The sequence below is a fragment of the Botrytis sinoallii genome, assembly GCF_014898435.1.
Source record: "Botrytis sinoallii strain Bc 23 chromosome Unknown BSIN_012, whole genome shotgun sequence".
Lineage (NCBI taxonomy): Eukaryota > Fungi > Ascomycota > Leotiomycetes > Helotiales > Sclerotiniaceae > Botrytis > Botrytis sinoallii.
In genome coordinates this window covers 1,321,216-1,462,409 of record NW_024066039.1, presented here as the reverse complement: position 1 = coordinate 1,462,409, position 141,194 = coordinate 1,321,216, and the positions used below count along the sequence as shown (strand labels likewise).

At 42.2% G+C, this 141,194-nt stretch overlaps 29 protein-coding genes across 29 annotated transcripts; 14 read left to right on the top strand and 15 right to left on the bottom strand.

Moving 5' to 3' along the window:
* Window positions 1-8,222: 8,222 nt before the first annotated feature.
* EAF02_007363 (uncharacterized protein) lies at window positions 8,223-11,025 on the top strand. Its single transcript, XM_038903411.1, has 2 exons — window positions 8,223-9,841; window positions 9,896-11,025. The coding sequence occupies exons 1-2, from the start codon at window positions 9,069-9,071 to the stop codon at window positions 10,992-10,994; spliced, it is 1,872 nt and encodes a 623-aa protein (XP_038756890.1). The 5' UTR covers window positions 8,223-9,068; the 3' UTR covers window positions 10,995-11,025.
* Window positions 11,026-15,448: 4,423 nt separating this feature from the next.
* Window positions 15,449-18,163, bottom strand: EAF02_007362 (uncharacterized protein; the record flags this gene model as incomplete). The annotated part of the gene is made up of 13 exons (XM_038903410.1): window positions 15,449-15,482; window positions 15,816-15,880; window positions 15,928-15,950; window positions 16,268-16,295; window positions 16,412-16,425; window positions 16,485-16,518; window positions 16,583-16,620; window positions 16,779-16,877; window positions 16,972-17,048; window positions 17,160-17,173; window positions 17,344-17,476; window positions 17,594-17,985; window positions 18,056-18,163. 13 exons carry the CDS (start codon window positions 18,161-18,163, stop codon window positions 15,449-15,451), a joined length of 1,059 nt encoding a protein of 352 aa, XP_038756889.1.
* Window positions 18,164-18,835: 672 nt separating this feature from the next.
* Window positions 18,836-20,571, bottom strand: EAF02_007361 (uncharacterized protein; the record flags this gene model as incomplete). The annotated part of the gene is made up of 3 exons (XM_038903409.1): window positions 18,836-18,976; window positions 19,029-19,914; window positions 19,964-20,571. The coding sequence occupies 3 exons, from the start codon at window positions 20,569-20,571 to the stop codon at window positions 18,836-18,838; spliced, it is 1,635 nt and encodes a 544-aa protein (XP_038756888.1).
* A 204-nt stretch (window positions 20,572-20,775) lies between these two features.
* EAF02_007360 (uncharacterized protein) lies at window positions 20,776-21,689 on the top strand (the record flags this gene model as incomplete). The annotated part of the gene is made up of 4 exons (XM_038903408.1): window positions 20,776-20,809; window positions 20,881-21,335; window positions 21,394-21,616; window positions 21,667-21,689. 4 exons carry the CDS (start codon window positions 20,776-20,778, stop codon window positions 21,687-21,689), a joined length of 735 nt encoding a protein of 244 aa, XP_038756887.1.
* Window positions 21,690-21,913: 224 nt separating this feature from the next.
* On the bottom strand, window positions 21,914-23,293 carry EAF02_007359 (uncharacterized protein; the record flags this gene model as incomplete). The annotated part of the gene is made up of 2 exons (XM_038903407.1): window positions 21,914-22,769; window positions 23,046-23,293. The coding sequence occupies 2 exons, from the start codon at window positions 23,291-23,293 to the stop codon at window positions 21,914-21,916; spliced, it is 1,104 nt and encodes a 367-aa protein (XP_038756886.1).
* A 366-nt stretch (window positions 23,294-23,659) lies between these two features.
* Window positions 23,660-24,668, bottom strand: EAF02_007358 (uncharacterized protein; the record flags this gene model as incomplete). The annotated part of the gene is made up of 5 exons (XM_038903406.1): window positions 23,660-23,675; window positions 23,724-23,950; window positions 24,002-24,085; window positions 24,157-24,612; window positions 24,666-24,668. The coding sequence occupies 5 exons, from the start codon at window positions 24,666-24,668 to the stop codon at window positions 23,660-23,662; spliced, it is 786 nt and encodes a 261-aa protein (XP_038756885.1).
* A 203-nt stretch (window positions 24,669-24,871) lies between these two features.
* EAF02_007357 (uncharacterized protein) lies at window positions 24,872-25,510 on the top strand (the record flags this gene model as incomplete). The annotated part of the gene is made up of 1 exon (XM_038903405.1): window positions 24,872-25,510. One exon carries the CDS (start codon window positions 24,872-24,874, stop codon window positions 25,508-25,510), a length of 639 nt encoding a protein of 212 aa, XP_038756884.1.
* Window positions 25,511-26,104: 594 nt separating this feature from the next.
* Window positions 26,105-26,593, bottom strand: EAF02_007356 (uncharacterized protein; the record flags this gene model as incomplete). Its single annotated transcript, XM_038903404.1, has 1 exon — window positions 26,105-26,593. One exon carries the CDS (start codon window positions 26,591-26,593, stop codon window positions 26,105-26,107), a length of 489 nt encoding a protein of 162 aa, XP_038756883.1.
* Window positions 26,594-28,818: 2,225 nt separating this feature from the next.
* EAF02_007355 (uncharacterized protein) lies at window positions 28,819-30,175 on the top strand (the record flags this gene model as incomplete). The annotated part of the gene is made up of 2 exons (XM_038903403.1): window positions 28,819-28,962; window positions 29,138-30,175. The coding sequence occupies 2 exons, from the start codon at window positions 28,819-28,821 to the stop codon at window positions 30,173-30,175; spliced, it is 1,182 nt and encodes a 393-aa protein (XP_038756882.1).
* Window positions 30,176-30,922: 747 nt separating this feature from the next.
* Window positions 30,923-32,554, bottom strand: EAF02_007354 (uncharacterized protein; the record flags this gene model as incomplete). The annotated part of the gene is made up of 4 exons (XM_038903402.1): window positions 30,923-31,910; window positions 31,962-32,112; window positions 32,247-32,376; window positions 32,480-32,554. 4 exons carry the CDS (start codon window positions 32,552-32,554, stop codon window positions 31,145-31,147), a joined length of 1,122 nt encoding a protein of 373 aa, XP_038756881.1. The 3' UTR covers window positions 30,923-31,144.
* A 7,205-nt stretch (window positions 32,555-39,759) lies between these two features.
* On the bottom strand, window positions 39,760-41,118 carry EAF02_007353 (uncharacterized protein; the record flags this gene model as incomplete). The annotated part of the gene is made up of 1 exon (XM_038903401.1): window positions 39,760-41,118. One exon carries the CDS (start codon window positions 41,116-41,118, stop codon window positions 39,760-39,762), a length of 1,359 nt encoding a protein of 452 aa, XP_038756880.1.
* A 6,901-nt stretch (window positions 41,119-48,019) lies between these two features.
* EAF02_007352 (uncharacterized protein) lies at window positions 48,020-49,237 on the bottom strand (the record flags this gene model as incomplete). The annotated part of the gene is made up of 4 exons (XM_038903400.1): window positions 48,020-48,351; window positions 48,425-48,637; window positions 48,697-48,766; window positions 48,821-49,237. The coding sequence occupies 4 exons, from the start codon at window positions 49,235-49,237 to the stop codon at window positions 48,020-48,022; spliced, it is 1,032 nt and encodes a 343-aa protein (XP_038756879.1).
* A 2,154-nt stretch (window positions 49,238-51,391) lies between these two features.
* On the top strand, window positions 51,392-52,526 carry EAF02_007351 (uncharacterized protein). The gene is made up of 4 exons (XM_038903399.1): window positions 51,392-51,733; window positions 51,853-51,898; window positions 51,991-52,108; window positions 52,197-52,526. The coding sequence occupies exons 1-4, from the start codon at window positions 51,519-51,521 to the stop codon at window positions 52,313-52,315; spliced, it is 498 nt and encodes a 165-aa protein (XP_038756878.1). The 5' UTR covers window positions 51,392-51,518; the 3' UTR covers window positions 52,316-52,526.
* Window positions 52,527-53,939: 1,413 nt separating this feature from the next.
* Window positions 53,940-59,347, top strand: EAF02_007350 (uncharacterized protein; the record flags this gene model as incomplete). Its single annotated transcript, XM_038903398.1, has 7 exons — window positions 53,940-54,563; window positions 54,730-54,842; window positions 54,911-54,985; window positions 55,047-55,088; window positions 55,152-55,203; window positions 55,255-56,528; window positions 56,581-59,347. The coding sequence occupies 7 exons, from the start codon at window positions 53,940-53,942 to the stop codon at window positions 59,345-59,347; spliced, it is 4,947 nt and encodes a 1,648-aa protein (XP_038756877.1).
* A 1,038-nt stretch (window positions 59,348-60,385) lies between these two features.
* EAF02_007349 (uncharacterized protein) lies at window positions 60,386-64,617 on the bottom strand (the record flags this gene model as incomplete). The annotated part of the gene is made up of 4 exons (XM_038903397.1): window positions 60,386-61,309; window positions 61,363-63,121; window positions 63,214-64,286; window positions 64,354-64,617. The coding sequence occupies 4 exons, from the start codon at window positions 64,615-64,617 to the stop codon at window positions 60,386-60,388; spliced, it is 4,020 nt and encodes a 1,339-aa protein (XP_038756876.1).
* Window positions 64,618-72,337: 7,720 nt separating this feature from the next.
* Window positions 72,338-73,924, top strand: EAF02_007348 (uncharacterized protein; the record flags this gene model as incomplete). Its single annotated transcript, XM_038903396.1, has 1 exon — window positions 72,338-73,924. The coding sequence occupies one exon, from the start codon at window positions 72,338-72,340 to the stop codon at window positions 73,922-73,924; it is 1,587 nt and encodes a 528-aa protein (XP_038756875.1).
* A 1,226-nt stretch (window positions 73,925-75,150) lies between these two features.
* EAF02_007347 (uncharacterized protein) lies at window positions 75,151-76,777 on the top strand (the record flags this gene model as incomplete). Its single annotated transcript, XM_038903395.1, has 4 exons — window positions 75,151-75,611; window positions 75,661-76,054; window positions 76,112-76,572; window positions 76,633-76,777. The coding sequence occupies 4 exons, from the start codon at window positions 75,151-75,153 to the stop codon at window positions 76,775-76,777; spliced, it is 1,461 nt and encodes a 486-aa protein (XP_038756874.1).
* A 5,477-nt stretch (window positions 76,778-82,254) lies between these two features.
* On the top strand, window positions 82,255-86,887 carry EAF02_007346 (uncharacterized protein; the record flags this gene model as incomplete). Its single annotated transcript, XM_038903394.1, has 4 exons — window positions 82,255-82,341; window positions 82,422-82,792; window positions 82,846-83,015; window positions 83,085-86,887. 4 exons carry the CDS (start codon window positions 82,255-82,257, stop codon window positions 86,885-86,887), a joined length of 4,431 nt encoding a protein of 1,476 aa, XP_038756873.1.
* A 626-nt stretch (window positions 86,888-87,513) lies between these two features.
* EAF02_007345 (uncharacterized protein) lies at window positions 87,514-91,041 on the top strand. Its single transcript, XM_038903393.1, has 7 exons — window positions 87,514-88,189; window positions 88,250-88,387; window positions 88,513-88,635; window positions 88,705-88,911; window positions 88,961-89,320; window positions 89,405-89,772; window positions 89,845-91,041. The coding sequence occupies exons 1-7, from the start codon at window positions 87,996-87,998 to the stop codon at window positions 90,036-90,038; spliced, it is 1,584 nt and encodes a 527-aa protein (XP_038756872.1). The 5' UTR covers window positions 87,514-87,995; the 3' UTR covers window positions 90,039-91,041.
* A 3,860-nt stretch (window positions 91,042-94,901) lies between these two features.
* EAF02_007344 (uncharacterized protein) lies at window positions 94,902-98,323 on the bottom strand (the record flags this gene model as incomplete). The annotated part of the gene is made up of 5 exons (XM_038903392.1): window positions 94,902-95,852; window positions 96,051-96,080; window positions 96,132-98,095; window positions 98,153-98,185; window positions 98,239-98,323. The coding sequence occupies 5 exons, from the start codon at window positions 98,321-98,323 to the stop codon at window positions 94,902-94,904; spliced, it is 3,063 nt and encodes a 1,020-aa protein (XP_038756871.1).
* A 2,562-nt stretch (window positions 98,324-100,885) lies between these two features.
* On the top strand, window positions 100,886-102,227 carry EAF02_007343 (uncharacterized protein; the record flags this gene model as incomplete). Its single annotated transcript, XM_038903391.1, has 5 exons — window positions 100,886-100,962; window positions 101,017-101,296; window positions 101,367-101,939; window positions 101,998-102,123; window positions 102,177-102,227. 5 exons carry the CDS (start codon window positions 100,886-100,888, stop codon window positions 102,225-102,227), a joined length of 1,107 nt encoding a protein of 368 aa, XP_038756870.1.
* Window positions 102,228-103,876: 1,649 nt separating this feature from the next.
* Window positions 103,877-106,070, bottom strand: EAF02_007342 (uncharacterized protein; the record flags this gene model as incomplete). Its single annotated transcript, XM_038903390.1, has 6 exons — window positions 103,877-104,269; window positions 104,323-104,391; window positions 104,493-104,740; window positions 104,859-105,095; window positions 105,160-105,282; window positions 105,545-106,070. The coding sequence occupies 6 exons, from the start codon at window positions 106,068-106,070 to the stop codon at window positions 103,877-103,879; spliced, it is 1,596 nt and encodes a 531-aa protein (XP_038756869.1).
* A 902-nt stretch (window positions 106,071-106,972) lies between these two features.
* Window positions 106,973-107,670, top strand: EAF02_007341 (uncharacterized protein; the record flags this gene model as incomplete). The annotated part of the gene is made up of 2 exons (XM_038903389.1): window positions 106,973-107,164; window positions 107,217-107,670. The coding sequence occupies 2 exons, from the start codon at window positions 106,973-106,975 to the stop codon at window positions 107,526-107,528; spliced, it is 504 nt and encodes a 167-aa protein (XP_038756868.1). The 3' UTR covers window positions 107,529-107,670.
* Window positions 107,671-108,036: 366 nt separating this feature from the next.
* On the bottom strand, window positions 108,037-108,561 carry EAF02_007340 (uncharacterized protein; the record flags this gene model as incomplete). The annotated part of the gene is made up of 1 exon (XM_038903388.1): window positions 108,037-108,561. One exon carries the CDS (start codon window positions 108,559-108,561, stop codon window positions 108,037-108,039), a length of 525 nt encoding a protein of 174 aa, XP_038756867.1.
* Window positions 108,562-113,659: 5,098 nt separating this feature from the next.
* EAF02_007339 (uncharacterized protein) lies at window positions 113,660-115,588 on the top strand (the record flags this gene model as incomplete). Its single annotated transcript, XM_038903387.1, has 3 exons — window positions 113,660-113,755; window positions 113,809-114,398; window positions 114,454-115,588. The coding sequence occupies 3 exons, from the start codon at window positions 113,660-113,662 to the stop codon at window positions 115,586-115,588; spliced, it is 1,821 nt and encodes a 606-aa protein (XP_038756866.1).
* Window positions 115,589-116,859: 1,271 nt separating this feature from the next.
* On the bottom strand, window positions 116,860-117,219 carry EAF02_007338 (uncharacterized protein; the record flags this gene model as incomplete). The annotated part of the gene is made up of 2 exons (XM_038903386.1): window positions 116,860-116,930; window positions 116,985-117,219. 2 exons carry the CDS (start codon window positions 117,217-117,219, stop codon window positions 116,860-116,862), a joined length of 306 nt encoding a protein of 101 aa, XP_038756865.1.
* A 2,172-nt stretch (window positions 117,220-119,391) lies between these two features.
* EAF02_007337 (uncharacterized protein) lies at window positions 119,392-120,717 on the top strand (the record flags this gene model as incomplete). The annotated part of the gene is made up of 1 exon (XM_038903385.1): window positions 119,392-120,717. The coding sequence occupies one exon, from the start codon at window positions 119,392-119,394 to the stop codon at window positions 120,715-120,717; it is 1,326 nt and encodes a 441-aa protein (XP_038756864.1).
* Window positions 120,718-123,684: 2,967 nt separating this feature from the next.
* EAF02_007336 (uncharacterized protein) lies at window positions 123,685-124,284 on the bottom strand (the record flags this gene model as incomplete). The annotated part of the gene is made up of 1 exon (XM_038903384.1): window positions 123,685-124,284. The coding sequence occupies one exon, from the start codon at window positions 124,282-124,284 to the stop codon at window positions 123,685-123,687; it is 600 nt and encodes a 199-aa protein (XP_038756863.1).
* A 10,608-nt stretch (window positions 124,285-134,892) lies between these two features.
* On the bottom strand, window positions 134,893-137,129 carry EAF02_007335 (uncharacterized protein; the record flags this gene model as incomplete). The annotated part of the gene is made up of 4 exons (XM_038903383.1): window positions 134,893-135,532; window positions 135,595-135,975; window positions 136,035-136,837; window positions 136,923-137,129. The coding sequence occupies 4 exons, from the start codon at window positions 137,127-137,129 to the stop codon at window positions 134,893-134,895; spliced, it is 2,031 nt and encodes a 676-aa protein (XP_038756862.1).
* Window positions 137,130-141,194: the final 4,065 nt, after the last annotated feature.

Sequence of the window (141,194 nt, the reverse complement as noted above, 5' to 3'; positions counted from 1 at the left end):
GGGATGCATTCACGTGCAAGAAACATATCTCTAATCGGTTGACTTTGCGCTCCAACTGGCCGGAGAAAGTCACGAATACCATGCCAAGGAAGAGCACTTCCTCATTTACACATCTCTTACGAACCTGACATTGCCTGTGGCACATACACGATGAAAAGACTTACGGCTTACGTATAGGCAAAGATCACCTGAAGTTACATGAAACGGAGAGATTGCCCAGTAAGCACTGGTAGGCTAACCTTACCTTGCCAGCCGTATTCAGTTGGTGGTGTCTCAACTTATTATAGACAGAATTTCAGTTGGAAGCTGTTTGAAATTATTTCTGACATACAAAATACTCCACCAATGTTCCTTCTTTGCCGTGCTCTAGTCATTTTACTCATGTACAATCATAGGCGAAAGTCAGAACATACTCCACTTCGATACAGCTGCCGTACATAAACAATGTAACAAATATATTAATACCCCGTCCAAATGCGAACCTTACCTCGGCCGATCACGAGAATTACTGGCAGATACCAAGACCCATTCGCAAAATCTTACATGTTGCATACCACATGCATATCTAGTGGTGGCGGTGAAGCTCCTTTGTTCTCTATTCCTATTCGGATTTCCACTTCTACTTCAATATTGCGACTTCCACTAGGCTGTCTTCAGGCTGTCTCGAGGCTGTAATTGCACTCTGGGAATGCTGCAGTACGAGCTCTGTTGAATAGAATGATAAAATGTTGAAGCGGCAATGGGTAAAGTGATTTTTTTCAAGCGCCACCGCTAATGCACTGTATTGTACGTCGCACATACTTCCGTAAAAGGCACGCAGTTCTGGGCTGGATCCCATTCTCATGCCACTGAAGATATCCATACTTGTGAGCGATGCGATTCTCTTCTCCGTTGAAAGCCAAATTGCCACTATCTAGTGATCTCTGCGCCTATGGCATGTGCATGTCTTACCTTTGCAGGAATTTGCAGCACGCCAATGCAGTGGTCTTTTGTCGGATATCCGAATTGAGGCTCCTTCTCCCCCCCCCCCACGTTTCAAGGGTCCTCGTATACTATTTCTTGTTATAATTGTGAAGTTCCGCGTTATGCTTCACTCTATAGTACATGCAGGTTTCAAACTCAGTTAGACTTGATAACTATGCTTCCAATCTCTTTATCAAATTCTGACTACCAGACTAACACACAAAAAAACTCTATTACGAAATATTGTACGATACTCGACAAACCTCGTAACACCATAACGTACAGCAGTTCGTCATCATGGGTAAGAGTCTTTGAAAATAGTCCGATAGCGAGATAACTTACCTTGATCGGTACTCGTGGAGTGGAGTGGAGCTGCTTTTCTCCCCGCTCCAATCGCCAAGCGCCTTTTCTGAGTTCTTCACCGCTCTCCGAGTTGCGTAGATCGACTTGGAAAGAAGGAAATCGTCGAATTATGGTGGAAAGAAGAGGCTGTAAGCTTTGCGATTGGGGATCATAAGGTTTCATTATCGAGATTGAAGAGAGGCGTATGGTAAACGACGATTATTCTGTTTGGCACCAACAGAGGATCACCAAGCAAACAGAGGATCACCAAGCAAACAGAGGATCACCAAGCAAACAGAGGATCACCAAGCGAATCAGCGGTGCACGCTCCTTACCCCAGCTCCATTCGAGTTCAGCCAGAGCACTCAACAGTGGTTTCGTGATACGGGTATGCTTATAGCATCAAGAGGCAAAGTTGAAGATCAAGATTGATACTCATTTCCTGAAATAGTATGGGTGCCTAGATATACAAGTCGCCGCTTCTAGATCCATCCATCTCTGAGTAGCACAGCCCATCAGATCATCACCTATAGCATTGTTATTCCTTTCGTCCCGGTACCCATACTCAAATGACAGACCTCGAAGCCTTGAGATCTATCCATCAGTCCCTATAGATCGTCGCGCTTGCCTGGGCTCTGTCACTCTAGTTCATCTCTTATGATGTCCTTTAATTCCTTCTTTCAATTCTAACTCGGTCTTCTCATAGCCCCTCCTTTCCCCATCTTCATCTGATCCTCTATACACAGGGTTAAAGATTTCCGAATACAAGTTCCACATTCTCACATTATCTCCATACGATCCATACGATCTATAAACTTTTGACCGATTCAGACCCTGATGACCGTTGGGGCAGCTTTTGGTGATCCTGAAGCCCTCACACTCGTAAAGTTTCATTTCTATTCGGTCGAGATGCCGTAATATGCGCTCATCGGATACCACGGTTCTTGTTTCTTCGTGATCGTTCGAATATTAGCGTTGAAGATATGTCATGCGCCGATGAATACCATTAATATACTTCTGGTCACGATACAATCACCTGCCTCAATCTGATATAGCTCATACAATCTTGCCACAGCCTGCTGACTGGTGGTCCCTTTCAAGTTGTCTAAAAGAATTCACGAATGATTCCAGTCAATGGATCAGTAATCAAATTAGGTGAGTGATTCTCTAAGAAGCTAAACCCAAGAGAAATTCAAAGCCCATACATTTTTGAATCTTTCTGGTCTCAATCAAAGGTTCGTGCCGGTTGAGGACGGCTCATCTGGCGGTCAAGCATCAAAATCCCAGGAATTCGTGAAGAATTTTCCCACACCCAAGTAGACTTTCCCCGCGACAGTAAAGCATGAGGTAAAAATTGAGACAAACTGTAAACCATAGTTCGCAGTTCGGCAGGCGGTCAACATCGGAACTTTTCCCCTCAAACCTAGCCCCGGTTAGACCCCCCCTAAGCTGAATACCCCTCCCCTCTGCTCGCCTACACACGTTCTAATTACTCAAACTTTTCACGCCACCATCATCATCGTCACTCTACTACCAAAGTAAACAAAACAAAAGTTGAAAAACAACCCCGCGGCGATAGACAGGCCACCAAGCGGTCAACACCGGGAACCCACACATCACGTTTCCGGTAGCTTGGTAACTTTGATAGCTAAGAAAGTAGAAGACACGATGTGGAGCTGCGGCTTCCCATCAACACTACAGTAGCGAAACAGTAGCGAACGGCTACCTGCACCGAGATGTCTTCACCGCACCATCATTCATTATTTCATAGTTCGACAACCTATGCCATATGGATTTACTCCTTTTGAATCTGGTACTGTGCTCCGTACTCGGTACTGTAATGCTGGAAAATTATGTGCAAGATTTCTTAGCTTCATTTGAAATGGATATTTATTGAATGGATCTGGCTGGGGTGAAAATGTATCCATCCCACTTGGAAGATCGATCAATCAATTCATTTGAGAAAGAAAAATTGTCATCCGTCCCCAACCAACACGACCCACAACACTTAAAGCCGACAAGTACGATACCGGTAGATGCGATACGATAACTCGCGAAAATCCGAAAATCCTCTGATCAATTTAATCTAATCGGCGAATCTCGGGGATTTTTCTTCGAGCTTTGAGCTTCGTTTCGAAATCTTCAGATCGGATGAACCCACTTTGGCATTTCGTAATTTGCTTGTTATTCATGCTCTATTATTTAGTGAAATTGTCAAATTATACTTTATCCGTCGGGGTTCTGGCGATCTATACACGATAAACTTATATTGTACGTACGTCATTGGTCTATATAAGAGCACTTGTTATAATATGGGACACCTGTTATGGGGTTGGCAGATAGATCCACATGTATGTAGTCGGAGAGGTCGTAAATCTAAAGGTGGAAAATGTCAGGGAGAGGCGAGGAGCTAACATGCCTCGTGAGTAAGTTAGAACCGCATATTTTGATTCATGTTAGACAAATTTGCATTGTTCTAACGGTTCAATAGACCTGTATCTGGCTCCCCTCCATGCCCATATCAAATGGAAAGATATACGAGGCCCTCGAGGAGACCCTTCTCAAAGCAATCCGCGCCTATCCCTCAGAAAGAAAACCTGACTCTCAGTAGCTACTGACTCTGGCTTGCATCATTCCTCAAAGTCTGAAACACAGACCGACAATCCTTCTCAGATCAGGCTTCACTTTTCTTAAGATTCTCATGGGACAGTACTTTGGTACACTTCGTAATTAGTGGCTTTGCTCTTCTTTTCTCTTCCTTCAAAGTTGGGTCTTTCTTTGGATGTTCGCTTCCCGAATCCCAAGCGGAACATCCGGATCTCGACATCAGATCCTAAAATAGATGAGCGGTGAAGAATGTGAAGACCAAAATTCGTATGAAAATTATATGGAAATTCTGCCTCAACCTTGACATTTTTGAAACTTTTGGAAAGGCTTGGAAGCTGGTCATTGGTAAACATTAGATAATTGGTAAATATAAGACTAAAAAGCTGTGTAGTAAGAAGAGGCTGTAGCTTTGGAGGAAGCAAGCCGCGGCTGCGCGGGTAGTCCCATTTGACAGGTTTGAAGGTCTGGAGAAGCCAAGATGAAAGATACACTTTAGGTGGGCTGAGAATTACAGAGGATACCGCGTTTCTGATGGAAGAAGAAGATTTTGAATCAGATGAAATCTCGATTTCCATTTCCATCACTATCTCACCTAACAAACGCTTTTTGAAAATCATAACTGTTGTAATATGATAATCATGAATCATGGGTGAGAAAATTCCCAGCCCCCTCAATTCTTCCAATCGAAACTTAGAAGAAAAAACAATAAGATCATGATTCAATTGTAACGCGTCCATGGCGCGACTGCCAGTGTAAGCAAAACCTGGAACGCCTACTCGTAAAAGAAGCCAAGTGCACCCCACTCAGGTACATCCAGGACCCCAGGTACTCTAGATGGGATTCAGCTATGTGTAGCATAATAGCATTTGGGCATTTTTGTTCGCAATTAAGAAAAAGAGGATTATGTATGAAATATAATTGTTTACCCGAAGTTTATTCGGTCTTCTTCTGACATTCTAGAAGAAAGTTTAGAAGTGTCTTTACTAGCATAATCGTAGTCGGTTAAAGCTTTAGACCCCCTTCATCCTGGGGAGTTCCTTAGGGTCAAACCCACTTCACAGAGGAGGGAGGTCCTGAAGGTCCATCGGGAAATTTATTCCTCAAGGGAAAATATCCAGAATGAAACAAGATTGAAAATGCCGTCATACGCGCAACTCATTCATGCGCCCTAAGAGATCATTTTCCTAAGGACTAGGGGTGGTAGGTGATTTACCGATACCTCCGTACTATAAGAGACAAGATGTATAGTAACGGCAGTTCAATTTAGGAAGGGCTGGAACTGGGCTGCTAGGCTTTCGGGCTCTCACCGATTGAAATGACAGACACTAGGGTACCGGATTGAACCCTGCGGCCTTCTTTTGAATAGCAGTAAGTGAAAATCGGTTTCGTACCCGTCCATCTTTCCGTGAGGTGCCTGCCGGCAGGCTCCAGGTAGCGGGAGACGAGGCCATGAGGTTGGATCTTTGTGCGGTGATGAATGGTATGAATCTGTGTCACGGAAAGCTACCGAAAGACTTGAGGCCTTGATTTACCAATGAGTTGCTTGCCCTACCTTGACTTGGGCACGCAGAGCTTACGATCATTTGATTAGGTAGATTAGGTAGAAGTGAACCTGGGAATATCACCTATCATTTGAGGCTTCACATTCACACTCTTACAAAGATACTGCATTCTGCGGCCGTTTGAGGAGGCCTAGTATAGTGAGAATACAAGTATTCATGAGTCGTGAATGAATGGACTTGCTGCCGAATGGCGAGGCCCAAGAAATGGGAAAAAGGTGGAGATGGTGGTGTGAGGTGAGATTCGAAGAAGGCATTTTATTTGATGTTGTCATCTAAACATCTTTTACGGTTTACCTCGTTACCATCCGTTACCCGTGCTTTATTTACGATCTAGATGGTTTGATCAGCAGCGACCATGAGTGAGATGATCATGAAGGGGAATCTTAAGATTAAGCGAAGGGAAAATGCCACAATTGTAGGATCAATTAACGACTCCCTTGCCTGAAGATGATGAAAATAAACAAATGATACCCCCAAAAGGGCTTTTTTCCTCCCACAAGAGCAATACGCGTGATCTTTGAAGTGATCGTTTTCGAGGGTATCACCGATTGCCTCAAAACATTTGATTGGTGCTCAAGGACCATCATTTTCTCGTTACGAGCCAAGCCCTGGTGGTATCAACGGGAAGCCGGAGTTTAACAGATTATTCCAATGATGAGAAAGTGTAGAAACGATGAGCAAGGGTAAAGAAACAATCGTATGCAAAACGTGAGGATATAACCTATCGGCGGCTTTCTTTTTAGGATTTTGATGCAAGCCTTCAGAATCAAGCATAACTCCATAGATGCCCAACCTGATGAGAGCAGGGAATAGGAAGGAGCCAAGACAACCATGTTGACTTTGCGTTCCCATGGGCAATTCTCAAAGAGTTATAGAGAATTAGAGATGGATTGTTTTGATCCAGTGCCCATTTTTCACACAAATCGAGTCGAGATAATTTGTCAGGGACGATGAATTTGAGAGCGGGAAGCGGTTGATGGAGAAAAATCATCTGAATTCTCTTATGGTTAGTTCACACAATTAGATCAGGGTTCTAAGACAACCCCCCCAAAGCTAAAAATGGTAGTCTAATGTTTTTCTACTACTGTATTACCAAGGTAAATTGTAATAGTAAATGCATTTCGAAGTATAAATTGCTAAGACCAAGCAAGTTCTAACGGGTTTATTGCCCTTTTGCGAATGCTTCTCTCGCTTTTTGGAATATTCGACAGAAAGAAAAAAAGAAAAGAAAAGAGAGATAACCGAATGTCGACTAATAGTGGAACGATGTATGTTCTATCTTGTCTATCGAGCTTCTCTTGTCAAAGTAACCTTATTATTAATGATTGTAATCTACTCTAGGTAGTTGAAGTAGTCAGTCAGCCTGTCAGATCTAATCCATTACCTCGGAGAAGGGCATGAATAATCCAATCAAAGCTTGAACCACTCCCTCATCATATCATCCCTCACTCCCGTATCGTATGCAACATCTTGATTTACCTGGGCTCGGGTTCAACTGATCAAATGCAACTTATTCAAGGCTTTGAGCGGGAAATCTTAAGATTCGATTGCCTTGGATTAAAATGCAATTTGTAATGAATGCTTAATGGAGCATCAATTATCTTCTTTGGATCTCTTGGACATTTATTTTTCCCATCTAAGATTTACATCCAAGATGTAAAAGTAGGCACTATCATGCTGCTATGCAATGGAAATGCAAGCACTAATCGTTAGCACCCGCACTTGCCTTGCCTTTCCCGCTTTCATACCGCTGGAATCGAGGTTTAGTCTAAAAGGGAAAGGAGTAGGTAGTCTTGTTTTCTTTTCTCTTCTTCTGGTGTGTGAGTGTATCGTACCGTAAAGTACGACCCCATGCACACAATTTCCATATGGTTAACGATATCCTCCGGGTGCACAGAGTTGGAAATCTACGTATCGCGAACAATAGATCATCGAGATCTTGAAGAGGTGATTAGACAGTCCTAGACAGACCCATGAAGATATACTTCGTTACTTGACAAATAGAGTAATGGGGAAGAGGGGAAAGAAATAATAATAATGAAATGCAGTATATAATAATTAAATAATCAAGACTAAAGTGCCATCCATATATCCATACCAATGTATGTAAAGAAGAAATAGCATAAAGTATCTCATAAATCCAAAGGCTAGAAAGTCTCCACAAGTTGATCTCTAGGTTCCTTGAGACTTTCGACTTTCGGGTAGTACGATAAATCTCTTTCCCCACCCGCTGTCATGGCCCATTGCCCATCATTTCATCCACTTACTCAATTACAAGTTAAATACTTTATTTGGCCCATTCATCTATCGACGCATTACTCAAAGAAGTATAGTACACAAGAAAGAGAGCGAGAGAGAGAGAGAAAAGAGAAGGAAGGGTCCATATTCGTAACCATGCTAATCGCATCACCCCCCCCCTTCACCCCTTCACTGTTCCCCTCCAAAAGTACTTATACCTAGTATCATATCATGTCATGGGTGAAGGATTGGGTAAAAAGAAAATAGACAAAAACAAGCACTCGTAATATGGATGGTAGTATGGTGGTATCGTAGTATCGTCGTATCGTACTAATGTAGATTAAGAAGAGCTAGAAGAGCTAGAAGAAGAAGAAAGCCGCATCTTGAAGGATATTATCATATATGTCTCATTATTCATTAACCCATTATTATTATATTAGTATTATTGTTATTATTATTATCCCCATCATTATTATATTTTATCCATTTCCTTATTTTTAAAATCATCCGCGACGACCCATCCATCTCATGCCCTCACCTCACCTCATTATCCGTTCTCCCAGATTTCCAGACCCCTCTCCCAAGATATCCACATTATCTAACCCATATCTACCAACTACATTCTTCTATTTCTACCTGCATACTTGACCTACTTTTCTAACGTGCTTCTTACTTCTCTTGTCTGCTGCACCGACTGCAAGCTCAAGTTCTACTACTTGCTGCACATTTCACTGCAACTGCAACTGCTTGCAATTCTGCACTACCACTCCTACCACCATACGACCCATACGACCACTCGAACCAAAAAGGGACCCAACAGACTTAGACTTCTTACAGTCTTTTGTACCTCCATTCTCCACTTCGGATCAAGCCATACAATCCCTTCCTGCTGTTTGTCTCGCCCGAATTACATCGGAACCCAGACTCAACCCACTCATACACCACCACCACTCTTGTCCCTCACATATCAACTGAGCATCTCCCACCCAATTCCTACCTCAAAATATTCATATCAAACATTACCATCCTCATAAACAGTCACCTCTTTGTTATTCTTGTCTTTTTCTTTGACAGAAAAACACAGCAAGTGATTTGACTCTTCACTCAATCATCTCATTGATTAATCCGCCCCAAACGAAATTGTCTTTTTTCATATCCCCTCCCTACCCCGATAATTCAAGTTTTCGTGATCGTTGACGATCTATCGATAACATTTATCTTTTCTCACCGCCACTATTTTATCTATTTCTACCCCATCTCATCCGAAAATAACTTCGCTTCCCTCAAACCCACCCTCTTCCTTAACCACATCACCAACCCACCCTCACAACAGACCACAGCAGGAACTTCTTTGCTATGGCTGCCTTCCCAATGCACAATTACTACAGACAATCGTCATTATCTGTCGATACTCAACCCCATAACTACTTTGAAGAGGACGAAGGAAGCATTCTTGATGATAACATCCTCGATCACTCTGCATTAGATTCCGGCTTAGAAATGTCTCCACCCATGGATAATAGCAGGCGGGAATCCTTTGCAGTATCTTCGACATTGTTCTCCCCCAAGGCTGATGAATGGCAACACGTCGACATGCAACCAATGGCATCCAACAATCCCTTTGTCGAGCACAACAGCAACAACCCATTCATGCGTATCGAGGCTGCACAAAACGCAACATATGGACATTCGAATCACGGCTGGGGCATGGGAAATGGTTCGGGTATGAGCACACCAATGCAAGGTCATGATGGGCTTCCATCTGATTATGAGGTCAATGTTCCTATCTTTCAACGTCCCGTGCAAACACCATTCACAAATCCTGGAAACCATCAACTACCTCTCTTCTCCGCCAATGGCTCAAGTCATCCATCTCCACAAAAGGACTGGTCCGTTTCAGAGATGGATCATCGTATTCCAAAGCGTATGCGCCCACACAGCCCAACTCTTCGATCGCATCCTGAGATGTCTAGAAGGGGTGATGGTATCCGAAAGAAGAATGCCCGTTTCGATATTCCAGCCGAGAGAAATCTCACCAACATTGATCAACTCATCTCTCAATCCACCGATGAGCAGGAGATTAAGGAGCTCAAGCAGCAAAAACGTTTGTTGAGAAACCGACAAGCAGCGTAAGTGCATCATATGGTCCATTATTTACATCCATTGACTAATCTTTCTCATAGTCTTGACTCACGTCAACGAAAGAAGCAGCACACTGAGCGCCTTGAGGACGAGAAGAAGCACTACACTGCTTTGATTAACGATCTCGAGGAGGACTTGGCCGAAGCAAAACTTGCTTTGGATGAGTGGGCTCGTAAAGAGCAACACTACCAACAATACATCGAGAGCTTGCAGATGGAGAAGGAAGAGATGGTGCGAACTCACACCCTCGAAACCGGCGACCTCCGCAAGAAAGTGAGCGTCCTCACAGAGCACATGCAAAAGATGGAAAGCACTGCCATGTCAACTGTTCCCAGTTCGACTGGCTTCTCTGCCGACTACTCTGACATTGATGGTCTGAACATGGATGGCAATTGGGACAACATCTCCTTCCTTAATGACTTTTCCATGGAAAGTGAGATTAAGGTTGAGAATTCGATGGTTTCCGCCAAGAAGGTCGACACTTCCCTTCTTAGCGAGCCAGAGAAGCCTGCTGCCCAAGGCCTCCTCTTGATGTTGCTCCTTGTCGGTGCTTTTGTCGCCTCAAAGGGTTCTTCTCCTAGCATTCCTAGAATGTCGGATGATGTTCGTGCTGCATCTGCAACACTTCTCGAAGACGTGTTCAAGGATGCTGGCATTCAACAATCCGCTTCTGCTGTCTCTGGTGTTACAAACGCAATTGCACCTCTCCCATCTGGTTCCTGGTCGACTACTCAAAACCCTTCTTTGGGAGGCAACGAAATGGTCGGCGTCACATCATCAACTCTTGGAGATCTTGCCAACAGTCTTTCGCAACCAACAGAAGAACAAAACAACGAGCAACTCTTTTCATTGTCTGCCGCACAATACAATGGGTTGACTTCGCAAGATTTCCTCGACAATTCTCCCGCTACAAGATCAACATCTCAAGGACGAAAGAATCTCGGTGAATCACTTGCTGCCATGCGATCGAATTCCAAGAAATCGGCCGCAGAGGTTTACACTCGATCATTATTATGGGATCAAGTTCCAAGTGAGGTTGTCAGGAATTTTGCTAAGTTGGTCTCGGAATGTAATTCCAGGAATGGTCCAGAAGAGTGCGATACCTCATCGGTGTTAAACTTTTCCAAGTTTCAAACCTAAATATGTCATCCAAAAAACCTCTACTTCGACACACAAATTCTTTTTACTCTTGGAATAAAAACTTTACGGCTTTTACGATTTTACGGCTTCATTGCGAACAGAGACTTGTTTGCTCACGCATCTTCTCTTAATGTCTCAATTTGTTAATGAGCGAAATAGCGAGCGTTTGAATTTTTTTACTTGAATTTTCTATTTTATGGCTTAATGGTTTTATGGTTTACGGATGGTTATTTTCATTTTTCTCCTTTTTTTCTCTCTCTGTTACTGCATCATCGTCATCATCGATCATAGTTAGCGACGGGTCATCAAACTTGGGACTTTTTCTTAATTTCATATTGATTATTATTATTTTCGCCAGGCATAAGACGAACATCAGATCGCAGCTGGACAGCAATGGGAATACATATATTTTGTAAATTGGACGGATGGGGATGGAGGATGGGTATTCGGAGGAGATGGATCTCTATTGGATTGGAAACGGGTCATTGGAACGGAAGGGGGGTGGTACTACTCTACGCATTAACACATCGCACACCACAAGCTATTTCTAGCAAACCAATTTTTCCTTACACATTACCACTCAAAAGTTTCATTACGACTACGGTTATCACGAACTATTTCATGAATATTATTTTAATCAATACCTACCAACGACATAAAGATACACTCTATACGCAAATACCCCTCTCCAGTTTGTCCAAATTGAAGCGTTTGCTTTGAAATACACAATCGATGACTATCTTCGCATATACATACATCCTATCCTATACTATCCATATACCAATTCAGAATGTTTTACGTTTTACGATCACTCGCGATTTCCTTTCCAAGACTCACTCACGATGAGCAATGACATGCAATCATGACTGATGAATGAATGAAGAGAAATGAAAGATCTACCTCGCGGTATTATCGAAGAGATATCGAAAGATCCAAAACACACCACATCGGCCGATTGCGATCAGATCATCGGGCTTTCCTTCTTAAAAATCTCCTTTACAGATTTCGGATATGTCATTTTGATGCAGTATTTTCTATATCTCAAGGGACTGTTTTTCTTGTACCTAATTCGGTCCTATCTGTTGCTTTTTGCCTTGTGTTGTCTATCATGGAATGGGGGGATGAGTTACTTGTTTAGAAACTCAAGTTTTTGTATTTAATTTTGACTTTACTCCACATATACCGTAGGATGAGATGAGATGGAACAATCAGATAGGAAAAAACACGCAGGAAAATAGTCAATAATACATGAGATTCATGTTCAAATTCTTCCCTCTGCTTGATGTGATAGTGACAATGATGCCTAGGTAATGACTGTGATACAAGTACTTGTTTGTGACTAATTACTGCTGTGTTTGTAGATTGTGTTGCTTGAACGACTTTCAAGGTTTGTCTTAGGTTCGTTCTTCTGGTTTCACCCCCGGATTCTGTAAACATGTACTTGGCCAGTCATGATGGAATTTCTTGTTTCCATGTTTGCCCGTGCCTTTCTCGTTTATTTACTCAAATTCCGATTATCGTTCCTTCTATCTATCGATATCTCCGAACCAAACACCATGTGCCCACCAAACAAGCATCAAATCAGCATGTTCTGATCTCAAAAAAACCTAACAACCAAATCTCCCTCTCTCCCTCCTTCCATTCCCCCACAATATTACCAGTTCTCTCCTCACATTCTACCTTCCCTCAACGCCACTTGTTAAACCGGGCGATCCAATGACCCTTCACTACCAGCCAATCAAACACACTCCCTTCCAAGTGTTTCACTCCCCACTCCCGTCCAGGTTCTCGAAAACGTTTCGTCCAATAATTACCCCATCATTTCTGTAAAAACACACTTGTTTCTTGCTCGCCCCATACTCTCTACCCCGTGAAATACCGTGGTGTTTCATCTTTCAATAAAAAAGTAAAATTCTTCACTCCAAGGGTCATGTTGGGTTTGTGGACCTCCATTTCCTGCATGTGGTGAGTTCTCCCCACATCTTTTTCATGACTTACCTAGCTAGGTAGTGTCTTTCAACCGATTCCCACCAGTGGACCCACTACTCTGCTCCGGATGCTAGTGCTGTATGGTAATGGAGATGTATGTATGTATGTATGTATGCATGTAAATGTATAGATCGCTCAATTCGTATTCCTGTCTCGCATGTAGATACCATACTATACATGTACATCATCGTCGCTAGACCATCATTTTCCAAAACTTAGACCCTAGCCGCATTACCCTCCGTTTAATGCCGAGTCAATGCTCCCATTCTTCCTCGTCAAGACTCAGGACTCAAGACGCGAGAGGATCGAGGTCCCCACTATCGCTAATACATCTGCAGTAGATCGCAGTAGAGTGCAGTAGATACTCTTCACCGCTTACAATGGGATCACATCTAACCTCTAAGGTAGAGTGGCAAAGGCGATATGTAGTTTATGTTTATACTACTGCAAACTTTTGTCTCGCAGCTTCGTAACTTCGACAGAGATCCGCAAGTCTACGCTAGCAGATAGAGATAAGTGTTTTAGCAGCGGACGAATCCGGTATACAATCGCATGGCATTACATTTACATAGCATCGCATCGCAATCGCATGGCATCGCATAGCATAGCATAGCATATAGATTTCTTTTCCATACACTTACATGTCATAACATTTGTATCTTCGATTATAACCTCTTTAGGTCTTACATACGCATACACATAACATCACAATACATAGCCATTTGCCGTGATTTTGGCAATGTACATGACAGTAACATCGCATAGCAGTACATGGCATATACATGACATAATATGCAAGACCCTTTTTCTTCAACTCAACTTCGAGTTCGCCACAAATGCAAATCCAAACGCGAATACCATCATGTAGATGCACCATGCAAAAATTCACGAGTGCCTACACATATCACAAATGACAAAAACCTTCAATGGCGAAAATTCTTCACAACTCAATCTAAAATCACGTGGATTATACGTATTGTTGATGTAAAACCATAACGGCTAGACCAGATGAAAGGAGACGGACATCCGTGGCCGTATTCCCAGCCACAGATCGTTCATTCGTTCATAGTCGGGCCCCATTCATCCCAAGATGTGAACCGATCCGAGATTTAGACGGTTCTAGTACCCTCACCAATTAGTGCTCCCAATATGATACAAAAGCCCAAAATGTAATCGAAAAACTTTAAACAAAAACTGCTAGGGCTATTTTAAATCACTCAAGCTCACTGCAAAAACCCGTCTTGCCGTCATACTAATCATATTCCATTCTGCCATATCACATTTTTTCAACACCCGGGCCACTTCCAAGCCTCCAACAACGCTATGAAAATCCTCCATCCTTCCCGCACTTTAGCGTCCACCCACCTTCGCAGCGACCCAACATTTTGCACTGCGGCGTTGAGTTGTCCTACCATACATGAAATACATACGTATATGACGCCCTTTCCCATCGCTCGCAGCCTCGCATGCGTACGTAGATAGCCCAGTGAAACTCTTTCGAATTGACTCTTCGGATTGGATCTCTACCATCATACTGAAAGATGAAACGTCCTAACTCTGAGCCCGGGGGTACCATGTGAGAACGAGCGAATACATCATACTTGAATGTTTGAACGAATGAGAAAATTCAGAGAGAAGAACAAAAGCCAGGACCCCAGTGGTAGATCAATGTACTACATGCAGTATGCAACCCACTTACAGCTACATACCAATAAATCAGGCATGAGATAAGGCAGCTCAACAGATCTGAAACTGAAGCTCGAAACAATTTCCCATTCAATGCTTCGACGCCCCGCCATAATGGATTACACAAAGCTTTTGCTGTGCTGTGCCACCTGTGGACATTCAGCACGACAAAGACTGCTAAGACGAAAGCCTCGTGAGCATACGAGTCCAGTTCCTGTATGTCTCAGTCATGACTACACCTGACCTGCGTTAATTTGGGGTTGTCTGATGAATTCACTCGTGCTCATGCTTAATTACTTAATTAGGTAAATGCTGACTGCAGCACAAGACTCAACTAAAGTAAATTAAAGCCAAAGCCAAACCCAGCTAAGCCAAGACCCTGATAAACCAAGGCGTAAAAAAGAGAAGTTAAAATCAGGTTTAGTTGATGAATGTTGAAATTTTATAATAGAACTAGTATTAATAGAGGTATAAATCAGCCAGCCCACTTCAGACACTAATTCAATGTGACCGTTTCGATTTTGATGAAATCAAAGATCAACGAATGGTATTACCCAATACCAGGCCCATACACGAGGAAAAGCCCCTAGCCCAACTGAAGTAACTAAAATAACTAAAGACCGTTCGTTCTCTCGATCCGACCCGGAGCTTAGCGAAGGAAAACAAGTAAGAACGCGTGAACCAAACTCATTAGTCGTTCGTCCAGAAAAGTATCTAGTATCTCCAAAGAGTTACCCCACTCCCAGTTCTTATTATCTAGAACCTCCGTATTTGGAATTTTACTTCTTAGGATTGTATTTATCCTTCCAAATCCTACATTCATTGTAACCAATAAATATCAGCAAACATCTCTTTACAGGGGTACATTTCTAACCGACATTGCCGAAGAGACAATGAGAACCAATTGATTTTTCGTACCAATGTACCTCTAAAATGCACGAAGGTAGTGGACGCATATCGTCGTACCCCACTTATTAAAACAATGAACGAACGAACCATCACTAAATGACTGGGAGCGGGACTGCCGCCGAAAAGCATACAGACCATAAGATAACCAGGCTGAGACAAGAACTTCATACAGAGCGGAAAATTTCCAGAGGGGGTTTCTGCAAATACTGGGTCCAAACATGAAAAGGGAAAACTCACCAAGAATTGCCCAGTGTTTTTACACCCGCATTTTCGGCCTTGCGAAGATAGTACGCTGCTCGGTACTGCAAGAAATTTGAGTTAGCACTGACAATGGTAACGGAAACCATACCCAGAAAGAACCATCAGCCTCATCTTATGACTGGCTAGGAATATTTCGAGAGTTTGCAAGGGGTTAAGCATTCGGTTGAAGTTGCATGAAGGTGGCCCCATTGCTGCCCAAAATGCGACGTAAGGGAACCATGCGTACAGCGCAAGCCACAGTAGTTGTTTGTTGGATCCGAAACTGGTGTTTGAGTGGATGGATGGGAAGTTCTGGCGAACCACGGGCGAACTTACTTTATCTTTTTACAGCCTGGAGAGAGCAGTGGTCAGTATATTAGATCAGGCAAACGCGAAGATTACGAGCTCGAGGTCGAACTTGGTTGTTGGGGAGACATGAAGACGCTTACCAAATCCTTCTAAGTAGCATCGTGCAACCTGTGATGAATAGTTAGTTGCCTAGATCAGAATCTATGTACCACAGCATTTTAGCCCGACATGACTGTCGGCAAATTTTTGCTTTCAAAGTAGGAAGGACAACTTGGTAGGCTCACCTCATTCATACTATCTACGGTAATGTCAGTGAATGGCCTGATAATTGAGTTTTCGCCAGAGCTTTATGCATACCTGTATCTCCAAGTTCTGCAGCAGTTTGGTAGTACTACAGCGACGTTAGTAATGTACAAGCGGGCTTCTCCGCGACCCAATGATTTGAATCCACTCACTTTCTGAGCTGCTGTTGGATCTTTTTTGACCCCCCAGCCTAGAGAAGACCCAAAATGTCAGTATTACTTGATTAGGAAATTCGTTTTTTGGTACTGCCGTTGACGATCAAGGGGTGTATAAAAATCATTCCCATATAATTGAATCGTGGCAGGAAGCTACCAGAAAATAGCTGACAACTCAGTGGAATATCCTCACCATTTCTGAAGCAATTTGCTAGCTCATAAATCGCAATGACAAGCTCCCCCTTGGCAGCTCCCCCTTTCATTTTTCCGGATTGCAGCGCAAGCTCCTCGACTTGTCCACGAAGTCAGCACTATGCCAATATGAGAGATCATGACAGATAGGAACCTATGTGAAACGTGACGGGATACTCAGGGTAGGTACATACTTGCTGCTGCATTTGATGCTGCTGCCGAAAGGTACGTGACGGCTTCGACTGGACTGGCTTGACATCCCCAGCCATGTCTATATTGTTAGTTAAACCCCGAAATGGTAACAATCAGATTCAGAAGAGATCGACTGATTCCTCGATCAGGCGGCGTGATATAGGCCGCATAAAGGGTCGTCTTGACGTACCTGAGAGCAAGACCCTGTATTGAATATTAGCAATTGGATCGGAGTGTGTCCCTGACCGAAATCTTTGTTGGCAAGTCCGGCAAGGTCCAAGAAAACAAAGTTGATAGAGTTGGTGGGCTAGCTAAAGCTTCACCAAGTCTACGTCAGGTGAAATTGTGATAGAAATGAACCAAGTAGAGCTTACATATAAGACCTGAGAAAGAGCATTATTGGCACCATGAGGGTCTGCCAATATTTCAAATAGCTTTGTTGCTTCTTCTAAGTGCCCTTCCTCATGAAGTCGAATAGCTTCCTGGAGATCATCGTCCACATTTCTGCTAGCAACCACGCCTGAAGGATTTCTTCCCGGACTTATTGCCCTCGGAATTTATCCAGAATTCCTATTCCTATGATCTGGTGGACTGCCACAAGATGAGCCTGGTCTGCTTATTGACCTCTCATTCTGCTGTGCCAATATTGTAGCTCTCTTCTCCCATTGTAATTCCGCATCTCTATCACCTATCGCGGCCTCTTCCACTGTAATCTCCGGTAAATCACTGGGAACATGCGACGATCCTACCTCATGCTTGCGCAAACCAAAACGTTCTGATATTCTTTTACTATTGTGCGCTGATTTCAACGTAGATCTATCACTAACATGTGAAGAAATCGATGCGCCAGATGTGCCCGAGTTTCCCGATTCGCGCGAGTTGCTCCTGGGCCGTCCTCCAAACAATCGACTAGTTCGCAATTCATTATTCGGTTTGTTCACTGACACCGAGGGTTGCAGGGATGATTCCGAAGAAGAGACATTTGGTGGTGATATTACTTCTTGTGTATTTGTATCCTTGTGTCATGTTAGCCATGTTGTAGCAGTGAGGGAGAAGTTGGTACGCTGCATGTAGCAGCAGGCTTACACTTCTCATGAATGTGAAAACTGGACCAGCTTCTGGATCGGCGCGTGGAGAATGCGCATCATTTCCTGCGGTTCTATCCTTTTTCTTTAGTAAATCAAGAAGAGGCATTTTGTCATGTTAGTTCAAAGATCTGAGGTTGTTGTTGGGAATAGAAACAGTATTGTCTGCGTATATAGCCTTGTGATGACTGAATGAAATTACCACTGAATGAATATGGCAGTGTGTGGCTTTCCAGCCGCAACGGTTGCCAAGGATGGCTGCCATTACTTACCTAGGTATTATTCAATTACAAGGTATGCAAGGCTTATTCTGTCGCAGAATAGCAGATTGTCGCTGCCGTAGATCTTTTGAGTTCCTGGATGTCTATGCTTGAATTGTTTATGCTGTGGAAAGGGGCGCATTTGGACTAGTATTCTATGCAAGGTTATCACGCAAGGACATATCGATCTATTGTTCTGATTGTTTTCCCAAAGCTCTTTGCACAGGTGATTTAAGAAGGTCAAGTAATTATTTGTGATACCTGAAATATAAACGTCGCTATTTATGTAGTTTTCAAGGGGCATAGACATTTGAGGGGTAAAAGGAGTATTTTCTCCGTTATTATTGTTGAACGAGGAAGCCCAACTTCGAAATTGTATGTGAGATTTACATGAACCCCTTCATTAGTCTTGCTCCACCTTCAATTTGTTCTCGGTGATTACATAGAGAAATGCCTTTTTTTCACGATACCTTTGCAAAGATACTTCGATGTAGAGTTAGGAACACTGAATTTCGTAGAATCTAACTGAAGTTCCACAACTTCACAAGTAGGGAATCTTCCAAGCTAGCATCTGCATCATGCTTCATGAATATTTTCTTGGGTATCTCATATTCAATAACTGGCACCTTCTTCACGTCCTTCGCTAACTCGGATTCAAGCATCTATATCACGTTGTTAGTAAATCCGCTGCACACAAGGTATATGCTGACTTACGCTTCCGTAAGAGTGATCCAGGAAATCCTCCAAATTGTATGAATGTTTGGTAAATTGTTCCGAAATAATTTTGGCAAGTGTTGCAACGTTGGGATGATAATGTGATTGCAGTGTGACAATTTCCCACAAGCTACTGTCGATTGCATTGGTCAACATTGGATCTTCCTCTTCCATCAGGAATGGATCTGAGAGCCCCTCTTCCTCTAAAGTTTTCTTCGCTTCAGCCCCTCTAGTCTCTCGATGGATCATGAATAAACACGTTCGGTGCTTCTTCAATAAATTATAGATCCACGGCACAACCGCAACGACGCCAGATGGAGGGGAATGTAACGTGAGTCTGGAGAGCCTCTTGATGAAGCTTGCGACAAGTACTACTGGTAAATGCGTTGATGATAAAAAGGTATCCAAAAGTCGGAAAAATCTTGAGCGATGCTTCGAATGCAGAATACCCGTGTCTAGCAGCGAATAAAGCTTTCTATAGAACGATGGGTAGTCTAGATTCTTCTCTTGAATGAGATAAAAGACACCAGAGAGTGATAGCAACGACGTTGATCCCCCAGAATTGTATGAGTCGGTCAGGAAGTCCATTAAAAGTTCGGGTTTGGTAAACCATGGCGCAATGAAATCGGTAATTTTCGAAAGGATCATTTTCCTTCTTTCTTTTACCATCTCCATATTCATCACAGCTAACCATGCTCCTTGCGCTCGCTTCTTATGTTCCGTTAAGGAGTAGAGTGCGTGCGACTTTTTCTTCGGTGCGGGAATGTAAAAATCTTCGAGTTCGTCCTTAGATTCAGGGACTGATGATATCGATGTTAAAATCTCATAGACGGTATCAAATGAATCATTGCCTAAGTTTCTAGCTTCGGAGGCCGTAACCAGTTTTCTAAATAAATGTCAGTAATTGAGAATATGTAGTAAGAAGGCAGTCCTACTCTATAGCTTCAAGTGTGTAAAATCTAACATCATCGTATTCCTCAACAAACTTGTCACTGAACTCTTTCCTAGCAATGCTATCACTCCCAGGACGAATGAGAACCTGAACTATATCCGTAAGAAGGTCTGTAGGAAAACAGTAATCCTGACCGTTTCGCAGATGCTGCCCTTCAATCTTCAACATTCTCATGCAAAGAGTTAATCCCGTGGATGCGGTATCTTCTTGGCTCAACATATCAAGAAGGATAATCTTGTATTCTGAGTATCTTTCCTTGAGCCATTGGATCACAGTCGCGTCCTTCACAGCAGTCTCTTTGGTTTTCTGTAAACCCCCAACTACTATCAATTTCGTGAAAACCCGGCATAACGATACCGCGGCGAGAATTGACGCATCGGCACCTTCAGAATCATCTCGTGCAATGCCAATTAGCCTTGCAATGTTGTTATAATGCTTCTTCGACTCGAAGATTTCGCTCTCTAGGAGGAGAATTTGCGCCTGTGGATCTTCTTCACTATCCTCGGATCGTGCCCGTTTTGAAGGCCCTTTTTCTGACACAGCTCTCTTCCTTTTTGAAGGGCGTTTCGAATCAATAATTGCGCCAGGCATTGTTAAATATGTGACGGAATGTACTTTGCCAATTCTCTAGAAATTTATTTCTCTTATCGAGATAATCCAGAAATATTTGTTAGATCCTCAGGCACCCTTACCTAAGAAACTTCAAAGTGAGGTGGGAAGCGAATTCCGAAAGAACCTCGTCTCAAGCCTTTCAAGCAATTTGAGCTGCTGTACAATATCTCCCCTCATATCAAAATGGCATCAAGACTATTGACAAGAAGCGCCTTAGGTATGTGACACATATGGATTTGAGAAATATGCCACAATTGCTACTGGTCGCAATTGACTGACAAAACGTAGGGGCCGCTCGTCTTCGACCAGCTCTTTCTTCCCGTACCCTCCCGGCCCTCACATCGATCTCGAGTTCGCGATCATCTTCCTCCAATGTACCAGCAGAGGACCCTAAGAAGAAGGCGCAATCGCTCCTTGACTCTCTCCCAGGCAACTCTCTCGTTTCCAAGACTGCCATTCTTTCCGCAGCCGGAGGAGTTTCCCTGTACGCCCTCAGCAACGAGTACTATGTCGTCAACGAAGAAACCGTTGCTATGTTCTGCCTTTTGAGCATTTGGGGATCTGTCATTAAGTTCGGTGGACCATTGTACTCTGAGTGGGCCACTGGTCAAGTCAACAAGATCAAGAACATCTTGAATGCTGCCCGTGCAGACCACACTGAGGCCGTCAAGACTAGAATTGAGAGCGTCCAACAATTGGGCAGCGTTGTTGATATCACCAAGACACTTTTCGAGGTTTCCAAGGTATGATGGGCTGTGGAGAATGGAATATTGCGGGAAGTTTTACTAACGTAATTTACAGGAAACCGCACAACTCGAGGCCAAGGCTTACGCACTCGAGCAACAAACCGCTCTCGCTGCTGAGGCCAAGTCTGTTCTCGACTCATGGGTCCGATACGAGGGACAAGTCAAGATTCGCCAACAAAAGGAACTCTCAGAAAGCATCATTTCCAAGATCCAGAAGGAGCTCGAGAACCCCAAGGTCTTGCAACAAATTTTACAGCAAAGTGTTGCTGATGTCGAGAGTATGTAATTTTTCACTGTTGATATTTGACAAACACTAATCCAGCTACAGAGATTGTTGCATCCAAGGCTTAATAGATTAGAGAAAGGTCATGGGCCATTAGGCGTTTCTTTACTCTATTATGTTTTCAATAAGATACACCTGTGCCATAGTCGACGAAAACATTTCCACCCATGCATTAATTTATTTCAAAGTCTAATGATATGTGCATATGGGCTCATACAATGCCTATAGCGCCCATACTCTCTGTCAATGCCAGGTGAGAATGTCACTTGTCGTAGGGGTCAGAATTGGCCCTTCAATCTAATGTCCGTCTCGCTGCTTTTGCAATCTCCTGTAGACTCCTGAGAGGGTCCAAGACACTGTCATGATCTGTACCCTTCAACTGTTCACAGTCCACTGCGATATTCGCAGTCCAATTCTCGCTAGTCCAACAATTTAGGAAGTATTCTTTTCCCTTCTCACCAATCATTATGTCCTCTTCAGCAAAGTAAATTTTGACATCCAGCCGGGCACTTTGATTCCTTTCAACTCTCTGAGTCCACAGTTCTACCAAGTTCTTAACCATTTCTTCGTAATCTTCGCAAGCATTCCAATTACAGTCATCTGTTTTCTTCAAACACAATCGAGCCTCATCATTTAGGCCTGTCGTATCTTCCAAAAATGCCCACTTAAAAATTAGACTATCCATCTCTTTTTTTATCTCTTTCGATACACCGTACGCCTCTCGAACCTTCTTTTCGGCCGCCATCTGGGATGCAGCCCCAGTTGCCGCAGCAGAAAAAGAAGATTTTAAAGTAGAGAAGACCGACCCTGAACTTGCTATCATTGGCGTAGCGCTGTTCAGAACAAAATTCATAACCGAGCCCCAGTGGTTAATCATAGTATTGGGAAGCTTTGAGACAATCTGAAGAAAGGTTGTCGATGACAAGTTTTGATGAACCCAAGGAGAAAGCAGGGTGATCCTGGGGCGTTTTGGACAGATGATGTGAGGGAGAGTGGCAATGATGTTGAGAGCATATATAGTCCCGGCGCTATGGCTTGCAAGAGAAACATGCTCAATGTTCAGGTGCTTGAGGAGAAGAGGAACAGTCTCAAGATATATGGGCAGCCGGTCTTGGAGTGGAACGGAGGTAGAGCCCCCGAAACCAGGTCTAGGGAGGCATTAGTTTAGATAGTTTCGTAGCTTCATGGGCAAGCCATTCTTGAATTCTTTAACTGACTGATATTGCGACTCATCATCTACGAGCCACTGGGCTCATCGATACTCGGAACGTCAGATTGGAAATGAGGGTGTCTTCAATAGACTGGCCACAAATTCGCACAAATTTATATATATACTTGGACTCTGGACAACGTAATGGTGAGCGCAGCAAGGATCAGACGATACACAAATACCCTGCAACATAGAGGGCAATGTCACCACCCACCTGTCAATAAATATCATTCTCACTCCTTCTTCCATGGCTACATGATCAAAGGAGAATGCCAGCCATCTGATTCCTAGCATTCCCACAACAAAGAGAATAGTCGGCGCATTCTCGTCTGATGGTCCTGCAATGGCATAGGATACCTTGAGCTCTGCGTGCTTTTCTGTTGCCGGTAGTCTGAGAATCTGGTGGAATTTGATAGGTGCTAAAAGCTCCCTTGCCTCAATTTGTGCTGGCGTTAACGGCATGGTGTTGTATGTTGGGATGGAGATTGTGTTCAAGGTTGACAAAATGCCTTGCGAAAGTTATGTTCGGGATACAATAAAGGCCTTACCTAGGTTGCCTAAAGTGGTTACGCGTTAAATCCTGATGTCAACAGTCACATAATCTATTACATAATTTATCGATAGACTAAATTGGATTTGATGTTAAAATCATTTGAAAATAAATTCTTATTATAATGTTAACTTTACTTGGATTTTGCTGACCAAGCGGCGTACAGCCAGCCTCCTTCATCTAGATTTGAAAGTGATCACACTAGCCTTTCTTCATTTCCGTTTTGACAACGCCTAAACACCATGCGTGAATGCAGATTTAATGACAGAAGGAAGTTTTTAGACGAGAAGGACACTGGAAGAGTTAGTTTCTGTAAACTCTATTGGAAGGACATAAACTTACGCGTTAACACATCCGTCGTTTTCAGGATTGTTAGTAATCTGTGCCCATCTACCCCAAACGACTTTTCCTCCAGCTGTAACCAGACCCAAATCAGACACGTTGACCTCAACAATAGTACCCCGGGTGAGAACACCCAATTGGGTGTACATTGGGTTCTGTGGGTTCTTCTTGACGCTGATGATAGGTAGTTGTACAGTCACACCGAGCTCTGGGTGAGTGACGTTTGCCTGGGCATAATTAGAATCTCCGTCAGGTTGAGCGCAGTAGAAAGAACATACCTTCTTGTAACGTAAACCCATAGGTCTAATGAATCGCTCATATTTGACAGGTCTTCTTGTGAAGTCGGGACCAACGAAAGTTGGCTAAAGAAAATCAACATCAGCATATCGTCACATGTTGAATTGCTACTCATGAATGTATCAGAATGGCATACCTTCGTGATCATACGCTTCCAGCTCTTCTTCGCGGTCTTCTTTCCAGTCTTCACCACCTTGAACATTTCCTCCTCTGCGATACCTCTGACTTTAGGTAAAGGCACACTAAACTTAGCAGCCTTCTCTGCTCTCTTGTTTTTGATTGCGCTCGACAAAGCCTTAGCATTGGTAGGGTTCGATCGATCGAGTAAATATTGTGGCAAGGGTTTGGTCGAAGGTTCGTTTGGCGCAGAAGATTTCACATTTCGTTCTTCGTGAGCCTTGATTTGCTTCTTCATTTGAATCTTCTCATGACGCCTCTTCTGTTGATACAATTTCGCACGGAGACCAGTCAATTTCTGGGCATCATCAGATGCTTTATGGCCTTCTCTTGCTGCCTTCTTTCTCGATCTCTCTTCATGGTCAAGGCGGCGACCATGTAGCTTGCGCCATCTTTCCATATACTCATTTTGAGGCTATTGATAATCAATTAGTATTTTCCAGTGTTGATAAACAGTTCCAGACGTACCATGATGAATTTTAATAATGGGTGATCGTGGAATTTTACGGGCTCAAAAAAATTATTAGGTCGAGGCTCATGATTATCGATAACAAATTTCTTAGCGCAAAAATAAAATCTCGCTTAGTCATCAAGCTTCAAGCTTCAACAAGTTCAACAATGTAGAATTCAGATACGAAAGACTTGATCGAATATACAACGTTCTCGACCTCAAGATGTTTAGTAGAACGATGAGAAAGTCCTTATTGGACATACGGATACCAAGTGCAACACTTCCACCCACCTTCCTTTTACCAAGCCGAGCACGGTTCTTCAACTCTACAACACAACATGTCGAACCACCCATCGAGAGCAGCCATGCTAGCCCATCATCTGCAGCATCTTTAAAGCCAGAGAAATCCTCAATCGCATCTTCGGCACCGGTCGCGCCCTCTTACACCGCCACCTCAGTCTCGCTTTCTCCCTCAGTCAAGGAGATGCTTCCCCTCCTCACTGCGCAACAATCGCACTTCATAACCACACACATTTACAGTCGGCCCTACCTTGTGACTGTAGGAGATACAGTACGACTTCCATTCCGTATGCCCGGCGTGGTTCCTGGCGATGTTCTCCGCCTCAACACCGCTTCAAGTATTGGATCAAGAGATTACACGTTGAAAGGAACGCCTTATCTTGATGAGAGAATATTCGAATGCAGAGCGAGAGTCATGGGCACTGAAGCCGAACCAATGAGGATCAAGGAGAAGACGAAAAGGAGAAATAGAAAAACAAAGACCGTCAAGAGCAAGCACAAGTACACTATATTGAGAATTGCCGAGCTCAAAGTCAAGACAGTGGAGGAAATTGAGGGTTAAATTCGATCTTGTGGTATTAAGATTATGTACTCTCTTCGGCTGTCTGGAACTGAAACTAAGACCAGAGTGTGAATGGGTTCAGGATTGAGGGAAGGCCACTGTGGGGTTATTCTGCAAGTATATTGCAGGTATGCGTGGCAAGCTGTTGTCATTAGTAACACAGCCTGTTCTATATGTTGGGATGGGATCAATGTACTATATCAAAAATACTCTGGATCAGCGGAAGTAGACCCCAAAAGAAAACATACACCAATATCTTTAGCGACGTGGTCGATGCACAAAATATGGCCTACATTGGGCAGAGCACATGTGAAGTCACCTGGGTTGGCCTTCCCATTCTCATACCCAAATATTTATCTCTAAAAAAAGCGAATTAGTAACATTTCAATCTGTATCAATGTGTTTCTCACGTTCAAAATTACATGCCATTCACTTTCATAATCATCTACACTTATTCTGGTTGTTATCAATGTAATTTTGTATTGCTCGGCAAGACATTGGGCTTGCGGTGGTTACCGATCCTTCTCTTCTATCTTATAAGATCTGCCAGCGATCTAAGTGAATCCCGTGATTCTCTGACCTACCAGAGGTCGCTCAATCCCATGATTCCAAGGCCGCCAAATCTTCATCATCATCAGTGTCAACTTCTGCTTTCTTTGCGGTCTCAACCACTTTTTGCATCTTCTCCATTCTCGCGACACTCTCTCTGATGTCTTTCAACGCCTGCTTCAACTTTTCGGCGGTCCTATCTGTTTTACTTCTCTTAATCTCACATGACTTGCACACCTCGGTGATTTTGACAGTATGCATTGGGTGAGAATACATTGTGTCGCAATCAATGGATGTGGTTGGCGATGTGTCAAAGGCAAGTTTTTGGTTACAGGCTTTTACTTCAGTACCCCAGCGGGTGTGGCCGCACTGAATGAAGATCATGCGCTTGTGAATACACATCTTGCTGGTTGATTGGATCTTTCCTGTTATGAAGAATGATGCTAAAGATGATGTTGAAGCTTTGGTAGGCGTTGCTGGAAGATTTGATGTTGTAGTGTTGATAAGTTTGAACTGGAGTGAATGGGGAGACATATGATGGATAATAAGACTGCATTTATAGACATCCTCGTTGAGTTGTTCTGGCAATATTCCTACATTGATGAATACTTTGGACTGTTCTTCATATTCCTTTGCATTCTATATCCGCTTTGTTGTCCCACAAGAGAGAATGCATTGTTCAGTACTTCTCTTCACTTCCTTTGTTGTGAGAACAAGATTCACTTACGGACAAAGAAATGAACCGTGAATCTGCAACAGAAAGCATGGTCTACCGACCTAGTTTAAATGCTCTGGAGTTTGCGCACTCATATCATTATCTAGGGATATTTGGGAAATATGTCGGAGGGATTCGCTTCGCCAATACACAAGGCATACCTCCAACTCCGATTGCAAAATATCCACACACGAGTCTAAATTTCATATGAACGATCTTGAGAATTGTGCTACCAAGCTGCCGAGAATGGCAATAAGTGCTTTCATGCTTTGATGGAAGCGATTTGAAACAGTAATTCCAGAACTTTCGAAGTTTGTTGAAGACGCTATTCATATCAAGCTTGATAATGTGTGCTGAAAAGCTGTAACCGTAGTGGTTCTCCTTTAAGTATACAATGCTGAGACACGAATTTGAATTTAGGTATTAATGCTTCCTTGAATAGGCTGCGCAATGGGCATCTGCAGAGCAGGCAATTAGCCTTGTGGATACCTCTGGAGCAACATTCTTGATCGATTATTTGTATAGTAAACTATTTGTAGATTGCCTTTGGGTATATACGATATTTGTGCACTTTCTGAGAAAACCGCGGAAAATCCATGAAGCGCGTTATCAAACAGCAAAATATTAGAGCGCAGAAAGAACCTTTGAGACGGAAGCGAGAAGTGTATACGAGTTGGGTGTCAGAAATATTTTGAGCTTGGCGGGCGCAGATGAAGTAGATGTGGCTTACTAGTATACTAATGCAGGTTAAGATGCTAAATATGGTTACCACTAAGTTGATTTTGTGTTAAAATCAGTATTCTGAAGGGAAATCATGGAGGCGGATGAGGAATTCAATTTTCTCACGGCTTATGAAATATAGGAATGTCTGAAAACCGCTGATGTGAAGGGATGTGGATGCAATGGTGAAAGAGCAGGACTTGGTCCAAGTGCATATACCGGCACCCCGCGGGCATCAGTGCAAGAGAAAATGGAAGCGGCATTGTGTTCGATAGAGAGGGAGTATAGTGTCCGAGTTGCGAAGGACAAATTTGAGTTTGCAGCCGTGAAGGTGAATACTTAAATGCAGGCATTTATAAGACTTGCGAGAGTAGGAATGAGAGCTAGTTTTGTGGCGACAAAAAGGGGGGAGCATTAACATTGGCGCTGTGAGTACAGGGGTGTTTAGACCTAAGAGAAGGATAAGAATGATGTCGAAGAGAAGAATGCGGAAGAAGGTTAGGCGAACAGCGCGGTAGGCGGCTTGACGAGAGTTTTGTGCATCACTTGCAGTGATGCCAAAGAGATCTTCCCTGAGAAAAGAAAAGACCGTGCTTGACATTACACTCTGGAGGCCGAGAAATTTACCGACAGATCCAGCTGAATCCTTAATAGTCTAGGCTGGGGAGAGTATTGTCATCAAACAAAGGAGCAAGTCATACATATAAGCCCGATCATGCTTTTCGTGAACTACCACGTGATTATCTAATACACAGACTGGGGTTCATCAAACCCCTCCTGCATTGTACTGCATATGCACCCCTACCACCATATGGTTATTTCTCAGGTATTGGACAAGGGCGGCTCCGGCATATCTTTTATGAATGGCATATTAAAACAGGTTCCAGATTCGGATCTTTACTTATTCTCATAGCTGGAGGTATCTAGAACAATATCTCATAGTGAATTAACAGTGAAAGAATCATCAACAGACTTTCAAGGAATCCAGAAGATTCATACAGGTAGATGGTTAGAATCTAATCTGTCTTGTAATTCTCCGTACGGCAAGCTCGAGAAGGTTATGTACTAGTTTGTGGAGAAGCGACCCTGATTACAATTCTTAAAGCTGGGAGTTTGCTGGAAATACAACACAAATATAAACACAAATCACACACTCACATACACATACACCACCAAACTTATTCATCCAACACTACGACACACTCGCCATCTATGCCTCCATCAAAAACAGCTATCAAAGTTCTCACTATTCATTCAAGAACTCGATAGTTCATTGTAGCCAAAACCATCCGCGCCCATTTTTGACTGACCATCCTATTCGAAAATGCATCGTTTCTGCAATTTCGTCTCTCGGTCAAAATTGTCACAATGGAGTATCCAGAATCCTCACCAACCATCCCACCTAGGGGCTTCTCTTTTGACTACGAGGTTCTTTACTATTGATGTGAATAATGAGATACCAAGCAAGGTACACCTTACTCTATTCCCAGTCTTTCCCTGTTTCATCTTCATATATCACTACTCTGCATTACACTCTTTCTATATCATCCCCTCATCAGCCATATATCACCACTGACATATTGCCATCATAATCGTTGATTGAATTCTATTTCATACCAGCCCCATACTAATAACTATTTCAGAACAATTCCAAGCGACCTTTACCCCTTGAGTATCAAGAACAGACACTCTTTCCAGCTCAAGAATGGGATAAGCACATCGACAAACACTCTGGTGAATCGCTCATCACCAGTATTTCAAAGCCTTACGATCGTCAAAACAAAAGGTTGTTCGACCTAGACGAAGAGGGACATTCAAAAACGAGAACAATGATTGAGCCACTCGGAGAGCACCATGAGAAATTGGAAACGATGCTTGAGACACTCAAAGAGCGCCTTAAGAAATTGGAAACGATGCTTGAGCCACTCAAAGAGCAGAATAAGAAACTGGAAACGATGCTTGAGATACTCGAACAAGACTCTGAGGAAATGAGGACAACATGGGAGAAGGAAAAACAGGAAATGAATATGGGAGAGTTTCTCAAGGCCCAACAATTGCTTTTCAGACTATCAAGAAACGGAAAGAAGAATTATTGGAAGGAGTTATGGCCAGCGATCTCAGAGTCTCGAAACAGGAATGCCCACAAACTTGATCTGTTAATATCAATCAAACAAGTCACAGAGTATAAGGACTTGAACTTTGGTCTGATTTTCGACGCTATATTTGGAATTTCTCGGGAGGAAGTTCAAGCTTTGTTGGAAATGGACGAACGTTGTGGTGGAATATTCCGAGTGGAGAGTATTGTGGAATACCATGGAACGCTTTACGCTAGACAAATACCACAAAGATTTCTCCCACTATTCAAGCAATGGCTGGAAGGAATTCGAAAAGTTCAAAATCAGATTGATGATAGGACAGAATTGACCGCCTGTCGAGGACACGCTACATTAACAGCATCGGCGTTGACTTCAAGAATTGATAATAAACTTCTTCAAGCAGTCAAAAGACTTGGCCGGAGTTGCGAAGAAAGTTATATAGAAGATAACTTTCAACCGGCCGAGAGTAATCACAGCAAAATAATCGCAGAAGATTGGAGGAAAAGAGCAATTTTGTCCAAGTTTAGAGCGATACAGGCCAAGGCAAAACAGGACAGTGCGGATGTGGAGACTCATTCGAAGTAGGAGAAACTAGTTCCAATGAGTTTATGTTTTCGGAATCTAGCTGATTGAATAGAGAATAGGAAAGGAGCAGAGAGGTGAGGTTAAAGGATCTGGAGGCATCGTGGCTTAGGGTCTGAGTGGTACAATTTCATAGAGAGCGATTTCATATCGCTCTCTGGATCATGAGGAGATGCAGTATTTGCCAACTTAAGGGGCTTATTTACACACAAACCCAACTCTTCTGATAGATCATTATGACAAAAGCAATTATTCAATTCAATTCAGGGTCTACAGTGATAGAATATACCCAAGTACTTGTGACAGAGAGAGCGGCTTGTATTTCATGAATGGATTGCAGTAGAGTCAGTGGGTACGACGAGCTCAGTGAATAGGAAGGGAAGAGGAGTGTATTGGCCTAATTTGATAGTAGACTATACTATACATATATAAACCCCTATCTATCTAGCTATGATATTTGATTATAGTTATAGAACGGGCAGTAGGGCAAGTGATATCAAGATATGCGATTTTACTGGAAGGAGAAGATTGATAAGAAGAATTATTGGAGAAATGTAGGATAAAGATGAGTGAAAGGGGAGAGATTGTAGAAAGACACTCGAAATTTTGTTTTACGTGGAGCGCAGGCGGCTGCTAAGGGCGAAAGCATGTTACTCTAATCGCTCTCATTCTTGATTGAAACATCAGTCCCACTCGCGTAGAAGTTTAGGAAAGTCACAAGAGAAGAATTTCTAGATCATATATTCCTGTGCGCTTGCTCACAAAAATCTTGACAACGGTGTTTGACAAAATTGATTACATATATCACAGTAAGAGTGTCAGTCAAGAGGAATAAAGGTGTCATTATTTTGATTCAGGCATTCGTAATATTTTTCATTACTTATGTCGACCCCGCTTGAAGCCATCAAGCTATCATAAGCGCCTACAATGTCCCATCCCTCGTTGAAAATTTGAAAACAGAAATACAAACGCTTAATCCTCCTTCAAGACCTGAGCGTATTGAGTCTTGTTAATACGCTCTGGCTTACCAGCATCCAATCCCTTGGTACCGATCTTCTCCTTGGAGTATCCGGCAGCGTATGGGTTCAATCTCAAGAGAACTTGCTTGTTGAGCAAGGGGTTCTTCTTTTGAACACCAGCACGCTTGGTGAGTGCGGATCCTCTAGCAGCACGGATAACGGATTGCAATTCGGAGGAGTTGATGAGACGTCCAATATCGGCTTGGGAGACAACGTTGGATGGGAGGAGGAAGTCCTTCTTGAGGGCAGATGGGGCGGTGGTGGTACCGTAGATGTTGTCAAGAGCCTTGAAGGCAGCTGAAGACCAGATGATGAAACGTCCGAGATGTCCACCTGGTGCCAACTGCAACAAGTTCAAGGAGAAAACATCACAGGTCTCAACACCTGGGAGGTTACGGAAAGCACGGACAAGTTCCTTTCCGTCAGCGTTTCCGTCATAGACAACGAGAGGTCCACGTCTTTGTCTGTGACGGCGGCCTCTGAGTTTACCCTTACCGGCACGGAGCTTTCGGGATCCCTTGACCTTCTCAACATCGGCCAAAGCACCGACAGTCTTGAGGAGACCAGCAGCGGCGGAAGTGCGTGCGATCTTGGCACCCTCGAAGACCTCGGAGTTGATAACGAGAGGAACTTCAGCGACTTCGGAGATTTGGTGACCACGGGCGAAGAGGAGAGCTGGGACACCGGAGGCAGCGAGGGCAGAAACGGTTGCGAATCGCCTGTAGAAAATTAGTCAAAGCCTAGGAAAATTTTGAAAAGCAAATTCTCACTTTTGTCCAAGGTTGATCTTTTGGTGCCACTTTCTCCAGACCTTGGTAGGAGCGAACATGCGTCCAGATCTGCACATGTTACCGAAAGCAGCTTGACCAGCACGGTGGGTTCCACCACCAGAGACACGAGGAATACGGGCAACAGCACGACCTGAGTAGATACCACAATTAGCTTGAGCCCTTCTTCCCAATGTAAAAATTTTGCCCTTCAAATTCTCGCGCGCATTCCTCCCAACTCTATCCATTGCTCAAATCGTCCATAATTTATCAAATGTTCGCACTAACCGGTACCCCAGGACTCAGCAGAGGTTTGGTGACCAGCCTTCTCGCTCACAGCGTATGGTTGACGCTTGTTCTTGGCCATTCCAGTGTGGACGGTCTGAACGATATCAGGTCTGATTGGGGAGGTGAAGACCTAATTTTCAATTGCCGTCAGTTTCAATCCTCCAAATGTTCCATATTTAGTAGCCAAATTCCACCAAATCGATATTGAATATTTCGCATCGAGGTATCCGTACCTTTGGGAGGGGGATAGTGGCGCCGGTGGCCTTGCCATCGGCAGACAAAACGGAAACGGTAGGTCTGGAAGCCATCTCGACGAATTGATGACCTGTGTCGTGGTTGTCGTTGGTTGTCGGAAAGGTGTTGATGTTCTTCGAACTTAATTTTGTTCGAAAAAAACTTGTGGGAGAAATTCGTTTAGCGAATTTCGTTTATGAGGCCTGAGGCCACAGTAAGCTTTCCCAGTTGAGCTATACGAGCCAATCCGAATATGCGCTAGCGTCATATTGTTCTCTCAAATGTAATAGTGGGGACCTTATTGATCATCAAGTCTATTATCTTCCACCACCTAACAATCACTCATTATTAGGAGATTAATGTCGAGGTACTACATATGATTCCTAAAGGACGATCATCAGGATTGTCATTATCATAACAAGTTTTACTATTCATGTCTCTACTTTGACTACCTAGCATAAATTCCAAAATCACGATTTCATACACTCAATTCTATTACCATCGACATGTATTGAAGACTGCATCTCTTGGCCGTGATGACGATGTCAAGGAATCAGATTCTGGATATGAATGAGACTATAATCAAGTCTCGTGTGGCTTCCTCCTGTTGACCCTCTCACAATACAACTTTGAGTTCAAAGACTTGATGTTTGGCCTGCAATGTGTACACCTGCACTCAGAGAACTCGGCCACTGTCCTGGAACTCGCCATCTTTTGAACCCAGGAGTCACTGCAACCCATCGCTTCCTGATATTTGTTGTTTATGGCCATGTCGATGTTTCTCGAGAAGTTCATATTGGATTCTACCTTCGATATCTTGGAGCTGTCAATGCTAAACATCTATGTATTGAGTTGCACTCAATGATCCGGGCCCCTGTTATGTGTTGTCACCACTGAGACCAAGCTATCTTTGGCCAGATTGTTATTACCTCTTACCATCAGTACTGCAATTCCAGGTTAGCCGCTCTAGAACTACTTGTAGGTTCATTCTTTTTTACATCCTATGTAGTCTCTTCGGCGATAACAGCCAACATCTCTCTACGCCTTGGCATATCATCGCCGCGGGGTCTGAACGCACTAGTCATGGTTTTTTCTCACATCTGCCCCACTTTCAGTGGGATATATATTTGAAAAAGCATTGCTCCTTCAACAATAACAACATCTTTGATGGTCTAACGGTCATGATTTCCGCTTGTCATCATATGACAAAGCGCGGGAGACCGGGGTTCGACTCCCCGTCAGAGAGTTCTGATCTCATGCGAGTACTTTTGCATTTTTGACACTTTTGATATTTTGTCTCTCGAAGTTTTGGGGGCGGATCACGTGCAAGTTCGGGGGGGAAAAAAGGTGTGGGTGGGGTAGTGTCACGTGGTGGATATCCTATCCGTCCCACGCTTTGATAGACCTTCAGGTGAAGCTTATCCCAACCGTTTACTCGTGCAGTCAGAAAGTATGTAATCCCGGTGCTATGAAAACCAGGTTAGTCCTTTTGTAGTTTATTATTTTGTGATAAATGCATCTAGCATCAAAGTTGTATACTTTCTGGTATCACGAGTATTTGGAGTCACAAGAGCTATCAAATATGCTACTGAACATATTTGCCCAAAAGATGAATTCAAGGTCTACTTGGATGATCAAACGTGACTTACCTTCATTGACCCTTTTGACGCACATTGAGCAGGCAATACAGTGAGCTGGGGCAAACATGGCTATTGTAATTCACTTCATGAAAGATATATGAAGACTAGCTAGTATTCGTCAATAAACATAACTCGAGGTATTAAGAAACCCTATGGTATCGAATCGTTTCATGCACAAAGTATTTATGCAGATTGGATTCGGGGCGAGGCAGCTCGCCAGTATTTCGGAGCGCCTACTATTCCCAACCTATTAAGCGTAGATATAGAATATAGTTTTGATAAAGAAAAATGAGTTAAAGACTGAAAATAAAACTTATTCTTTATTTTTAAAGGTTTTTTCCTTTCAATACTTTATATAATTGAACTCATAATATAATTATCTATATACAAATCACATAGCAATATACAAATTGAATTCCTGAGTATAGAAAATATGGTTAATATATGCTATATAAAAATTCCGTGAAATCCGACGCATAAGTTTCTTTCGCTACGCTCCGAAACATAGTAAGACCAACAGTTGGTATCAATAGAATTGACATCAATTTACAACTGCAGGAGGGGAATCGTCTTTGGAGCCTCAGCAACAACCTCAAAGGGGGGTAATAATACCCACCCCATTGCTTACCGAGGATGATCACATGCGTCAAATTTTGAGCTTCTAGCTGAGATATGCTTTATACACTTTCACGAATTCTCTGTTTCTTCTTTAGCTAGTAATTCTTTGTGTCGTATCATAAATTCTGGATTATGGATACCCTACAGAATCAAATTGCATTATTATCGGTGGCAGTCTTGCAGGCTGTGTGCTTACCAGTTGCCTCGCACAGAGTTCAGGTCCGTCGTCCTCCATCCTTGTTCTCGAAACTGAGTGGATCCTACATCAAATCCAACCTTGAACAGTTTGCTTAAGAGAAGGGGTTGTTCTTCCTGGATCTGAATTTGGTTAGGGTTGTAAGACGGCACCTGATCCTGCACTCGATAACCGCGTTGTTGCACTTCTTGCAGGAAGAACATCAGGTGGCTGAAGCGTGCTCCTCCATGATGGCGGGTGGGCTCGTTGGTGCTGTAGGCTTGCTACAATTGCTTCAACTTTCCAGAGTAGAATTGGTTTTAGTACTTATTTGCCATTCTATTCCAATGGTTTTGGATTTATTAGTGATTGATCAAAACCTCCTTAAGCACCTTCAATTTTCCCAAATATTTAAACTATATAATTCAAAGCGTGGGCCTTCTCTTGGGCATTCTAATTTTAGGGTGCTGCGTTTTTTTTATGGGCATGTATGTCGATTGGATTGTCAACACAGCTTTGCCTATCGAGACCCTCGAGAAAACTCTTCCTGAAGATAGAGAGCTTCTAGATGTGATGAAATTGGATGAAGCTGGTAGGATATATATTCAAATTATGATATCACACAACTCACTTGCACCTAGCATACCCGTTGATGACAGCTTCATTGGAACCTCAATCATGCTTACGCTTTCGACATCTTGAGGTTCCATTGAAATGTCGTCTGCATCACTCAATCTTCTTTCAAAACTTACCGGTGGTTGCTTTTCTATAGCAACCGACCGCGCAATTTTAGTATATGGAACTCGTTGACTACTGCAATGTCTTACTTGGACTACAATTCAAGACTTTGTAAAAACTGAGGTTAGTTCTTCTTCAGGACTAGAAACTTTGATCGTGGAAAGTAGTGATAAAAAGATCGAAGATCAGATTTGTATTATGTGAAATCCGTATTTTCCTATGGCTGGAATTTGTGTAATAAGGAGAATATTCGATATCAATATATATGTCAAGAGTGTTCGAAGATGAAAAGTCATAAATGTCAGCATATTTCCAGGCTTATCGGGAGGATATCCTTATGCTTCATTATATACAATTGCGGATCTGGCAACAGAGTTCATGGCCGAGGGTAAGTAGTCTAAAGTGCAATTTAGTATTTCGATCAGGTTCCGTATTGCCAGATCATAAACGAATAGAAGAGTCTGACCGTGTAAAGTTCTGAATTCATTTCTCAAGAGTGAGCGAAGGAAATAATCCTGTTGATAGAAGGGGGTAAATGGATGCAAAAAGATCCTCGGGTTGTATTATCTGTGAGATTGGCTATTGATCAGTGAGCAGTGTCGTGATATCTGACAGATTTGGTAGAAGTATCTTGAACATGTATTCTCTCATCGCCAAACTACCAAAGTCACCTTCATCGCCATCAAGAAATCCGATGGAAGGAAACTCAAGCTTGATATTCAGCACATCAATAACTTCCTCCCAAGCAGAAGATGAGACCCGGAAATATTCTAGCATGCCATGAGAACGAATGACTGTTCGAGCAGGTTGTCGAACAAGCACGAAGGTTTCTTTACATTGTGTGTTGGACTTAAGTCTAGAGTATGTCACTTAACTTCTTCCGCTCTACAGCGGATCGCCAAACAGAGGGAAAACTACTCCCTATAGCACATGTAGCATGTCATATACTTCCTCCTCTCATATATAGGAATGAGTAGATTTACTCCAGACTTGAGCATCCCCCAGCAATATATCAAGATGTTGTCCGCCCTCCGGAGCATAATGAAGCCATGTCAACATTTCCGACCGGCCGGACCACGGATTCCGGGTGAAAAGGTTCAAATTCGGATCCCCGCTTGTGGTGTTGGAAGGCTTTAGAATCTGAGGAATTCCCTCACAAAGGTAATGAGGTCTTGACTAACACTTCACGAAACCCCTCTTTCAATGAACTAATTGAGGGACATATGGTAAGTGCGGCAACGTCAAATCTCCAACGCAACCGTGCTACACAGCTCGGCATATCTCACACCCCTGATTCCAACGCCACATAGCCATGATCCGAAATTCCATCTCAGACAGATCTCAGATCCACGGCTTCCCAATTTCGCCATCGACGACTGTTTCAGAAAAATTAGACATTATCTTTTCGTACGAGCATAATACCTGCATAGACATGACGCATGCTATTTAAGTTAAACTTTAAGATGGGTGGCTCTGTGGTTCAGAGTCCGATCTGTTATTTCATATCGCACTCCGATCCACCCAGCATCGCAAGGGTGCATGGCCAGCATACGATAAACCAACCCATCACATCACCCGCATACCATACGATCACCCACATGGACCGTTGAACAGTGGGACACGATGCTGGGACTGGGAGAAACCCTTCTGGAAGAAGCACCCAAATCTCCTGACTGTCAGACGTCTAATTCCGTCGCCATCCCTGAATCCTGGGGTACATCACGCTTCAGGTATATTGCGTTCCGTCGGTGAAGAAAAGGTCCCCATAACCCTAAGTCGGGCAACTAGACTTGAAGCGGTAAATTCTTGCGATATATTGACGCGTAGATGCACATCATATTAAAGATCGGACGAAAAATTTTAAATAAGGGAGGAGAGGCTTCCCATTTTATTCTCCGAGTGAGGCGCCTATTTCTATTTAGGAGACTTGAGATTTGAGATGTCGGTTTCGAGCGCTCCACTTAAAAGGGAGGTTTATTTCTCCATAGAGAGAGAGATACCTTGAGAGATGTGAGCTTACATGCAGATATGTAAGCAAACCATACTCGCTCACTCGTTAATAATAGCTGCTCCCCACATTATTACCAGGGGATTTCATCCATATACCTGAAACTAGCGAACATTCCGTTCACGAAAACGAGAGACGTCTGTGATTGGCGGAATAGGATGCGGAGATATATTTCTCGTCCTCGCTCATTTTACTATGGGTGTCCAGTTATATTCGTTTGTTTGCCATTTACATAACTTTGCTTGTATAGAGTAGAGATAGTATGTACCTTGTTAACTACCTGACTGGGGGAATCTCGTTTTAGTGCCAGAGAGAAAAAGAGAACGTGCGCGAGTAGTTTAAGAACAATACCGTGTTTGGTCTGTGTGGTAATATCGAGGAAATTATGAATGTAGGGTTTGGGGGTTAAGAATGAGGTATTGGAAGGGTTGGCATTTGTGTTTTTGAATGCAATGGATAATGGGGGGTGGCGATTCGGGATGATGAGATTTCCTTTCTCTTTGCAAAGGAGATGGATGGAATTGAGGGTTTGATATACTTACATGGGTATGCTGGGAGGGTGTGTAACCCCGAGTCGCGAGAATGGATGGAGAGATGGAAGATGGAAGATGGAAGATGGAAGCTGGGAGACAAGTTGAGATTAGAAGGAGTAGAAGGAGATGAGAGGAGCTGACATGAGATCAAACACCAAGTTCCGAATGGTTGGTTGGGTAAGATGGAGGCGTGGGTTTGAAGTACCTACATAGTACCTACATAGTACACACACCCACACACAGCATGCAGAGCATGCATAGAAGTATGTATGTATCACTCAAATTCTGAGACACATGATGCAAAAGCGTTGGGACGGGGGTCGTACTATCTACGTACTTACATGATTTCGAGAAGGAAAAAAAAAAATCTATAAAAAAACCCGTGTTGTGCCAGATTATATATATATATGTATATATATATAATCATAGGAATGCATAGAGGAATATCTTCACCGGAGAAGAGGATGACATGACATGACATAATGTTGTACCGGTACATACATGCTGTACGAGTATTAAGTACATAAATCCACAGACATAAAGAAACACAACACGAGAACCAAATTCTCCGAAGATTTCGAGGAAAATCGGGTTGGATATGCAGTTGCAGTGGTAGTTGCAGTATGCCTTGAGAGCGTGGGGTTGTGTTCGCTTTCGTGTGACTTTTGTTCGATGTTCCTCGAGCTGACCACCGACCGGATGTCCGAAGTTGCGGTCCGTATCTCCTTGGGTGTTGACGGCGTCGTGATGTTTTAAGCATGCTTGTTTGTATATCTGTACCACGTGGACCGGAAAATTTCGTGGGATTTTCTCAAATGTAGATGGAATAGGTCAAAGGAACGATGATCATGGGTGAAAAAAAACTTGCTCGATTCAATAATTGAATGGCAGTTGTAAATTGTCATACTACTCCTTTGCTATGCTGTACTATGCTATGCTAATTCCATTTCATCTCATCTCATCGCATCTCAACTCATGCATCTCTCTCCTCCCTTCTTCCTTCTTCCTTCCTTCCTTCCTTCCTTCCCAAAGTCTCTGGGACTTTATCCAGCCCGAGTAAAAATTACACATTTCCATCTAGGATTTTGCCTCCCCAACACCAGAATCCATCCAAAAAAAAGATCGATCGATCAACTGTAATATAATAAACAGTAACGAGATATTGTAAACATATGCAATGCGCGCTGGCAGAGATAGTAAAGTAGTAAGAAGCAAAGGTATTTCCTGCCAAAATCCCAACCTTAAACGCCTTGCGGAAAACAAATAAAAAAAACCAAATAGCAAGATAGTTAGATAGCCTCCGTAGCGGTCATTGTGTTGTACCGGTATCCCTTCCCAAAAACTCCTGGTGTCCAAAAAAAAAGAGATCGTCCAATTTGATGTTATGGACGAACGAGAGTACGAATCTGAAGATCGTATCGTAGAGTAGAGCGTATCATGGTGTCGAAAGGACAAATAAAATAATAACAAATAAAAAAAGTAGTAGATGAGGAATTCAAGTGTCTATTTCTTAACACTCTTTCTCTGTTTCCCATCCCCATGCCCATCCAGCCCTTTAAGCCCGGGACTACTTGTACTTTGCGAAGTTAATTGGAGGTCTTGGCGGGGCCTCGCGGATGACATTCTTCATGATATCTTCATATCTGACAGGTGCCCTCTCATCGATTGCCGATTGTGTTTCCTGTGTCTTCTTTGTCTTTTCCCTTTCTTCGTGCACATATAAAGGTGCTGTGGAGGATCTCTTCATACTTCCGAATTTGCTATCTTTAGGTGTTCGCTCTTCAACTGTGAGCAAGCTAGTTTTAGACGCATTGCTGTGGGTTAAGGATGATTTTGAAGTGTTGCTGTGAGTGGGTGCCACAGAACTAGTAGTGTATGACAAATTTAGTTTCGGCATACTGGGACGCTTCTTGGTGAAGGAGCGGGTGAGCCCTTGGAGCCCTTCCATGAGACTATTGGGTGTTTTGGGTCGTTCATGATGCATTGATTTAGGGCGACGAGATTGGAAGCTTTGCTCTGGTTCGGGGAGGACTGGAAGAGTATCGGTTCGTGGAGATGGTGTGGGCGAGGGGAATGGATCTGAGGAGAGAAAAGCGTGCTGTGGAGAGGAATTCGAGGCGGCAGAGGTGGGTTGTAGGAAGGTCGTGCTGGAATTGAGTTTAGAGGGTTGTTGCGAAAGGGTTGCGCTGGAGGCATTGGGATGATTTGTGTTGAGTTTGGAGAGGGAACCAAGAGAGGAGATGGAGAGGCGACGAGCGGAGTTTCGCAGTGGTGAGTTCTGTCTAGAGCTTCGGCGTGGTGGGTGTGGCGAAGGGAGTGGTGCTAATGATGCGATATCTGCGACTGAATGACGAATTTGATAGTCTGCCACAGGAGAAACGTTACGAGACGTGGGATTCGAGTGAAAGCTGTTCGGGCGGGGGATTTCTATAACTCGTGGTCTTGACACAAGAGTAAAGGAGACAACTCTCGCAGTAACTTGAGCAGACGCACGGGAGGAGCTTCGAGAAGCATCATAATCAGATGGAGGAGTAGCTTCGAAATCGAGCAGCGAGTCTGTGTCCGAAAGTGAGGCATCTTCTTCGCTCGAAAGGTATAATTCGTGGGGATCTGATATTTCGGATTCTTTTTCTTCCACCACTTCTTTGGTAGCTTTAAACCCATCCAGACACTTCAATTCCGACATGACATTGTTAATTATCTTGGAAGTTCTTTTGCTGTTTCTCTGGGGTATAGTAGGTACTTTAGGCATGCTAGGCTTCTTCTTTAGCCTTGGCCTATTCATTACTGTGGCTTCCATCTCGCTGTCAAGATTTGAATCGTCGTCGTATTCGAAGTTTGCAAAATTTGAGGGTTGTGAAGCTCTCGAGTTTGGTCTTTCGATTTCCAATTCCCTAGATGGGAACAAGTTCTTCATAAGAGGCATGTCGACTTCGGGAAAATAAAGGGACTAAATTATTAAAACGAATCAAACGTCTCTATTATTCGGCACGAAATATCCTTATTCGTCCAGGATATAAAGTACTTCTGTGGGTCCTCGTCCCTGGTACTTTTGAATAGACGAGGTAGGGTAGACAGCTAGGTCGATGCGTTGAGGAGATATGAAAGGATAGGGATAGTTCAATGGTTCGTTGACCTTTGAATACTTTAATACCATGCAAGCTTTATATAATAAAATTGGCAGGAGAGTCAAGTAAATTTAAGTAATGGATATGTATGAGCGTGTATGTATGTGTATACGTGTGAAACTTGTAGTAGTATCGGAATAAAAGATATGCAAGTCTGTCTATCTGGGATATGTCAAGCTATATGTGAAAGTCCAGTCAGATGAAGGCTTCTCTTATCATTAAAATTGTGTTAGGAGGGAAGACCAGTGGTTATACCTGGTCTTGGGTGGTAGTTGAGAACGTACATCGTTTCAAGTTTATGTCCTTTCGCAAAAAGCGAAACCTCGATATGTAATTGGCGGCCAACGCGGGGGAGACCAAGAAAAAAAAAAGGATAACTGGAAATTCTTTTTTAATAATTAATGGGGCGGTAATGTCGAGGTCCCGGAAAAAGACTTTGGGTGAACTTCGATAATATATTTCTATGGCGAGTATTTGATATTGTACGAAGTACTCTAATGAAGTGTGTCGAGTGATGATGTATGTATGTATGTAGGTAGAATTTTAGGAGAGGTGTATATATGAAGAGGTGTATATAGGGAGTAGGCTTGAAAAGTTGCGAGGCATGGGTTTTGCAATTGAATATCCGACCAAGGTAATACCGTCAGAGGAGGAGGATAAGATAGATATAAATTCAAGAGCACACAAAAGGATTTTCTAAATTAAAATTTCTTCTCAAAGATGGGGTAATTGAATCTTTATAAAATTGGAGTCGACAGAGACGGAGAGCCGTGACAATGAGAATGTTATGATAATGATAGGCAATGCAAGTAGCAACTAGGCTCTACTTAACATGCAAAAAATATGTCTAACCCCAAGTAAGTCTTGAATTGATCTGCTGAGGTTATAATGAGGTGATATTTTGACTTCCTGCTTAGCTTCTGAAAAGTATTTGCACATCATATATATATAGACGCGGATGAGTGTTTAGATCTGTACCGTCCGTAATTTATCGTAGAAAACTGGATGATGAATGTTGGCAACTTGTAAGTCAAGGAGGGAGACCAATCGAGCTAGAAAAGAGGCAAGGAAAAAGCAAAAATAATACTATATTTCAAGTTTTCTTAGATTGAGTGTTGCGTGGTTGTTGTTCATGCAAGATGATAGAGTAGACACCAAATCCAATCGTCAAATATGCCTGTCCTGTAGTCTGGGATGGGGGCAGGGAGGAGGGGGTTGATATTGCCAATTGAGTGTGTTGTGTACAAACTCGTACTTATCATAGTCATCCTCATCCTCGTCCTCGTCCTCATCCTCATCCTCCATCTACTGCATAGAGTAGACAGATATACTTTGCAAGGGGGTTTCTTGGATATCTACCTATACTCGCCTAGCTACCTCTCTCTTTCCTTCTCCTCTCATCAAGTTTTCCCATTTCATACTCCGTACACGCATATCAGCCAATTGAATAATCGATAACATCGAGAACACCGATGATATCGACAATATCAAGAGAATAATCATTAATCCATTTGAATCAAAAGTCAAAGAATCCTCACTCGAGCGTTTGTAGGCTGTGAGCTGTGGGCTTATACTTCGTACATACAGACGTTTGCGGCACATCCATCCCACTACGATTTATGCTTTAGATTTTAGATTTTTGAATTTACGTTTTAGATTTTAGAATTCCGAACGAATTGCGAGTATTCCATCCATTCAGCTATCCAGCCATTCGGTCGTCCAACCATCCAGCCAACCACCAGCCAACCACCAGCCACCAAACTACAAAAAAAGAATCACAACTGGATATCACATACATCCACATATCATCCCGCTCCACAGCATCTTACTCGATCCATCTCCCGCCTCCCTCCTCCTGGTTCGACGATTCATGGGAGTGTGTGATATCCATATTCGATATCCACTCTATGACTGGTTGATTCCCATGAACTATTTAAGAGATTTTGCAAGTATACGGATATAGAATATAACAAATAATACTCGAGCATGTTTCTAGGATCTCTATTGCTAAGTTGTGTCGGTATGTCGTATCCTCCCATATCACCAAGGGTTTCCAGCTTCCTCCAGGAAGAATTTTAGCCCCTTCCTCAAACTACCTCCTCACTACCTACCAAGTACTGAAGAATATTCTTGAATAAGCTTTGATTGGTGAATCTTCTGGCTGAGACCGGCGCTTTCTTGGACCACACCATTTTCTTTAGAACTAGAGCAGCTTGAGAGTAGTTCTCTACATATCACCATGCATTCAATAGTTTATATCCCACACCGCTTGAACATAAGGCTAAACAGGCTGAACGGTTTTTGTTTGCCATATTCATTTGTTTGACTGTTTCGTATTGATTCAAATTCACATTTGCATAGATATGCTCTCCGCGATTTAGATCTCTACCTACCTCATACCCAGGTATCTATACATGCAGAGTCAGTCTTGGTGTCTTGGTAGGGAGGATTATCATCATACTTCAATTTCTAGAGTAGCACAAACCAACTCCCACTTCCTTTGAGGAATCCACACATACAACCTCATCGTCATAAGTGATCAAATAACGCCGATCACCGTTTTTTCTGCTCTTTGCTTCATCAAATCGTACAGCACTTTCAACGCACGTACATACAGCACGCACACGATCGTGCTGCATTGGTGCATACAATACAAAACGAAACAAAACAGCAAGAGCAACAGGCTGACAGCAAAAACCTCTATAGAGAAGTAAACGCCAATACTGATACGGTTTCTATTCCTAAACTTTCGCTACGAGAATTGTTTCTCTTTCTCGAATTGGGCCTTTATAACAATGCGACACCCGTATCATAGAATCCCATCATGAGACGTTCCAATGGTTCCTATCAGAGTCTCATACGCCTCAAAGTCCGTGGACCTTCAGCATTTCCTTTGCATCTAATCTGTGCACCCCTATCGTTCAGATATCGCCATATGTACGTTTTGATGCTTGAGCGAACCTCAAAACCACGCTGACAGCTTTCTTTCCAACGCTTACAAAAAGAAAAGAAGAAATAGGTTAAGGATCTGACCGTATGGAGCCACGGGACCCTACATAGATAGTACACTTCGTGGCACTAGATTAATCTTGTTACAAGGCTAACTCTAGTAGTGCTTGACCCCTGGATCATAGCATAGACCTTGGGGGGGGCTAAGCTGTATCCGTGATAATCCATCTATTCACTCTCCTCATCTCCTCATTCTCACTCACACTCACTGGCTCCTTGACAAACAAATACGAACTCACGACTCACGAGTCACGGGATTCAGGAGAACAGACTCGACAGGCTTGATGGTTTGTCATATGATCGTGAGAAATCGATTCGAATTGTCTGTGTGCTAATAAATGATGCTAATGGATATCTATTCTCCACAATCGCTATTAAATGGTGATCGTCCTTTATAATTGCGATAATCGATTTGCTCCTCACTAGTTCCTGACTAGACACCTTTACAGAGTTTTGTATTCCATACTAAAGGCAATAGAGTCAATTTTATCATTTTTCTTCCTTAATGCTGCGCAAACCGACTTCTCACACTCTACCCACGAATATCTACTTCGCACCACAGCAAGAGTCCACCGTGTTGTGTCCACGTTGGAGACTTGGAACACCCACTTTGAAAATACATCCCGATACCATATCGGTACTCTATGCATTTACGACTTATCGCCTTGGCTTCGGCAATGTACTGTTCTCAGGGCCTGCCTCAATACACTCACCAATCACATTATGGAGCGTTGGGACGTGGAAGCAGAGTTTAACCCTAACATAATCCATGCAAGATGACGGGCGAGTGCTTGATTGCTTGACTTTGAACCTGAACCTGAATTTGTTTCTGTATGTATCATTGGACATCAGCACCTGTGGATTTCATGGATACAACGTTTGCATTTCCTGAATTTTTTTCACCTGCGGTATTACATATTTATCACCATAATCAGCCCGCCTTGATGGGGAGGTACAAATTTACGAACAACAGGCTGAGAATCAGGGGATTTATGTAACTATACATAGATCTCGCATCTGAGACTTTCAAACAGTTTGAGGAAAATATGAAAGACATTGACGTGAACAGCTCCGGTCTGACGTCAACGTGTCTGAGAATACATATGGGGGGGCCTCGGAGGGGGTATTTTGGGCCCAACGCTCATCACAATTCAACAGAGACATTGTTAGTTCGTTTGTCACTCGTCGTTGTCATTATCTCCATAGACTCCAATTGTTCTTATCAGTGTTATGAATATTTTGCGAGGGGAACAGTTTGTTTCCTTTCTGATCGTCGTATCTCCATGCATATCACTGCCTCCATGTCTTTCCTTACCAACACGAACCCGTCCTTGTCGTCCAACGTAACATAATATAACATCTAATTTCACACGACGATCTTTCTATCTTGACATCACCAACCTAACAACTCAAGTTCTCTTCCCTTCCTTCGGACCTCTCTCCATGTATCCTTACCCCATGCCACCGAGCCGAGCTGCACATGCAAAATCCTCTCTCAAAAACTACCCCTCCACACTTGATATGTTATACATGATACTACCTAGAACCAGATACTAAAATAAGATCTAGATAGCATCAGTCATCAGCGTTATTATTTCTATTCTTACCGTGTGTAAGCACACCTCGCCTGTACCGTCACCATCTCTCAGCCATAAGCGGAGTTTAAAAAAGACCCGAGACTCAAGAGTAAGATGGGCAAAATGATCTCCGTGAATGTCAAACATAAGCAGCCATTTCACGAGCATAAGTTTACATACATGTACCTGAACCACGGTACTGGGATGATGGACTTGGGTCTTGATGTAAGATGTGCTTACTCGAATGAGGCACTGCGTAGGAAGTTGTTGGTAGCTTGAGTGAGATTTTGTAGGTTATACTTCTTTGGGATATATATCTTGTACGAAGGACACGGCGTCGAAGATGTCTGTGTAGAGTTTGCTGTGTATGTGTGTACGGTTTACAATGAATGTTTAATGTTTCATTCAGCATAGAACATTATATGTTGTCACTAAACCCCAAGCCTCGAATCCCCAATCCCCAATCCTGGATCCCAACCCCAACCCCAGCTCTTCCCCTTCCCGCTTTCACATTCCCCATACTATACACCCACAAATCCGTACATCATCAAATCAGCCGCTCAACCACTGCATATCATAACAAGAACGACAACAACAACAACAACAACCACCAATACCGCGTAAAGCGCTCTGTCCACGACCTTTCTATCCTCAAACTCTCCATCCTCTACAATTCAAATTCCCACCCACCCCAATCTAGAAAACATCCCCAATTGTTAATTTATTTTCCCTCCAAAAATACATCTATAGATACTCCCCTCAGTCCCCTCCCACAATCACTTCCGAATACTTCCCCAACCGAAAATAGCCTCTCTCCAAAACAGTCTCCCTGGAGCATCATTCCGTGTTCTCTATTCTCTATTCTCTAGTCTCCTTATACCTACCTACCACCTACTCATATCAACATCCCCTCTAGCACACGAGAATTTCCTAATAGACTAGAAACAGTTGCAAACATCTGATCACGATATACCATATCTATGAAAGAATGCATGCCTAGTATTTGAAGATTTGGATTTCCTCACATGTGTTGAATTTTGAATTTTGAATATTCGACTCTTCTCAATCACAAGATCATCAACTCATCAACGTACCAATCCTCTCATCAGAACATCCAAATACATCCAAATACATCTCACCTTCTCCCCCTCTCACATTCAAAATACCACAATAACACTTATCCCCATTCCCAAAAATCCCCCCTTCCCAATCTGTATACATTATACAAATCCTATACATCGCCCACAGGCCAGGACAAACTTCACTCAAGCTATGCATATGCGTACCTCCTCGCTCACTCCCATTCCTGGCCCATCACCGTCTATATCTCAAGTTAAGACACACATCAGAAACACTGAGAAAACTCAAGCTTAACAAACACGTATCACATCATACCTAGAAAATAGGTGTTAAAACCTACAGCTAGCTCTGCAACTTCTCCACACCACGTACACACCACATGCTAACCTCCTCCAAGCCAAGTCAACTAACTACCTCGAGGCTTGAATCTCATGCCCTCCCCTCACTCTCACTGTGTTCCCATATTCACCACCTTCAATGACCATTAACAAATTCAAAATCACAAACTGCAAATGATAAGCACACCCATGCACAAGTAAATGGTTCATGAAATTTTCGTCTGTCTATTATGCTATCGTTCACTTCATTTTCCCATATCACCACACCCACACGCCAATATCTTAACTCATTGAATGACAACCAACAACCATATTGCCCTACAACGTACAAGAAACGAATATTAAGAAGGAAGTACTAAGTTTTAAAATAGGGTTGTTGAAATCTCAATTGTTCTTTTTCTAGGTCCGCCCAAGCCACCCATCATTTTATTTGCTTGGCAATGGCATTCATTACTTATGTGTATTTCTGTCCATAACACAGATAAAAAGTTGTAGAAGCGACGCCACGTCTCACTCTGTGTCGTGCCACCCCTAAAAAAAACCAATATACAAGGAGAAATTTTTGTTTCTCAAAGAAGTTTGTGCACTCGCTTCGAAAGAGGCTGCGAGTTGACTATCCATTATCATTTATCGCATAATCGGATCGACTGCCGCGGTCGTACCGATTGTGTAGAGTCGTATCCCGAAGTGCAGATTTATGCCTTGCGGGAGCGGGTCGCTGGACGAGCTGGGCTTACGCCTGTTGCACGAGCATTTACAGGGCTTGCATTGATCTTTCCGTGTGTAAGTGTGGCGACATCAGGAACTTTGGCATCGACCAAGGAACGAGCAGCCTTGCGACCCGTGGGGCGCTTTCCATCTTTCTTGTAGGTTGCGAAGTAGAAGGAGATGAAGAGCAAAAGGTAAGAGCTGAGAATACCCATACCAGCGAAAGCTGCAAATTCTTCACCAGCACAGTGACCTGCGCTTGGCATGTTGGGGAAGTAAGTGGATGTGAAGTAGGTGTAGGATGCAAAGTAAACGAAGCCTGTAAAGTGAAGAGTCTGTTAGCAAGCTGAAAAATGTAATATGGGGCTGATTGGGGATTTGTGCAGCCTTACCAAGATCGATGACAAACTGAATAATCTGGAGTCTGGTGATCCATTCCTTCCACCAAATGCGAATTCCACGCGCGCTCTGGAAATAGTACCAGTACATAACAACGTGAACCATGAGGTTGAGGGTAATTGGGACCCATGACACAGAAGTCAATCCAATAAGTTGAGTGTAACACAAGAGAGCAGTGGCACCATGGTGATAGCAATGAAGGAAAGCTTTGCACAAAATATTAGCATTTATACAAGGAATGGATCGCAAAGCTGCGGCTACGTACTTAATGGCTTTTTCTTCAAGACGAGGAAGACGGTGTCAATCAATTCGAGGTATTTTGTGAGGTAATTGAGCTAATCCGTTAGCCGCACAATCATTAATCCGATCTCGTCCCTGATAGAACTTACATAGTAGAGAATAACCAAGGGAGAAGTCCAACCACCTCTGACGTCGCAGATGGCATAGAAAAGACCATGGTTGTAAACTGTGGGTACCAATTGCTCAACAAAGAGTGCCAAAAGGATGGCGCTGATAGCTGTAAGGTAAAAGTTGTGAATCATGAAAGGACCATTCAGTTTGAAGGCTGGTCGATTTCGCATTAACTCCCTTCCACCGAATATTATGACATAGTATGCCAGAATTGTGAAGCCACTCTCCTTCAATGTTGACATAGGTGTAACTCGTGGTTGGAAATCGAAGTCTTGAGGATGGTAGCCTTTCACCGCGGTGAATACTTTATCGAAGATTGGCCATAATTCCACACCGAATGGCTTGTCAATTGTTGGGAAGGGGAATGCCTTCATATCTAATCCACTTGACGACATAACGACAAAACTGCGATTGTGATGGATGTATTGTTGACCTTGGTTGAATGTGCGACAATGCTCTTGAGATGTCGCGTGTTCTTTTCGAAGAAGTGGAAATTCGCTAGAGCGAGAAGTTATTTACAACGCGAAAAGGCAACTTATAAACAACAATCTTTCTTCAATCAAGATGATGACAACGAAAGATTGAGTCTCTCTGGATGAATTCAAGACATAAAAGTATTAAAAAACCCAATGAATGAATGAATGACGAATGAAGGGAATAGAAGTGAATAAATTAATATCCTTTAGGAGAATCCCCGGTAGTCTAATGGGAAGAATAACGATGCACAAGAATTTGGGGGAAAAGGGTCAAAAGGATCTTGAGAAAACAATTCTAGAAAAAGAGCTTCTTGACGAGAAATGGGAACTTTCGTGAGATTGAGGTAAAGGGAAGTGAAGAGAAAGAAAAAGTTTCCTTTTTGATGTGTTCCTGCCAAAAAAGATGAAGAACTGTCAACTAGTTCACTTTTTTTCTTAAAGGGGTCGGGAACGGGGAGACATTACCGAGATTGGATTTGGAACAATTTCACATGCTACATGCTTCTTCCTACGTATCATTTCATCACCGACTTTTCCAAGCATTTGGCTGTAACCAATGGTTCTTCTAGAATTGTCAAAAGCTACACGGGTGGGAATATATAATCACTTGTTACTGGCTGAGGAATTCCAATTCATGTTAACAACAACGTTTTGGTAATTTCATGCTTGGATTTTCATCCGCGTATAAGAGCCGTTGAAAACTTTGACAGTTGACCTGAGGATTCAAGAACAAGGGGTGGACACTTGATTGACTCCGTGGAAGCTTCCATCTGTCATATGGCATTTTTGATGATATTGCGTGCCCGAGTGAGGATACATGGTTGCGGCTACAGATTAGACCAACAGAAAGTGACATGTGGTGATGTTAGTTGGCCGGCTAGAGAGTAGACATATACATAGCGAGTAGCTAGAACAACAATTTATTGTAGACAGTTTAAAATAGTACCATAACATGAATGCAATCACCTAGGTTACCCTGTGTTTAAAATCACCAAAAAAAAGGGAATCTAATTGATTCTTCATTGTCTATTTATCTGTAATCTCGTTAAAATCGCACATATGTGGCAGTTGATGCGGCTCAAGCAAACCTTGATATCCCCAACCCTTTCTCTAGCGAGTTAACACGCTCCTAGAAACCCTGAGAGGAGTTGAGCTAATAACATACAGCATTAGAAATTGAGATTAGCAGAAAGCCATCACGACTCACGAGTGTTTTGCTCTGAACCTGTTAGTCTCTGTTACCTGGGAAGGACGAGGGCTGAGAAACTTTGTAGAAGCTGCTTCAGATAGTCCAAGAGCTCGAGAATCACCGATTACGAGTCACTACCTAGGTATTCACCACACACTTCAATTATTCACCGATACAGACTCCATGCTAATCGGTCAAGCCGCCTTGTGTTCCGTTGTGTGGAGATGCTCGGAGTGCTATGGAGCTTGAGCTCGTAAACGATATTCGCACTCTTGGCACCAAAAAAACTATAGAGAGTATGTTGACGGTGACCTCGGTTCGTCAGGAAGCTATGTACTGTAGTTTATCTACTGTTCATCATAGTAGCCGGTTAAAGGTTTCAACATCTTGTCAATGGAGGAGACGAAGTAGTTTGTATTGAAAGATCACGTATTTATATTATCCTAGATGGGAGACGCACCGGGATATTCGGGAATAGCCTCGATACTTGAGAATATGTTCCAAAAATGCCATTGAAGTAAACACCGGGTACTGGTTCGAGAAAGGAAAAAGCCGTACTGTCTCATGACAAAAACGAAGACGACGACCTTTAAGCCGGCAATCCAGCCACAAACTCCAGGATATTGTCTAGTCAATCTGTCAAATCTGTCACTCATGCGGCGAATTCCCGAGAAGTGCCATTGACTTATATATTAAGCTTATGATGGTTCCTATGAATCCGAATCAATCACTTTGAAAACCGAATATCATGTAAGATGGAATATTAGAAAGAGCAGCAATATACCATAAACATAACAGGTAAGCAGAGGTGGGATACTCGAAAGATGAAATGACCTGACATCAACATTATTCAAGGCCTCGGGTGCTGAGACTATGACTAAGCAATATTCATAACCAATCACAGCACATGGATTGACTTGGTCTGGAAATTGTCGAAACTGTGCAATTTTGACTTCAAACCCGTCGAAAGTCCACGAATACCGAATAACTTCACCACAACAGCTTTTCCTAATGTCGTCAACTAGAATTCTGCGTATTGCTACGCGCGCGCAGCCATCGGCTATTTTCAGATCTAATGGACTCCGAAGCTTCACTCCCCGTGCTGCCCCAACAATGAGCGCAACTTCTGCCAGCTCTTTCAGCACCACCAGCCGTAGTTTGTCTGCCGATAAGGACGGGCAAGAAGCTGGTCACCACGAGGAGAGCTTCGAGGAATTCACAGCTAGGTATGTCGGGCTTCAATTGGAGGGGCATATTGCTCGCGTTTGAGCATGTTTCCCACACAACCGAAACCAACCGAAGGGAGATCAATATGCAGTACCAAGGTTGGCTAATGACCGGATAGATATGAGAAGGAATTCGAGCAAGTTCAAGATGTTTTCGAGCTCCAGGTATGTGCAGTCCTCATTACTTTCTTTCTTCCCCACGTTCTCTACACGTATATCTACAGAGTGCTAAATATCGTATGATCTTTGTTGTATAGAGAAACCTCAACAACGCTTTTGCCTACGATCTCGTACCTTCCCCATCCGTCGTCGTTGCTGCATTGAAAGCCGCAAGAAGAGTTAACGATTACCCTACAGCCGTACGAATCTTTGAGGGTACGTACTGTTTGTTTTGCATTTCGCAAGTGGGGTGGATACTAGGCATAGTTGAGGAGGGGTATAGGGCTGACATCATCATACATAGGTATCAAGGCAAAGGTCGAGAACCGTGGCCAATACGACCAATATTTGGAGGAACTTAAGCCTCTCCGTGAGGAATTAGGTGTGAGCTTGAAGGAGGACCTCTACCCAGAGTCTAAATAGATGATGATAATGGTGAAGGAGGGAAGAGCTTTTGTAGATGGAGGGGAAATGATACTGAGGATAGATGGACAGAGTGCTTCATGACTCTGGATTGCGACTTTTCTCATCTGTACAGCTGTATTAAGAATCAAAATCCACCACCCACCAGTTTGGAGAAGACCTGTCAATTGCCATCGTATTCAGTGACAAGGAGGATTTTGATATTTGTTACTAACACCAGCCTACAGCCCTATGGAAATAACTCTGGATTAGACGGCGACTGAGGATTGGGGGTGGGGATTAGGGAGCTTCAACGTCAGGGCTGTCGAAAAAATTTCAATTCACGCCATTGTGCAGATACCGTTTCGGCTCGGGTCATAAGTTTTAAGGTTAAGGCAGCCCTAAACTTATGGAAGGTTGGACTATAAGTTCAAGATGGTCTTGAACTCCTCGAAGATTGAAATATGCTAAGGTGACTTTCTTATTTGAAATAGTCAGACTTCAAAGATTCCTACGGATGTCCATGGGGGATTTGATTCAGGGTTGGTGTAGATACATTGTTAGCCAGGTCAAGCAAAACAATATCAAAGGCTCGATGCATAAATATTCTGATATATCATGACGTATTTTAGAATTCTCATTTTCAAGTTGGAGGATTCGATCTAAATGTGCTCTTGTTGGTTAGTAGTTATGTGTTAAGATCAACTAGTCTCTGCTGGCTAACTTGTATGCTTTCGATACACATTTCGTGAACTTGCATTGACCTATGGTGCATTGTCTTTATATCTCTTCCCTTACGCGTAATGTGCATATGATACAAGAAGTGCAATTAGCCTCAGTTACAGTACTGCAAAACTCTTTAGTAGATTGTGCAGCTGGGTGATTTCTATTGATTACCAGGAACTGCGTTTGATTGCGCTACGGTAGATTCTGTGTAAATAGACAAAGCATCTTTTTTAAAGTGAATATCAGATTGAAGATAAGAAGTGCTCGATTATGTTCCCATCTGGACTGTTTATTCAAAAGACGGTCGGTGGTTGGTCGAGTGACAGCAAGTATTCACTGTCAATATTCCATTACGCGAAGGGTTTGCTGCCATTCTCAATTGCTTGATCTCCAAATCTTCAAATTCACAATCTTCAGAAATATCGTGGTTTGCGACAAGTCAACATTTCCAGCCGTTTTGCTTCTCGAGTACCTTTTGACGGTCCCAGAGAACTACGCATTCGCAAGCTATTCGGCTTCTAGAATAGAAAATCTTTTCAAGAAATTGCCTGTAAGGTCTTCATTTCAACTTTCTGTCTATCTCGAGACGTCGGTCCTTTGCGACAGCGTGTGTTGTTCTCACCTTCCTTTACCTTACAACCTTCCACTTCAAAGGTTTGCGAGAACAAAAACTGCACTTTCCCTCCCAAAGTCCCCAGAGAGACAACAAGCCATTGGAGAGAATATCATTGTCAAGTCAATACCTTGAGTGACGACCAATTTTATTTTTGCAATATATGCAGAAGGATAAGGTGCATCTCCTTCCAACTCCAAAGAGCATGGGCTCATCGCTAACAAATTTCCTTTAAAGAGAACAACTTGTCCAAGGAATCCAAGAGAAAATCAACAAATAGGAAGTGAACGACGGCCTTTGAGCAGCATGGATTCCATTCTCAGGCCGCTGGTATGGAGGAAATTCCAGGATGGTAACAGATCAAGAAGTTCTGAAGAATCAAACAACAGCACCATCTCAACTCCAAGCTCAGACGCGGATGAAATAGATGGTATTCTTGAACATTACGAAGCACCACCCTCGAAGAACAAGGCGTTAAATCTTGTGGTCATGGATGGTTCGGAATCTGATGACGCCGAAGTAACTTCAAAAACAAAATCAACCACTCAGAAGCGAGCCTTGATTATTACCAGAACCTCGATAAATCATGAGGATATTCAACCTCTCGAAACAACCGCAAAAGTCTTCACTACCAACAACAACACCCACCGGGCACGTCAGCAACATTGTATCTTTGAAAAGCGTAACAGTGAAGGAGTGCAAATATCACTTGCGAGATCATCATTCATCGATGCTATTGAATCTATCAGCTCGAAATCAACGGTTTCAAAAATCCATCACCCCCGAATGAATCTTCAACATATTTCCGAGACAGATGGACACTATGAAGTTGGGATAGACAAAGGGTTTCAGCAAAAAAGCTTGGAGTCAAAATTGGTATCAAATACTTCCATCTCCCATATAGATGACTTGGAAGAGCCAGAGACAATTGTACGTTTTTTTCCCTTCTTATGTCGTCTTCTTTTTGCCATGATCTTATCGCATTTCGGCTCCAAGGCTGTGTGCTATCTATGTGCTCCAGCTATCTGACTATCATTGAAATCTCTCGGCTAGCCCCGCTGCTTTTAGCTAACATTTGATGCGCGCCCGCCTGCAGAACATCCACTTCCAAAAAGTTTCCAATCTTGCGAACATCGAAATATGTAATGTAAATAACGAGAAGCCGGTATTTCAACACATCAATGATTTTGATGGCCTAGACGATCACAGGTATGCTTACTTTGAAAAATTCATAAGTCACACACTTTTTTATTCTAGCGCATAACTAATCCTTGAAGTCCAATAACTTTGGTTGATGATGCGCCAAAGGAAGGAGATACGGACTCAAGCAAGATTGTGCAGCCGGTCAAGTGGTATGATGACTTTGGCAGACGAATGCACTTCAAATTGAGTATGTGCTAACCAAATATATAGGGGGTTTGCAAATCGCTACTGGAAAAATACCAGCACACGAATGTATAATACTTCCTCTGCAGTCCGTCTAGTGTTCGTCCTTTTACTAACGGGGAAATTCTGCAGTTCTCCAACGGCCCAATCTTCCAAAGCATTCAAAGAGACCGGTGCAAAGATGGTATGTTCTGGCACACTGCCAATACAATGCCCTCTAGCTGACATTCAAAAGGCCAGACCTGCTTTACATGGAGGCAAAAGACCTGTGAACAGGCTGGGAAATGCACAAAATACTCCTTCATATCCACACACCCGGCCAATCGAGCCCTTCAATCTTCAATCTGAACGACCAAACAAGAAGCAAAAAACAGAGCAAGCACTTCTAAGCAATGGGACAGGCGGCGGGCTAAATCAGTTTGAGCATGAAGCAAATCAGGGTCAGGGACCTGTGAGCCAGATACCTATACAGAGTCAGTACAATAGCTCGCCTCACCAAGAAAATGTCATTCGCTCAAAAGTGTCTTTTGAACCGTACACCGTAGCTGAATACCAAGCGGTCAATGACTTAGTGAAGCCGCGAAAGGAGAAGCGCAAGAGGCATAAAGTTAACTCTGACCACCATTCAGAAAGCCAGGGTCATACTCACGGAAATGCTGCTTTCAAAGCACAACAGACCACCAACGCTAAGAGACTTACAAACAATTCACATCTGGAGGACATCAGAGACCCGATATCGAATGAAGAAGATGAGCTGCAGGCTCCACACTCTGCCTCGAAACCCTTTCCTCGTGTTGTAATTCCGTCTAGTGGCAATTCACACCTCGCAACCGCACACCAAGCTCCACGTTCGAGAGCAAGCGAGCTCCATAAATCGTCGTACGTCTCAAATTCGCAACTCGAAAGGCGCATTCCATCCAATTCTGTACAAAAGAGACGTGTATTGGGAGAGATGAAACTAGAGGACGGCAGTGAGGATGAGCTCTCGCAAGGAAACCCACCCGAGGTACCGCATGTAAAGCGGACCAATAAATCACGGCAGAACCCGGAAGTCAATTACAACGATGGTGAGGATGATATCGACATGGAATCGAGCCGTGATAGAAGGGGTGACATGACGAAATGGGGCAGTGATATATCTGACGATCAAAAGTTACAACAACGGGACCGCATGGAATCTTTCAGGGTGGAAAGCCTCTTCTCACCAACTCATTATTGGCTTCGGCCAGGTAAAATGCAGAAGCAGCGCTTGGTTCTGGATAAATCTGAAGTGATTAGACTTGTGAACGATAAGGAGATCATTTTAGATTTCTCTATCAAAGCAAGTGCTATCAAATACCTAACGATTGGACGCGAGTCTTGTAAATTGGTCATCCGAAAACCTCAAGGATCTGGTCTCATGAAAGACGCCGATATACTCATAGAATTTTCCGGACTTTTGGAGATTCGAAATTTCCTCGAGTCGATGAAGCTATTCCTAAAAGATGATGAATTTAAATGGGTGGAAAAGTTTGTAACCCTGATCCTCATTGTTGATTTCCCAAGCTAATAAATTATTTAGTTCTGAAATCGATCAAAGGTTTCATCGTACCCGCGAGACCCTCGAAAAGAGGAATGACCAAGCAGCCAACAAACGAAGCAGAGCCGAAAGCCTGCCCGAAGACGTTCAACTTTTGTTGTCAAATCAAGACAGACGAACGGCACAGCGAACCCAATTGCTTGGGCATGACGATCAGCAAGCACAACATTACAATCTCTCAAGAGCAAAGAGGCAAAAAATTCATGAAAAGATGCAGATGCCGCCCTCGCAACAAAATAAGAATGATAGTTCCGATCCAATTGAACCCGCCGAGTTTTATTCATCATCGAGCAAAACCAATGGAACGCGTGCTTCATTACGAAGCGCTGAGAGACCCAAGTCATACAAACCGACCTCTGAGGCAAGAAGTCCCAGCCCAGAACGTTGGTCAGAGGTCAATAGGGACTGGGAAAAGAATTGGGAGAAATCTGTGGTATATCCTAAGAGCGGTAAGAAGACCGCAACCGTTGATAAGCAAGATATCTACAGGCTTGACAATGGAGAGTTTTTGAACGATAATCTCATTATGTTCTATCTCCTCTGGCTCGAGCAGCAATATCCCGAGCTGGCTACTCGTGTTTATGTCCATAACACGTTTTTTTACGCAAGTTTAACCAAGGCTGCAAAGGGCAAGAAGGGGATCAATTATGAGGCTGTTGAGAGATGGACAGCGAAAGTGGATCTTCTGTCTTATGATTATATCATTGTTCCCGTCAATGAGAACACTCATTGGTATGTGGCGATCATATGCAACGCACCCAGACTTCTCAACCTGGAGATCAAGCAGTCGCCACAACCTATCGAAAATGGTGTGCAATCTGAACAGGATAGAGAAATGGAGTCTCGTAGCGCAAGCAAGCTCACTACACCCTCTAAATCACCACAGTCTACCCCCATGAGATCTGTGAGTGATAAGGATGAGACTGGTGTCCACGATAGCTTTGGAGAGTTGTCATTGGCACATAGTAAGGAAACCGAAACTCCGATCGATTTCGAACCTGCAAGAAGTTTCCCACCCAGTAACCACGGATTGCCACCTGCTCCATTGGAAACGGATCCGGACGATACTGCCATAGAAAAGTCTGCCACAAATGTGATTGATCTAGCACAATCGAGCTCGCCACCGGCAAAGTCAAACTCCGTGGCAAAGGGCAAAAGAATTCCTCCAATTCGCACATATGACCCAAAGCAGCCTAGAATTATCACTCTTGATTCACTCGCTTTGAAACACTCCAATACTTGTAGCAATCTAAAAGATTACATGGTCGCCGAAATTAAAGCGAAGAAAAGCATGTCAATCACACCCCCTAAACCCATTGGTATGGCGGCAAAAACACAGGACAAAGACAGTGCCACAGGAAGATATTTAGGCAAAGGTCTTCCTGTTCAAGGCAATTTTTGTGATTGTGGCGTGTACCTGCTAAGCTACATTGAGGAATTCTTCGAACGCCCTGATAGTTTTATAGAAGATATCATGGAGAACAAGTACGAAGTCGATGGCGATCGGAATGATGCACCTGCATTTCGTACTAAGATCCGCGACATTCTCCTTGAACTTCAGAAGGAGCAAGTTCAAGAAGCATATGCAGCCAAAATGATCAGAACAGCGAAAAAGGCTAAAAAGGGGAAAGATGTTCCATTCATGACTGCTAAGAAGACTGATCTGTCAAAGCCGCAAACAGCGTCTAGCTCTGAGTCAATCGTTGCTCAACAAAACTCCATTGCTAACACCTCTACTCTCAATGAACGTCATGATTATGAAGATACCTCGACAGAGGCGAAGGATTCTCTAAAATCGTTGCCAAAAGCCAAGGAGGTTATCAATATCAGTGATAGCCAGGGCACTCTTCAGGAAAACTCTCAAGAGGGCCCTGAATCAATATCTGTTAATGTTATAGATAATAAGCCAATTGAAGAGCGATCTAAGTCGAGAGTTCGTGACAGAGAACCTCGCCAAACTGCTCATACTGTGGCCAATACTTCCAAGCCTGCTATACACCTTGAGATTCGTGATTCCCAAGAAGATGAAGAAACCACACAGGAAGGTGCGGATCAACGATTGTTAGCCCAATACCCACGAAGGAAGCCCTCTGTCATTGATCTCGAGAAAGACGAGTCTCATAAGGGCGAGGAACCGACTGAGCAAGAACCTCGAAGTGGTACAAGTTTGATCGGCAATGCTGTTAATGCTGTTGGCAATTTTTGCAATTTGTTCAGCAAATCGACGGGCCAGGCAGCCTTACAAGGCGAAGTTTCCGGACTTTTACCAGCGCACGAATCCCGGGAGGATGACTGTGTGCAAGGTCTAGAAATTCCATCGCGTTCTGGTATGAATTCACCTCGACAATTGGAAAGTGATGTAAAACCGAGACGAAATGGAACAGTATTACGTTCTCTATCGCCAGAGCAGCGTGGCTCAAATTTGGCAAAATGGACAGGGTCAAAATTCAATGGGGACGTTATGGATCTGACTGGCGATGACCCAATGCTTTTGGATGAGACTGATGTTAGTTTCTCAAGGCTTCAACAATTTCCGCCTTCCCCGCCAGTAGCTAGTTCGCGAAAACATGATCGTTCAAAAATCAAAACACCTGACATGACACAATTCGGGCGACGAAAGACTAGCTCGGGAACAAAGGAGCCCTCAGAGCGCTTTCAGGATTCTGTCATGGAAGGATTTGTAAACAATAAATCGTTGCTTAGGCGAGATCCTATGGAGGCGAAGATGATTTCTCAGAATAAGCACTGAAATATTATCGATTCCGCTGACACTAATAAAACGTTTCTTTTTTCGGGAGCCAACGGCGTTCAAGATTCTTTTTTTATGGCATACCCAATGAGTCTTTTTTGCATGTTAACTTTCGGCTCATCTCATACTACAATTGCTTAGGGTTGTATTGCTCCATCACTTTCGAATGTGATGGGTAGGCGTTTTTGAAGGCGATGTGAGTCAAGGATAGCATTAAGCTGGTCGGAGTTGGCACGGCGGATACATAGGGAGGCAAAAGAGCATTTTGAAAAGAAAATTAATAGGGACTGGGATAATTGGCTGGATGGTTGGGTCTTCAGTACAGGATCAGAGGAAAAAATAATATCTCTGCAGCTTGCTGGGGCGAAACGAGCGTGGCTAGATAGACATTCGCGGCAAATAATAAAAATTTGCGATGGTAGATAGAAAGAATAAATAATGTATATGGAGTTTGTTTTAGTCTCAAAGCGTGCGATGTAACTGGCTTGGGAGCTCGCACATGCTCAAATTTCCCACGACAGCACAGAATATCGCAAAGCCCTAGCAGATACTTCTCTCATTTTCGAAAATTAACTTGGGTATGTAAGTAATAGTATTGTGATTATGAAAGGTGCTCATTATATCCAGTCCTCCCAACTATCTTATTGACCAACTAACCCAAAGATGTATTGGCATACGTCTCTAGCTACCGATACATGCATCGCAAACGCATATGCGAAAACAATATTTCCTCCCGCTCCATCATATCGCAAGCAAATAGAAGAAACAAAATGAAATGGAATCAAGTATCCCAAAAACGCAGAAGACGCCACGTGTAAATATCTTTCAAACCTCCTTCCTCCAGCCCATTTGTGTGTTCAGCTCGAAATTCAGAGTTCATCGCCGCGCTGCAAATCATCAACCCAACCTAGTATCCTCCATGTACAAAGCTTCGATTGAACGAATACCTAATATGCCCTGCTTATCAACAATAGACCTCGTGCTTAAAATCTAAAATCGGATTTGAAGACCTATTCTCGAGCAGATCATCCATCCACATTACTGCAAATGAGCGCCAAATCTTCTTCCCGCATCACCGCCCTGAAACAGATCACCAGCAAAAATACCAGGCACTGGGCTATTTCCCCTGCTCGCTGTATTGCTCCCGGGTGCTATGCTGCCTATCACTCTCGGTCTCGGACTCATGTTATTCATTCTCGGACTTCTTGGAACACTTGTACCGCGTGTTGTTCTGCGTCCGTTCTGGTATGATTCCAATTGCCTACTGACACTTTCTAGCATTCGTTCTCGTTCGGCAAGTTCTCTCTTGAGCTCATTGATAGAATCAAGTTGTTGCTGTATGATTCCGTCGTGATTGACCTTTTGGATCTCGACACGGGCGGCAGAGGCCTCGCTTTGAAGGCCCTTGCGTTCGGATTGGAGGGCTTCAAGCTTGTTGCGCATTTCGTGGGTTTGTTGGGAGTGCTCTTGATAGAGAGACGCTGCATAATCCGCTCGTTTTTCTGCACTCGCGTGACTTTTCTTGAGACGTTCGATTTCAGCCTGTGCATCACGAAGTTCGTCTTTCGTTTTCTGAAGTTCAGCTACGGAGGGAACAGCAGAGGTGGCAAGAGAGGTTTGAGCAACGGCAAGCTCAATTTTCAACGATGCGTTTTCTTCACGAAGTTTTGCGGCTGCACTACCTTGTATTTCCAATTTCCTCTCGTACTCGGATAGACGTTTCACGGCTTGGGCGTTTTCGTGCTCGAATCGGGCTCTCTCGTCAAGGGCTCGCTGGAATTTTGGTTGAATTCGTTTGATACTTCCTTCATAATCTTCGCATCGACTACGTAATATTTTCAGTTCTTTGTTGAGCTCCACCAAGTTCCCGTTCGTAGTATTCAAATCAAGCTCTCTACCCTGTCTTGTGGGTGTAAGTCGCTGGCGCTTGAACGCAGTATCTTCGTCTATAACATCGAAATCCTGAAATAGTTAGTATCATGCTATGACATGAAATAAAACAAGAATGTACTTACAGACGGTCGCTTGAAACCGGATTGTATTCTTGGTTCAGTAGGCGAAAACAAAGATTGTGTCAATGAATCCGATCGACAGTTGAAGGCTCCATAACCAGGCAAGGGAATTTCGATATCTGGCATGGGCACTATGGGCCAGGAAACTTCCATCGGATCCTCAAGAATGTACTCCGCAGCTGCTCTGGCGGACTGTTGTGGCTCAGGATAGACAGTTGTATCTAAACGACCGACAACCTTTCGAGTTTGGGTGATGTATTGGACTAACTTATCTTTACGTCTTGATGATCCTCTAGTGGGAATGCATAGTTCGATGTGTTCAACAGAGTTTGTGGTGACGAGCCATAGTAAAGGTACGCGCTTTTCTGGATTTTTGGGGTCGAGAGGCAGAATTTGATGATATTCATCTCTTACTTCGAAGGTTGGGAACGACGAATCAAATGCCAAGACCACGGAAGCAGGAGCGACAAGGCAATCACGAACATCGATCCACGTAGGAAGTAGCGTGATCTGCATCGAATCCTTTGTAGACTTTTCCGGTGCCCCAGATATATCGGGGCGACTGTAATTATACCCCCTATATCTGAAGAGTGCTTCAAGAATGGGTAGAATCATCTCTCGTGCTAATATCACCACATGAACCTTAGTTGATCGAAGTGAGTCCAGAAACTGTTGGACAAACAAGAACTTAGTGCTGATAGTTACAGCGTATCTAGCTTGGGTACTATCATCTAGACTCTGAGTCGAAGACTCCTCCACTATTAAATCTTGATGATCACATATCAATTTCAATTCCTCGATCATCAAATCCATGCTTTCTGAATCTGCTGCTGTTGGCGACCCCCCTAAGAAAGATAGAATGTCATTTTTCCTATCCTTGATGGTGGTATCGTATACTTCACGAACTTGGTTCATCATTGGCAGCGGAATAATGAATTCATTTCGTCCCAGTTTGCGCACAGTCAAAACGTTGGGACTCGTGCTTGGACATTCAATTGAAGCTCTTGGCATGGAAGTTGCCCTATTGCGCGGCTTCGATACATCAGCAATGTTATCCCGCATGGGCAATGGAAGATTGGATGAGGATGTTGGCGGTGCAGTTGCTACTCGTGGAGGCAAGGTCGATGGAGATCTGGACTTTGTTGACCTCGCTCTCCTCTCGCCAACGGCAAGATGAGAAGCAGCTGACATCTTAGTGGGAGACGACGCTATTGCCGGTAAGTCACCACTGCTAGGCCAAGCTAAGTCTGCCAGATATTGAGAGAATAGCGGTTCTTGAGACTGTAATTGGGCGTTGTGGAGACCTGCTTCGAACTCGATACTCTCTATTACTTGCGCTCCTGCGGAAGGCTCGGAGCCGGGGGGTTGCGTTTCAGGATATTCAATGCGCGCAACGCGGTTGATGTTATCACGCTGATCCTCTGGTACAGAATTCAACTTTGCAAGATCGTGATGGTCAAGCTCCAGACTTGTGGGTGCAAGATTCGAGACTTGGGAATTGTCAACCTGCACGTGGTCTTTAGAGCCTTGTGACTGTGAATTTCCCCCAAAAGGATCTTGCGATAAAGTTCTAGGAACTTGAGTGACGATTTGTGCAGCTTGCCAAGTTTCTTCTGAGCTTGAGTTATTGTTTGTGGCTGAGGGAAGTGATTGAGAACGTTGAGAATTGGAAAGTGCAATTTCGGGTTGAGATTGACCAGTAGGCAAAGAAGAAGCACGGTCTTGACTACTAATGTGCGCTTCCACACCTTGGGTTTGAGAACTAAAAATGATGTTGTAAGTTTTGATCGCATGAAAGTGTCTTGAAGAATGATGCGAAACACCATTCTATAGAACAAGGAATTATAATCTAACCTTTTGGCAGGTGTATCGCTCACAAGATACGAATCAGGTATCTCCAATGACAATTGTGATTGTAATTGTAATTGATTCCGAGTCTCAGATTGATCTGTCTCCCGCTCTTCTTCTTCTTCTTCTTCTTCTTCTTCTTCTTCTTCTTCTTCTTCTTCCTCCTCCTCTAATGATTGATCAAAAATGTTTTGAGAGTTAGGAATCGAAGAATGTAACGCTGGAGAGAGATCCGTGACGGGGGGTTGTTGAGATGGTTCCTCACTGGCTGCAGGATCTAAGGGGGGTTGCAGTCTTAGATGCTGATGTGGTGTCAAGGATACCGGTGGGGCGGAAATCTGATCAATCGATGAGGATGAATTGTCAATTAGAAAACTGTCCGGAATTGAAGATTTTAAAGACGACTCGTTTTGATTTACTTTATTACTAGAACCCTTTTGTTGCTCCTTAACGTTATGTTGTGTGATTCCAAGAATACTACGGCTAATACCTTTCCGGGTTCGGTCCGAAGTCTCGGGTCGTACCGATTGAAGGTCTTCACTGTCACTTGCGCTCCTCGGAATGGACGGATGGTATGGAGTAGAACCAGATAGATATCGAGAATCTGGTTTAATATCTTCGTCCCAAATAAACGCCGGAGCTGATCTTCTACGTGGCAATACTTTGGGAGAATCTGGTGAATCTTGGGTTTGCAAAGGAGAGGACGCTTGTAGATGTTCCGGGGATTTGGAGTAACCTGATAGTTGAGATGACCTGATGACAGTATATTCGTTGGGATTTATATCTTTATTGAGAGTTATCACAATTGAAAGACCATTTCCAGGGCCCGAATCTTGACCCTCGTAACTATCCTCGATCTCCTGGATCTTGTTCTTCGTTCCGACTTTCTCTCCAACGGCTCTATTAGAAATATGTCCCTGTCTCTTCTTTGATAAGACGGAAGCTTCAGTAATGCTCGTTTTTCTTCGTTTCGCCGGCTGTATAGGTTCGCTATCTTGTGATTGAGAATTGTGATTTTGTATGGCTGATCGATTTTCCCATTCATAAATTGCAGCTTCGGTAACATTGGCATAGGGTTCCTAAAAGCATTCACTGGTCAGTTGGGAGCGCTTTGATATGTGTTGGTACAAGTTTCATCAATCGTACCCAGGTCGGTTCGTAAGATTCCCCCGTTTCTGGATTGTCTTTCCAATCTATCAGAAATTTCGTAATTTTGCCAGATTTTCGCTCATCTAATATGCCGTTTATTTCATATAAGGAAGGAGTATCCTCTTTCTTCTTTGATCGTTTTTGAGAAGGCTTCGATGATCGTACTGGAGATTCTGCGAGGTTCTTACGCTTTAAGCGTCTTTGTCGTGGTATCTTTGGAGTTTCCGATTCACCTGCACGATCAGTGTTTGATAGATCCATTAGTACGCAGAGAAGCTCTTGAAATTTGCAGTTCCATTGTCAAGTAGAAGTGAAAGCATGCAAGTGAGGCTTGTCTCATGCGAAGAATAACAAAAAAAGACAGGAACGAATGACTTTATTGCTCTGCTGTAGAACATAAGTCATCTTGTGTCTACAATGTGAATCTTGGAAAAGTCAGCCTTGCAGGTGGATAATTTGTTAATTTGTTATCCATTGGTTGACATGCGTTTGCTCAATTCCCATATGGATCGGCCAATCTAGGCTCCGAGGTATGATAAGAAGGATGGCACGTGGATGGTGCAGCCTCGCGTATTAGTAAGATCTCACAGCAAGCAAAGGAGGACCCTCTCCTCTCTTCAGCCTCTATCAATTCAACCTCCTTGTAAGGATTTACTACATTATTTGAACCTCGTTTAAATCCCCAATATGACACAATGGCACGTAACTATATGTTTCCTCAAGCAAGTTCAATTCTACGGCACATTTATTTCTCTTAAGGATTCCGGACTTTGCTTACACATTTCCTCTTTACACACAAGAATCGAAGAATAAATGAAAATGCAGACTTCAAGATAAAGTTGGTGAAGGAACTCAAATTTCGATACATCTTATGTCAAGCATTACCATTTCTCACGCTTACAGCTTTCTGTGTGTGATCACTCCTGTGTCAAAGATATCAGGAATATCAGTATGGCTTTACACCACGAGCAATACGCTTTCTTCTATCTTCATCTTTCATCAAATGAACCTTTCCTCTTCCATAAAAGAACCCTAACACTTTTCTGTTTCTGAGTCAATCTCGAACGTTGAGACTAGGCAATACAGCAGAAAAGTACTCTACAATCTTGAATCTTGGAGAAACATGTGGGATTGTTCATTCGGAGGGTTTCTCGACTCGACGGCGCTCTTTTGTATTCAGTGATGATTGGACTGTGTGTCGTAAGTGTGAGAATTGCTAGGTCGATTCAAAGGCGTTTCTTTTCGTTTATCTCCTTATACCTGTGAGAGTTCAACGAGTATAATAAGATTGAAGATGAAGAAGTGAAGTAAAATTGAAGTGAAGGTGCTCCGATATTGAAGAATGGCATTTCTGAGAAGGTCTTCAGCACAGTTTGTTCATCCCCCTCATCTATTGCACAGAGATACAGAACCACATGTTTATTGATAAGAAAACATTTACTTCATTATAAGAGAGCATTTGAAGGATTTCTCTAGTGATCCTGCATTTATAGATGTGCAACACAGCTCGCTGGAGGATAATGAGCTGTCGATAGAAGAAATGATACTGCTAGTGAATAAAGCGAAATTTAGTGAAGCGAACTTACCGAAGTGAAGTTCGGTATAATTCCAAAACAGTTACTTCTATATGCTTAAAAAAGGAAGCAGACAGACAAGATCTCAATTCTTTGTTTTCCTTATCAAGTTCAAACTCAAATCCAAAATATGAAGCTTTTCATTTTGGTGTAAGAGGTCATTTTCAAGAGGTATCGTGAGATCTATATTTTGTAGAATATGCAACAAAAGTTTTGATATCTGAGAGACGCGATTTGATTGGAAGACTAGTGAGTATAAGAGGAAGCGAGTTTGCAGTGAATTTGAAGTGAAGTTGACTTAGAGTGAAGTGAATTTAGAGTGAAGTTGCTAAAGTGAAAATTTGTACAGAAAGAAACTTCAGTTTCATCATTCAGTTTGAATGCACGTGTGGGTTCAATGCTCTCTATATTTGTACTCTTTGGTAGTTCAAGGTGTGAATTATGAGAGAGGGGAAGAGTAGAAGATGGGATGGGATAGTGAATATATGAGATAGGTATCAGATTTGGTTTGGTGGAATAAGATTGAGGGTTCTCGGCTGAATATGTAAATGAAGTTGAATAGCTGCCTATGAGACTCTTCAAATGTGGAAGGATGTTGATTAGGAAAGCTCGTACAAGATATTTGAATTAGATGGGTCTAATCAGGTGAAGGCTTCCTAACATTGATGTTGGCAACTACCCACCTGGATAATCCAGTAGGAAGGGATGATCACGCTCAGTGTGATGAGCCTCCCTCCTTCTATTTCAGCCATGGCAGTCATGTATCCTCCTCGTTCACAAATCTCTCGAAACGTCTTCCATTCTCTCTACTCCTCAACCACCACTGAAATTTCTTTTTCGATCGCAAAACATAATTTCACACTATCATATGAAACTACACCCATCGTTAGGAGAATCTGATCACTTCAAACGTGATACTCATCACTAGGCAATTTCCGGTCACCCAGATTCCACACTGGTAAACACCTACACCCACTAGGTTAAGTACAAAGCCATTATTTCGGGGAGTTCAGCTTGACTCAAAGAAATGAAAATTGGAAGTCTTATAACCCCGAGGAGGGGGGAAACATTGGGGCGCCTTCACAAGCTAGTCAAGAGTCAACTACTCCAATGAACTCGGTCCCTGATCAAAGCAATCAATGGCTCGACAGCACGAACTCAATTGTACTCAAGTCTGCTGGCGATTCTGACGCATTTTTGGAAAGTGTTGGATCCGTAAATAAACTGATTGCTCAATCGTCATCGAATATGGACAAAGTTATGCTCAATAGCTCTAGAGATGAGTCTCAGAATACAACTTATAATGATAAAATACTACCCTCGTATTTGAATCAGGTTTGGATATCTATTACAAGATGGATAAGATGAAAGATATCAGGAAGATCACAAGACTTTGGATTAATGAGGTGCCTGGTGCGCGTCCTCTACTCAGTTAGATCAGGATTCTGGAAAGAGATATGTGACTCGTGGTGGTTCTTCCTCTCTGAGCATAGCACCGGAAAGTTGAAGCTTGAGACATGGATAGAAGCTAGAATTCAAAAAGTGTTTATAACTCTGGGAAAGGACAGGGTTCTAATTAGGTAGCTAAAGTAAAGATGGCTGTGTGGAAGAGATAAGTGCTCTCATTCAAGAAAATGGTTGTGGTTACCTTATCACCCTCAAAGTCTCCACAGTCCACAGTAAGTCGATAATGAAATTGTTGGGGATTTGATATTGGATACTTTTTGCATATCGAAAACGCTAAAATGTTGAATGGGCTTGTTATTGGTTCACTTGGTTGTTGATAATTCCACGTTATTCGATTCACCTCCACCTCTCTTCTCGTCCCAGTGCACCCAACAAGATGTATTTTCCTTCAACTTTTGCGTCAGCGTCTACTTATCGACCACTTACCCCCATGACCAATCACTCTAGGTGATTGATAATATTAGCTCTGACTTGTAACAACCCTAATGTAATTCACTCGACTTCAATAATTGATATTAGATCGAAGTTATCAAATAGTCCGGACTGCAGTTCAACAACCAAGAGCTTTGAAACCTTCAATCCCTTCAGATATTGATACTTTTCTGATAACTTGATAGCTGGAATGGGACGGAAAGAGGGAAAACAAGTCTACTTCGTGGCAATAACAACACTGGCCACGAAGTTTAGTTGTGCTCTTCCCCCGACCAGCTGCTTGAAGCCATCTATTTTCCTCAAGACCTCCTCGACGATTTCGATCGCCTCGTTCCAATCATCCTCATCTGGCTTGATCCAGCAAGCTTCTGTTGTGCCTCCAATAAAGCGCTAAAGCACTGTATCAGGCAGAGCCTATGAGTTCAGTAGTTGTGCACATGACATTTTTTTGCATAAAGTATTCTTTTCCTTCTCTTTTCCCACCACATTGCATGCAAAGTCTGCTCTTGGCCTTGCCATTTGCAGTGAATAACTAGCATCTTATTGATCAATGTCTTCAGTAGATCTGTATGTAATCATGCATCACCGGGGTCAACATATTTTGTAGCATGTTTTCGATGTTATACGGTTGGGTGAGTCCATGCGCTTAACTGTTCAACGCAGAGAGTTCATGTATAGCGATTATTATGGGTAGCCCTGCTGCTGTCAGTCTAAGACGCCCAAGTACCATATCGAAACTATTATGTCGAGCTACTGGCCAAGAGCCATCGATGTCTTGAGCTTGGAATCTTGTTTAGGTGATGAAGACGAGAGAAACTTGCTCGAGTCAATATCAGTATCCATAGAGGCAAGAAAAGGGTCTGATAAAACAAAAGCCATGATGGTAATCTCTCATCGGAAAATCCCATGTGCAGTTCTAGATTCTAGGATCCCCTTTGTGTGAACTATAGATCGTATTCTATTCACAAAATATCGCAAAGAGCACCTAGGCCCAATTGTAAAGGAAAACTACACTCGGAACGAGAATAATGACCGAAGACTCTTATGATACATAACACCTCTGTAAAGATCAACGCATTAAGCGCAAAAAGTTTCAGGCATCAAGAGAAATAGCCAATCCAATCACTGTAGCATTTTGAAAATCAAAGGTGTTCGTTAATTCACATGTATTACCCGGAAAATGGTATTTCCGATCCGATGGCGGGTTCCATGCGGATTCAATTAGATAACTATCTTATTGTGGGCCGCTTTGTCTTTTTGATTTATAAGATTGGAGTAACGTGGTTTATCAGTGCGTGGCCCATATCAGTGGATGGCCCACTTTCATTTTAATTTGATTCCCTTATTTCAACATGTATTTTATCAATAATTCATAATAGATTCGAATAATAAAGAAGTCTGTATATTACTCGCTATTGCAGTTATTCAAAAAGATAAGAAGCTAAGTATTCGAAAGGTTGTAATACTATACAATATCCTACAATCAATATTACGATATAGAATTGACAATATATTTTCTTATATAGAATTCAATCTAAATCTCAAAATCTCTTGGAACTAGAAGAGGAAATTATTATTCAGTATATAATTGATATGGATTCGAGAGGTTTTGTATTTAAACAAAAGGGAGTGAAAGATATAGCGAATTATATTCTTGAATCTCGAGGTGCAAAAAGAGTTGGAAAGCTTTGAGCTTATCGATTTATCAAACGTTATATAGAGCTAAAGATGTATTTAAATGTGTTTATGATTTTCAAAAAGCTTTTTGTAAAGATTTTATACTTATTGAAAACTGGTTCCGACTTATATTGAATATATAAGCGAAATAATAATATTCTCGATTACGATTTATAGAACTTCGATGAAATAGGTTTTATAATGGGAATGATAAGTATTGGTATAGTTGTTATTGATACTGAGAGATACGGCAGAAGTAAGTTATACAACTAGGTAATCGAGAATGGGCTACAGCGATTATATATGTGACGGAAACGGTGTTGTAGACCACGTGGATCAGATCATGTGATGGTCAGGTATTCATTATATAGAATACTCCGGAGCGGAACAACGATAACCGGATCGGCCGCAGGACCGATCACCGCTCCCGTGATCGGTACCCGAAGATCACCCAGTATATAATCCGATCTCTTCTCTACGAGAAGAGATCAGTTCTAACTGTAGATGAGGAGATATACACATTCTTATACTTATACCATTATTGTCCAATCATTCCCCTCCATCGTGATATGCTATTGTCCTGTACGATAATATAGCAATAGTAAAGGGGATACTATACTTCCATTTCTGATAGTTCAAGGACAGGTGTATCTTTCCAATTGGTATACAGAAACCGATCTTTCTGTAGATTGGGTTATTAAACCTATAAGCAATGGGTGAACGAATAATGAGATAGGATTAGAATGGTTGAAATACTTCGATAAACATACAAGAAATCGAATTAAGGGCAAATACAGAATGCTAGTGTTGGATGGGTATGAAAGCTATGAATCAATATCATTCCAGAACTATTGTAAGGAGAATAATATTAAATATATGTGTTTACTATTATATTCAAGTCATTTAACTTAGTCCTCTTGATATTGAGATACTTAGTATCTTAAAACGAGAGTATGGTATACAAATTGAGGGTTTATAAGGATATATATCAATTATATCTTAAAGGTTGAATTCTTTATAGCTTTCAAAACTGCATATCAATAATCAATTACAAATCAGAATATAAAATCAGAGTTTCGAGAAACAGGATTAGTCCATTCGATTCTGAAGTAGTACTTTCTAAGTTTAGCTATTCGAATCCATACACCTACTCCTCCTCCTCCCAATTCAAAATCTTGAACCTCTTAAACACCTCACAATCCCTATAGAAATACTCTTTCAATCAATACTAATTAAATCTCAAATAATTTATTATCAATCAAGCTCTCCTATACCTTTATTTAAAACTATATTAGCTTAACTAAGGGTAATAAAGAGATTAGCATATAAGAATATACTTTTAAATACAAAAATTCATACACTTCGAAAGGCAAATAAAATATTAAGTAAATATCGATACACAAAAAAAACCCAATTACATTAAGGAGGAATACTTACTAAACAGGAAACTACAGATATATTATCTCAACAAAAGATTGATATCCAAATTCGACACGACAGGCATCAAAAATGAAGGAAATTCCAATATGGAGACATCCTCTAGTCGATGTTGTAGCAAGTATGGAAAGACAGGTCATAATACAAGAACCTATAAAAATGATATAATAGATCCTAGATTATTAGATTTATAATAACTTTAATCAATTGATTCAAAGATTATTAAGAAATATAAATTTGAAAGTGTAAATTGAGGTGAAAGTGGGCCATCCACTGATATGGGGCCACGCACTGATAAACCACGTTATATATTTTAGTTATTTGAAATTGTATATATAGTGTAATTATTTTTATATTTTTGTATTTCTATCTTGTATATTATGAAGTTGGACTTTTTTGAGATCATTAAGCGTTTTGCCTCTAAACGCCTTCTTACCAAACTATATGCCAATTGCCTCTCCATCACATTTCATCATAGTTTTGTCACCTGACCAGGCCGTGGTTCAGGCGGAGTCGTGGCTCGACAAGAAGGTCATTGAACCAATCCCAAATCCACCCCTCTTGGGTTTAGTTTTCGCAACTGAAAAATTCAAGTTAATTCTCCACCAATCAAACACACCCGTGAGAGTGTGGTCAGACCACAACGCATTGGTTACGCGTAAAGCTGAACACTTAGTAGTGTTGTTGAATCCCTTCATTTCCATCATCACCTCTATCTCCCTCCCTCTCTTCATTTCCATCGCACGATAATACCATCTTTCTGTCGCCATCTTTTTGTCGCTTTATCTCCATCGCAAAACATTTGTTACGAATACACGACCACTATCATCGTATCATTACTCACATCGCTTTACTCTCCATCGCACAATATCTATTGCGAACATACGACCAACATCTTCCTATCATTACCCTCAAATCGCTTTACCTCTATCATATAACATCTATTACAACTATACAAGCACAACTTCCAGTCAAATTGCTCCTATATTGCGTTGTGTACAAGAGTCTTTACAGCCTCTGCTGCTTAGAACAACCCTGGCGGCGGTTACGTTCTTATAGCACCTACTGTTTAGAACAACTCTGGCGGCGGTTACGTCCTTGCAGCATTTGCTGTTTAGAACAACCCTGGCGGCGGTTACGTCCTTACAGCCTCTGCTATTTAGAACAACCCTGGCGGCGGTTATGTCCTTACAGTACATACTGTTTAGAAGAACTTCAACACAATTCATATAGTAGCTTTTCTTGATCACTTTTACATCTCATTTTATTCGAAGAGTCAAGGCTGCTCTATAGCCTGGGTGGGTGGGAAGCACACAGAGTGTGGGCTAGCATTTTTTCAAATGCAAGTATTCTTTAACTACGTTTTATTGCTAATTATAATCATAGGACTCAATATGTCGATATCGGTTCCGATCGAAAAACTTCAGCTAGAAAAACTTCTTGATGAGAGGGTATTCGTGAAATGGGTTAATGAATCAGGCACAACATTGACACTAGGTTCTTGCTTGCATGACAACAAGCAGACACCTGGTTTCTTTATGACTGTATATCGTGATATAGAAGGACGGATTCATATTCATTTCAAGCTTCAGGTGTTTATTAAGCTTGCTGGCAAGAAACAACAGATAGATTTATTATTAGTTGTTCCTCCAGATGCCGATTTTGCGAATGCCTCGGCACCTTATCCAATATCGAGTATTGATTTATCTCACGACGTTTCTGCTATTCACGAAGCCGGGTTAAGCAATGCACAGCATGTTTTCCTTCTACAATTCAACCTCACCACGAAGGGATTCGTCGTTACAAAGAAGAAAACTACTACAATCAGACCTCACACCACGACTACAAACATGTTGATTCGTAGCCTTGAGTCTCTGTCTAATACCACAACTTTCAGTGTATACATCAGGCCAAGTACTTATGCGAAAGTACACCTGGAAAAACTCCGTATGCATGTTAGTGAAACTGCAACCAATACCTACAAAACCAACTTGAAGGAAATGTATATTCAACAAGGGGCTATTTTACTAGAATGGGATAAATTCGTATATAAGGAGCAACAACGTCCAATACCACCACCATATGCTCAGCCATCTCCGGCACAGAGTCCTCGGTCACCGTCACCATACGCTCAGCCATGTCCAGAAGTACAAGTTCCTCGGTCACCGCCACCATACGCTCAGCCATGTCCAGATGCACAGGTTTCTCAGTCATCACTCGTCATTCTTGAAGAAAGGATTGAAGAGACACCGCCTCGATTCCCAGCTAGTCCCAACTCTACATCGGTACATGGCATTTTTTCTGGCTGTGAAGAGTCATCAGATAGCGAAGTGAACTTGGACGATATCGAAAAGCCTATCAGAATAGACTTCGATGTGGATTCGGATGAGGAAGAGCTTGCCAAGGAACGGTTTGCCAACTTGAATCCTCGAGAACCAAATGATCAAGTCGATTATGATTTAGAAACGTCACAGATGCTTAAATCGAAGTTGGAGAACTGGATAGAAACAGTACTACCGATAAACTTCAATATTCACCATCACACACGTTTAACTAATAAGTTATCAATTCTTGGTAATTGTATTCGTATTTCAAATACTAATGTATTTGATGTTACTTTACTTTGGTGTTCTGCATTGTTTTTCTACGATCCATATGACTCTGATTCTGATAATGCTTTTGGATTATGGGGAAGGAGAAATTCATGGCTCATCCGAGATATAGTGGAACAGATTCAATGGACTAATAAAATGTGTAATAGTACTGAATTAAGCCCAGCATTATTAGAGCAGTTCATAAAGCTGGGTCAAGCTGCTCGTACTCTTGCTCTAGACATTTTATACAATAAAGGCGTTTATTTCAAGCAGAAAAGTGTTTTTATCGCTTATGTATTAGCGAAGTTTAGCAAGCCGAGTAGGAAGCCTGTTTCTCGAAAAAGATTGGAGATTGATGGTAGTGCATCTAAGCGTGTGAAGATGTAATTAGCAATAAGTACTCGAGACAATGATCTATATCAAGAGAATAAGCACTTGCAGGCAAATAGATCTATGTGAAAAAATGGCTTACCGTAATGGAGGCCCTCTCTATGGCGTTGCTCTTCGGTCAAGTTAGGGTAGTAGTAGTCCAGATACCTATGACGTCGAACACGTTTCTGGTCACCAAACAAGTCAGCAATGCCATCCACTTTATAGCTTGGAGGAATTGTGCGTATGAAAAAAGGAAGTTCATGATAAACTGAAGGCTCTGCAAGGTAACCCGAACCCTCTGCGAGTGCGATTAAGTCGTCGCCAACAAGTTCTAGTCCTTCCTTTGATATTTTGATGGTGATTGGAGTTATTAGTACCTATCATGTCTTGAATCATTGACGGGGCGAGTCAATTAAACGGCCACTTACGCTATGGGAGGCGAGCCCAAACAGCATCGTTTGCTAGACGGGGAGCTCCAGTGTAAACATTGGCATCAGTCTCGCTCACCAGTCGTTGTGTCTTGTAGTGACAGGCGCCGGCGGTTTTGGCGGGAGCTTTGATAGTATATCCTCGAATGAAGATGGGAACGGGAAAAGAAAATTGGTCTCACGGTTTGCCGGGAGAGGACGAACGCAGTCAGTATATGTCGGCTTTTTCTTTCACCATAGTGTTGTGACTCTCAAGTTCGGACCAAAACACCTGCTAGTCTGCTACAGGGACATTGGCGATTGCCATCTTCTGAAGCTCCAAGGGTCGACTCCGAATCTTGTGGTAAAAGATTGGAATATTCTTTGGTATCCTTGTAAACGGATACTATATCGGAATTTGAAGAAATGAATCTGACCGATTTGAACTGCTCCGGAGCCTACTCAACCTCAATTATTCGTGCACGTGAAAATAATCATTGAATTCTAGACCACTAGGTAAGCTCGGAGAACACCTGTTTGTTGCCCCGAGATGAACCCTGGAAGAATTACGAAGGGAATCGTTCGACAACAGCGCTTAGGATGTTTATCTTGTTTGGGCTACAGGTGAGGGGGGTAATACCATGTCCAGTACCTCGCCTCGAGCTCGCATAAGAATAAAGCAGGGATCTATAGTGCATTTTCTCACCTCATCCGAGGAAACCAACACAGTCTCGTAATCGCAGCCGGTTCTGTGATATCAATGGTATATAAACCTATTCTGAACGCAGTATGTTGTGAATTCTGAAAAACTGAGAACCAAGAACCAACCTCAAAATGGCCTCATCCCACCAAGAGCTCATTATTCCCCTTATAATTGATGGAAATGAAGATGTGGGCAGCGAGTTATTTGACGTGGTGAGTCCAAAAACTGGAAAAGTATGCTGGAGAGCAGTATCCTCGAGCTCTGAAGATGCAACTCGCGCGGTCGAAGCAGCACAGAGATCCTTCCCCTCCTGGTCGAAGACAAAGCCGCAACAGAAGCAAAAGATTCTTTTCAAAGCCGCGGATATTCTGGAGAGTCGGATCACAGAATATGGTGGTATTATGGAGACCGAAATGGGAGGAGCTGTCGGTCCGGTACACTTCTGGGTGCTTCCAACTGCAGTGCGATTCCTCAGAGATATTGCCAGTCACATACCATTGATAACAGGAGGTATACCCACCGTTGAAGACCAAGGAACCAGTGCTATGATTTGGAAAGAGCCCTATGGAGTTATCTTGGGAATATCGCCATGGTAAGCTTCGCATTGACTAAAGACAAGCATCTCAACTAAGTTAATACAGGAACGCTCCATTTGCACTAGGAATGCGAGCAGCAGCCACAGCCATTGCCACGGGAAACACAACAGTGATCAAAGGATCGGAATTAACACCTCGATGTTACTGGGCACTAGGACAAATTTTTCAAGATGCAGGTCTGCCAGCAGGTGTCTTGAATATCATTTACTGCAAAACTTCCGACGGAGCAACAGTTACCAATACCATAATCAGACATCCAGCAGTGAAGAAAATTAATTTTACGGGAAGCACAGATGTTGGCCGAAAGATCGCTCGTACCTGTGGAGAGAATCTCAAGCCTTGTTTGATGGAGCTCGGAGGTAAAAATAATGCGATTGTATGCGCCGATGCCGACCTGCAGAAAGCGGCCAAAGAGTGCATAGTTGGAGCTGTATTGCATGTAAGGATCGATCCGTCTGAATCTTGACAAGCCTGCTAATATTTGCACTCATCACAGTCCGGGCAAATATGCATGTCAACAGACCGCATTATAATACACACGGACATTGCCGAACAATTGTTAGAGGTCTTAAAGGCTACTATTATCAACCTCGCATCATCAGTATCTGCTCCACCATATCTTGTTAACGCCGCTGCAAAATCTCGGCTACAGGGGATGGTCTCAAAAGCTCTATCTGAAGGAGCTTCCAGTATTGTTGGAGACATTGAGCAGCTACAGCCAAGAGAAGGCGACGGAGCTACTCCTGTCATTTTTGCACCCATGATAATTGGAGATATTCAGGATGAGATGGCGTTGTGGCAAGATGAAAATTTCGGGCCTGTTGCCGCATACAGAATTGCCAAATCCGATGAAGGAGCGATAGCCATTGCAAACAACACTGAGTTTGGGCTAGTAGCAGCTGTATTCACTCAAGACCTTCGCAAGGGTTTTGCCATTGCAAAGCAGTTGGAGGCCGGGTGAGTTAGATCCGAGACAACCTGCTTCTAGAAGGTGCACTAACGACCTTCTGTTTTTAGAGCTGTTCATATCAATAGCATGAGCGTCAGCGATGAACCTGAATTACCAATGGGTGGAGTGAAGAATAGTGGCTGGGGTAGATTCAATACCATGCTCGGGATGGAGGAGTTCTTGGTCGCGAAATCAGTAACATGGGATGATTGAGCAAGAGTGTAGCAAACTGGAATGGGCGGATATTCGCCAACACTAGTTCGTAAGAAATCGAGAGCTCTATCTTCGACTTCAGATTTTCAATCTTACAATCGATAGTATCAGCTGCACTGTGCCTCTTACGTAGACAAACTGTTGCCCCTTTGCATGCATAATGCACATAGGCATGTGCCTTATCATACACTATACCACGATCTGTAGAAGAGTGTTAATTCAAATACATCCTCCGAGATTAGGTAGAAGTAGGACGCACTGTCACGTCACGTCACCGCCTCTCCACCCTCAACTGCAGACTCAAACCAACTGTTTTCAATAGAAAACCGCGCATTGCAATTCATCAGGCTGGAATTCTGGATACCCTCGTTCAAAGGGCAGCACTCGATCAAACATAGTCCCCACCGTACGTGGAGTGTGGAACTACCAACTGTTATCAGATAACACAAACCTAGCAAGCAACCCCAAAATTCAAAATCTGTGATCTAGAACACGAATGGTGGTATTGTACACTGTACCATTTCGGCCGCTCACTCGTACTAGAACAGCATAGTAAGTGTAGCCCCTGCCAATAAACTTGCCAATTCCCACTACTGAGCGGGAAACGTTAGACGGACCGTGCCATATTGGGGTATAATAGCTAAGAGGGGGCACCTAGCTAGCTTCCTACCCCTGCTTGTTAACCGATATCCCTACATCGTGCACGTCCCTGTATCGTGCACGTTTTTAAACTCACCCTACGACAACTTCAATATTTAATAATAAATACATTCAATAAGATATAAAGCTATAAGTTGTCTAAGAGTATAATAAGATATAATAGATTAGAAAAGAAGATTTAAAACTTCCTTATTTAAACCTTGTAGAAATCTTGATCTGTCGGCCTCGTTTCGACCGTATAACCCCCTCCCCTTCTTTTATTATTGATTTATCCACCACTATTATATTAGAAGGCTCTATAGCTTTTTTAAATATTAGATCTATAGTATATAAACCTTTTTGAAGCTTTAAATCTCTTTTAATAGAAGATCCTATTGATTTACAAGCTCTTTTAATCTCCTCTTTAGTATCTCTTGTAAATTAACAATCCACCTTCCTTTGTACTATTCTCTTTTTAACTTCAATCATCTTCTTTTCCTTTTTAGCTTTCTTATTAGCCTTCTTCTATATCTTAGCTTCCTTTTCCTACTCTATAGCAAGCATTTTCTCTGATTGAAAGATCTTAGCTCTTTTAATCTGAAAGGGGGAGTATAAAAAAGTATTATTAGTTTTCTTCTCTATAAGGTTTAAATGCTTGGAATGAGTCCTTTTCTTTTTTCCATTTTTAGAGCCTTTTCTAGATCTTTTACTCTATATGATTGAATATCAGTTTTAGCTGTATTAGTAAAGGCAGCCTTAAAAAGCTTCAAAGTAATCTCGAGATTCTGATTTTGTCGAAATTCTAATTTAAATCGATGTAGAGCTTTTGATGTATATGGTGTTTTAAATTTATTCTCTATAAGCTGTATCGATATAGATGGTGTAGTAGTTCTTTCTGGCTTTATGCTAGGTATAATAGCCTCCTTGTTGAGTGGATAAATACCCGCTTTTTCGAAGGATTGTAGTATATTATAGGAAATCGTAGATTAAGCTTAAGCCACTTTAAAAATGGTCTAAAAGTTGTGTTTCGATATACTAATTAAACTTTTGTTTTTATACATTCAATTGTTGAGTTCTATGTTATAATTTGTTGAAAGGGGGAGGAAATAGCTTATATCGAGTGGTTGTAGTTGATATATAAAGTAGGGAGGCAGAATTAATAATATAATCTTCAATTTGTTGTATTTTGATATAAATTCTATATTGATATGGTTAGAATAACTATTTATGATTAATAGCCGGTATTCTTTGTTTGCTTTTAGATATATATGGTGTTGAAAAACTTTTGTAAGTGTCACGGGGTGACACTAAGCCCTTTCTGTCCTGTCCTGTCCTGCTATATATGTGAGAGTAAGGTAGAACTTCCAGTTCTACCTCCTAGTCTTTTGAGCGTTTAGCTCAGCGGTAAAACTTCTGAATACTCCCAGAGGTAATCCCGTAACATTAAGTAGAACTACCCTTAATTATAAGTGGAGCTGTGTGGGGGGCCCACTTATAGCTTACAAGCCTTTATTGGTTTGGGGGCTAGCATATATAGATCCTGTCTGCCTATCTGAATACCTGAGGCATTAGAATCCAGAATTCTGAAACCTTTTAGTAGGTAATGGTATGGAGATTATACCTTAAGGAGGGGGGTGGTGTCACGGGGTGACACTAAGCCCTTTCTGTTCTGTCCTGTCTTGCTATATATGTGAGAGTAAGGTAGAACTTCCAGTTCTACCTCCTAGTCTTTTGGGCGTTTAGCTCAGCGGTAAAGCTTCTGAATACTCCCAGAGGTGATCCCGTGACAGTAAGCCAATTAAGCCCAAAAGCATTAGATGATTATTTATTGCTTGAGGCTTCGAAATAAGCTTGATTTTTTATGTCTACCTCATCAATCTATGTATCTTGTAGATTGCCTGATTTTTTTTTATAAATTAAAATAGGTAATAGAACTATATCATCGGCAGTTATATATACTAAGAAATAATAAACTCTTTTGATCCGTCTTGTTTAGTTTTTATAATTCTATCTCTTTTATATGTATTAATACTTATTATCCTCTTCATAGCTTTTTTAAAACCAATCAGGAATCCCTTCTCGTCCTAATTGTATATGTTTTTCGATACAATATCGTATTTTATGATCGCTTTTGCTAACTAAATGGATAAAAGAAAGAGATTAGCAAAAGCTTTTTTAAATAATATAAATCAACAATAATATAAAATAGCATCAACAAAATTATAAAAGTATTCAAATATATCCACATTATTGGCCTTGATATACAAATTATCAATGCAACAGAAATATCAACTTTGAATACAACTTTTATACCGCTTAACGAAGTTGACCATCCAATTCTTCCCTACAAAACACCCTTTTATCTCTTCTACTAAATTTCTAATTATAGTATTTGTAGGAGGTATAAATCTTTGTGTTAATTTATTAATCTGATCTAATAAAGTCTCCTCCTGTTCTAATAAAAGATATTAATATGTATCAGCATAGCCTATCTTGCAGGAGGTGGTTTTGCCTCTATGCCGTTTTGAGAGTATAATACGATCGACTCCGTATAAATAAGCTATCTAAGTATATTTAGAACATTCTTGACCTTTAATATAATCTAGCACAAGCTCTATACAGCTTTCTGAAAACATATTGTCGCGATATTTAGATAGTGATATTGATGTTTTTGAAAGCTAAAAAAGCGTGTATGATACAGGGATGTACACGATGTAGGGATATCGGTTACCAACCATTTCCATAATACGAGGCTACGAATGTTCAAAATTGCAAGACATCGGACGTAATTCTGTATCCATCCAGGACGTAGAGTTTGTTTGTGTGGCATGGAAACTGGACAGCTAGTTAGGGTTTGCAGAATTAGTATATTGGGTAGTATTGATTGGATTGCGGGGCGTCAAATTACCCCGAGAAAAATTCACGTTGGTGTGAACGGGTCTCCATGTAGAGCTAACATGTCAATCTTACATAAAATGTGTTGGAAATCTTGCAGATATCAATGTATGATGCAGAGATGCCTTCCAACGGTAGCACCGCGCAGTCTGTTACGTGACTGTGTTTAGACTTAAATTTTTTGATATTGTCTGCGAAACATATATCAGACGATTGCCCATAACTTCCATTCTATCTAACCAGGAATTTTTCGGGAATATACTTCTCTCGCATCATCTATCTCACAACAACAAAGTGTACCATACAGTATCTCGTATTTCAAAATTGCAACTTCCCCAAGTAGCAATCTTTTTTGGGGCTCTTCGCCTTGAGTTTAGGGGCAGCTCTTTCAGTTCTCAAAGGTGAGTAGCCAGCAAGTGGCAAAATATTGGGCTAATCCACTGACCATATCATAAAGAGCGAGCAGATCCCAATGACTTGATCGGTAACAGCTGGAGTCAGATCTCCGAGGTGGAAGTTTTGCCATCATCTGATATCATTGAACCCTACGACTAGACGGCCTTACCCTCCATTTTCGGGCTTTCATATCGCTGCTACAAGCGTGACATAGATGATGGAGGCCGTTGTGAGTCAAGGAAGGAAGCAAATCCAAATCTTGATGGAAGAGTTGGTTGCAGGCGAAGAGGTAGACATTTGACTTTTGGCTTCGTCTTACATTGTTATTACCGGTATTTATTTCTGTGATCAGAACTTCAAGCATATGTGACTTTGAGGCTCAGTACCTATCTGTCAATTTTACCGAGATGGGGCTTTATCGTCTTGTAGGTTTGAAGACAGGCTATTACACGATAACCCCTCCGTATTGACCTTTCGGGAGCGATTGAAATGACAACACGCTGATCAAATTCTAAGCCTGATGGGGAACCACGGAAAATCTAAACACTGCTGAAAACACCCAATCGAAAGCTATGATTTATACCCAACGCAACACATAGCAAGTAAACACTATAATAAATTTCTTTTTAATTGGATTGGTTAATTAGACTATAAGGATTTCAAGATTTCTTATAACTTAATAATTAAAGGTCTTTAAATAGGCTCTATTCTAATATACATAATTTAAAATACATTTCATAACTAGAAGCTAATTAACCTAAAAAGTCTACTAGTCGGAGAAAAAGAGTTTTCAGACTGCGGATCCGTAGAATTTCTTTTTTCTTATTATTATAATAATTTTGAAATCCTACATAGTTTTCAGGTTATTTTTTCCCTAACGGCTAGTATTAACGTGAAAATCTAAGATGTAAAATGTAAAATTCTAATCCTAACTATATTCCAAAATTTAATAACATAAAACATTTATGGGGGCCAGCCCCCGATCCTCGCTACGCTCGAGTTGAAACTACTAACCGATGTGTGACAAAAGCTATTAGGAATTATAAGGCTCTTTTCAAGAGTATTGCGATGGAATTATTGAGGTGGCCATGAAGGAATTAGATGATTAGGATGATGATTTTGAGCAAGAGAACTGAAACCTTAACTGTGGCGAGGCAAACAACTTTTGGAATTTGTCCTCTTCTTTCCACCTGTCTTAGCAATTGTCGTATTGTGCTTACATATGCCTCAACAGTGGTAAGTCACAGACCAAAGATTGTTTGACTATCTTGAATCTTATATGAAATCTATTCCTCTTTTGATACTTAAAGGTTGCAAATAGTTCTGCCTAATTGCGCGATCATTCCCTCATTCCATTGTTGTTGCATAATCGGGCGCAAGTTCACAGGGTTTGAAGCGAATCGTGAGGATTGTCAAGGGCTGGTATAATGTGACCAGAACTTGCAGATTCAGCCTTCTCGTGCATAGAAAAGTTTAGAATTTATTCTTATAGTGAGGCACATATCCCGTAATCTTCTTTGAACTATCTTTCTTCATAAATCGTTACCATGGCAAGTTTTTCACGAGCTTCTACTCTGATTGGCGAAGATGATTTAGCTAGCAAAAAGGGAGAAAATGAACTAGTAGGCGAAAATGTGTGTTTTATTTATACTATAATGCTGTGCAATCGGAAGCCGGGTGATTTTTTTATAGCTACTGATGATATTGCCTGCAGGACTCTGTACCAAATCTCTGGCATCAAGCATATGAACGACTGGCCGAAAACGAAAAAGAGGGACTCAAATTTACACAACACAATGGTCAATTGAACTTTACAGAGCAGTCCTCCACATTGGTGCGAATGGTCATAGAGAGGAAGGAAGAGTGTGAAAAACGACAATGGAAGCTTTATACCAAAAAGAATGGAGATAGAATCATGGTCCGAGATATATTTGTGAAGATTAGCGAGTGGATCAATAAGTTTAAGGAGGTGGGAGACGCTGCTGTCCAGTACGATCCCGGACACGCAGCCTTACCTTGGGCGGCCGTCCGTTTCTTCCTCCAGGTGAGACTGAATATGCGCCATTGCAAATTGTACACTGACGAGTACTTGAGGTCGCGATAAACGATTCCCAGATATACTGCGGGATGATGTCTAGTATGGAGGAAGTCTCGAGGATCATCGCATTATATACAGAGCTTGAGACGAGGGTTCTTGTCAGACAATCTGTCCAAACAAGATTGCTATCCGATGCCGTTGTTAGGCTGTACACTGCTATCCTGCGATTCCTCATCCAGGCATATAACTACTACGGAAAACGCACACTGAGTAAGTTTCAAACAGATGTAGTGCTCTGGAGATTTGATAATTATTGTTATACTAAATAAATTCATATAGCAAGGGTTTTGGAAAGCTCCCTTAAAGGCGCCAAGTCGGTTTTAGTTGAGCCAAATCTAGCCATAGAGGACCTCGAACACAAGGCTTATGAACTAGTCATACTTGTTCAACACGAATGCTTAACTGCATCTCTCGATGGCATCATAGCAAACCTAGCGCAGAACAATAAAGGGCCCAAGCTATCAAACGAAGACAGACGCAGACGTATATCTGCCTGGATCAACGGTATCGAGACGAAGAATACTTATGAGATAGCGCTCCAGAATCGCCACGAGGGAACTTGCGAGTGGGTTCTAAAGTTGGAAGACTTCGAGGCTTGGTCAGCCCCGCAGATACCTCAAGGAAAGCTTCTTTGGTTGCATGGACCACCAGGTTTTGGCAAAACCTTCATGTCAGCAAGGATTATTGAACATCTAGTAGAAAGAGATCAAGGACCGGTGGCATACTTCTTCTGTGTAGCTGAGAACCAACAAACTCGAGATCCTTATTCTATCCTTAAGTCATGGTTGTCTCAGCTGCTGGAGCAGGACGAAACGATGATCTCGCTAATGGAGGCTGTTTTGGCGAATAGAACCGGCAAGGATCAATCATTGACACGAAATGAACTATGGAAACTTTTTGTTGCGGTTGGGGAAACCATAATCGGATGTACCTTTGTGGTGGATGGGTTTGATGAATGCACTGATATCAATTCTGGGGTTGGCTATCACACTAAAGATCCACGAAACGAGTTTCTGCGTGACCTAGTCGAAAATCTATCTGCAACAAAATCTCGGGCTCTTGTAGTCAGCAGAGATGTTGCAGACATTAGAGAATTCGTAGGCAAAATTTCAGACTCCCCTGGCATCGAAAGATATGAATATCAGATCACTGCGCAAAATACATCAAGTGATGTAGAAGCATTTTCTTCAAGTGTAGTGAAGAGAAAATTTCCACGGAAACCTGAAAAGGATAGAGATGAGATTGCAAAAAAAGCGGCAAAGCGTAGTGAGGGAATGTTTTTGTGGATAAAGTTATTAGAAAACGAAATCTCGAGAACAAAGAGTCAACAGCGACTCAGAGAGATCGTAGAAAAAATGCCACTTGGAATAGGCGATGCGTATGAAAGAGAAGTGGAGAAAATTATAAAAAACCCTAGAATTGAAGAAAGGAACGAGGCAATCATGATTTTGAGATGGGTCCTTTTTGCCGTGAGACCTCTTCAGGTCAAACAGCTGGCTGAAGCTCTGATCGTTTCCGATGATAAGGTGTCGGAGAGATACCCAGAGGAATATCTACCAGATACTTGGAAAGAATCTTTTGTTGATGAAGATTATGTGCAAGAGATAATTCTCAGACCGTGCGGATCTCTATTACAACTACGCTCCGGCAAAGAAGATGAACTACTAGCGAATAAAACAGTTCATTTTGTGCACTTTTCAGTCAAAGAGTATCTTTCTAGTCTAACGAACGAAAGTGTTCTAGGTAGAGCTCTTGGATTACTTGATACTCGTACAGAGGAACTTCGATTGGCTAGAATATGCTTGCGCTATCTCACACTGAACGTGTTTGAAGAGATGTCTGCAAGTAGTGATAACACTACGTACCCATTCCTGGAATATGCGGCATGGGCTTGGTTCTTTCACGGCTTTGACCGAAACTTTGCACCTCCGAACGAATTTGGCCATTTAACCAGAAGGGTATTCAAGCCATCATCATCGAGTTGGAGGATATGTGGTACCTTTCTAGAAAATGAATTTGATGACTCGGCCGAATCGAAATCTGCACAGGAAAACTTTCATCCCGAAGACTATCCTGGAGAGTCTGATGCGGGGTCAACAGAGTATAGCTGGATAAATGATGAGACAATAGACGATGGAAGCACTGGTGATTTATCAGTATCACAACCTAGCTTCCACGAAGTTCAAAACCCTGCGTACTACGCTTCACTTTTGGGACTTCAAGATGTCATCACATGGCTCGAAGAACAAGGAATTGACTGCAGTTGTGAGGGAGGTCGTTTTGGTTACCCACTACAGGCAGCAGTTGTGAGAAAACACAAAGAATTAATCATCCACTTTCTCAGCCGGGGAATCGATCCGTCCCAGAAGGGTGGGCTTTATGCATGTGCCATCATTGCAGCGGCTGCTGTATCAACTTCAGAAATTCTGAATATCCTTCTTGATGCAGGCGCAAACGTAATGGCTAAAGATGCTCAAGGTTGGACGGCACTACACCATGCTGCACGCCGAGGCAATGTCGACATTGTACACATTTTGATCAATCATCCTGAGTGTGATAAAGATGCTGTAACGACGGGCAACACACCCAAGACCGCTCTGAGCTTGGCTTGTGAATATGGAAACGAAGAAGTCGCGTTTGCTCTCCTGAATCAAGGCGCAACAGGCTTGCAAACCGCACTACCACAGAATGGCGATATGCCTCTTCACTATGCCATCACATACGGTCATCACAAGTTGGCTTGCAGATTACTAGACGCCGGAGCTCTATTTGAGACCAAAACAAGGACAGGAATGACTCCTCTGTTAATCGCAATCATTGAAAATGCTCCCAAGGTTGTCAAAAAGCTCCTCGAGAAAAATGCAAGAGTCGATTTGATTTACGAGGATTGGACAATGCTCCAATTTGCGTCATCCGGGGCAGATCCTGAAATAGTAAAATTACTAATTGCCTCAGGTGCGGATGTTAATCAGTGTGGAGGCAATATCCAGTCCGAAGCTTCATCACTGCTTATAGCAACCTCTCGTAATCGAACAGATGTTATTTCGATTTTACTTGAGCATGGTGCAACAACAGAGCGTGCGGCATACTTCGCAGTTCTATATGGACACGAGTCGGCGATGAGCTTGCTGTTAGACCACGGCGCATCAATTACGTGCATTGAAGAAACATCGCAGGAAACACTGTTTGATTTATCCCTAAGGATGAAACGGAATAATATTTCACAAGACTTAGTGAGGCGCGGAAGCTTCCGAAAGAGCTTGAGAACCACGGAAGAATACTTGAAGAGCATTGACAAAGGTTGTGATCATGACCTAGCGATTTTGACTTTCCTTGGTGATGCCAGAAAAGTTGAAAGTCTCTTCAAAGAACCTATCTTCATTAGTCAAGATGATCTAAACGAAGCATTTCATATTGCGGCCGCGCGTGGTTTTCTGGACATATTAAAGATGTGTATACAAAAAGGGGCCTCTGTCAATAGTAGGGAGCTTACAGGGAGAACCGCGCTCCACGCTGCCGCATTCCACAACTACGAGGAAATAACGGAAGCCCTTGTCGTCAATGGTGCGAGTTGGTTCCTAGAAGACAGCATTGGCTCTACACCAATAGACTTGGCTGTAAGACGTGGGCAAAAGGCGCTGAACTTAGTACAACAATACATTTCCGACTACAGTTTCGTTATTCGAAAAAGACCATCACTCCTCGAGGACACAAGTAGGAATAAAAGTGCAGCCACCGCGCAGAAGATTAGGAAGTCTCTTTCTGGACGGTGGGAAGGTTCATATGAGTACTTGAGCTGGTTCAAGGGGAGGATTGATGAGTTCGCGATTGAGATCTCTGAACCGGAGCCGGTCTTGGCCTCATCAACTACGTTCGAAGAGGAAAACTATGATATCGCGGGAGCCTTTAAGATCATGGGGTTTGTCGATGAAAAAGGTATTGTTTGGTTTGTAAAGCTATACGAAAGACATGGATGGCTGTACCGCGGCCAATTGGATGAAAGCCTGAAAACTTTCAAAGGTACTTGGGGCAAGAATCGAAAGCTTTGGCAAGGAACCTTCGTCCTGAATCTTGTTTCATGATTTGAAGAATTGATAAGAATGAGTAATTATCAACAATAGAACCCTTATATATGAAAGAGAAAATGATTCCTTCATAATCTATTTCCTCTGTAGCTTTCTAATTCTAGTTATTTCACCTCTGTTGATATACTCTAGTATATGATCGTGACAAAAATCTTGTGTAACTTACGCTGCCCCTTTTAATCTTCAACCCGTCCCCAGCAATCATCTCATCTACTGTTCTGCCAATTGCCTGATATCTTTATGCTAACCTTCTGTCCTGTTATTCTTATTCTCGGTGCAGTAATGGTTACCTCGGGCATCATGTCAGCCTCCAATCTGTTTCCTTACTCTAAGCACTTCGGTCTGCTGATTCGCAAGTCAATCTAGGACAAACCTACGAGTACAAAGGATGCTGGTCTTCTCGAGAAATCAAGATCGGGATGGCTTGAAATCTATTTTGTTGTTGGCTTGGGAGAGACAAGATGGCACGAGGCTGTTACTGATATAGAGTACAAGAATAGAGTGGCGTAGATTCTATATTTTTTCTGTCTTAGTAAGGGCCGAACGAGTACCAGTATATAATGAAGCACTGGTTCAATTTTTTGATAACAATTCATGATTGTGAAATTGTTCTGTTAGATTCTAACCATATTGCCCGAAATCACATTATATAACAGTTGCTTCGCCCCACTATAAGTTAGTTCTTGAAGCATGATGCAAATTATTTCGTTTATCATGTTGGTACGATAGATGCTTCGCCGCACGATTCGAATCATGTCAGACCAACAGATAGCCAGCCAATCGAATTTGTCGTATGAATCGTCTTCGCTCGCAATTGTGCAGGCAGAATCGCTGTGGAAACGGCAAATGGAGAGCGATAAGGCAAAGCAATAAATCCGGGGACATATTGAAAAGCGAAATGAACGTCGGAGAACCCCCTTAACTGTATCTTATCGAGTTAAATACATTATCAGATACAGCTTTCCTTCCCATTAAGGAGGGTTGCAATGACACATGTTACTCTATATACTCCTTATGGCACCAGTACTCTGTGTTCCTGATCATGCTTCAATCTTTTCTATTATCCGCTAGTTTGACTTTTTTTTTTTGAAGATTTCGAGACGAAATGAGTAGCTCCAAAAAGGCCAGCTCTTCAGAGAAAGATATCGGTATCACTGACCTGGAAACTGGCTCTGTTCATGAGACTGCATTGAAGATAGAATCTTTAAACGTAGAAAACTCTACCGAGCACAAACCAACCGCGCCGAGACAAGAGATCACGTATATCCAAGGATGGAGGTTCCATCTTCTAAGTTTTGCGTGAGTGAAGAGAACCATCTCCAAAGGAGAGAATGTTCTAATGAATGTGATACAACATAGGATTGGGTTGTGTGTATTTCTGGTAAATATGGAAGTCTCCATTGTGGGCACTTCACTCGTATCCATGACAAACGAGTTTCATGGTTTCGATGAATCCACTTGGGTTATAACGGCATATCTCGCTACTTACACAGGTGAGTTAACTTTCTTAGCACTTATTTAAGAGGATACAGCCTGGCATTCGTCATCGAACGGGTTCTAAAAAACAAGACAAGGAAAATTCCCCTCAGTATACCATGAATAATAACATTTTGGCTTCTAAGATTTCTGATCATATGGGGAAGACTCAGTGATGTGTTTGGTCGAAAATGGACCTATGTTGCAACAAACTTCATATTCCTTGCTTTTTCAGCTGCCTGTGGAGCGGCCCAATCTATGTTACAATTGTAGGCCTTCACAATCCCTTACCAGCAGTACCTGCGTACATCCATTTATACCAACTATCTCTGATTTAGGATTATCTGTCGTGCATTTAAAGGCTTGGGTGCCTCGGGTGCATTTTCTGTCTCCTTGACAATCTTTTACGAATTTATCCCACCACCAAAGTACCCATTGTACGGGAGCTTTATATCCATGCTGAGTACTGTTGGTGCTCTTGTTGGTCCCTTAGTAGGTGGTGCAATTGATACCACTTCTACGTGGAGATGGGTATTCTTTTTGAAGTACGCATTTTATGACCACTTCATTTCACTTCACTAATATTAAGAACAGTGTCTTTGGAACAACGATCATACTTGGATTGGTTATCTTTTTGCTTCCTGGAAAATTCCCATATCACGGATCATCTGCATCGTCAGCGACTACCCCCTGGCAATCTTTGCTGAAAAGAGTTGATTTCGTAGGCGCTTTCTTACTTTTAAGTGCTTCAGTCCTTGTCATTACAGCATTACTCGAGGTCTCCACGGTCTTCACATGGTCTTCGGCTACCACTGTATGTCTCTTGACAATATCCGGTTTGATTTGGATAGGATTTATCGTGTGGGAGTGGTTTGTTGGAAGCAGCAAGGACATTCAAGAACCAATGTTCCCTCGAGTTTTACTTGAGAATCGAACGTGGATGGGAATAGCTTTGTAAGTCAAACAGATGATCACATGGTGACTTCAAACTAGATTGGCATGTAAGATCCAGTGGCTGACAATTATCTGATCGTCAAGGACATCCTTCCTCGTTGGTATCCCATCTCAAATCATTACCATTGAAATTCCCCAGAAAGCACAAGCCGTATACGGAGACTCCCCTTGGCAAGCCGGATATCGACTAATAGCTTACACCCTTGCTGTTCCCGTTGGCAGCATTGTTGCAAATACGATTATTGGCAAAACCAAAATACCTCCTATCTATCTCCTATTCTGCGGTACTGCCATCCAAGTGCTTGGCGTTGGATTGTTACTGACAGCCCCGGCCTCTGGAATTGTTCCTGGGCAAATTCATTTTTTTGAGACGCTTATTGCTTTCGGGGTTGGCAGCTCTTTCGCCATACTTCTGGTATTAAATCCGCATTGCATTGAGAGACAATATATCGGTACGTTTGATCTTAACCCACTCATAATTTCCTCTTAAAAACGATAAACCCATAACATATGCTGCATTATAGCCACTGCCTCTGGCGCAGTCGTCCAATTCCGTATGACAGGAAGTACACTCGGTCTAGCGTCCGTTACCACAGCCCTCAACAATCATCTATCAGGCCATCTCCCGAAGATCCTCAATGATACTCAACTCAAAAGTGTTCTATCATCTACTTCTGCGATATCTTCTCTGGAAGAACCTTTGAAAGCTCAGGTATAAGAGGTGTTTGGACAGGGGTACGATTTGCAATTAAAGATTCTGATTGGATTTATGGCGGCACAATTCTTGACTTTGTTATTGATTTGGAATTGGAAAAGGCCACAAATGAGTATACATAAGAGTGGCGGGCATTAGGGAGTGAGTGAGGATTAGCTGGGCTAGTGATAAGTCGCCATATTCATGCTTCTCATGGTATGTGAGAAGGTATATCTTGTAACCATCGATGAGCAGCCTGGGAGGCAACTGGGGAATGAGGAATGAAGTTCATCTGAATTCCTGATATAAGAATATGGGGCGTGATAAGGCTGATGAGAGGTTTGTGTACTCCGTAAATAGCTGATATATTCAATAATAAGTGCCGAAGGAACGACGATCATCTCATGTGCGAGAAAGAGTCTTCTTACATGGTTGCCCAAAACCGTTCAAGTCGACCTGCAACGGATCACATACATATTAGCCATACTAGACTCTGGAGATCCTTATAAATTCATTTGAGTTCCTCCCTACTAGATATATCTCTGCTCTCGATAAGTCTTCTCAAAGTCTATGCCGCACATCAGTATCGGTATGGATAAGATACAACTACTTACTTTGTATGTTTCCAAGTACTGCGTGCAGAGCCGGATCACCCCGTGAATAGAAAAATCTTGACCTCTTATTCGTCAACTTCAGGCTTCTCTCTCTACTTTGTATAATATTATCATACGAGTCTTTCTTCTGTTGTAGTCAATATCGGCCAATAATGAATCCGTGCTCTCCCATTTATTAGATTCGTGCCCCCCCCCCTTTCTTGATTTAAAATAGCCCTGTGTATTACCCCTGTCGCATCATTAGTAACATTATCCACTTTTGTCAAAAGTGAGGATATATTATATTCTAGAGCAACATGATATAACAACATCACGGGCTTGTGGTTTAGTGGTATAAAACCACCCTTACTTGAACGTGACATTCCTAATGAATGCTGCTTGAAAAATGGTGAACTCGGATTTCGTAAACAGGTCCTGTGTTATACTGTTTTGATGATACTCAATCCCGAATACCGTATGTTGAAATACGATATTTTATAAAATCTGATGCCGGAATTCCGTAATCTCAATACAAGGATTAATTCATGCTAAACTGAAAATGGGAGTTCGTATACAGGCATTCGAATCCGCAGCAAGGCAGTTTTTCATTGCCAAGCTGAGAAAGGAAGTTCGTAAACCGTCATTAGGCATTTTTGCCAGTTGAGCTGAAAATAGGGTTTCATCATCAAAGCCTTACCCTAATTCATAGGGTAGGAAACGAACTGATCTTTTCTTGTAGGTAGATAGTGATTACCAATCCCTGGAAGTGTAAAAGGAGATAACGTCCCTCCCTACAAAGCGAGACACCCTGTGTGCCGAGACAGACCAACGAAATAGGATGAATTTCGAGATAAATATATCGATACATCAAGAGAAACAGTGTGAAGAACATAATAGCAAGCCTGAATATGAATAATTTTTACTGTTATTGGTTTCAAAGAGATATTACGAAGACAAAGTCAGAATTCTTGAGATTTTATTGGTCGGTCTCGGCACACAGGGTGTCTCTCTACGCAGGGAGGGACGTTATTGAACCAATGAAAGCTTCTAGAAAATACCTGCGGTATCAAACAAATGCTTATGATTGGATACTAAATTCAACGCCTCGTTGTCAATTGATTGTAGCTTGTGTATGGTTTGTGTATAGCTCATTGGGATAATCATACGTAAAGACAGCTTCCGATCAAACTCAAACTAATAATCATTACACAAATTGTCAATTGAGTATCCTGAGTTCGAATCGTACTTTTATAAATTCGAAGTATCAAATCTATAATCGTTCCCCCCTAACTCATACCTCTATCCAAGTGAAAGACTTAAAACTTTTTTCGCTTTTTCCTAACATTCTACAGGCTACTACATAGATCTTAAAAACCCTATTTATAACATGGCGGTTTGAAATGTGTTTTGTAATTGGTTGGAATTACGACGAGAGGATTTCATAGAATGCGTATCAAGCAGTGACCTATCCTACCCCTCTATCTGTACCACACCAATCAATATTATCTTTGTCTCAAACCTTCGATTTTGATAACGATTGTTTCAAAGCCACATCTACTGAATATATTCCTTGTATTTCTTTGCGTTATTAAAACTGTTATGTAACCATACTAGAATATGCTAGAATTGAGGTGGCAAATCGAAAGTCTATATGATCACAGACTTCCCCCAACCTCTCTATTACAGAGAAGGAAAAAAAGAAAAGGAAAAAGAAGAAGGAATACTACATTATAGATGACAATGGTATAGCAACTAATAGATAATTTATACTAGAACTTGTTTTGACCTGGACAATGTGAAACTTTCATACTCAAGCTTCAAGATGAAAATGCCACCGGAGGGGATTCCTATGGCTATAATCCCCTTATGAAAAGATGTACAAGATGGTCGATAGTCTGGAGGTAGCCAAATCTTATTTCGCATTTCTCCATCTACCATTTCAACTATCCAATGGTTTGATATAGAGTAGCGTTCAAAGGCTGAGGATGCCTCTAGGCCTGAATGACCTTTGAATGATTGAAGCGATTTGCCCGTTGCGACATCCCAGCGCCGGATTGTTTTATTGCTAGAGCCAGAAGCTACCACTTTATCATCCAATAAAAAGGCAACCGACTCAACGTAACCGATTTCCCTACTACGTGCACGTCCCTGCTATATGCACGATCTCGATCACCCTTTTTGAATAACTTTAAAAATTAATAACAATTCCAATTTATAAGATAAAGAGCTAGCAATTTAATTGATAAATGATAAGATACAATACTATCTAAAAACATAATAAAATCTTCAGATTTTGAATTTCGATGGAACTCGTAGTGCTCGCCCTCTACTAGATCGCAATATGACCTCCTCCTCCTTCCCCTTCGAATTATTAGCCTCTACAGCATCAGAAAGCTCTATAGTCTTTGTCGATGTTAGATCTATAGTAGAAGAAGCTTTGGGGAACTTTTTATCTCTTTTGATTGGAGATTTTGTTGATTTTAGAGTCTTTTTAACCTCCTCTTTCGCATCACGTGCAATCTGACGATCAACCTCCCTCTGCAATACCCTCTCTTTCGTCTCAATCTCCTTCCGTTCCTTCTCAGCTTTCTTTTCAGCTTTTATCTGAAGCTTAGCTTCCTTCTCTTGCTCCTCTTTAAGTGCTTTATCTTCTTGATACGCTCTAGCTTTAATAATAGCAGAAGGTGACCATAAAAACGCACCATTCCCCTCCTCTCCAATGAGATTTAAACGCTTTGAACGAGCTCTTTTCCTTTTTTCAAGCTTTAGAGCCTCTTCTAAACCTTTAGATCTATGCCCCTGTATAGAAGCTTCAGCTCCTAATGTAGTTGCAGCCTTAAAAAGCTTTAAAGTGATCTCATGGGTGGGAGCGCGACGAAATTCTAATTTCATTCTACGCATCGCTTTTGACGTATACGGTGTAGCAAGAGCATCCCTGCGAGTTTTAAATGATGTAGGTGGCGTAAGAGGAGCTTCCGGAGCAATACAGTCGATCGTAAGACTCCTATTCATAGGATATATGCCCGTTTTTTCGAAGGATCGTAAGATATTATGCCTCGTACAAGTGAGCTCCCAAGCCTTTTTAAATATGCCCCAAAACATGCGCTTTGTCATACCAACAATCCCCCCGCTATTGTGCATCAAATCATTCAATAATGTACTGTAATTCGTCGAAAGGGCACCGAAGGTTCCAACGTCGAGAGGCTGTAGTCGATGTGTAGAATGAGGGGGGAGAATTAAGACAATAATCTTTAATTCATCGCATTTTGAAAGGAATTCCATATTGACATGACTAGAATGACCATCGACAATAAGTAGACGATATCTTCCACCTGCTTTTCGACGTGTAGCAGGGTCGAATACGTTTATAAGCCAATATAGGCCAAAAGCATTCGACGACCACCCATTGCTTGAGGCTCCAAAATAGGCTTTATCCTTCTCCCCTACATCCTGAACCCATGTATCTTGTAGATCCCCTGAGTCTCCTTTATAAATAAGAGCGGGAGGGAGAGCTGTCCCATCAGCGCATATAGCTGCCAATAGGGTGATAAACTCTCTTGATCCATCTTGCCTAGCTTTTGTCACTCTGCCTCTATTATAGGCGCTAGCACTCATTATCCTCTTCATAGTCCTCCCCATACCGATCATAAAGCCCTTCTCGTCCCAATTGTATATATCTCTCGGCCGTATATCGTATTTTATGGTCACTTTTATCAACTAAATTAAAAAAGAGGGGCATTAGCAAGAGCGTTTTAGGTAATAAAGATCAACAACAATAGAAAATAGCTCAAACCAGATCATAAAAGTAATCAAATATAGCAACATTATCGGCTTTCACACGCAAATTATCAATGCAACGGAGATACCGACTTTTAAGACGTGTTGAATGCCTCTTGACAAAATTGCTAGTCCAGTTCTTTCCCACCTCTCTGCCTAGGATCTCTTCTGCAAGGTTTCTGACTATGCGGCTTGTAGGAGGGATAGATCTCTGTGTCAGCTTGTTGATTTGATCAACTAAAACCTCCTCCTGATCGCTAGAAAGCGCTTGTTTCGTATCGGAGAGGAACTGTTTTCTCGAGGTGGTTTTACCTCTATGCCGCCGGGAGAGCGTGGATCGATCAATTTTAAAGAAATTAGCTGTCTGGGTGTATTTAGGAGCTTGAACCCCTTTCAAATGATCTAATGCAAGCTCTATACGAGCCTCTAAAGGCATATCATCGATGTTTGAAGCCATAATGTTGATATTTTCAAAGTCGTGCACGTAGTAGGGACGTGCACATAGTGGGGAAATCGGTTAATCCGAATGGCCCTCGAATGATTGAAGCGATTTGCCTGTTGCTATATCCCAAAGCTGAATTGTATTATCATCAAAGCTAGAAGCTACCACTTTACCATTCGGCGAAAAGAAAATTGATGTAATGTAACTCGAATGGCTCTCGAGTGATTGAAGCGATTTGCCTATTATCATATCCCAAAACCGAATTGTTTCATTGTCAGAGCCAGAAGCTACTACTTTATCATCCGGCGAAAAGGCAATCGAATAAACGCAATCCGAATGGCCCTCGAATGATTGAAGCGATTTACCTGTTGCAACATCCCAGAGCCGAATTGTTTTATCGCTAGAGCCAGAAGCTACTACTTTACCAACATCCCAGAGCCGGATCGTTTTATCGCCAGAACCAGAAGCTACCACTTTACCATCCAGTGAAAAGGCAACTGACCTAACATAAGTCGAATGGCCCTCGAGTGATTGAAGCGATTTGCCTATTGCAACATCCCAAAGCCGGATTGTATCATCGCCAGAACCAGAAGCTACCACTTTACCATCCAGTGAAAAGGCAACCGAATTAATGTAATCCGAATGGCCCTCGAGTGATTGAAGCGATTCGCCCGTTGCAACATCCCAGAGCCGGATTGTTTTATCGCCAGAACCAGAAGCTACCACTTTACCATCCGGTGAAAAGGCAATCGAATTAATGTAATCCGAATGGCCCTCGAGTGTTTGAAGCGATTCGCCTATTGCAACATCCCAAAGCCGAATTGTTTTATCACTAGAGCCAGAAGCTACCACTTTACTATCCGGTGAAAAGACAACCGAATTAACACGACTCGAATGGCCCTCGAGTGATTGAAGGGATTTGCCTGTTGCAACATCCCAGAGCCGGATCGTTTTATCGCCAGAGCCGGAAGCTACCACTTTACCATCCGGCGAAAAGGCAACCGATGTAACGTATTTCGAATGACCCTCGAGAGTTTGGAGTGCAGCACTCCAATTTGATCGTGTTCTTGATATTTTATGAATCCAATTGGGGATAAATTCTTGAAATATTTTTCAAATGATGCTCTCCTCAGGAGCAAAGAAAAGAGCTGAGCAATAGATTTGAAGAGGAGCTTGTTCAATTCCTATTCGATTGTGTAGCAAGAGTCGTTTTGCGTCATGAACAAAGGCATATAGCCTAGGACTTTGACTTTTCTATATAGCATGATTAGCAGCTAGCGATTAAGCTATCTTAATTACTCTTACATCTACCATATCCTCTAGTATTTGCATCGCACGAATTCCTTCAGATATCTTACCAGTCAAGCTAAGCGCTTCAAACCAGTGGAGCAAGTGGCGCTCTAGGAAAAAATGTATCGGGCCGTCGTCATCAAACCATTGCTTGCTTGGCGGAACACGCCAGAAACAAGTAATCCACCAGCCTAGTCCAAGGACTCCAAGCCAGGGAAGCCAGTATTGTAGAAAGAACATATAGATTGAGTGATCATGAAGCTGCTGGAACAAAATCGTTCCCCAAACCAGAGCAAGAGCTAGACAATGGTGCTGAGAGAACATATAAATCGGTATGTCGTAATGGAAATATTGACCACTTAGCTGAAGCTGCGGAAACAATGTTGTTTTCTTGATCAAAATAAAAGCTCCAAACCAATGAAACCAATGGCCTACTAAATAACTATCGAACAGGGATTCATCCTTTGAATGTCTCTGGCGTTGTTGAAGGCACTGAGCACAATATCTTCGTAAGAAACGATACATATAGGTCTCGTGAACTCCAAATATGCTTTGGTGGAGGTGCTTGACCCAGTACTCGCAAGCATATTGAAGCTCCGGTGGAATACGAGACTGTATTTTTTCTAATGGAACTTCAGCTGCTTTTGCACCAGTATCCTTCAAGTCACACAAATCTTCTTTTTTGAACCTCTGGGACATGAGCCTAATACAGTTATTTGCTAATGCCTCATGTATATTCCTTTCATCGACCCAGAAGCCTGAATCGCGGCATCTCTCTGGGCTGAAGAGGAAGTCGCGCAATGAAGGATGATGAATTCGGACTGGTTGAGCTGAATCCTCATTTGGGATATCCAAGATTGAGTAGAGTCCTCCAAGAGTAACTTCAACTTTAGGGTTGTTATGATCCTTTAGTAGTATCTGAGTTATAGAGTGAGCAGGAAGAGGCGAATAGAGTGTAACAATAGACCCAAGTGCTTCTCTTGATATATTGTAGGCCTTGGTTCTCTCGTACGGCTTTAGATCAGGGCCAATAGAGTCGTTGAGAACTATAGTGTAGATTTTATTTAACTCTTCCTCGGGTTCGATATCGGAGCTGGATCCTTCAAGAATGGCTGACAACCTATCCTTAGCGGAATGCTTGCCGCCGCCGCCAATGAATCGAGATGCGGTGGATGCCCAGATGAATAAGCCTGATGCCTTGCAAACTAAACGTTCGATATCATTCTCGTTAGGCCATTCTTTATCAAACTGGTGTTTTTTTTGAATATCTCTAAGCTTATCTTGAAGATAAGTTGATATATCATTACGAGTCTCCTCTTTCATATTATCGCCGAGATTCTTACAATATGCTTTAAGGCCAAACTGGGATTTATATCGGATAAAAGTGTCAGGCCTGCTTGTTATGAACACGCGGCAATGAAGTCCTCCAAAACTCGAATTGCTCAGCAGCCCAAGGATCGGTGACACATCCTTCTCCTCGCATTCATCCAGTGCATCGATCACAATGAGGAGAGGGGCTTCAACCGAGTTGGTGCTCCGGTTTCTGAGTGGGTTCATAACGAGCTCGATCCATTGGGTAATCAGGTCTTTGGTCATGATGCTTTCGTCTTTCAGTATCGCCTTCTCAACTGAAGACTCACAGACTTTTTGACTTCTGACTAACTGCAAGGCAATAGTGCCAACGAATTTCCTCGCATGGCTCACATCTCCACCGCCTTTCGAGAAGAAAAAGCTGGCTCCAAGTTGTTCCTTATCCAAGAGTTTTCGTGCGATCGTACGGGCGATTGTAGACTTCCCTGTACCTGCCATGCCGCTCAACCAATAAACATACTGCTGATCATCTTTACTAGCCCATTTTAAAATATCTTCTTGAATATTTCTCCGTGTCTTGGAGTGACAGGTCGATTCTCCTTCGCTCGTGGATGAATTGAATTCCGCGTTTACTGCGTGTGAGAGAAGTTTGAGCGGACTTTCGCTACCTATATTATATTAGTATCCTTTAAATTTCAATTTCCAACAGTTAGATATCGACTCACGATTGTTATTATATTGATGTTTGATAGTAACATCTAAGTATAAGTGATTAGTTAAACAATCATACACTATAGATAAGTTTTTATACTATTATTTCCCCCAGAAGAAGCTTGCATTGGCCCTGTCATAGCACCATAATTATTGCCCACATTCGTGGATTTCTGTGCTGTCATCTCTTCAATATCGAAATTTCACTCTCTTCAACAATATACAGCTGTAGTAGTTGTTATATCATGCGTTGATACGATATCAAGGGGTCGATGCTTTCAATAGATTTATAAATGAAGTCATAAGAAGTAACAGACCCCATCTCACTTTGACCTAGTACTAAGTCCACACCCCCACATATCGGACACCCCCACATTTCGGACACTTCAAAAACTGAATTTATATACATTTCAAACTTCAATTATTCAACGAGCCTTGAACTTCAATACAATCGCCTGTAGAATCACTATCTATAGTAGTAGAGGATTCATTTCCATCAATTTCATGATCTCCAGCTTCAATTTGAGCCTCTTTTATAGCTTTAATCCCTACAAACTTCGAATTTGGAGACGTTCGAACTTTACGTCTTTTTCTGGGAGCAAGTTGATCCAATCGATATTCTAACTTCCTGATCCTATTCTCCATCTCTAAGAGTTTATAATCCTTGATATCGAATCCCTTTGTAATCTTGCGAAATAAGAATCGTTGTGTTGCTAAATTCAGGGTTTTATTCTGAATTATTGTATCTTTATATTTTTGGATATCAGATGCTTTATAAGGAGTTTCCCATAAAACAAAAGATGATTCTATATCCAATTGAATCAGAGGATTATAATTAACCTCAGAATTGGATAGTAGAACTTCGTTATTACTGTTTTTGAGTAGAAGTCGACTCATAAGAGGTTTAGTTATATTCTTAGGCCAAAGACCGCTAGCTTTCCATCCAGCTGTAATATTTTGAAGTGTTAAACCTTCTATTCTGGCTTTCTGATAGCAGGAAAGAAAGTTTCGCTTTCCAATTGGTGTAGAATCTGATAATAGATCTAATTGATTGAGTTTCTTTTATCACTATAAATAAATAAATAAATAAATAATGATTGAGTTTCTTTCGATATGCGTTTTTCAAAGACGAGAACACTGATAAATCGAGTGGTTGTAGTACATGTGACGTATGCGGTGGTAGAAACAAGAGATATATCTTATTAATGAAGCATTCTAACATGAATTCTGTAGTTTCATGGCTTCCGTGTCCGTCCAAAATAAGGAGTCTCCATTCTTCAGGATTGGAGGGGGCACTTTGAGGGATAAACACCTTTTTTAGCCACTCTAAAGCTGTACTGTTCGTAGTCCATCCATTTTCTGTAGCAGTAAATTGCCAGTTCTTATGCAGAGTGAGATCTGTAGGAAACCATTGTTGTTGTACTGATTTCCCTTTATATATAACGAGTGGATTAAGTGCTTTTCCAATAGCTGAAATGCATTCGATAAAAGACGTCCAAACTTTCGAACCAGGTTGCTTTTTCTGAATAAATCTTCGACTAGTACTCCCTACTACTAGTCCATTAAGTCCCTGACCCTCCATAATCCCTGCTTCATCCATATTCCATCTGTTTTCTGGCTTAATAGCCTTGATTTCAGGAATTAAGAGATATTGGAACCACTTCTTGATAATATCAGATGTAGCACCAAAGACTCGTGCAGAATCGACACAATATGACCTTTTGGTTCCAATAAAAGGATTCCGTTTGAAAAAGCTCTTTATCCATCTTTTTCCAACTAGTGAATCCTCTCCTCGTATAATGAGAAGGTGATTCGCTATATCTCTTATTTGCTGATGTGTTATACTAGTACCAAGAGATTCCTGTACTAATATCCAGTTTGCTAATAGTTCCTCTTGAATCGGAGCTATCTTTTACTGGCTTTGGGCACTTTCTTGATGCGATATACCACCATATATACGATGTGAAGTGTACTACATGATACACCATAATCCAAGCTAGCCTTCCTGATACTAGCTCCATTTACTATCGTTCTAAGTGCTTCCTGAAGATCATCTTTGAGGTAATCATTTTTCATTATATGAATATAATAATTTCAGAATTTCGAATCAATTGATCAAAGAATTGTAGAGTTATTGAAGCTCTAAATATAATAATGACTCAAAGCGGGGTGATTTTTGATGTGTCCGAAATGTGGGGGTGTCCGATATGTGGGGGTGTGGACTTATACAAGATAATCTGCTAATCGGACGAGAAGAATCATCGGAGACTCAGATTATGAAGTTTCCATTAATAGAACAGACTTGCGCAGTTGTGTGTCAATTAGTTGTGTGTCAATTGGATTCGATAAGATACGAATGTTATGCTATGCAGTAGTTGAACATTAGCTTTTAAAGGCGTCCAATGAACTATAGATACCCACCTTTTTTAGCTAGTCATGTATTCCACTTTGTAGGCTAAGATGTTTATCCTTTTAGCCGCCTTTTAACCGACTATGCGAGTATTAAAAATAAAGCTATTGAACCAATAGTAATTATATCGATAATCATATACCCCGCGTCAGCTCGAGCTGAAAGTTTTAGCCCTCTGACAACATGAAGGTACACACATGTCGAGCATGAAGTTATAGAAGAATCGAATGTTTTAATCCTGCTTATCTCTTTATATAATTGATAATAATCCATGCTTTCTAATTCTCTTTAAAAAGTAAGAACAGACTCCAAAGCCACAGCTATATTATAAAGAAAAATGGAGAATACAAAAACACCATTATCGAAAGAGGGGTTAAACTTACTATTCGATGCAGAAAAGAATGCGAAAGTAGAGTAAGTGTATATTTCAAAAGCCATTTAATTATATTATGCTTATATACTATGTAGTGTTGTATTCGTTCACGGCTTGATGGGTCATCCCAAGACAACGTGGGAAATCATCGACACCAACAACAACCCGATCGACCCAAATGAGACTATATATTGGCCGAAAGATCTTCTGCCAAAAACTCTACCAGAAAGTCGAATATTCTCATTTGGATATCCAACGCACTTTGCAACTTTCTATCCAATTGTTACTGCTGATATGATCGCTCATACAACAGTTGATCATAACTCTACAACTTTAGTAACCAAATTGGGAAATTTTAGACGAGAAACAGATACAGTCAGTAGCCTTGCACCAATATCAATTACTACGAATTTTCAAACCCAATGCTGATAAAGGAAATCAATAGGCAAACCGTCCAATTTTCTTCATTGTACATTCACTTGGGGGTCTCGTCACTGCCAATAGTCTTTCAGTTCGCTATGGTTCAGACTTTCAAAGCCAGAGTGTAGTAGACAACACCCGTGGCGTCATATTTCTCGGTACACCTTTCAAAGGATCATCCAAGGCAGTATGGGCCAAGATGGCCGAAAGGTTTCTTGGACTATTCAGCGACAGCAATGATCAGATTATCAAGGATCTCGACAAAGATTCCACCAAGCTTCAAGCCATCAGCCACGACTTTCACGTTCTACTTCAAGAAAGATATGCATCGAAGGAGCTCAAGCCGATTCAGGTAGCATGTTTCTTCGAAACGAAGCACACAGAGAAGAAATTGGGGAAGCTAAAAGTAAAGAAGGACCTCGGCCAGATTGTCACAGCTGACTCAGCGACGTTGGCTGGATACAAACCCATCGCTATCAATGCTGATCATCTTGCTATGTGCAAATTCCAAGATGCTCAGACGGATGGGTATGTCAGTGTCACTGATACTTTGAAGCTTATGATCTCGAGATTAGATGAAGATTATGACAAACTCAAGGTGATATCGAACCATTTCTACAACCATGTCAATATCCTTACTAAGTTAACCTCTCCAGAATGACGGCCGAACATCCATCCAGCTTGGAGACATCGAAAACCATGTTTCAACCAATTATGGATATCTTGGTGGGCATATGGTGGGTATGACGAAGGACGCGAACCGTGTCGTCGTCTCGCACAATGTATGTTTCTAATCCAAATCTCTTTACTCGAGGACAACACTGACCTGGAAAAGTTCGGAGTAGGTTATGGCCCTCTTCCACACAATCCAAACCTAGGAGCCTAGAATAATTCATACAATACTTCCTTGATTCAAGAAAGAGGCAGGAGCTGCAAGCATAGGAAGGTTATATCGATTTTAAGCTCGGTATTGCAGTGAGAGATTTATTAGAAAGCAATTTTTGTAGCCGCTCTATTATGACAATCACCAAGACTTTAGCGTACATCGCGTAATCATCTTGACTCATCATTGGTTATTGGGATTAAAGATGCTTGGGGAACGTAAACACTTAGTGTTTGTTTAATCTTGCAATAATTATATTTATAGTAAGTAGAAATGGTAACGTACTTTCATCTAGTTTCCTCCAGAGCCACAGTATTATCAGCCTTATTTACCCCATGATTAAGTCACAATTACTTTAGTGAAGAAAGATTTTACTATCTCCAAAAATTCCATGCATGTGGATCTGTGATCTAAAAGTGTACCTTTTGAAACAGAGGTTATATTTAAAGAATCTCCATCAAAAGCTACGGGAAAAAGTGGTTTAAGTACAGACTATGATTGATCACGTAACCGTCTCAACACATGATCTGAGGGGTTGCATCCTTACATTACCTTGTCGCTTTTTCTCCCTTCTTGGGCAAATCGGAAATAACGCCCAATGAAAGCTTTCAGATGGATACCAAAGGTTTCCTTTGATAGTCTTGATTGGATGATGAACATTGTGACTTGCGGCCTCGCCGGTAAATGGCCGGTGTGTCATGTCCGAATCGTACTCTAATGGGCCCGAGACACTTACGCGTGTCAGTCTAGTTTTTAGACACTTTAGGCTCCCATAGTTCATCAACAATTTCGCTCACAGTCTTTCCAACATTGTTACATAGTGCCATTAATGAGAAAAGGGTACATAGTTTAGATGGCATATTCATTATGCAACCCAAGATTCTTGACACTCATTTAGGTGATTAAGTAAGTTCGACTTATCGACATACAACAGCCCTCTCGACTTAACATGGAAAAGCCATGGTTTAAATTCCGAGGACGACAATGTAGTTTCTCATTTGGCATGCGGAAGTTCCCGCTTGATGAAATGACAGAAAAACGCCTCTACGTAAGCGAAGAACAGGCCGGGATTGGAACGTTTTTTTTTTGACACCTTATTTTGGTGATGTACACAGTATACTCAATTTCGGCCTGTTGCTTCGCCTTACGGTAGGATACGTCATCGATTGACAAGATATTCGTAGCCAAAACGTGTGTGAGCTTAATCATCATTATCGATCTCTGTGGCAGAGACGATATGATATTCAACCGAACGAAAACCCACCGAAGACGAAATGCCAAGAGGGTGCACGTGGGCACTGGTGGGGTGTACAAATAGTCAATACTTATTCGAAGCCACGTGAAAGCCTAAACTAAGAAAATTATCCCACATCTTGGCGTCCTTAAACTTTCGATTGTTGAACCTACGGAAGTCGCATGCCTTGAATCCAAGGCTCAAGCACCTCCAGACAGCAATAATTACCGTATTAATTGGTTCATAGTATAATATTTAGTTATTAGTCATACTGGATTAGTGGACCATGTTCTAGGTTAAGAAAAGATTTTTTTTTGGCTCATAAGATAATATTGATAAAATTATAGGAAATGCCTCATTTAATGACCCCTCATTTTCAACTCTTTTTGAGAGCTACAAAAATAGACTAGAACTAAAGCTACAGATTCATATCCTCATCATTATCACTCTCTAATTCATTCAAATCAAGAGATTGATCTGAATCTGTATCTTCTTCAGTACATGTTGTCGCCTCATTATCTGAATCAAAATACCCAGAAATCCCAGCCTCTCTTTCTTCAAAAGTGTGATATGTTGCTGTATGAAGAGCTCTACGTCGCAAATTCATTTGAGAAGGGGGAAGAGTATCGAGCGAATGTCCATCAGTGATAATAGCCTCTTCTTCAACCTTCTCTGTAGTTTCAAGAGCAGGTAAGGAGTCTGTCACGGTGGGGGTAAGAATTCGACTATAATCCCCAATTTCAAAATCTGGTAAATCTCTTATTTTGAGCTCATGATCTTCACTCCCATTGGGATGAAGTGAAAGATCAAGCTAATAAACATTAGAATCTTATTGAAATAAGAGAAAATATATGAAAGACTTACCTGTCTAAATGTCTTGATAATTGTACCCTTATTCTTTTGATGAAGCTCTTCCCAGGCATTCCCAACCCACTGAGTCAATAGAATCCGACGATCTGAAGTTGTGTAAGTTCCAGCTCTTCATTTATCAATATTCTCATCATAATGCTCCTCTTCATAATTTCTAATCAAACCTTCAAAGGCTTATTGATTGAAACATCAAGAACTTGAAAATATGCTGTAGTTCCACCAGGGATAATGGAAGTGGTGACATTAAGCTCTTTTAGAATTTGACGCAAACGTAGAACTTCAAGATCAGCTTGCTCTCGAATTTGACGTTGAGATGGGGACTCTTTTTCAATCTTTTTGCGCCCCTGCCCTTTATGAGCAGCAAAAGAATCAAGAGTTAAAAGACGAGGTTCTCGATCTGATGCTGATTCTGCTGTTGAGTGTTTATATTGATTTTTAAACCAATTTTAAACGCTCTTTAGTATTGCAATACCCTTTAGGATTGAAAATGACATCTACTCCCTTATGATATTTTCTAGCTTCAAGCTTACGAGAACTAGAGCCCGCCCCTTCAGCACCCTTAAACATAAGAAGTGGTTTGCATCGAGGGACTCCATCTGCAGAAACTAGAATCTGAAGAGTAGCTTGTCGCTTATCCCAGCCCCCTTTACCCCCCTTTAAAAGAACTGTGTTATTGCCTGTATGATCGTATGTGCGCTCAGATGATCCAAATTCGAAAGCAAGTGGAGTTTGATCCATATTCGTGATATTTGAAAGTAGAAATCGACCTGAAACATATAAAATATTAGTAAATTTGAATGAAATGCGGGGTAAATGCGGGGTAAATCTTACCAATTCTAGGATTTTCTTCAGATTCATTCTGAGGTTTTCCAGCATCCGAATCAATATTTCGAATAGTATTTCTTCGATTGAATTGACACCAGCGTTGAATCACTTCTCGAAGCTCTTCAGGAGCTTTCTGTGCACGCTTAGTTCTACATCTTAAAGAGATGCGATATCATCGAAGGAAAGCAGTGAACCAAGAGTTTGAAAACTTAAAATCAAGATAAATCCATTTCGTAGGGAGAGTGTCGGTTTGAATGACTTTCGTAGGATAAAGCTTTCGATAAAGCTCTTTTGCATGACGAGTAAACCATCGATGTGTAATACGCTTCCCAATAGTTCTATGAAAACAGAATAGCTCGTAGAGGACGCTCTTCCATTTGAGGGTGTGTACATCGTTTGTTATTGTATGATCTTCGAGAACCTTTTCGAGCTGATAATATGGAATTTTCATTGGTAATCCATCTGGAAAGAAGGGAGGGAGTGATACCAAGCTTTCCTGCTGCATAATAGATGCTAATAGGGGAAGAGAGATCATTTTTGTCTCTTCTCCACGTATAGCGATGATATTGAATAGCTCTAAGCTTGAATTCGCGTGGGTATGAAGATCGAGCTTGTAGGGAGTGATCGCCTTCTTGATTTCGAAAATGTTCGAAAGACTTTACTATAGCTTGCTCATTAGAGCCATCAATCCAATGCCTTCGCATACCATTTATCAAGGGGGGGACTTGAATATTTCGAATATTAGGTTTCGCTCCTCGGCGTACTCGAGTTCCATTGAGGGTTTCAAAGAGTGTAGTTTGACCCAATTCAGGCTTAGATTGGAGAGGGTGCCTAGAACGAGGTCTACCAGAATATTTGCGTTTGTTAGCTTCATGAATTTCAAAACGAAGCTGTTCAGAGGGTGCGGGTGAAGACATAATGAGGGGTAAAAGGGGAGTAAAAAGGGGGGTAAAAGGGGGTAAATTGAAGATTTTGAAAAGAATCGAAAGCTTAGTATTCGAAAGTTTGAAGAGATAAAACTGAATAGAATGAATTGAATAGAAAATATCAAGAGAATGGACTCATTTATAGGAAAATCGAATCAATATTGCTATTGAAATCACTCGAAACATTTTGGGTTGATTCTCGAATTCCGTGCCTTTTTCATCTGATATTCCATTGAAATTCGCAAATATAATCCAATCAATTTGAACACCCCTTTTCGAATGTCTTCGAATAAGACAAAAAGAGAAACAAGATACAAAAAGCTTGCTGTCGACATATGTAGAAAAAGCTATGATTGGCTACATTAAAGCCTTTGATCAAATTTAGCTTGAATTTCTTCGAATTTGATTGAATTTCCCATGCCAGACAGGTGAATTTCTTGTTTTCTGTAAGGGAAAGGAGGTATGTACATATTTCTATTGAATTCGAATAGAAATAGAGACAAGGGAGTATGAAAGATGGAGGAGGCTGGAGGCATTTAAGAGAAAGAGCTGAAATGCTTTGAAAAGTGATGCAATTTATGATTAACCTGGAATATAAGGCATTGTGTGTCGCATAAGAACACGTCCAATCTTACCAAAAATCAGATTTTTTGGCTATAAGATATTATACTATGAACCAATTAATACGGTATTAATTCGATAAAAATGCAACTTGGTTCTGTCACTCTATTTCTCTATTACTCAAAGTCTAGTGTAAAAAAATGTAATTATTAACGTGGGGCGAGACTTGTCAAACTTCTGAAGAACAATTTAGTTAAAGATCACATGATAACATAGATAAACTCATGATGTGTTATTGATGACCTCTGTACATTAATCTATCAAGCTGCAACATGGCAACTGTAATAGAGGCTACACTAGTCATCTCCCCTCCAACTGATGAGATTTTGAACCTAATCCATACAGCCGCGATAGACATTCTTGACGATGTGAATGCAGCCACAGATATGCCATTGACTGCACTTGCACCACGAGCAAGCTGTCAAGAAGTTGAGAGAGAGTTTCTGAATATTCACCGGAGACTTGTTTGTTGCCCTCAACTCATATAATAAACCTACTAATATATATCCATTTCAGATACGCCACGGATATAACTCAGCTGTCAATCGAATCCTAGACCCAATACAAATTGACCCCGATGGATGGGACCCGCAAACGTTTGTGATGTTCGAGGGATCATTTGGTATCCCACCTAGAACACTAGCTATTATCATACCGATTTATAAAGAGCGAGAGCCGCTGATCGAGTTCCTTTTCGAGGGCCAGGTCGTTACAGTCGATTGGATAATCGGTGCTATGATATATATGCGGGGAAATTCCTCTTTGGCTTCGGATGGATGCGGGAAGACTGCTTTTATTGTTTTCCTCTTCAAGACCAAAATATCTTGAAGGATCGATTCTTCGACGAATCATGATTGTGGCAAGATTTTCGCATGTCGAGGGAAGAGTAAACAGGAGGGGAAAGTGAAATTGATAGCCCTTTGTCATGTTCTCGTTGAGGTTAATGCTGTTTGATTGTGCTGTTTATGTATTAGATTTGTAGACCTTGTTTATAGGTGGAAACTTCTAACTCACGGAACTTCCTCCTCGTTCGAACTTCCCCTGGACAAATGATAGTGCTACAGGCAGCAAGCTGTGGGAACTTGTGCCAGTATAACTTGTATTCGTTAAGCCTCTCAATCCTATCCACATCATATTCTAACTCTCTAAAAGCTCCTGAAAATATCTCCAATGCTATCTTGTTCGAATGGTGTCTATAGGCACATCGTACGTGCTTTCTTAGTCGGTCAATCACTTTTGACATATCGCGTACCTGTATACCATTATGCGATGTCCATCTAAAAGTACAGTCAATACACCAAATCAAGAAGAAGGCAAGCCTGGGAGGAGGGAACGTTTACTTTGACGAGTCTTGAGGATCAAAAAAAACAAAAATCCCAAATGAATTCTTTCCAAACCCCGCAGATTGCCCCCTGCTTCCAAGTTCCTTGAAGAACCTATCACATCTTATTACTGCTGTTACTTCAATCTCTGCAAGGCCAGTATGACTAGATGCTCGTTTGAGCATCGCTGTCTTCCGGCCTTGCCCTTGCGAAGTTTGAGTTTCTCCTGCAACCATTTGTTCCATCATCACACCAATCATGCGTCCAATCACAATGATTGCCGCACATTCTTCCCAACTACGATATTGCTGCCTTTGTAAAGCATGGTAGCTGCGAATCAAGTGACAGAAAAGTTCAAATGAAGAGAGTCTCCGAGGTAGATTAATCAAAGCAGCTCGGATTGTCTCCACGATGATAGGTTTGCTGAAGACCCATCTGAAGTATTGTTCGTTGTGATTTATCGAGATTATTTTCGCAAGAGGTTTAGCTCGATCAGGGGGTATAATCAGAGTTGTGTGGTTATGATACTGAGGGTCCATTGTAGCAAGCGAAATGTGGTGATGTTGAGATGGTAAGGTGTTTGAGACGGTAGAAGAATGCCGAAGAAGAAAAGTAGAGTGTAGATGATGTGGTGAGTGGCAGGATTGAGATTAGATTAGGTTATGCATCAGTAAATAAGCGGTCTCACAGGTATCTTGTCAACTGGAGCGCTGATCTTGGAGAAATACGAATACACAAGGAATTCGGAAGGCGTATAAAGTATGAGCATGGATGAATGACCAGGGGTTTAAGAGGTGCATAAGGATTCGAAGAGGCATAGTACACTCGCAAGCGATTGAACTCAAACCCCAGAGATGTCACCCGCATGAAATTTAGCGCTCTTCAAAGCCAAGCAAGTATTGATTCGTGGATATACCTCAAGATGGAGTGAAACGATATATGCAGGAGCTTTAATCCATCGTATCGACGTCCAGGGGTCCAGGATGTAAGAATCTTCCATTTTGGTAATACATTATTACTTGATTCATTCCCTGCCGTTCTTCTGTAAAAGCATGGATGGATGACTGGGGGTTGAAGAGGTGCATAAAACAACAGCAGAAACGAAAGGGGTACCGAAGGTATACTAGTTATCTGTTTCAACAAGTTATTTCAGATTGCAGAGCCATCACAAAGGATGTACATCGTTGTCCGCTGATAAATCAAATCACTATATCTAAATAACGGGAAGTTGAATTACCAGTACATTTGAATGATAGAAGTAAAGATGGTAGATAAGTCTACAGCCGAAGAAAACAGTTAGCCTACAGATACTGACTATGCTTGAAATGGTATCTGGTAGGATATGATCAATCATATTCTCGTTTCCGCGCTTATTTCGCTATCACCTATCTAATTTATTCACTTTTCAAACATTCATCCACTGATGGTATCCAATGATTGCATATGTCCATAACCTCCTTTTTGATGATCAGAATGTCGCTACCACGAGGATCTGATAGGTATATCTAATACTCATGCATACAAAATGACCTTGTTGCAACCCTCCTCCTACAATATTTGCTATTCCGGACTTCTATTTGGTGTAGGTACAAGCATAATATACGTGTCAGGGAAGTGCACAAAGACATTAAATTGGGCTGAAAAGAGTCTTATTGGTCGAGGTAGATGGAAGATGGTTACTTTTGAATTTCATTGAACGCTCCCGGCCCACCCATTGTAGTCAAGGTTAAAAGATAACAAAATGGCCACCTACTTGAATTTTAACAATCTCCAAGGGTGCTGGGAAAGGGCAGGCGCGTTAGGGTGGTGATGTCTAGGTATAAGACCAGGGACAATACTAGCATCGGCTGGAATCATGGGCTTGAAACCTCAAAAGCTGATAGAAAAAAACTACCAGGGACCTCGTAACCGGCTGTTATACTCCGGTTATCTCTTCATACAACTCAATGAACATGACCACAGGAATTGCGAATCATTTGCCAGAGCCAATGCCTTCAAAGCCGGCAAGAAAATCCAGTATCGCCACCTCGCTTAGCACCCCCTTAACACATTGCCATATCCGTTTGACTCCATGATGCACCTGTTAAACCCTCGTCACGTATACAGTAAAGTAATATTAGGGTAGGAACTGCATTGGTACTTCCCTAACCCCAGCGGCATGCATATAATGATCCTATTTGAAGCAACAAGGTCATATTGTAGGATTTCGTCATGGGCTCAAGAGAACTGGAAAGCCTAGATTGCATGAACTATTACCAGGGTGGAATATGATAGACTTCACACGTCTCTAACCAACTTATGAGATACTAACTTATATGCAATACGTCAATATGTTCCCTTGAGTCGCAGGAGGTTCTGATTTCTTGTGACACAACCTTTCTTTCGTGTATTTTTTGTGTTTATAACTGAGAGAAATCCCATATTGAAATATTTCAATGTAGCTTCTCATCAACCTTCATTGAATATCTCACTTTAGCCTCCCAATACTTTATAAGCCCGAGCAAACTATCAAGTTACCAGCGCCGCTATGGATCCGAACACCAGTACCACTTCGGAAATTGACCCACAAACTGTTCAAAAAGTATGCTTTTCTTTAATTCTTGGATACCTTGATCCAATTGCTAAATTGAATACCCACAGAAAAAAGGGCTTGGATATTCCAATATTCGATATACTCCTCTATTGGCACCCCTTACTGGCGCTGAGAACAAGACTGGTATGCTTGTGATTAAGAATCCTTCAACCTTATACTGACATTTGATACCACACAGGTTTCGAGAAGCCCGCAAATTGAGAGACTTCAGTGTGTGATTATGGGAAAAAGGATTGACATAGAAGGATGTGTCTTTTGGCAAAAAGTCTAGCAGGCGTACATTTGTTATGTGGAACGTGGTTGAAGAGGGGATCTTGAACATTTACTTATTTACTGTCGTTACGAATACTTTCTTGAGAACATGAAGTATCTATTTTCAACAAATATATTACTTCTTAGCAATACAAAATAACATTACTCTTAACAATCATCCCGATCTGCTTGCGTCCATTATGTCCATCAAGTTTATATTTCAATAAAGGTTTTGTTCTATGAGCTCCAAGTTTCCATTCACCCTTTAGCACAAATTTGATACGGACCCCAAATTATTCCAAGTCAAAAGCTTTTGAGTCATACCAAGAAATGTTTAGTATTTTTCTTCTAGTGTGAAGATCACATAGGAAAATCAAAAAAGGGGTGTCATTGCAACAGTGAGAATATATATCGTGTATTTCTACTCTTAGAGGAAAGAACTTAAATATCGACCACCTACCAGTCCACCACCCAGTGTATAAAGCGAATAAATATTCTGGCAAGACCTTTCATCATATCATAAGTTATCTGCCAGAGAAAGAAGAGAACATTCCTCTCCCATGCCAACAAAGCTCTACCTTCCCATGTGCTCCCAATAGACTCATTTGTGAATGCCACTTCCCCTGCACAGGAATACATGCTATCTGTATTTTGAATGATCCAATATTCGTTCTTGCGTTCTAATTGAAGGCGACGAAAGCCACCAGCTGACAACCAAAGTGTTTGTCTCCATAATGCCAAATATTGATCCCACTGCCCCATAGAATGTATAGTTCGAAGAAGCAAAAGGTGCCCAACAGGATGCAGCATAACGAGGTTTGTTGGAATGCACAAATGCTGGAATGCCACTTCAATAACGATGATATGCTGGCTAGGAACAATTTTGTGAACTTTCAAGGAAACGTTGGCAGACATTCCTTTGTGTGCACAAGGGCTGCAAGGTAAACTTTGCATAAGCGTTGGTAGAATTGATGAAGGTGTTGACGGAGGAGATGAAAAGGGGGAATATCATGGTGGAGGGGATTGTGTAGAGTTTGTGAAGAATGAAGGCATTGCAGGATTCTGAAAAGATCTTGCTCGAGATGTTGATTCATCAATGTAAGCTGGCTGAGGATAAACTATTGCATTGCTTGATGAACAAACATTGTCTACAGGCGAATATCTTCTCTGAGCTTGCTGGATCGAAAGACACCCATTTTGACGTAGAAATGACGGAGTGATTGTAAGTGTAGGTGGAGAAATGGTAGGAGTCGGTGGAGAAATTTCAAGATGTGCTGATGAATGATGCGACATTGCAGAGAAGCCGAAGAAGTTAAAGAGGATATAAGAAACGAGTATACTTGATAAAGATTGCGAAAGAACTACCTTAAGAAGTTCTCAAAGCAAGAACGTAATATAACGGGCATCGAACAATTTTTATTCCCTGGAGAGAGAACAACAAGGGGCCAGAGTCGGAAGAAGCGGCATTTGCAATAAGAAGAGATGTAAGATGATATTTTGAGCATGAATTATCTTGTCACCAGGGGCTGTTTCCCCTGCTGAAATGACCACAAAAGGATCCAGAATCACTTTTCATGAGTCTTCGCTTGTGTTACATCATCAAGTTCTCCTCCCTTTGACATACAGAATCTGCCCTTCCAACGGCGGTATCTAAGCCTGTAATATCTCAATGAGCATCTAGTGAACCCACAAACCCCTCCAAGTACTTTTCGAAAAGCCATGACGGGATGTTAGTGTAGGGGACAGTAGTCCACCAATGGCTAGGTGATGGTTAATATATCCTAGCCATTCACAATGCCTGTCAGACTCTGGTATGCATGAAAAATGTGAAATACATTGGTTCTATGCAGTTCACTTTAGATACCCCTTGCAAGTGTGCTTTCCATCCCACCCATCCCAATCTTCACATGCCGCCATTCCCATTATCAACAACAGTCACTTAATCGAAATCGAACACCCAGTAACACCCATGACATAAACTTTCCGCCCATGGCGTCTTGCGACATTTGTGGTCACATTTCTGGCATTCTAGATACCGATATCGAACGCCATTGATCTTTTGGAAGTGACTTATGTCGTCGCACTAAGAAACATTCATTAGGCATTAGAAACTTCGAATAAAGCTGCAAGTTAATTCACCTCATGAAACTTAAATCCAACTATTACACTTATATGAAGAGCAATATTCGAAGCCTCGATTAATTCATTGTTGTTGGGGACCTTGTTATTGAAGACCTCGTTATTGGAGATCTCGTTGGGGATCTCGTTGGAGACCTTGTTGAGTGTCTCGACTGGCTGTTCAATAAACATACTCGGATATGTGAAATGAACATAAAACGAATTCTTATTGATGTGAAAGTATAGAAGATGAATATTGTAATGACTTTTTGGATCAGTTGTCAATTTGAGAATCACTTATCCTTTTATATTGCACGCACACCTACATTTTCTCGAAGGATGCAACTAATTGCATATTTGATAATTACCTTGAATTTTGAGTAAATGGCTATGTAAAGGAATTGGAGTCGACGATAAAGAGTGTGAAAGTACCTACTCCATATAATCTCAAGCTAACCTTTTTCGTAAAAGACTTGGAAAATTGATGAAAATGATTTATTAGCTTGAGAAATATCCCTGCAAGAACCCTCGGACTTCCTGGGGTTCTAAGCGAAGATCATGCAGCGTCAGCAATGCTGCGTACATAAATATCCTAACCTTCTTCGTAAACTATTCGGAGAGTGAACGAAAACGAATCAGCCCAAACTTCTACGAACTTCTCTCATTATTTGAATATGCCGGTCGATATGTATACCGTTGGTGACTTTATGCAACATATGGAATATTTTGATAAAGCACAGGAATTTGAAGGTTTATTGCGAGTGAAGGGGGTGTGTAATTCCCACTTATTTGAATAGTGACAGAGATGTAATTTGATTCGCAGTTTACAAGCCTTATTGTTGATTTCTACACCTCCTTTTCAGCAGAATCGAAAAGTATAGTTCAAGAATTAGCTCAAGAACTTTCTCGCAAGCCCAACCAAACCAAAAACAAGCAATGGAAGGGCCGTGCATTAACAACAATTATCAATGTTCAAAATATCACTCTGCCTGCTAGCATACAATATCAGTATGAAATATGGAAGGGAAATCCCGTACAATTCTGGCGATCTATTCAGAATTCAGGATCTACACAGTCAATTGAGGTTGCTGCTATTGAAGCATATCTCATAATGCAAGATCTCCGTTTGCGACAAGAATACGATATTATTCTTTGGAGATTTTATGTCACTTTTTTTTATCAACTTGCATTGTTGATAGGACATGGGCAAAAAATGATGACGAACAATTTACATAACATTCTTTATGAACGATTGGGCAAAGTATTCATACAATCTGAGAAGATAGCTGATGAAGTGGCCACTGTTCAAGCAAATTTACATCATTGGGTTGATGCTGGATTCAAATATAATAAAGTATGCACAGCTCTTGACAAAGGCGCTTTATTTTTGATTCCACAGGTACCAGATTATATGTAAGATAATGTTATATTTATTCTTGAAAGATAATTTACTAATCACTTCGTCTAGATGGGAGAACTCAAACTCGCTGAAAGGCGGAGAGTTTGATGAAGCTATGGCTCATCTCAAATCCATAGGCATTATGGAATTATCCAAACACCTTGGGGCGGATGTTTTGGCCAGTCAAATTCTAGATTCCGTGCTCGGTCCATTCCGATGGGAAGTTTATGATGCCGCAGATATCGCTGCCAGTCTAAATACCAAGCCAAAGCCCTTTTCTGGTGGTCCATCCGCTAGGGGCCCATCCGCTTGGGGTTCATCCGCTGGTGATCCGTCTATTAGGGGCTTATCCGTTAAAGGTCTATCCGTTAAGGGCCCATCTGCTCGGGGTCCATCTGCTCGGGGTACATCTGCTCGGGGTTCATCAATTAAAATCCAATTTGCTGGGAATTCATCTACTGGAGGTTCATCCGCAGAATCAAGACCTATTGGTGCCAGCCCATTCATCGAAGCAAGGCCTTCTGATCGCAACTCCATTTCAATATCCTCTATGTTAAACCCAACAGAAGCGGCGCAGTCCTATGATAAGGTAGAAGGTTCAGATATACTAGTAAATCTAGAACCTGACAAGGAGGAAAGAGATATAGATTCATCATTGAAGCCGTACAACTCTGGCGAGAAACGGAAACGTGTTGATTCAGTAACAGCTTCTGATTCAAAAACGGATTGCATACCACCGCAGAGCGTCTCTGAACGGCGGTCCCTCGTAGGGTTGTGCCCGGTGGACAGGAATAGAATGGAGAACATTCTTGGAAAGCGCCTTGTTGATGGTATGATGAGAAGCCGAAAGAGGCTTCGAGATGATAACCACCAATTTACCGATGCTATTCGAGTAATTGCTCCGTTTTCGGATATCACTCAGGATTTTATATACAAAATATGGATATGCTCATCCGTTGGAAAGGATATTTCAGAGATCATTATGAGAGGATGCGACGACTTGAGAGAGCTATTCCCTGATATAATTTTGAATGGTATCGAAACGAGCCTTTATAGACAAGAAGAGGAGAGACAGAAAGAACCCGGAAGTCCTTATGGTTTCAAGATATTTCCTTACAGCAATAATGATGATGATTATGAGGTGGAAATAAGATTGGGTTTCACGATTGGTCAAATTGTTATGTATACCTTGTATAAGTACTAAGGTTTTATAACCAACTTAAATCTTTTAACATCTGATACCAGTACTGACCATCCACCGGGAAGCTCATAATCTTCTTGAGGTACATTGGTATTGAGATGCGTAGAAATCACACCCCCTGTTCCAATGCCTATATAGCTATGATCAGAACTGGATGCAGCTTCCCATGACATTAATCTAGGCTGATCAATATCCTCAAATGTGTGCCATGGGATGTTTTCGTAATCCCCACCAGTTGTTTGGTTGCCCTAAAATCTCCCTGTTAGAATCGGACTTTGAGGTGACGAAGGGAGGCTGTACATCAGGCATCGCGATAAGCTGGATTTCAACGAGTTGTTATTCTCAGGTGTGCGGTAGTGTTTCTAGCTATTTTAGAAGTCAGTAATTAAAATGAAAATCTCAATAATTATACGCACATATTGTGTTCCCTATCATAGAAAGAGAGGTGCTAAGGAAATGAATCGGGTTTGGATGATGGTGCAAATGTGGAGCCAAGACTTGAGGTTATTCAATCTAAATACACCATAGTTAGCAGATCAGGATGCATAGTAGAATAGAAGCAGGATATTTTCACTTGCATCGGGCGTTTTCAGCAAAGAAGTTCCGAGAAAAAAGGAAGGGAAAATAAGAAAAGACGAGTCGAACAACGACTAAATAATATAATTAGAAGAGGATGAGGCTCAACAGAGGATATAACAAGGCGGACAAGGCTAGAAATTAATGGTCTGTCAAATGACCAAAAGTGGTTACTACCGCACGGTCTTTGATGATTGGTTCACTTGGGCTCAGTCCCACCACCTACACAGCCTGATGTTTGGTGAACAGATTTTCTAAATTGAATGAACCGATATTGACCGAGAATAAGAAGATTTGGTGTCATTATATTCTCTATCTCTCACAGGATTTATTCTTCTGGGTTGGTTTCACCTTATCTATTTATGGGTGAGAGTGATTTGCTTACGGAATAAGTTTGTTAGAGGGGCTCATTTCATGTACGATTAGTACTTAGAGAAGCACGATTCTAACTTTAAAGATATCTATTGGTACCTAGATGCCGGTGATTTGCACCCCGTTTTCAGCGTCTTCCTCCCACTATTTTGCTACGAAGGGTTGAAGAAGATTTCTTCTTTGCAAGTAGATGATTCATATTATTCTCTGGCTCAAAGTATTCGTTCGGCCAGCGAAGTTCCTTCGTCCAATATTCAAGTGGGTCGATCTTCTTGCAGGCTGTATCCTCCGTGTGAGGTTGTGAGGTCGATGACCGGAGCCGTTTTTCAAAAGGAATAATAGAAGGGGTTGTGGCTTCGTTTTGTGACCGTTTTCGCTTTAATTGACGATTCTCGATCTGTGAAAATTTAATGAGTTAGATTTGTAGTGTATCAGAATAAGAATAACATACTTTGATGCCAGGAGGATTGCTGATTGGGGAAGGAAATGGTTGTTTGATCTTGGGGAAATAGCATCTTTTCTAGATGTGCGTTCTTGCGAGAAGGGGACTGCTGTCTTGAATATTGCTGTCCAGCCCTTTGCAAATTATGTGTCGATGGAAGACTTGACGTGGTGGTTGAAAACTCGTAAACTAGTTTGACGGGAACGGGAACGGGAACCGGAAAGAGACATCCGTAGACAGGCATTCGTTCAAACAGTATTCGTCATTCACAAGATAGTAATCAGCATCAACCGGCAGACAGGAGAGTTCTGCTAGTCAGATCATTATCAGTTGCCAATGAAAATATCTAAACTGATACCAAACGACGGTTGTGTGATAACACTTGTCATTGAGCGCTACGGACTTTCGGCAATTTCTTTTCTTCAGAAGTCCGATTCGGTCTTGTAATAGTACGAAAAGTCAAAATTTTAATTCCCTCAATGTCTTACAACTTCACTTGTGCATTAGGTGGGTACTTCTCCTTCTTTAGAAGTCCGACTCGGTCTTGTGATAGTACGAAGAGTCAGAATTTTAATTCCCTCAGTGTCTTACAACTCCACTTATGCATTAGGTAGGTACTTCGGCCTTTCTTTAGAAGTCCGACTCGGTCTTGTCATAGTACGAATTAATCGAATTCAATACTCCACTTGTGAAAGAAAAATCTGTGCCTGATTATTGCCTGCACTATTGTATAGCCTCGGTTATTGATATGCTTACTAAAAAATTCATTAATCTACGAATAGTTAGTTATCTCTTCTCCAGTCTTCTATCTCTATTTTTACTCCATCACCATCGCCCATCACTCATCACCATCGCCCATCACTCATCATCATCACCCACACCATCACCATCACCCATCACCCATCACCCATCACCCATCACTCATCACCATCCATCACTCATCATCATCACCCACACCATCACCATCACCCACACCATCACTCATCACCCACACCATCACCATCACCCATCACCCATCACCCATCACCCATCACTCATCACCATCCATCACTCATCATCATCACCCACACCATCACCATCACCCACACCATCACTCATCACCCACACCATCACCATCACCCATCACTCATCACCCATCACCCACCACCGTCGCCCATCACCATCGCACAGCACTGACATTCTATCCCTATCCCTCGATCTCTCTATCTTTATCGCACAATATCTATTACAAATCAAACTCTCTCTTATAGCGTGTTGTACACAAGAGTTGTATTTTTTAGCACCTGTTGTTTGGAACAGCCCTTCTAGTGGTAGTCTTTTCAATACCTGTTGATTGGAACAGCCCTTTTAGTGGTAGTCTTTTCAACACCTGTTGATTGGAACAGCCCTTCTAGTGGTAGTCTTTTCAGCACCTGTTGATTGGAACAGCCCTTCTAGTGGTAGTCTTCTCAGCACCTGTTGATTGGAACAGCCCTTCTAGTGGTAGTCTTTTCAGCACCTGTTGATTGGAACAGCCCTTCTAGTGGTAGTCTTCTCAGCACCTGTTGATTGGAACAGCCCTTCTAGTGGTAGTCTTTTCAGCACCTGTTGATTGGAACAGCCCTTCTAGTGGTAGTCTTCTCAGCACCTGTTGATTGGAACAGCCCTTCTAGTGGTAGTCTTCTCAGCACCTGTTGATTGGAACAGCCCTTCTAGTGGTAGTCTTTTCAGCACCTGTTGATTGGAACAGCCCTTCTAGTGGTAGTCTTCTCAGCACCTGTTGATTGGAACAGCCCTTTTAGTGGTAGTCTTTTCAACACCTGTTGATTGGAACAGCCCTTCTAGTGGTAGTCTTTTCAACACCTGTTGATTGGAACAGCCCTTTTAGTGGTAGTCTTTTCAATACCTGTTGATTGGAACAGCCCTTTTAGTGGTAGTCTTCTCAGCACCTGTTGATTGGAACAGCCCTTTTAGTGGTAGTCTTTTCAACACCTGTTGATTGGAACAGCCCTTTTAGTGGTAGTCTTTTCAACACCTGTTTATATATTAGGTTTTGTGAACCGCTTCTATCCTTCATCTTGTTCAAGGGCAAAGGCTGCTTTATAGCCTGGGTGGGTTGGGAATCATACCTAAAGTGTGAGCTAATATTATTTTTTATTGTGTTTATCGCTAATTATAGTTATAGGAGTAAATTATGTCGAATCCAACCGAGATTTTGATTGAGAAACTCAAACTTAAACTTATCCTTCGCGAGAGAGTGTTTATAAAGTGGGAAGATGAATCGGGTACACCTTGTACACTAGGTTCTCGTTCGAGGTGCAATGGGCAGAATCTCAACTTTTTTATAGGTATATACTATGATAAAGAAGGGCATCTTCACATTCACTTTTCTCTTGAAGTATCTATTATACTTGGAAACAATAAGCAGAAAATAGAGATGTTATTGATTGTTCCTCCTGATACCAACTTCTCAGATACTACTACGCCTCGTTTGATATCGAATATCGGTAGTTTATCTCGTCTCGATGCTTCTGCTATTCACGACGCTGGACTCAGTGATTCAGTACATGTTATTTGTTTACAATTCGATCTGATTACCAAGGGGCTTATTCTTACAAAGAAGAAGAACACTACAGCCATTAAGCCTCGGAATTACACCTCAAAAGAGTTGATCCGTGGCTTTGAATCTCTATCCGATACGAAAACATTCACTGTGTATATCAAGCCAAATGATTATGCACTAGTGGGTTTGGAAGAAGTTCGTAGTCGCTTAAGCAATACTGATATTCCTACCGATATACACACAATAAAGGAAATATACGTCGAGCAAATGCCTGAATTAGTGGAATGGAGCAGACTTTACCCAGTATCACTACTACCATCATACACTAAGAATCCTCAGCCATCTCCGGAAATACAGGTTCCCCTGTCACCAATCATTTTCGAACAGGACACGCCATTAATCACTACTATCAAAGCAGTGATTGCAGAAACACCGGGTCGAACTCCAATCAGCCCTACCCCTACATCGGTACATGGCATTTTCTCTCCTAGCCGTGGAGAGTTGTCGGATGGTGAAGTGAACTTGGATGATATGGAAAAGCATTCGAGATATATCGAGATGGATTCCGATATAGATTCGGATGAGGAACGGCTCGCTAGCCTCTATTCTCGGGAACTAAGTCAGCAACTCGCACACGATTCAAAAGTATCACAACTGCTTAGCTCGAAGTTGTTAAAATGGATGCAAACAGCAATACGAATAAACTCAAATATTCACGAACACAAACGTTTGATTACCAAGTTTTCAACTCTAGGTAATTGTATTCGCACATCAAATGCTACCGTATTTGATGCTACTTTACTCTGGTGTTCTGCATTGTTTTTCTATGATCCACTTGATTCTGATCCTGATAATACTCTCGGGTTATGGCAGGAAAGGAATTCATGGCTCATTTCAGATATAGCTAGGTTGATTCAATGGGCTAATAGAATGCAGCATGACGTCGAGATGAATTCGTTGTTAAAGCATTTTACAAAGCTGGGTGATACTGCTCGTACTGTTGCTTTGGACATTAGCTGCAACAAAGACAAATACTATGATCAGAAAAGTGCTTGTATTGTTTGTATATTGGCAGAGTTTGGCAAGCTGGGGGGTGGTAGTGGTGGTAATAGTGATAGCAAGGAGAACAACAAAACCGTTTGTCGAAAACGGAAAGGCTTGGGAGCTCATGGCACTACTTCCAAGCTAATCAAAATGTAATTCATTCAATACCAATCAATGTGTTCTATTTTCGTCTTCTTATCTTCTCATCTTCTCATCTTAATGCACTACAACTTTATCAGCCTCACTATGTATCGAGGAAGCATATACTATATATGTTTCAAGCGGAATACTATGTGCCAGACTTGATCAATCCTGGAACTGAAATGGCTAGGAAGGTTGTATATCATCAGACATCAACGATGCTACTTTTCCCTGTTTAAGTACCTCTAAAAGGGCATTCGAAATGGAGTTGCTGGTCTAATCAATAGCTGATGTTACAGGTTCAATAAGCTTAGTCATATGGCACACCGCGCTCATGTGACACCGCACCCACTTCCTTACTAAGCGCCGTTCCGGCGCCTCCTTCACCCATCCTTTGCTTCGTGATAGTATATTCTACCCTCCAAAGGTTCCGTTGCTATCCCGTAGCAATACGACCTGACAAATATCATATCAGAAAACCTCGTCATCGTCCTCGTCCTCGCGCCCCGCCCTCGACCCCACCTCGTCCACGCCTCCGCAACCATATCCTGCCCCATCATGGCCACCCCCAACAGCTCTGCCATCGGCTCACCGTCAGCCGTTGGCCCCGAAGAAATCCGCAACGACATCAAAACGGCTTTCGACTAGTAGCAATAGCCGACCTAGCCAGCCTAGAGGACCACGCCCTTCACCATCTTTCACACCATTACCCCGCTCCAAACGCTCACTTAAGATCAAAAGGACTGTACCAATCACCTATGTAGTACTATCAGCAATTCTTTTCCTTCTTCACCGTACAGCGATCCACCTCCAACACGAACTCGACACGGAACGCCAGCTGAAATCCGCAATGGAAAAACCAACTCCAAGCCCAGCTCCAATTGATACAAATTTTGCAGCGCAACCTGTCGCCGCAGTACAATGGCGACGATGGCATTCGCCGCCAGAACTCTAGAAACCCTGAACCATTTAAAGGGGAGAAGACAGGACCGATTCCCTGCCAAGAAGAATACACCGCTTGGAAACTCGGCCTGCAAATCTGTTGGGAGGTAGACCAGGCCTTCTTCGACACCGAGGCGGAAAAGCTCCTGCACCTCGTTTCCCTGATCGGCGGCCGGGCGCGGCAAGAGAGACTACTCGATATAAACGATATCGTTAATGGGGTCTCGTTCCATATTACTAGCGATTCCTTTAAAAAGAAGCTCAACACCCTCTAGATCGAATTAATACCTAAAAAGGAGCCCCCCTACTTCAAGAATCGCCCCCTATCACCATTGGAACTCGGCGTGGTCCGCAAGTGGATCGATGACAACCTGAGTAAGGGATTTATTCGCGAATCAAGATCTCGCAGCACCGTACTTCTATTACTAACCACAAAACCAGGCGGCGGAGTACAGATCTGTCAGGACCTTCAACGCTTCCTGGGGTTCGCCAACTTCTATCGACGATTCATACGAGACTTTTCCAAGATCTGCTGCCCCCTCAATGATTTGTTCCGTAAATATTCTGCATGGACCTAGGGTATCGCGCAGCGCGACGCTTTCCTCACACTACAGAATGTTTTCACCACGGCCTCGGTTCTCGCCTACTTTGAGCACAACAAGAAAACAGTGCTGGAAACAAACGCCTCCGACTATGCCTCAGGAGGCGTCCTCTCCCAATACGATTCAGACAATGTACTTCGACCGGTGGCCTACTTCTCATCAAAACACTCTACAGCCGAGTACACGAAAAAGAACTACTCACAATTACAAAGTCTATAAAGAAATGGCGCTCGGAGTTCTAAGGCTCTCAATATGAGTTCGAAATCCTCACGGACCACAAAAGCTTGGAGTACTTCACACCGACGAAAGCAATGAATCAAAGACAAGTCCGCTGGTCAGAGTTCCTCTACTAATACAATTTCCGCATTGTCTACCGACCAGAGACGAAAGCCATCCGACCAGACGCCCTCAGCCAGAAACGAGAAGACCGACCAGACCTCTCAACAGAGGATAACGAACGCCTCAAGAACAGTGAACACACAGTGCTGCCAACAGCCACATTCGACATTGACCTATACAATGAGCTTAAAAAGGGAGTTCGACTCGCCCCTGCAAACCTCGTTGTACCAACCTATGATGAACCAATCGACGCACCAATCACCAGGACTTACGAGAGATCCGAGATGACTCAACAGCTGAGCGCCGCGATAAAGAACTTCATCGTCCGGAAATGGTCAACGGGATTCAAGAAAATGCTGCGAGTCGCTATGCAGGACTGTATAGTGTCCGACAACAAGATCTATTACCGAAGCTGCCTATGGATTAAAATCCAGGTCATCTACAGAATACACTCCTCTGGCCCCGCAGGCCGCTCCGGCCGAACTAATACAATCGACTTAATATCCAGAACCTATTGGTGCCCCCAGATGCACCAGGAGATCGCTGCCTACGTTCAGGCCTGCGAACTCTGCATACGCACCAAGTGTTCCAAGTCAGCCCCACCGAACTTCCTCCGCCCCCTACAAGTTCCCTTCAGAGCCTGGTCGGATATCTCGATAGACTACATCACCCTGCTCCCCACCTGCACTTACTACGATTGTACTCATAAACACATTTCAGTCGTAGTATGCAGACTAAAAAATGAGACACTTCATTGGCATACGCACCTTGACGACGGACGAGCTCGTAGACTCTTTCGTCAGCCGCATCTACGCGCTACACAGTCTACCTGACAACATAATCTCCGATTGAGGAACGCAATTCGTGTATGTTTAATGATATCAAGCATATATTTATGATGCTATGAAGATGTATAGCACAGCTTTCATGGTCTCAATACCATCCATCTCAATGCCTCCTCTTTTACGAAAAACGCATTCTGACAACCCTTTAGAAAACATAAAAATAATATATCGATAAAAACAACTGTGAGTTTTCTTTCTCCAAGCGCCCTCCAAATATAAAATCGATCATGAACTGCAAACTATGACCAAGGCAGCTAATAACCATCAAGCGCAACCCCATAGTTCCTCAATTCCTGCAAAACATTTCTTCCAGTGAAAAATCGTTGTCTGACCGCAGGTCCAGATTGAGGGGGGACGATTCCTTGAAGAACATTTCCTTGATCATCTGTCACCTTGCAGTAGATTTCTCCCCTCTGAAAAGCTCGTCGAATCTCCAAGACAGCTTCACCCAAAAATCCCAGAGCAAGCAGATCGTCATCGGACTTCTGCGAGGTATCATAAGTCGTATACTGCCATTTGATTTGGTCGCCTTCCTGAGCTTCAGCTATCTTTACCCAGAATGCCCTACGCAAATCATTCAAAGCCTCATCTGCCCGGCGCTGTTGAAACTGATTGAGATTCGGAGAGGGTGCAATCTTGAAGTGATAAGTCACACCAGAACTCACTCCCATCATAAAGCACTCCGACTCAGGATTAACAAACGCTGCAAAGGTTTGAAAGTCTGGGCCGTCACTTCCGCAGAATTTAGGAGATCTTTGCATCACCGCCCACCAAAACTCGTCCAACATGCTGGCCAGGTCTTTGTCTGAAGCGACGTCAACGTTGTTTGGATCTGGGTTGATACGATGAACCATCGTGAATAGGTAGATTTTGACGTGTAGTGAAGCAGTAAGGACTTGTCAGGTTTCATTGATTATAGAGAAAAATGGATTTGCCAAGTTGAAAAGAAATAGATACGATTGAGCTTTGTTTTAAAGCTGTTTCTATCAGGGTGCGGGCAGTGATTGCAACGGGTGGGCTTCGCGTCAATTTTTCAATACCCGTCCGCAAGACATTATTAACGGAGGATTAATCAGAGATCCCAATACTCGTCCGTTGTGAGTGGCTCAAAACCCCCGTTCATACCCGCGGGTCCCTGCTGGTGCCCATGTTGAATATAGAAAGAAAAAGAAAAAACAAGTGGATGGTAGGGGGTGTTTGCAATTTGTATGTATTTTGTATACAAAAATCAAACACATCCAAAGTTGAGGGGGCTTAAGCCACCCCATATGGGATAGCTTCTTTCATCCCCATCGCCACCCGTATCCGCGGGTGCCCGTAGCCAGCCGTACCACTCAAGACACCCGTTGCGACCACTGGGTGCGGGGTAATTTAATCGGCTTTATGCAGGAAGCCGTGAATACAGTGAATAAATCATCAACACACATCCATGCCAGGAAAGGCAATACTAGAAAGTTGCCAATGATGTTTTTTTGAGGATATATTCGAAGGACAAAGGTATTCCATGTGATCAAATGATCTGTGTAGTCAGCACACGCGACAACTCCAGAATGAAGGCCTTCATTCCGCTTGATATCCTTGTCGGTGGCCCTGGTAAATTGTGATATGCTGAGAAGGAGTGGACGATAACCCAATGTACTGGAAGCCAAAAAATCTATGAAAGTAAGATTTATGGGACATTTCACAACGAAAGAAAATGCGGAGATAGAACAGGTGGAAACAACAGCGATGGCAGGGTAATAACAATATGCAACCTATCAAATAGCAAAGGCCTCATTCATTGCTTATCAATAACAACACGCAAACATTATTCCAACATTATGGTACAGCATATCACCTCCAACCGCATCACCTCCGACCGCATCACATCGGTAGACCATCCTTCGTCATTCAACCTGTCATTAGCGATTCCCCTATATACTAATCCCCATTGAATACTAACAACTGCCCAACCATAGTAATTGCCGTTAATCACCACAATAATCTTTCCAATTCTCGCATATGCGGAGTTGGGAACAGTTGAAAATCAGGAGTAGCTTTTCCAAGGTTTCCTTAAACGCATCAGGAATGGAGATGCTGCAAGATGTACTAGAACATTCAGAGGAGTTTGAATGGTATTTCGGAAAAGTTAGTTGATGGTGCTTCAAGTAACCAGAAAGCTTTAACTTTTTCTGTATTGTTCACACCCATAAGGTTGCTTATCATTATGAGCAAAACTTTGGTGTTCCTTTGCGTAATGAGAAACGTTAAAGATATCGAGACTCTTTAAATCTTTTGTTGCAGCCTGTTGACTGGCATACATAAGGTCGCGCGTTATCGTAGTGGTTAAGACGGTGTTCCTTCAAGCGAAACGGAGTTTTGAACTTTTCTTCGCATTGGTCGCATTGAAAAAGTTGACCGGTACTATGCTTGTCATTTAGATGTACCCTTAGATATCGAGCCTCTTTCTAGCTTTTTCCGCAGCCTGTTGACTCGCATATATAAAGTTTTGAAGCCTGCTCTGGCTCATGAGATGAGATGTCTTTTGTTCCATTGAAATCACATTGTTGATGCGCCGGGTCGTCGTAGATTGTGAGTCTTGGGGAAGACGTTCTTGTGGTCATAACGCTTTCAAATTCAATTGAAAACTCGGAGGGAGTTTGTGTATTCTCAATAAAGCGATTAGAGAAGGTTGAGTGTTGATGATTGAGGATGTGGGATTGTGGGTCATTCTCGAAAATATATAACGTAAGTCATGGCGTAATGCGTCTAATAACGTAATGCGTTTAATTGTGGGGGATCACTTTATCAAAAAAGCAACAATTTAATAATAGTCTGTTGAAAAAGTTTAAAAGTATAGGAAATGGAATCTCGATTTGTTGAAGCAGTATTAGGAATTCAAAATGGAAAGTATAAGTCTTTATATGAAATTGTAAAAGAATTAAGGTTTTTTAAAGATATTATAACACAATATATCACAGGATTTTCGTTTTACATTTATAGTTTATTTACACATCTTATATATTTACAACTACACTCAGGGGCCTCACAGGAGACTCCCACTATGCCGCCGGTGATGCGCGCCCCCGGCGCGCCGAGCGGCTCCCTAACCCAAGAGGCGATCCCCCCTCAACCAAGCACCATCTTCCCAGGGGCAAGCATTGCCCCTCCACCAATTGTAGGTTCGCTTGCAGGCTCTGCCCTCGCTGCAATCAAGAGTCGGTTCGAGTGGATCGACAAGACAGAGAGAGAAAACGGGAGGTGATCGAGGCGTTCGCAGCATTAGCGGACAAGCTCGCGCAAGGCTTTCAGGGCCAACAACGTAAATTCGCAGTGAATATCAAAGGAACGATCATCACCACACTATTGGGAACGGCAAAGGCTACTCCTGATCGATGGACAGGGCTCACAACAGAGCACCCACAGCCAGGAAGTAACACGCGGAGGTCCTACACCGACGCGTTGAAAACTCTGATGGTGCCTGAGGCAGAAAGTCATATTACAGCCCCCATTATCACAGCACGCACTGTCCCTATTGGAGGCACGAACACTGAGCGTACGGAGGCACGCAGACTCAAAAGGGAGAAGGATAGGATCGAGAAAACGGTTCTCATTATAGCCAATGGGGAAGCATTGCTTTCAACAGCAAACCCCTTTCTATTACGACTTAGAATCAAGGAAGCGGTCACTGGACTCACACTAGCAGAGATTCCCTTCCTTCAAAGGAATAACACAGGATGGACTCTACGGTGCAGCTCGAGTGCCTGCCGGGAGGAGATCATGAAAGCAGAAAACGTGGAGCGGATCCTTAAAACCCTCCATGCAACAAGCATGCGCAGGCTAGAGAGGTGGTTCATGTATGCAGTACCGCAAGTACCCTCACGACTTCTACCACATCGAAGGGGCTCCTGCTCCTATGCCTACTGAGCTTATCAAAGAGGAGATTATAGCTCAGACCAGCAAACAGCCGGTCAACTACCGACTGGCGCGTAGCGGGGTCAACCCGATCACTAAAAGAGCCACCTGGATCATCGGCTTCAACACTGCAGTACCGCGGTTCCGACTTTTCAATAGCAGTTCCTACTCGGTTCTCCTAGACAAACCCCGGGAAATCCGACTCCATAGCACAGGCTGCCAGGGGTACTGTAACCCCTTCACCTGCAACAGAGCCCTACGATGCTCGACCTGCGGTAAACCGAACATTGAGCACGAGGGTGCACCCGTACACCAACAATGCTCGAGAGCAGCTCAGTGCGCCAATTGCCACGGGCCCTTCCGCGCTGGCCACTCCAACTGCCCGGCTGCCCCTAGGGTCCACGCGAAGCAACGGATCATCCTGACTGCAAAGGAACTGACTGCAGTCAGAGCTATCGGCAGGAGGGATTACGAGACGCTGCACAAAGCGAACGCTGACGAGGCAAACCATACCTCTGAATCATCTTCACCCCCTAGAGCAACAACTGCAGAAACCCCGGTCACCCCGGGAGCGAGGATCACAGCTTATGAGAATGAACGCCTCAGCAAGCGCCCACGCAGGCTCAGCACTAGTCTGCCGATCGCACCAACCATATTACGCACTCGCCCAGCTCGCAGCCAAAGCCAACGGAATCTCAATATAGAATCCCTAGCAGAAAAAGCCTTCACTCCAATAGATCTGGAGATGAGTGATGCCGAGACCTCCATAACAGTAGACACTACATCTAGATCCTCTCTATGAGTAGCACAATCAACGAGCACACTCAGGAAAGCAAAGGCCTCACTATCGCTTGGGCGAATGTAGGCCGGGGACATGCGAACCATATTACATTATTACAACTAGCAGCTGAGGCTCAGTTGGATGTAATCTGTGTACAGGAGCCAAGACTATACTGGAACTCAATAACACAAAATCACGATGCATACGATCGATATCAGCCGATCGACAACTGGAGCCTCCGAGGAGACCTGGAGGAGAACGAGCAAGGCCCTAGGGTTATGACATACATACGAAAGGGCGCGCACCTGAAGGTGGAGCAAATGAGACGACTCGAAAACAGAGACCTACTCTGGATACGAGTCAATGGATACTCGATCCTGAACGTCTATAGAGCCCCGTGCACTCTGGACATTATCAATTACATCACGCACTTAATCCCAAATGAGCATACAATCGTAGGAGGGGACTTTAATGCAAAGCACGAGCTGTGGGAACCGGGGGTGACCCCAGCCAATCAAGGGGCGCAGCTCGCAACATGGGCAAACGAGCAGGGCATGGAGTTTATAGGCACTCCAGGCATACCCACTCACGCAAGAGGGCATGTGATAGACCTGACCTTCTCCAACATACCGTTCGCCTACACAGAGGTACTGGAAGAACTCCACTGCGGATCTGATCACGCTACTCAGGTCACCAGTCTGACGAGCCGTGGAACAACAGAGTGGGATCAGTCCCACTATCGGATAAAGGAGGCGGATCTGCCGAGATTGGATGGACTAATGGCCATCCAACTAGCTCATCTCAATAATTCAGATATCCAGACTACGACCGAGATCGAAACCCACGTCAGTGAGCTTGCGAATGCGCTAGATAGGGCGATCCGAGTTATCGGCAAGATCGATCGAAAAGCAGGGAAAGCCTCGCCATGGTGGACGGACGAGTGCAGAGAAGCTCATCGAGCACATATAGAGGCACGGAGGGGAACAGACCCGGAAAGGAAGACTAACGCTACACACCTTTTACAAAAGGTAGTGCGACAAGCCAAGAGATCCTATTGGGCAATGCGCCTAGACGGGGTCAAGGACGATAAAGAACTCTATCGGATCATGGGATGGCATAAGCTGACCCCCGAAAGCAATGCGAAATCCCCCCCTCTAATAATTGGTGAGCGGGAGATCTGCAATACAAGAGAGAAGGCGGATGCTCTATTTACAGCGGTTCTGGATCGGTTCAAGGCGGACGATGATCTACCAAACGATCCGCTACGTAACCAAGCACACAAGGGGACCCTCCCTTGGAAAAGAACAATCTCGGCGGAAGAGGTGGAAAAGCACGTCATAGGAGCCTCGTGCACTGCACCAGGAGTGGATCGAGCCACTGTGCGCCTCCTCAAGGCATGCTGGTCGAGCGTCAAATCACTGATCCGGGAGATATTTGCATCGTGCCTAGCTCTAAACTACTACCCAGAAAGATGGAAGCTGGCGGAGGTAGTAATGATCCCAAAGGCAGGTAAGAAAGACAAAACATCTCCACGGTCGTGGCGACCGATAGCTCTGATCTCCTGCATCGGTAAGGGCCTCGAACGGTATATAGCCAGCCAAATATCCTGGACGGCTCTGAGACATAAAGTAATCAGCCCACAACACTGTGGAGCGCTCCCCAGACGATCGGGCACAGATTTAGCGGCTGCTTTCACCCACGACGCGGAGCTCGCATTAGCCACTGGTAATGTGGTGTCAATTGTGACGATGGACGTACAGGGAGCTTTTGATGCCCTTCTAAAGCGCCGTCTCTTAAGCCGAATGATCAAACAAGGATGGCCAACGTCGCTGCTCAAACTGATAGACTCATTTCTCACAAATAGAAAAGTCAGGGTGAGACTCGAAGGCATTACAACAGAGGAATACCCAGTAGCGTGTGGTACCCCCCCAAGGGTCCCCATTGTCACCTATACTCTATATGCTATACCTTGCTGAGCTCCTCAATCGAGACACCAAATACCGTTTTGGCTATGCAGACGACATCGCGATCTATCACTCTTCCAAGCATTTCTCTACAAATGCTAGGATCCTACAACGTCAAGTACGGCAGATCATCAGATGGGGCAAGGAAAATAAAATTTTATTTGCTCCCGAGAAGTTCGAACTACTACACATAACCAGGCAACACGACACTACCAATCCACCACTAGTAGTAAACCCGGAGCTGATAATCACTCCAGTACCAATTGCAACAAGCGGGAGCGCTCAACCAACTCTGAGATGGTTGGGAGTCTTCTTCGATCGCCGGCTCTCGTTCCTACAACACGTCAAAATGCGCACAGCGAAAGCCATGAAAGTGGCCTCGCACATTAGGTCGATCGCCCGCACTCTGCATGGGCCACCGGCTTCATACCTCAGGAAAGCAGTGATCACCTGCGTCCTCCCAGTGGCGCTATTTGGCACGGAAGTGTGGTACGCTGGTAAACAGAAACCTGGACCAAGTCAAACAATCAAAAACACAGGTATCAAAGGCCATCTCCGTTGTATCGACAGAGTGATCAATACTGCTGCAAGAGGAGCGATCCCGGTATACAGAACTACACCGATCGCAGCTCTGATCAAGGAAGCCGGTCTGCCATCGGGGATAGTCGCATTAGAACACGCCAAGCTGCGATTCGCATTACGGTTGAAAACGATCGATAAACAGCACTTGCTAGTGAGCCGCCTAAAACCCATAATACGAAAGCGCGGGCGAGAAGCAGGCACAGCCAGAGGACCCCTCACGAGAATCCAGCGGCTCGGCCTCCTCATCCCAGAGACTCAACGGCCCAAGCTACTCCGCCCGCACTTCTCGACAGGCTGCAGAGCGGACCCAACAGAAGGACTAACCAAAGAAGAAGCAGCTCAAGCTTTCAAAGAGTGGTGGCAGCAACTCCCACCCGAGGACTACACGATCTTCTCCGACGGGTCAGAACAAACCGTCGATCGCAAACACTGCGTCGGCTACGGATACGTAATATACCGCAATGGCACCCAACTAGCCTCTGGGTCCAAGCAGATCCGGAGCGACTCACATGTGTTCGATGCAGAGGCGATCGGAGCGTGGCGGGGGCTAGAGCACCTGATCAGCACACTCAAAGAGCCCCCAGGGGGCCGGATTTGGATGTGTATTGACAGCACGTCGGTCATCTGGGGCGTACGCGGAAGCGCGCCGCCCACATCGCAATGGGCTTTCCATAAGTGCCATAAAGCAATGAAACAGCTCGATATCAGAGTGAAATGGTCACCTGGCCATATGGAGATCGAAGGCAATGAGGAAGCAGACCGCCTGGCAGACGCAGGCGCAGTCGGACCTATGGACCAGGCGATCGACAAGCTACCGACAATCAGCGGTGTGCGATCAATCGCCCACCAGAAGCGCTTACACGCAGAGACTAACTGGTGGAAAGAGATGATCACCTCTCTCTCCACTGGCTACAGGGAGTGGTCCCCCAAATACAGTACAAAGGAGCCGAAGGAACTAACTCTGCCGAGAGCAGTCCTACACCGACTGCTAGCTATGAAGACAGGCCACGGCGATTACGCCGCTTATCATCAGCGATTTGGTCATCAAAACAACAAGCTGGACTGCTCATGCGGCAGCGCAAAGGAACCGTATCACTTCTTCAAATGCATGATAAACAATCTAACGCGCTCAGACTGGCCCCTTGCCCCTGCAGAGATGCAATCCAACAAGCAGGCGATCACATACATAAAGAAACTCTTATACACACCTAGCAAGCTCATTCAGCTGATTGTAGATTCAGGATTCTACAGCCAGATATGTCCCAACCACTAAAGGTCCCCTAGAAAGGGATTACCTTTTCAACAAAAGCCCGCCCCCCCCACCCCCCCGCTCTTTATAAACTCATCATTCAACTGATCACTCGAACTCACTCCACCTCCAAAAACAACCGCAAACCCAATATACTGTACAAGAGCCTCGCTGCTCGGCTAAACAAATAACAATCCACCCTCGCTTCCCCTCCTCCATTAAAGGGATCGGAGCTTACAATGAGCCTATCCATCCGGGAACCAAGCTCTACCCCATCAACAACCCGGATCAGACGCACCATTCTGGAAGCAGAAGCGGATCGCACCCGCAGAGGAGCGAACAGCCCCTGGCATTGAAGTTAAATTGCTAAATTCGGTCGCGACGATCACGCCGCTCAAATAGCTCCTTATCTTAGCACGTCTATATACCCTTAGGGAGGTCCAAAACAGACGTTAATTACTATAAATAAATAAATAAATAAATAAATAACACAATATATCAAAGGAGATTCATTGTATTCTGAAGTATATCAATTGCAATAAAAACTTTTTGTTATACAAAAGAATATATTTCTTAATAAATAAAACAATTTATTAAAAGATTATATATGAGTTGGTGGAAAAGCTTTAATATTATTAAGTTCTATATAGTGATACGATATATATGTGTGGACTCGGTAGAGTCATATGCGGGCTAATCTCGATATTGTTATATGGATATATATATAGTAGTAAGCTATCAGGAAACAATCCCTGATACTGTGCCTTTTGGACAGATTGCGTGTGTGGCGTAGTGGTAAAGCTTACAACTCCTATTGTGTCCGCTTACGTAACAGAGTATCAGGGATTTACCTTGTGGATATCGTTCTGGGATCTCTGATTCGGGCTTTTAATTGGAACTGGGTTAACAACCAATTGAAAAGTGGATCGAATTAGGGACGAGGATGTATCTGCTTAATGATTGGATATTCTGATCATTAATAATGGGATTATTAATGGTGAGGGTATTGGATAATAGAAGAGTGTTATTCTATTATTACAAATCATATGGTTGACTATAGTATAGTATAAATAGCCCCTGTACTAGCCTTTTCGGGACGAAAAGGTTAAAGAGGAGGGCTCTGTTATAATGGATATATATATAGTAGTAAGCTATCAGGAAACAATCCCTGATACTGTGCCTTTGGACAGATTGCGTGTGTGGCGTAGTGGTAAAGCTTACAACTCCTATTGTGTCCGCTTACGTAACAGATATAGTATAGTGTGATATGTGGTATGAGTATCTTTTCTAATACAATTGATAATTAGTAATTATTCATTAAACTATCAATTGTTAAAAGAATTAATTAAAAAATTATATTTAAAACGGACTTATAATTTGAATTGCCTTTCATTTGATTCTTTTAAACTTCTATTATAATACCTTTTTAATTATAAATAGATGTTATAGGAGCTGCTTTTAGAGTTATGTGGAAATGTTTAGAGATCTCTCGAGATGGTTTAGATTAGACTTCAAGTAGGAATTCGATACGGTTGTAATGATTGCAATTCTTGTAACTATAGTAATAAAACTAATGATTGTTTTTAAGTACGAAACTTTACATTGTAATGAAACCTATTCTCTATATAGATCTTCGTATTGAAGTCGATCAATAAATCAATCGGTTTTTGATTACATAACACATATCCCGTAATTCCTATTGTCCTAGCTTATCTTTTATCCTAGGGCTAATCCCTTGGGATATTACTGTCGGGATAGGGATCATGTGACCGTGCTAGCGCTTGCGCTAGCGCCTTTCGGCACTACAGCAATACGTTTCGTAGTCCTAGCTTTTAGAACCCTAAGCAATATTACAACAGTGTGAACCATAGTACTATATTGACTTCACCATCCCCATGGTGATACCAACAATTACTAATATAATTTTGCAAAATGTTTGTAAAGTTATAACGTAGTTTAACACCGAGTGGCCCATATCATCGAGTGGCCCACTTCAAAATACACCAATATTAAGCTTTTTCTAACATTTATATTTTAATAACCAAACATTATTTTTGTAAAAGAAAAAGATATTAAATAATAATAAAAAATTAGTTTTTTTAAAAATCTAGTTTTTATATAAATATTTCTATTATATTTTAAAAAAAATCGAAATTGTCACGATTTTCGTTACAAACATATTATTTTAATAATAAATCATATATCAATTTGAATTTTCTAAAACAAATTAGATTTTTATAATATTTATATAATCAAATATTCTAATTTCAAATTTTTAAAAATTCTATCAATAAATAAAGAAAGTGCACGGCTACGCACGGACGAATTTTGTATGTATTTTGAAGTGGGCCACTCGATGATATGGGCCACTCGGTGTTAAACTACGTTATTCAGTATTTCCTAAGATCTATTATCCTAAAAACTGTATCCTACATTTCTAGGATATTCTATAACTAATATTATATATATGCCTGAGGCTTTCCTTGGGTGCTTAATGTCCTTTAATATATTGTAACTGAATTATTGAGGCCTATAATACCATTATAGCCTATACATTGGTGATTCTACAGCCTGTTACTAATCCGTTGTAACATATTAATCAACGTTTATCAGTGGTATTGGTATCAGTCGAATGACCATTTCAGCAAATATCTCGAGCAGTACTATTCTGACCAAAATGTCACGGGTTCAACAGCGTAGTCTTGTGGATGCCTTAGGCATCCATACCCTACATAGTCGGCGCTCATCCAGCGCCTTCTTCCACCCTTGTAGAATATCATACATCTTACCTAGTACCTATCTCTTGCACCGTGATACAAAATCAGAATTTTTTTGCAGACTGAACAAACTGTTGAACAAATAATAGTGTATTCTTCATTTCAAACTACAATTTGCGAAATATATCTATTTTCTGAAAATCATATTGGGAAATGGAGGGAGAAAAAAAAAGAAAAAAAAAAGATTGCTTTCTTTCTTGCTTCAGAGGAATACGTCAATCTGTATTGTAATTTTGCAGGTTGAGAATTCGCATTAGGTTCTGTGCACCTGTTTCTTCACCTGAAGGCTGGCGTGAGATCGACGGTTTGTAGAAGGTCTTGGGATATCCGGCAGCGGCATGCATCATCCATCTATATTTAAAATCAGAATGAAATCTTTTTCGAATCTCTTCAACTGGCTGAGCATAAGTGATATTTCCAATTGCATTGACGGCATCGTCTAAAGGAAATTTCGATATGCGACAATTACGACGGAAGAGATCTTCAAGTTCATTCGGCAACGGGGTCAACAATCTCCTTGTATTTTCTTGAAGCATTCCCATGAATATTCTAGCAACAGGAAAGCTACTATTTGACTCTGTCAAGATATCAGTAGCTACCTTTATTAGTGCTAAAGCATCTTTGTCCGAGTCTTCAGTAGTTGCTGGAGAGGATTGAATCAGAACCTCAGTTAGATATAGTACAGCGAATATTTGGGAGACGGGTTGGTAGCGAGATGTATATTGAAAGCAATATCGATCGATAATGAGGCTGAGCCCTTCCTTTGCATGTTGTCTAACCAGTGCATCAAATTGGGGTTCTTTGAACCCCAATAGCGGGTTTAGTAGATAGACTGCTGCTGTGTTATATAATGTACTGAGCAGTCAGTTGATGATTTATGATAGGATCTGGTGGATACAATAGCGGATTAAGCTTACTGCAACGAAAGTACATGTGGTAGCGTTTGAATTTCTTCTCCACCTATTCTGGCGATGCTCCCTGGTAGATCTTCATACCAAGTCAACAATCTGCGATAAATGATCCACAAAGCTTCAGCAGATATTTGAGGACCAGTTGTGTTATAAAGGAGTATCGTAATATCGTTAATGATATCAACGAGCTTCATTTTTTCACGATTGGTGGTTGCCGTCAAACAGGGGAATATCGGTACACTTGTGAATTCTGTAGGGAATCGATACGGCGCCCAACTGAGATTGTCAACTCCATCCTCCCATAAGCTTATCTCCTTAGCTGATTGAGTTGGCTGCAAGTCTGGAATGTAAGCTGGTGACATCTTGAAGGCCATCTGAGCCCACTCGCTGAAGGTGTTAGTTACGCCTTTGGTAGACTTGCACTAGGCAGGAAGCTGAGCACTTACACATTTAGGCTATTTATTCCTTTAATCGTTTCCCTCAAAGCTTGTTGATAATTAACGCTATCACTATTGTTTGGTCTGAGGCTCTCTATAGATCTTCTTGCGATGATCAGGTATATTGAACCACTAAGCCCTTGCCCTTCTACACAGCGTACCAAGAACATGACCGCAAATGCTTGGATGTTCGTTAGGCTATTGTCTTGCGGGTCGATGCTGCTCCTAACCAAATCAGAGAATTGGGAGCCCATTTGTTTGTAGTCAATGGTATCGTCGTTCATGCTGGTGTGGAGGTAGCATGCCATGGCACAGATGGCATTAAACAGACTGTGCGAGCAAAATGCGTCCAACCCTTGATTCATACTTTCCACAAAGTAACCTTCATTGAATAAAGGGTAGAAGGGGTGAACCCATGTAAAATACAGGGACATAAGATGGGAGATTACTTCGTCATCGTCTGTTATTGTTGTCCAAGAAGACTCATTAGGCAGATCATCGTCGAGGTTGTTGTTGGAACATCCATATCTAGACGATTGGGATACACTATTGCTCTCTTTAGATTCTAGCCAATTAGCTATTTCCGTGATCGATTTTCTATTCTTAATACGCTCGAGGATATCATGTTCGTTTTCGGTGTCATTCGCAAGCCGTGCAAAGATTTTTTCCGCTTTGCGTTTGATATCATGGCTCTCTTTAAGTTGCTTCACTAGTATTGATTTCGCGTTCTTGGTATGCGGCTCATAAACACATCCTTCCTGGTATAAATTCCTCTGGCTGGTGCAACGAGTACAAGGTTGTTTACCATTACACTATGTAGACTTTAGTGAGAAGTAATTACGCCTCGATTTTCACTTCCATAATTCAAATTGAAGAATATTAAAATGAACTAACTACCTTCGCTTTAGCCTTCTTACAATTGACACAAGCGTTTGTGGTGATCGATATCGGAGCTCTTCTCGCTTTTGTGACGGAATCTGCACTCTCCAACTTCTTATCAAAGGATACAGAGGTTGCACAACTATCAGAACTTTTTGTTCCTAGTGAGGTATTTCTATTATTTGGAAAATCGTTTGAATTGCTACTTTTTGTGGTAGTACTCATATCGCTGGAAAGAAGAGTGTGAAGTTTTGCACCTGATATTGTGTAATCAATTGAATTGAAATTCAAAATATAGATATAATCATATCTTTGACTAAGTGATGGTGGGAGCAGGTGGGGCTATTATTTAAAAAGTGACAAAGGAGTAAAAGGTCCGGATCAAGTATGAAAGTGGCGATGAACCGAGGAGCAAATGAGGTTAGATGGATTATGTCTAGCATAAGGTTGTATCAGATCGCAGACAAGGGGCGTAGATGTGAGAGGTTTAATTCTCATTCCAAGTCGTCTATCATGTCAAAAACGAGAATGCTAAGGCTACACTGGTCTATATTAGTTTATGAACCTGAAGAAGATTAGTTTGAAGGATTAGAAGATAGAGATTCAAATTTTCGTTGGTAGTAACATGTTGTGTTATACTTTTTATTTTTTGAGGAACGATTTGATTGCAGCCTAAACAGCGCCACTTATTTCAAGCCTATAGGATTCAAGAATACCCAGTATGCTTATAATCATGTGCTATATTTGATACATGCTATCGTCAAATACTAGTAGCTGATAGAAGTTTGATATGAACAATCAGGGATGATGCATTTGCCACCAACGATGCTTTACTCAACTTTCTAGGAGCCACAATGCTTTATGATGTCATCAAAATTAGATTGATTGATATTACGGCAAGCAGATAATGAGCTTCAGAGTCAAATTCGTCTCCGCTAAGTACTATAGTGGCGTAGATACCATAAATGCAGGGGACTATTTAATTAAAACTTATATTATTCAACAATTAATTATAACGCAATCCTCAATTTCGTTTTCAAATCTATTCTCAACTTTTTTTTGTTTTTATTAATCTTAATATTATAATATAACGTATAGGGAATTCGGATATATGAGGAATTCGGACAGGTACCTTTACATTAAATTTTATATGTAAAGGTATTTGAAACGACGTTTTATATTTCTATAAATATTGAAGATAATTTTTTTTTTTGATAATTAGGTTTAATATCTAATAAAAATATAGTATTAAATTATAGAACAATTTTTGATAATATTGTTCTTAAATTAATACGATTTTAGAAATCCCCATAGTAATTTTTTGTCACGAGGTCACTGTTACGGGAGCTGCCTCTAGGGTCACGTGGAAGTGTCTAGAGATCTCTCGAGGTGGTTTAGACTAGACTTCAAGTAGGAATTCAATAAGGTTGTAACTGGTTGCAATTCTCGTAACTATAGTAATGAAACTAATGATTGTTCTTGAGCACGAAGCTCTACATTATAATGAAATCCCATTCCTTATATAGATCTTCGTTCTCTATAGAACCCAAGGTTCTATCTTGTTTGGAGCCCTCTTGGATCCTAGGCTCCAAAGGCTCCAACACGTGACACTTGTCCTGTGAGTTCTTATCCTTGAGGCTAGTCCTCTAGGTCATTTCTAATCCTAAATATAACTTCGCGAAAAGTTTGCAAAGTTATAGATCTCTTATTTCCAAGCTTGATTTGTTGTCCCGTGACTTCTGTTGACCTGTTACTAATCCATTGTAACAGTCACCCACATTCAGGTAAATCACGTGTGATAACGGATAAGCCGATGGTCCGTTCGCACACGATCAGATTTAGGTGATTTACTATGGTAAAATGGTGGTGGTAAGATCGAATAAAAACACAGCCGAAGCCTCTCCGTTAGTGTACGAAAACCTGTATATAAAGAGCCTCCCAGAGAGCTGTAGTTCTGTAGCTTTAGATTCTAAGGATGAAATGAACCCTGTTTATTCAGCTCTTTAAGGCATATCGTCATACTAAGTACCTTTACATATAAAATTTGGTGTAAAGGTACCTGTCCGAATTCCCCATACGTTACGTTATTTATAAAAATATAAAAAATCGTTTTAAATAACGTAACGTATGGGGAATTCGGACAGGTACCTTTACACCAAATTTTATATGTAAAGGTACTTAGTATGACGATATGCCTTAAAGAGCTGAATAAACAGGGTTCATTTCATCCTTAGAATCTAAAGCTACAGAACTACAGCTCTCTGGGAGGCTCTTTATATACAGGTTTTCGTACACTAACGGAGAGGCTTCGGCTGTGTTTTTATTCGATCTTACCACCACCATTTTACCATAGTAAATCACCTAAATCTGATCGTGTGCGAACGGACCATCGGCTTATCCGTTATCACACGTGATTTACCTGAATGTGGGTGACCTCGTGACAATGGCGCCAACTACATGTTCTGTAGTTGCCTTCGTGCCTTAGGCACGGACTACTAGCGTGCCCTACTTCCTGTAAGCAGGGCCTCACTCTTCCATAGCTCTTCTACCCTTATGGTACAATATACGTCTTTACCCGTATCTTGACAGTTTTTACCATCTTCATAAGAAGCTGCCACAGCTTCATTTTAATTAAACTCCACCGACGTCACATCCCGATCGCGCTGATCGTACCCACCACTGACCCGCCACGCACCCTAGCCGCCGTTATTTAGGAACTCTGCAAGGTTGCTTTACGACCTTGAGAGAGTCCTGAGGATGGCCGACCAAGCACCTGCACCTGGTCTATCCCCACAGTTCCTTTTCTTGAACCATGTTCTCAACTCCGCCGAAACTGATGTCTCTTCGTTCACAGATTTGTTCAACGATCCGAACGCTGCACATTTTGCAGCTGCTCAAGCTGTATTTGAGTCGATCGAATCGATCACGAGTTCACTACAAGCTCAAGCCGCTGCAGCGGAAGCCCAAGTCGCCGACGCCCAATCGAATATTGCCGAATTGAAAGACACAATTGAGATATTGAAACTTGCCATTCGCAATAACCCGCAAGCCCCGCCCCGCCGAAAGTACCTCACTGCCCCCGAGAAGTTTAGTGGTGATGAGCAAGACATTGCAAAGCGTCAGGATCAATACACAGCGTTCCGTAGCGCGGTCAATCGTTGCTTAAACACAGACTACGAGAATGAATCGGAGTTCCAAAAGATTACATTCCTTGCTAACCTGCTCTCTGGCCCTGCTTATACGAACAATCAGATACACTTCGATGCGATCACTGATAACCCGCATGATTCCAACCTTTGGCCCTCCGGATGGCGCACTGTAGCAAGCATCTGGTGCGAATTGAACAAGCAATATCAAACCCTTGATCTTTCACGAAAAGCCTCTATAGATTACGACAAGTGTAAGATGAAGAAGATCCCATTTGGCAACTTCATTACCGAGTTCAAACAGCTCACTATTAAATGCAAGAAAACCACAGAACAATAAGTCGCTGATCTTAAGCTCAAGGTTTCACAGGAGCTGATCGATGCTTCGGTCAACCGCCCTAATAAGCCCTCTGCTGCCGACATTGATGCATGGACAGTTTGGTGGCAAGGTATTTACGATGACTTGGAGGAGAAGACTCACCTCGATAACCAACGAAAGAATCAAGGTACCAATTTCAATCGTGACCAATCGAAACCTCACGATAAAAAGCAGGCTACTATTACAACTCCTCCCCCTACACCGGATCTCTCTAGCGACCCCATGCAATTGGATGCCGCTCGCCAAGGTCAGCGTCCCCCATTTCGTTATACCCGAGAGCAATGTATTGATCTCGGCCTCTGCCTATATTGCATGAAGCCTGATCATATTAAAAGCAATTGCGAAGAAAAACGTGCCAATGACGCGAAGTACAATGCTAATGCTAGTACAAGATACTCCCCTTATATCAATCGCTTCCCAGTAGTCAATCAACACCAAGGTCCCAGACCCTATCGCAACACCGCTGCCCCTTCGTACCAAAATTCGTTCTCGTCTGCCAATTGTTTCTCAGCCACGCCATTGCGCTATGACTCTCCGATCCCCTCTAGTCTCAGCCAAGAGGTTGATCTAGGAGGATACATCGAGGGATCTGTTCACTCGGAAGAGAGCGGAGGCTCAGCTCCCCAGCCAGGCATATTAAAAGATTAACCTCGGTTCACAGTCGCGAATCGAGGTCCTGTATGGAAGTTTTACCTTTGTAGATTAGAAGATCAGTTATATCTAGAGATCCTTTGTATCTTAAATCAATGAATAGCAAATCTCTTA

Excerpts from the sequence above, each read along its gene's own strand:
- EAF02_007363 (XM_038903411.1), top strand. The coding sequence starts at position 9,069 with ATGGCTGCCTTCCCAATGCACAATTACTACAGACAATCGTCATTATCT. Across the intron at positions 9,842-9,895 it reads TTGAGAAACCGACAAGCAGC|TCTTGACTCACGTCAACGAA; the intron begins GTAAGTGCATCA and ends TCTTTCTCATAG.
- EAF02_007351 (XM_038903399.1), top strand. The coding sequence starts at position 51,519 with ATGTCGTCAACTAGAATTCTGCGTATTGCTACGCGCGCGCAGCCATCG. Across the intron at positions 51,899-51,990 it reads AAGATGTTTTCGAGCTCCAG|AGAAACCTCAACAACGCTTT; the intron begins GTATGTGCAGTC and ends TTTGTTGTATAG. Across the intron at positions 52,109-52,196 it reads AGCCGTACGAATCTTTGAGG|GTATCAAGGCAAAGGTCGAG; the intron begins GTACGTACTGTT and ends CATCATACATAG.
- EAF02_007345 (XM_038903393.1), top strand. The coding sequence starts at position 87,996 with ATGAGTAGCTCCAAAAAGGCCAGCTCTTCAGAGAAAGATATCGGTATC. Across the intron at positions 88,190-88,249 it reads TTCCATCTTCTAAGTTTTGC|GATTGGGTTGTGTGTATTTC; the intron begins GTGAGTGAAGAG and ends GATACAACATAG. Across the intron at positions 88,636-88,704 it reads GCCCAATCTATGTTACAATT|GATTATCTGTCGTGCATTTA; the intron begins GTAGGCCTTCAC and ends TCTCTGATTTAG.